General features: G+C 50.1%; 3 protein-coding genes and 1 long non-coding RNA gene across 11 annotated transcripts; 3 read left to right on the top strand and 1 right to left on the bottom strand.

Annotated features, from left to right (window-relative positions):
* Positions 1-15,550: 15,550 nt before the first annotated feature.
* On the bottom strand, positions 15,551-64,965 carry SLX9 (SLX9 ribosome biogenesis factor). Of its 6 annotated transcripts, none has more exons than XM_072640843.1 (6): positions 64,467-64,965; positions 60,643-60,751; positions 28,844-28,912; positions 21,935-22,088; positions 17,223-17,291; positions 15,551-15,857 (listed from the first exon to the last, which is right to left on the bottom strand). In XM_072640843.1, the coding sequence occupies exons 1-6, from the start codon at positions 64,830-64,832 to the stop codon at positions 15,731-15,733; spliced, it is 894 nt and encodes a 297-aa protein (XP_072496944.1). In that variant the 5' UTR covers positions 64,833-64,965; the 3' UTR covers positions 15,551-15,730. The 6 variants fall into 6 exon arrangements, with proteins under 6 accessions (XP_072496944.1, XP_072496942.1, XP_072496945.1 ...); XM_072640841.1 differs by having other exon boundaries at positions 64,497-64,759; XM_072640844.1 differs by lacking the exon at positions 64,467-64,965 and adding an exon at positions 64,221-64,344.
* Positions 45,661-49,255, top strand: LOC140525426 (uncharacterized). The gene is made up of 2 exons (XR_011974037.1): positions 45,661-45,748; positions 47,325-49,255. It is a non-coding gene; the product is annotated as an uncharacterized lncRNA (long non-coding RNA).
* Positions 64,966-65,983: 1,018 nt separating the features above from the next.
* Positions 65,984-99,252, top strand: ITGB2 (integrin subunit beta 2). 3 transcript variants are annotated; one of them, XM_072640838.1, is made up of 16 exons: positions 65,984-66,107; positions 81,342-81,444; positions 82,046-82,134; positions 83,052-83,235; positions 84,049-84,219; positions 85,559-85,800; positions 87,253-87,408; positions 88,387-88,482; positions 89,765-89,854; positions 90,299-90,439; positions 91,823-92,010; positions 93,720-93,964; positions 95,177-95,396; positions 95,798-95,997; positions 96,254-96,420; positions 98,173-99,252. In XM_072640838.1, exons 1-16 carry the CDS (start codon positions 66,048-66,050, stop codon positions 98,233-98,235), a joined length of 2,415 nt encoding a protein of 804 aa, XP_072496939.1. In that variant the 5' UTR covers positions 65,984-66,047; the 3' UTR covers positions 98,236-99,252. The 3 variants fall into 3 exon arrangements, with proteins under 3 accessions (XP_072496939.1, XP_072496940.1, XP_072496941.1); XM_072640839.1 differs by lacking the exon at positions 65,984-66,107 and adding an exon at positions 72,748-72,905; XM_072640840.1 differs by lacking the exons at positions 65,984-66,107; positions 81,342-81,444 and adding an exon at positions 80,133-80,572 and having other exon boundaries at positions 82,057-82,134.
* A 2,367-nt stretch (positions 99,253-101,619) lies between these two features.
* Positions 101,620-116,396, top strand: PTTG1IP (PTTG1 interacting protein). Its single transcript, XM_072640847.1, has 7 exons — positions 101,620-101,906; positions 102,505-102,557; positions 104,284-104,392; positions 110,681-110,786; positions 110,900-110,965; positions 111,821-111,867; positions 114,803-116,396. Exons 1-7 carry the CDS (start codon positions 101,795-101,797, stop codon positions 114,844-114,846), a joined length of 537 nt encoding a protein of 178 aa, XP_072496948.1. The 5' UTR covers positions 101,620-101,794; the 3' UTR covers positions 114,847-116,396.
* Positions 116,397-141,432: the final 25,036 nt, after the last annotated feature.

Raw genomic sequence — 141,432 nt, forward strand, 5'->3', positions numbered from 1 at the left:
GCAGCCACTAGGTCTAGCCTTTCCCAAGCAAGCGCCTGTGGCTCTGAGGACCTTGTGGGGACCAGCCCATGGGAGAGGATGGGAGTCCTGGAGAGCCATGGGAGGGAGAACTGGTACTAATACTGGGACTGTTGTTTGAAGGTCCTCAGGGAGCAACTTGGCGTGTGCTTGGGGCCTTGGGAGTGACCCCCATTCTTGACCTTTCCCAGGGTGGAAGCAGGCCTCACCGCTCTGGGATTCCGCCCTCCTGGCTGCCTGGACTTCAGTGGGAATGTGACATCCTCCAGAGGCAAGAGAGGAAGGATGTGAGGCTGCCGGCCCCTCAGTGGGAGGTGCAAGGGCCCCAGGACCCCAGGACCCCTATAGGCACCAAGGAGCCGGAGTCAAGCTCATCCAATTGATATCATCCCAAGACTGTGGGGAATGCAGCAACAGTGGACTTGGAGGCTTCTGTGGGGAGGAAAGAGGAAGAAAAGGAGAGAAGGGAGAGACAGAGGGAGGGAGAGATGGAGAGATGAGGGAGAGACAAAGGGAGGGGGGACAGGAAGATGAGGGAGAGACAGAGGAAGAGATGGAGGAAGGGAGAAATGGAGGGAGGAGTGTATGAGCCCAGCTCTCACAGACAGCCTCTACACCAATGGCAGCCACTAACCCCTACGTAAGTATCTCTGCAGGTTGACTTAGTAATAAATAGAGCCCAACTTTAACATGAAGTTCAAAGTAAAAAAAAAAATGGGCTAGAAAAATGAAGGAACAACAAAAAAGGACTTGACCATAAACAGCTACTACAGTGACAGGGAAGAACAAGACATAAACTAAGAAGATAATAATGCAAAAACAGCTACAAGCAAAGCCTCAAAAAATGCTAATTAATTACAAGCCTAGCAAGAATTCCTAGAAGAGACATGAGTAGTAGAGGGAAAAGACAATTCCAAAGGTTCCATGATGAAAAATGTTGCCCACCTCCCAAGAGAGAATTGATGAAAACTGAACTGTACTTTTCTCACTTTCTTAAGTTTTTTGTGATATGGCTAATATGGAAAGATGTTTTGCATGATTTCACGTGTATAATTAATTATATCATATTGCTTGCCCTCTCAGTGGGTGGGGAAGGGATAGGAGGGAAGGAGAGAATTTAGAACTCAAAATTTAAAAAGAAAAGAAAGTTAAAAATCAATGAAATTTTAAGATTCTTATTTCCTTCAGCCCCTGAATGTAAGTTTCTTGATGGTAGAGGAACCGGCTGTATTCCCAAGGCTTAGCATGGTGCATGGTCCAGAGAAGAAACAACACTGCTTATTGATTGTCTGAAGGATTGATAAAATGAGGCCCAGGGAGGAGGGGAAGGGACTCACTGTTTAGTTAGATAATTATTGCCCTGAAATCAGATTAACTTCAGTTGTACAGAACCTTGCAAATTAAGTCAGAAAGCCTCTCTTTCACATTGATGGGGTGACCGTGGCAAGGTTAGTTAACTTCTCTGGGCTTCAGTCTCTGGGTCTCTAGAATGGTCTTCTTTGGCAATGAAGGACAAACACACACACACAACCATATCACCTTTGTAAGGTGTTAATAACCCATCAATTGGGGAATGGCTGAACAAAGTGTGGGATATGAATGTAATACAGTACTATTGTTCCATAAGAAACGATCAACAGGTGCATTTCAGAAAAACTTGAAAAGGCTTATATGAACTGAGCTGAGGGAAGAGAGCAGGAGATCACTGTACACAGTAACAGCCACAGTGTGTGAGGACTGTTTCTGATAGACTGAGCCCTTCACAGCAATGCAAGGACCTAAAACATTCCCAAAGGACTCTTGAGGCAAAATGACATCCACAACCAGAGAAATAACTGTGGAATCAGAAAGCAGAATATTTTCTCTTGTGTTATGTTTTGTTTTGGTTTGGTTTTTCTCATGATTTCTCCCATTCATTTTAATTCCTCCATGCAACATGACTAATGTGAAAATGTGGATAATAAGAATGTAGCGTACAACCCATACAAGATTGCATGCCATCTCAGGGAGGGAGGGGGAAGGGAGGGGGAGAAAATCTAAGACTTATGAAAGTGATTGTAGAAAACTGAAAACAAATTAATAATAAAAAAGTGTAAAAAAAATCAAGAAAATGTATGCAAACAGAACAAATAAATACTCCCATCTCCGGTATCCATTGCCCATGCTCAAAACACCCTCCCCTTGCCTCTATACCTTAAAATTCCCAGATCCCTTCACCAGCCAGTTCAAATCCCATCTTCTCCAAAGTGTCTTTTCTGAATTCCACACCTGTCTAGGCCCCCCTCAAAAGTACATCAGAGTTAATACATGCCTAACACTATAACTCACAAGCCCCCACTGATACATTTACTTTTAATAATTAGTTAGAGGCCACAATTAGCTCAAAGTAAAGGCATTTATTGGAATCACATACTATAAACAGTAGTAACAAAATATTCCTCCCATAAACCTGGGATTCACTTTCCCACAGATCTGTAGAGGATCCAGGGGAAGAGTGGGCATATAAATAGAACAGCCTGCATCCCTCGTGCATGCCCCTCATGGCCAAGGTCTCACTGCTCCCATACTACAGGGCCCTGGTGCTCTTTCTCATCTCTTGTTCTGCCACTCTGCCCAGGGGTACAGCAACTTTGCTGGGCTCTCTGGCCATGCTCAGCCCTGCAGCTAGACTTGACTTTGTAGATGGACACTGGGTTCCTCCTCTCTGCTAGGCAGTCTCCTAGGAGATAGTGTGCTTGACATTGGAGACAACGTTGCTGGTGCAGGAGAGAGAGGAGAAATCTGTACAAAAACACACACGTGTGTGCACGCATGCACACACTCACATGTACACACACATGTTGCATTCTGGGACAGAGGCAAGTGAAAAGGCAAGAATGAGCCCCTCTCCTGAGCCAGACTTCCTCTGCAATTGACCCCTCTTCTTTCACAGCCAGAGCTCACTTCTTAATGACCACCAGGGTGTGGCTGAGCCTTCAGCTGGCCAATGACTGAGGACCTTCTTTGCCTTTCTTACGGCCCAGCAACACTGGCCTCCCCTCTGACACCAAAACACACCTGTACTTTCCCTTCTCCATGCCTTTGCTCCCTCTGGTCCCTCTTCTGGGAATGCCACCCTTCCCTTGGCTTTCTGAATTCCTGATCCATCCCAGAGGTCACCTCCTCTGAGATGCCACCCTGAGTCACAGAGTCAGCATGAGTCCCTCACCTTCAGGTTCATGAGGAGCTTATCTTTATTACATACAGCCATGGACAAAGAACCAGATATGGGGAACCATGGATAGGGAACCAAAAGGGACCTGAGGAGGCCTGGCAGAGCCTCCAGTTACTTGCCCAAGGCCATACCCAAGAACATGGAAGAGCTAGGATTAGAAAGTGGGCTGGCCCCATATCACTGTCTTCATCTGTTACTGCTTCACTGTGGTGCTAAACAGTAAACACCTCCAGGGCAGGCATACCCCCTTGGCTCTTCCCAGAATCTGAACAGGAGGAAGGAGCCACAGCTGCCTCAGCTGGTGAAGAGTTTCTGGCTGGTGTCCAGGGTCATTGCCTCAGCTCCCTATCCATCTGCATATTCCAGAGGCAGCAAGAGTCAGAATCAAAATGGGAGGATCCATATTTTAAAAGGCAGGCGGGCTGGCACATGCCCAGGGCTTAGGCTGGTGTGGGAGCAGGGCGTGGTTGAGGGCCCAAGGCTCCCCTTCCTCCATCAGGCCTAGAGGAAGCAGAGACTTCCTGTAAATGCACTACTGGTGGTCAGCTCTTGATGACCAGCTTCTTCCCTCGCAGGGTCCTGCTCAGCTTCCTCTTCCTATGTTCAGTTATAAATCAAAGAAGTTTCCACGTCCTTGTAGGCTTCAGAGAGAGGCTGACCTCCAGCCCTCCTGATATGTGTGTGTGCACATGCACTTGAGGGGCTTGGGGGCTACTGGGAGCCTCAACTCCCGGGACCAGAAGACCAGTGAGGGTGGGACCTCTGGACCTGTGAAGAGGTGGCCACATGCCAGCTCTGTCTCCTGAAAACATTAGAGAAGGTCTTGGGCCAACCCACCTGCACCTCAGGAAGCAGAGACAGTGGGCAGCCACAGGCTGGCACAGAGAGGGGTTCTATTATAATTGACTCATTCCATCTCCTTGTTCAATCCACTGAGCAGCTGTGAAAACCACTGGCTGAGGACAGTATCAGTGCAAGTGCCTGTCCCCCATTTCAGGTACCGGTGTGACCTTGGCCAAGTCACCTAAACTGGGTCTCAGAGCCCCCCTCACCCTCCCCAGGGTTATTCTGTGTGATCCTTTGTCTACATTGGGCACCAGCTCTCTCTCCCTGTCTCAAAGGCAATGAAAAGGAGCCTGTCAACATGGTGGAAGGAGCCATAGCCATCTAGTTGAAGTTCCTCATGAGGCAGGTGGAGCCCCCAGAGTCTGCTGGGCCTTGTCAAGACCATACTGTTTGATGGGGCCAGCCCCAGGGATGTAGCAGGGGCCTCGGGAGGGTGGGTGGCCACCAATTCCAGGAACTTTCCAATCTGCTGACAATCTCAGAGCCTTGGGGTGGAGAGAAGTGTGGTAAGGCTAATTACCATCATCTTCAGGAGGGGAGAAGGGAGCACCCTGGGCATTATAGAGTCCAGCGCCTGCACCTCAAGGAAACACCACCCTCTGAGGCCTGCCCCATGAGGTACTGAGCTTGAATCCAGCCTCCAACCTTTAGGAGCCTGGGGACTTCACCACCACCTCCCCAGTTTCCTCAACTGTAAAACGGGGCCATAACAGCCCCCACCTTCCTGGGTTGTTTTGAGGATCCAATGAGACAGTCTAGGTAAAAGTGCTTAGCACGGTGTTGGCACACAGTAGGTGCTCCAGAAATGCTCCTTCCCTTCCCTTTCAGCCTCACCCCATTTACCACACTACGATTAGCTAACTACTCTGAGCAAGGCAGTGGCAATGAGTGAGACTGAGACAGAGCCACAAAGACAGGGAGAGATGAGGACCTAGAATGACTCTGAGGCCATGACCTTGGGGGGGGGGGGGGGCTTGGTCCCAAACGGGCCCTTGGGGGCAGGAGAGGGAAGAGAGCGCAAATTCCTTTTTGGATCTAGCAGACACCCAGAGGGAGCTGTCCAGCAGGCAGCAGACGATTGGGGGGCTCAGAAGACAGGTGGGGATGGACTGGGTACGGATCTGGGAGATATCAGAGCAGAGCAGATCATTGACCCCACAGCAGCACACCAGACCACCAAGGGAGAGAGGACGGAGGAAGGACAGAGGGGCATAGGGATGGGGGCAGTTAGCAGGATCAAAGGTGCAGAGACAGCCCCGGAAGGGAGATCTCAGGTGAGGAGTCAATTGTCATTGGAGGGCCAATTATGAGTCTTTTAGCATTCTCTCTCTCTCTCTCTCTCTCTCTCTCTCTCTCTCTCTCTCTCTCTCTCTCTCTCTCTCTCTCTCTCTCTCTCTCTCGCTCTCGCTCTCTCTCTCTCTCTCTCTCTCTCGCTCTCTCTCTCACTCTCTCACTCACTTTCCCCTTCCCTCTATGTCACACCACCATTTCCATGTAGGTCCCAGAGTAGCTCAAGGGACCACCAGGCATAGGAAGACTTGGCAAAGGCCTCCCAGGAAGATCCTCAGAGATAAGCAGATGTGACATCAATCAGCCCAAGTTGACCACTTCGGTGCAACTACTTTCAGAGCCCTCCTCCTGTCAAAGGAACCCACCAGGGAAGACCTCAGAGAGCATCAGAGCCAGGAATCCCAGCTCTAGCTACTTCAACAAGGGGGAGTCCCTGGGTCCACATGAAGATCTTCCTCCTGCAACCAGGTACCCACTCCATCTTAAGACAACCATAGTCATTCCTTCTAGTAAACCCAAATCTGTCCAACTAAAACTTCTGTCCTTTGGGGCCAAGGAGAAAAGTCTAACCCCTTTCCCACATGATGGCATCCCTTCAAAAGTCAGACTCCTGGCACACAGCTGGCATCTGAGGTCCCTTATGATGCTGAAAATCTTTGGTTGTGACACATGACGTCCCCAGGTCTGCCAAGGGATTTCTAAATCTCCTTTGCATGGGATCTCACATCTGTGCCTTTCCACATTTCTGTCCTAGACTTTGCTGTTTGAAAGTCATTCTCTTTGGTGAGGAAAACAGGTGACCCAGAAGGATGGAGTCACTCTGCCAGGTGCAGGTCACATCGGGACCTCATCATCCATCTCCTCCTCCTGGACAGAGGCCTCTCGCCTGACACAGTACAGCACTGTCCTGGTAATAATTAGTCATTATAATAACTTCTATTTCCAGAGCATTTACTGCAATAATTATCTCTGATCCTCACAACGACCTGAGAGGTAGTTATTATTTCCAATGTACAGATAAGGAAACTGAGGCAGACATTAAGTGGCTTGCTCAGAGTCATGCAGCTAGGAAATGTCTGAGGCCAGACTGGAACTTGAGTCTTCCTGAACACGTCCAGGGCTCTACCTACCACCCCACCTCGCTGCTCCAAAGTGTCCCTAGGAGACCTCACTTTGGAGCCTCACCCTTCAATCCTCATCCAAACATTCCTCCTTCTCTGCCAGATCAGTAGTTCCCAAGCCTGGCTACTTTCTGAATGGATAAGCCTTTAATCTAATCTGTCCCTTCCAGTCCTGAGTCACACCCCAGGGAGTCTTGTGACACCACATTTCCTCCATGAGTGTCCTTCTGCCCACACTGAGGCCACAACTACCTTCCCTCTTTGCCCTTCTTGGGAATCATCCAATGGGAAGCTGGGCCCCCTCAAGAGATAAGATTGAGGAGTGGGAGAGACCTTGGGGATCTCTGGGGCTCAGGGGGCCAGGTCTTGGCTGAGGTCATACAGGACAAGAAGACGGAGCTGGGTCACCTTCTTGTGTAGACATCTCTTCCTTGGCTGTGCCCAGTGTTCTCAGGGAAGAGTGGGGGGGATTCCTTTTTCAGGTTAAAGCCCCTTGGTCACATTCATGAGGCTCCAGGAAAGTATCAGAGGTAGCTTGTACAGACACTTAAGCCATGGTACAGAAATCATAAATCCCTCTCAGCCTCTCCTTCCCCAGCAGCCCCATCTCAGAGCAGAGGGTCAGAGTGGACCCCAGTTCTACCCTCTACAACAAGGAACAAGTCTCTCCTCACTCTGGTTTGTAGGCCTAGATGGCCCCTAATACCTCCCTGCTCTAACTCTTAAACCCTCATCTGCTGTTGCTCCTTTCCTGAAGACCCTGACTTTCTCCAGCAATATCCCTTGGTCCCCAGGGACCTGGGTCTCTAACCAAGGGCTGGTAATTCCCAGCAGAAGTTTTGCAGGCATGCAATAATCGAAGACAATTCTCAAGGGAGGCCAGAGGCCTGGTCAGAGGGTCAACTCCAAGAAACCGCAGTGTCCTGTTAATTGGTCAGCTGGAAACAGTCCCAGGGCCACTGTTGCCCCAACATCCGGATTCCGACTCGGAGCAGAGGCGATGCACTGTACCAATAACTCCCCAAGCCTGGACCCCTCCAGAACCATCAGGGGCCCCCAGCACTCTGCCAGATTGGCTCAGGGACCCAAATTCCACGTGCATGTGAGACCTAGCATATGACAAAGATACCACGGTGTGTGTACAGCCTCACTGCACATTGGGGCCCCGAGTCTCATTCCTCCTCCATCCTCCATCCCACTGCCCATGGGAGCCCAAGAGCAAAGCCTTCTCTTCCCTCCTCCCTTGCCCCTCTCAGAGACCACTGAAGAAGAGCCCTTCTCCCCATATCCTCATCCACATTCCCCCCTCTTCTCTCTAGGCTCATGCCCCCATCTGTATCAGTCTCACTTCCAGCCCAAGGATACCACCTCTCTGGGTTTGTCCCCCCCACCTGTCAAGTGAGAGCTGGACCAATGACCCAGAAGGGTCCTCCCACCTCTGAGTGCATCAGTGGCAGGACTGAATCAGGGAAATGGGGGCACCCTGCCCAGCAGGACCCTGGCACACATGCCCACCGCCCAGACCCATTGGGTCTCCTTGCCAAGGCTCTATCAGTGTATGACCCTGTGCTGTGTCCTTGTGGGCACCAACACTCACAGAGTTTGGCCCAAGACCTCCCCACAGTGCGTGGTAAAGGTGTGTAAGCAGACAGCTACACTATTTGTGCCCACATTATTTTCCCAAAAGAATTGTAATTATTGTTAACAGCAGGAATTCACAGAGCACCCAAGGCATGAAGCGGTTTATCCAGGTGTGCACACTGGTCATTCCCTCTCTCCTGTGTTTTTCTCCCTGCTTTCCCTTCTCTATTTCTCTTCCTCCTCTCCCTCCCTTCATCTCTCCCCCCCATGTTGTTTTTCTCTCTCTCCCTTCCTGTCCCTTTCTCTTCTCTTTCCCTCCCTCTCTCATATCTCCCTCAGTCTTTCCCTCCCTCTCTCTACCTCAGTTTCTCTTCCTCTCTTCTCTTTCCTTCCCTCTCTCCATCTCTTCTTCTCTGTCTCTCTCACATGCAGAGCTAGATTTGCCTTCCTAACATACAGTGCTGATGGCTCTTCTCCTCTGTTCAGAAATCTTCAGTGATTCCTTATTGTTTATCACATGAAGTCTGAGCTTCTCATCCTGGCTTCAATGCCCTCGTCTGACTGGCTTCGACTTACTTTCCCAGCCTTATCTCATCCTGTTCCCTTTCCTACACTTCATGGCTCCCTGACACCAGCCTGTCCTCATCCCCCAAGCCTGAGGGCCGCTTCCTCTCGCATTGTTCTCTGGGCTCAGAATAGTTCTCTCCTACACCCGTTTCCACCAATTGAAGCCCTTCCCATGCCCTCTTTCTATGGCTGAAATGCCTCCAAGGTCACCAAGGATCCCTAGTTTGCCACATCCTCTGGCCTCCCAGCTCAGTTCTGACCCTGGGGACGCATGGCCCTTTGCCTCCTGCCTCCAGCCTAGTCCTCTCCCCTCTATCCACGCTCAGTGACCCCCTCAGCTACCATGACTTTCATCGTCATCTCCACATAAATGACCCCTGACATGGCCCAGCACCCCAACTCAGCGAGCCCACAAAAAACTCTCTTTCCATCCAACTCCCTTCTTCCAAGCTTGCTCACTCCTGTCAAGGGCAGCACCACCATTCACATCCCCCCCAAAAGGCCTGGGACACAGTAGTGGGTGCTTAAAGGATCCTCTGCGCATAGTCCTGTGTGTGGCCAAGGACAAATGGACCTCTAGTTGAGATGTCAGGGACCACCACCTTTCTGACACTCCCAGCTGCCAAACCCCCCAGTTCCACCTCACCCCACCACAGTGTGTAATGTGTCACACACACACACACACACACACACATACACACACCTGACTGCTCTGACTTGGGGCTTCAGTCTTTGCCCCCCTCTTCCTGCTCCCCCAGGGGTCCCTCTTGTTCCTCCTGACATGGAACAGGAGCAGAGCTCAGCACAATGATGTATTTCCCAGGTCTATTTCCTAGTCTGCAGAATAAAAACAAGCCTTCACCAACCAAGGGGCTCTCAGAGTGGGCAGGGACCTTGGCAGTACCAAAGACAGCCCAGAATGGTCCAGAATTCCCCTGGACTTCCCTGATCAGGGACCTCCGGGGAAGGGGTGCCTGCTGCCTCCTGGGGCAGCCCCTTCCACTCTGTGATAGTCCTGATTGCCATCCCCAAAGAAGGTCACCCTCAAGGCAGAAATCTTGCTTGAAATGTAACAGGTTTCTCATGGAGGGTGTGTGCGTGCGTGTGTGTGTGTGCGTATGTGTGTGTACATCCTTCATTGTAGAAGAAGACCATGCCAGTCAAAGAAATGATGACATGACTTGCACTTGACTTTGTTCTGAGTGAGGGAGGGCTGTGCAGGTCACCAGCCTCACTTCTTCTCCAAAGCCATCTAAATCCAGTGACCACATATGCATCAGGAGGACTGGAGATGACCCAGGATGAGGCAATTGGGGTTAAGTGACTTGCCCAAGGTCACACAGCTAGTGAGTGTCAAGTGTCTGAGGTGAGATTTGAACTCAGGTCCTCCTGACTCCTACACTGGTGCTCTATCCACTGCACCACCTAGCTGCCCCTGCACTACCATGTATAATTAGTTTGAAGGTTGCAGAGGCATATACACACAGGCATCACGTCAATGAGACAGCAAACAACTGACAACAGCCTTGGGATGAGCTTGGTGCTAGAGGAAGGTCCGCCTGTTCTTGATGGGACGTGGTGAGAATCACTTCTGAACCACTCTCATTGGAGAGGGGTGTGTGGTGCAGCAGACAGATGGCTAAATCATGGAGGGGTGCTGAGCAGGAGAAGACCAGTATGGGCCAGGAGGGCAGCACTCACTATGGCCCCAGAAATGTCACGGAAAGGGGGAAAAGACAAACACTGTGCCATTAAATTAAAACCAAGTTGGGCCCCAACAAAACCATAAAATAAGGGCTGCCTCCTCTTCTTTGCAGAGATAGAGGCCTGTTGGTGTGGAACAGTGCATACACTGTCAAAGTCTGTTCATATGTTGTCTGGCTTTTTCCCCTCTTGTAAAATGGGAGGGGATGGGGAAGGGGACTTGCTGAGAGAGAGAGAAAAGAAGAAGAAGAAGAAGAAGAAGAAGAAGAAGAAGAAGGAGGAGGAGGAGGAGGAGAGGGAGGGGAGGAGGAGGGGGAGGGGGAGGGGGAGGGGAAGGAAAGTGATCAGAAATAAAAGTAACATAAAAACAAAAATCTAGTGAAAATGGAAGATTGAGAAAGAAAGAGCCAAGGTCTCCTACAGGCTCAGTGACCTGGGTGTGCACCTCGCCCCCTTCACCCTGGTCCAGGTCACTTGGCTGCCCATTGATACCTTCCAGGGACAGAGGGTAGAGGGAGATCCCTTGCCCCAGCCCAGGCCCAGACCCCGACCCCCCCATGGAGAGGGGGGAGCACCAGGGGAGCCCTAGGCCTTAGCATAGAAAAAATTCATTTTGGATGTGATTCTGGAAATGTTTCAACAGCAACAATCAATCAATAAACAATTTCTTAAGTGCCTACTAAGTAAAAGCCAGGCACCGTGCTATGCAATAAGACAAGAGAAAGGAATGAAAAGACAAGTCAAAAGGAGATAAAACTGTCTCTATTGACTGATGATAGGATAGTTTCCTTAGAAAACCCCAGGGAATCAGCAAAGATTCTAATTAAGACAATTAACAGCTTCAGCAAAGTTGCAAATTACAAAATAAACCATCAAATATCAATATAATTTCATTTTAATAATAACAAAACACAAGACGCAATAATAGAAAGGGAAAGACCATTCCAAATAATTGCAAAATGCATAAAATATCTGGGTACTGACCTTCCAAAGTGCACAAAGGACCTGTATGGATTCAGTTACAAAGCACTTCTGAAATAAAGAAAGATCTAAATGCGCTGAGGGAACATTCGTTGCTCACAGGTGGGCAGTGTCCATATAATAAAAGTAAAAACATGACCAAATACTACCGACATTAATTTATCCTTTCAATGACACACCAATCAAATTACCAAAGGGACACAGTATAGAACGTGATAAAATAATCACGAAATTAATTGGGAAAAACAAAAGTTCCAGACTATCAAGGGAAATTTAGAAGAGAACCACACACTTCCAGACCATCTAGTACTGGCTAAAGAACAGAGAGAAAGATAGAGGACAGATCAGACAAGGAAGAATCAGAAATGGAACTCTAACAGCCCAGTGTTTGTTTGATAAAGTTATAAAAACATCAGTTACTGAGGGAAAAAGTCCTTATTTGCTAAGAACTGATGGGAAAATGGGAAAGGAGTCTGGCAGAAATTAGGCTTAACCCAAGACCTTATACCACACTCCGCAATACCTTCTAAATTGAAATGTGACCTTAATATTAAAGAGCATACTGTTAAAAAAAAAATTAGAAGGGAAATAGATCATGTACCTCTCACTGCTATGGGAGGAAGATATATCCATAACCAAAAAAAGGATGGGGGAAATTATAAAAGATACAGTAGATAACTTTAATTACTTCAAACTGAATAGTGCCTTCACAGACAACATTAATACACCAAGGATAAGAAGGGAAACAGTTGAATAGGAATTTCTTTTTATTTCCATGATAAGCGTTTAGTATCCAAGTTACATAAACAAACATTTTTTCAAAAGAATCACAAACCATTAACAACCACATGAAAGTATGTTCCAAATCACTAGTAAGAGAAACACAAATCAAAAGCACCTGGGGTTTCATGCTGCAAACAGCAAAGATGACTAAAAGATGTCAATAGACGGCACTGGAAGGATGTGCTAAGCACACTAGCACATTGTTAGTGCAGTTGTGAATTGGTAAAAACCATTTTGAAACTATGCAAATAAAGTGACAAAAATAATCGTGCTCTTTGATCCAAAACTTGGAGAAGTGGGTTTGAATGGTGATGGCTGGGAGTTCAGAACTGCTGGGATGGGGAGAGTTAGGACTTGGTGGGAGTTACCTGAACCGATGAGTTCAGATGAGTAATCAATGCTTCTCATTAGCCCCAGGGTGGAGCCCTTTTCTGGACAAGAAGCAGCTCAGGCCAGGGGTCCAGTAGGTAAAGTTGAAGGCTTGGCCTTTCTCCCCTTTACCCAAAGGCAGGAAGAGGTTGAGGAAAGAGGAAGCATAATAAATGTTCATCATAAATGTTTGCTGCCCAGTGCCGCAGCATGGCCAGAGAAAGGCCACTTAGGACACTTCCTGCCATGTTCCACATGAATGAAACTGCAGGTGATGCAGAGATTGGAAGACAAGGAGTGAGCAGTGCACATTCCCCTAGCTAGAAATGTTTGAATGGAAAAGGAACTGGGTCAGCAACATAGAGAGAAGGATCCCAGATGGACCAACTTCAGACAGAGACAGAGAGAAAGGGAGGGATGGAGAGGGACAGAGGGGGGGAAAGGGAGAGAGACAGAGAGGGACAGAGACACAGAGGGGGATGGACAGGGTATATGTAGAGGTCTTCATCAGGGGTTCTTAACCTGGGATCCATGACATTGGTTTTTTGGATTTTTTTTTTCATGTTGACAACTGTTTTTCTCTATAACTGGTTTCCTTTTCAATTTCATGCCTTTTTCCTCATGTAAATAAAAATATGATTCTGAGAGTCCCTCAGCTTCTCCAGACTGCCCAAAGGATGCCTGGCCCAAGGGGTGGAGAGCTTCTGCCCTCGCCCCCTCCCCCAAGGCACTTCCTGAGAGGGTCTGGGTCCACCCCCATGCCCACCCCACCTCCTCCCAGTAGAACTGCCCCAGGAGTCACTGGGCATTCCAGCTGCCTCCTTGCTGGACACAGACAACCTGTAAAATGGGCAATAACACCATAGGTCCAGGGCAGCATGATGCCTGCACTTAGGACTGTCCAAGGATCTCTATCCACCACCTCACTCTGCCTACTTTTTCTTCCTGAAGGAAATTAAAAGCTCCTTCACTATAGGCTTCATTTCTTGGTGTGAGGTTGCACTTTGGGGGAACCCTGGGGAATACCAACTGAAGAACCATGTCCCCCATCCCAGTCTGAGCAGCCCCCCAAACCTTCCAAGCCCAAATGCAGCTGTAGTCCAAGGAGATATTGACATTCTCCCCTCCAGAGCAGATGAGGAGAAGGAGAAATGAGGAGGAAAAGGGTCTATGGAGAATCTGGGAAAATGTGGATGAGGAGGCGGGGTCCAGGACTCAGCCACGAGCAGGGACGAGATCAACAGGAGCCACGAGAAAGGAACTGATTTCCCTTTCAGGTCTATGGAGATGTGAGACTTCACAGTCAAACAACGGTTGGAGAGAATCGGAATGTAAATGGCCACTTTTGACCACAGCAAGCCCCAAAAGGAGTCTTGCCCATCTGCTTCTCTGATAGAGATCTCCGTTCTCCCCTGCGGATAAATGGTCACAAAAATAGGCAGTTTTCTGCTGAAAAGAGTCATGGTGCTCTAAGGAGCAGTGAGAGGGATGCCTTCAGAGAAATCCAGGAAAACTTATAGAAACTGATGCAGAGGGAAGAGAACAGAACCAGGAGAGCCGTTTATACGATGACAAGTGATGCCAATGCATGCCACTCCCTACCCCCTCCTCAGTCCCAGAGGGCTCCTGAGGCCATGTGTTGCCCACCTCCTGACAGAGAAGGGATGCTGGGCAGAGATGAGTGACCTCTGGGGAATGGCCTACGTGGGAATCGGAGCCTTCACTATAAACGTTTTGCATTTCTTTCTTTTTGAAGGGGGGGAGGGATGAGGTGGATTTTCATTCATTGAAAATTATTCAATTTTAATTTTAAAAAGGTCAAATACTTATGTCCAACAGGGCACTCCTTCTCCCAAAGCTCCTTCCTTCTGGCAGATGCCTGTTGGATGGGCACATAGACCAGCCGGGCACAGTAACCCTGCTTGAAGCCTGAGCCCTGGATTACACTTGACAACCAGACCTGCTCTTTTCTGCTCTGCATTTAGGAGAGAGGCCAACACTGACCCCCAGCCCACCCCCAATCCTGCTGCCCTAAGGGCTGCCGATGCCCCCTCTTACTTCTGGGCAGCAGGCTCCTTGTCCTAGCAGACCCCTCCTCACCCCACAGGGGAAGAGCCAGCCCACCAGGAAGCCTGGGAGGGCATGAGAGAAGGGCCCATGGAGAACTCCCCCCTTCCAGTCCTTGACTTTTAGAGATGACAGTAACTGTGCTGACCCATTTACAAATTCTCCAATAAGACCAAGGTTCTGAGGAGCTGAGAGCCCCTGATGTTCCACACTGACCTCCTCAGTTACAAACCACCTCACACTCATGGCGACTGCTACAGGCATCACCAATGCCCAGATGCCTCCTAGCCGTCAGACCCTGGTCAAGTCACTGACTTGTCTGTCTCCATTTCCTCATCTGTGAAATGGGGCCAGTGACAACATCTAGCTCCCAGGGTTGTGAGGATCAAATGAGACAAGCCTTGTAAAGAGTTGAGGACATGGTCTGGCACATAGTAGGTACTGAATCAATGCTGACTCTCCTCATCACCATTATTATAATAATCATTATTATATGTGCCCTCCTAAAAGCCCAGAGTAGGGAGAGCACAGGAGTTATTACTCCCATTTTACAGATCAAGAAAGTAAGGTTCAGTCATTTTCTATGGGCCCACACAAAGCAAACCAATTGACAGGATCTGGGTTCAATGCCCAATCTGGACATCAGCTCCACCCTGGTCTTTGTGTCCCCAGCACCAGGTACAAAGTCCTGGATGTACTCACACACAGTAGCCACTTCATAAGCGCCTGCTCCTTGACTAGCCAGGGGTCTCTCTGGACAAGGAAGAACATGGGAGGGACAGTGTAGATGGCCCCCCAACCCCCACCGTGTGCCACACCCTCAGAAGCAGTGGATGGGCCCGTAATCCCCACCCCAGGGAACCCTGATGCTAGTCCGGGTGAAGAGTGGCACCCCCCCAGCAGGCCTCTCTGGCTTGTGGGGGCCCCCAAACAGGACTGGGGTCCCACAGCTGGGCACCAGCTCCTGGCCTCCTTCTCTGCTGCAACCAATGTCCCTGAGCTGAGCATGTGGCATTTCCAAAACCCTCAGTGGTCACTTTATTAGCAGTCCCTCACAACAGCCCTGTGAGGTAGGTGGGGGTCAAGTCACCACTACCAGCCTCTCTCAAATGGTGGGTGAGGGGCACAAGGAGAGCAGGCACTGCCTCCACCCACTGACACAAGAGTCCGGCCTCCAACGCTGTCCAACCTAGAGCCTTGCCGCCTCCTCCTCCTGTCTCAGCCTCTTAGAGAGATGCTCGCCAATGGCTCTCAGAGGGTCAGCTTGATAGGAAGGGCTGGTGACCACCTCCTGGAACCGTGCCATCTCATCATCTCTGAAAGAAGCAAACCGGGTGGGTCAGAGCATCTGCTGAGGGCCTCCCTCACAACAACCCCAGCAGGGTGGGGCTGTGCTGATCCCCATTTCACAGATGAGGAAACTGAAGCAAAGGTAAAGGGACTAGAGCAGGGTCACATAGTAAGAAAGTATCTGAGGGCACATTTGAACTTGGGTCTTCTTGACTCCAGGCCTCAGGCTCTGTGCCCCATAGCATTCCCTTGTTGCCAGCTGGGGAAGTACCGGTAGTCTGATGAAAAAAAGAATGAGACAAGGCCCAAACGCCTACCCAGAGGCATGCGGAGGGCGTCACCTGCATATCTGGCCTGTAGACAGCTGTGGTACCAATGCTGCATACATGTATGTGCACACACACCCTTGCATCGGCATGCACTCACACATAGACACGTGTGCACACATGTGCACCCATGCACACACATGTATAGACATGTGCACAGTACCCATGCACACACACTGGCCTGTGTGCACACACATACATGCACATGTGTACAGACACACAATATGCATGCACAGACATGCAATAACGTGCATACACATATGCAGACATATATACAGACACACATGCATAGACACATACACAAATGCACATGCACACAAGCATAATACACAGCACTGATATGTACACACATGTGCATGTACATGCATACATGCACACATGCATACAGTGCGCACGCACACATACGTGCACATCATGATCCTGGCTAGCATCCTGTGAGTATGTGGGAATAAGTCCGAGGAAAGCTCGGCCAGTAGAGACAATGTGACATGGCAGGAGGGCATGCTGGGAAGGCACTGCCCTCTGTCAGAGGATCTGGGTTCAAATCTCATTGGGGATGATGACTGCCTTGGTGACCACAGGCCTCAGTTTCTCCATCTCTAAGATGAAGGTGCTGAACACCATGGTCTCGGAAGCCCATTCGTGTCTGTCTTGGAGCTGGAGTCCGTTCTCCTTACACCTCAGCTTCCTCTACTACAAAATGACAGGGACTGACCAGATGATTCTGACAACCCACTACCAGAACCTGAAGCCTTCTCTCTCTGCTCAGGAAGCGCCAGGACTGCCTCTGCGTCTCAAGGCTGGCCATTGGTTTTGGGCTCACAGGTGGTCACCGTGGTCATCCCTGACTAGAGCTATAACACAGAATGGAGCCAGTCTGGGCCGTCCAGAGGCCAGAGCCCGGGGGATGAGCAGAGGTTGGCCAGCACTGGCCTGACTGACCAGGAGACCCCAGGGTCACACAGAGGACTCTAGGGCCAACCTTGCAGGGACCCAGGGGGTGGCCCAGCTCACCCCTTGGCCGGGCAACACCCTCAGGGGCAGTGTGGTTCTGACCATACTCACAGAAGTTTGCGCTTCTGGGCCGGGGTCATGCGGCTGAAATCTGTGGGCTCAGCCTTCTGCCTTGGGGCGCTGTGGGAAGAAGGAGAGGGAGAGTCAGCACGATCTTTGACTTTGGCAGTGTCCAGAAGGGCCTGTTTACCTGCATGCTCCTGGGCCCTGGCTGGAGCATGGATGTCCTTCCTAGATAGTAATCCTAGCCCTGTTCTCAGGGAAGCCACTCCCTCCTGGGTTCACACAGCACCTGAAGGGGTCTCAGTATTCTCAGAACTCTGCACGCTCTCAGGAACAGGGAGCTCACTATCCCAAGGCCATCTAACTTACAATTCTTAAATTCAACCTGCTTTTCCAATTCAAGTGGAGAAAGGCCAACCCAACATTTTCCAGCTCCCCTTCCTAGCTCACAGCTAGCCTCATGACTCCCTCTGGAATTTCCCAAATTAAATGGACTTCAGGGATGGCCTAGAAGTCTCAAAGAAATAAAGGCCTGGTTCCACTGAGTCAGTACTTCCACCAATGAAAGAGAATTTAAAACTACACCAAAGGCTATGTGCTGCCCGGGGCTATCAGGCCAATCACAGGTGCACCAAGCTTCTCCCTTGGAGCAACCACCCTGGAAAGAGAGACCCCAAGAATATTCCAGGAGACTCCTCCCAGGGCAGCAGAGGATACCCCAGAGCCCAAACCCACTCCAGGAGAGCACAGGCAGCCAGCTTAAGGCAGTCCCAAGCCAAGGTGCCAAGGGCTGGACACCACAAGCCTTCTGGGCATCCAGTAGGACCTGGGCCAGAGGGATGGGCCAGATGTCGGCCCTGTCTGGGAGAGGCTGGGGAAGCGGTATGTTCCAGGCCTTGGATTCCTCAATTTAGGTGGCAGACAAGGAGGTCCAGTGGGGCTGACTGCCTTAAATAAAACACAGCTGTGAGAGAAAGCAATCCCATCTAGGTCCCAAAGACCATGAATCCCCTCCCCATTCTGAAGACAAGAGTGAGCCCTCCCTGCACGGAGGCACATTTCTGGCCACTTGGGGCAGTGCACCTGGGACCCCCTGAAGAGGAGTCCTCTCCACAAAGTCCCCGGGTAGTGGCCCTCCAGTCTTGGCTTGGATACCTCCAGGATGGGGGAACTCCTTCCCTCCCTCCTCGGCTACTTCTGAGCAGCCCTGGCTAAGAAAGACCTGGCCTGCAGTGGGATGACATTCAGTTCCATCCCATAGGTTCATCTGTGGGTGGTCCAGTCTGTTCTCCCCAGATCATCTGCTTGGCCCATCCAAGTCCCCTATGGATCAATGACTTTCCAGAAGTGGACACAGCACGCTGCCCACAGGGTCTCCCTGTCCTGGATGTTCTATGATGAACATGGAGAAGGATGGAGGGACTTGGAGAAGGAAGCAAGCCAGGGGAAGCACTGACCACCACCAGGACAAAGGTGAATGCTGCGGAACTGACAAGCTTGTTTCCAAGCAGAAACTGCAGGAGAAGCTCCTCCCCCTACTGGCTCAGCAGCCTCCTTGGTGTTCTCTGGCTGGATGCCTGCTTCTTCTGTGAGATCCCAGACCTGGGGCTAGAGAGGACCCCAACCTGTCCCTCTGTGGAGGGGAGACAGAAGAGCTGTGTGCCCCCAGGGCCGCTGCAGTCCAACAAAGGAGGAAACAAATGTAGAAGAGGTGACCAGCACAGTGTGTGTGTAGGGGGTTCTTCCCATGATCCCCCACTGTTTCCTTGAGCGAAAATCTATCTCATGAACTCCAAGAGTTTCTTAGGGATACAGACTGGCCACATGCAACAGAAGGCTGCCGCCTCCCCGAAGGCCACCGCAGCAGGTGGCTAACCCGCTGGACAACAGGCCCGGAGGGTGGGCCTGAGGAGGCCAGGGCACCACGACTGTGATGACCACCCATGAAAATGCCAAGAGATGCCCTCCAGACCATGTAGCTGGTCAAGCACCAACTCAAGTCTCAGAAACCCCTCCTGAGATTACAGGAATAGAAGCAGACATGTCACAGCTCATCTCATCAGCTCAGAAGCCAGTGCCCGAGTCACTGAGAATAACCAGGAACATCCCCATGGGCAAGGAACTTTCCAGGACACTGCTCTGCAGGGAACGGGGGCATCAAGCCCAACCCCCTCCTTTGACAAAGGAAAAAACTGAGACACCAGGGGGGAGGGGATACAGATCCTGCCTCCTTTGGGGTACATACACACACATACACACCACATACACATATAGACATAAATACATAGATACATACCATTCATACACCACTCACATGTGCACAGACTTAGACACATACATATATACCATACACATTCTAATACACACATACCATACAATGCACATATATACATACACATACAGCTACCATTCATATACCATATGCCCATACATACATACACACATATGTATGCCACACATACATTATGCACACTCACATACACACACACACATATATACCATAGTCACACATATACACACCACACACACAAATACATATACACATATCCCCCACAAACAAAGAAATCCCACTATGCCACTGCTCACAAAACATTCAGAGAACCAGAGGAAGGCCTGTAGGATATTAGGTCTTTCTTCTTTGTGGGTGTTAGAAAAAGTCAGGGCAAAAATCTCAGCCTGAGATGAGGATGAGTGGTGATAGGCTCCAACAAAGGGTATTACACATACTGGAAGACCAGGGCTTCCAGGCAACAAATAGCAAGTGATCTTTTTTCTTATTTATAATACTCATTAACCCTAATCCTAAATGCAAGCTGCCAGTTCCATACTTGTTGGCACATCTGCTGGTCTTGCCATAGTCCCTCTCTCCCTCCTTCCCTACTTGCACAGCAAGTTCACCCTTTGGTTCCCCAGGCATCAAGCACACTATTGAGTGCTCACCTGGGTCTTTGTCTATCCCTCCTTCCTTTCCCGAGGGCAGGGCCAGAACAAGCACTTCACACACAAAGCAGGGGCCTCAGATGTATCCAAAATCGAACTAATTCTCTTTCTCTCTGAACATGCCCCCTCCCACTCTACTGATCACTGCAGGAGGCACCACCCTCCTCCCAGGTCCCTAGACTCACAACCTAAGAGTCACTCTTGATTCCTCACTCTCTCTCATCACTCAGATCCAAAAGGGAGCCAAGGTCCATCCAATTCACCTCTGCCTCATCTCTCATCAGTGCCACCTCTGCAGTATCTCTTGTCGATGTCACCTCTGGAACGTCTCTCATCGACGTCACCTCTGGAATGTCTCTCTTCGATGTCACCTCTGGAACGTCTCTCCTCGATGTCACCTCAGGAACGTCTCTCATCGATGTCATCTCTGGAACGTCTCTCATCGATATCACCTCTGGAACGTCTCTTGTTGATGTCACCTCTGCAGTATCTCTCGTCGATGTCACCTCTGGAACATCTCTCATCGATGTCACCTCTGCAACGTCTCTCATCGATGTCACCTCTGCAACGTCTCTCCTTGATGTCACCTCTGCAACATTCTCTCCTTAATGTCATCTCTGCATCATCTCTTGTTAATCTCACCTCTGCAGCATCTCTAATATGCCCCCTTCTCTCCTCTGCCCCTGTCCCCACCCTGGGACTCTCATCACTTGACACCTGGCCTACTGCCACAGCTGCTGGGGGGTGGGGTCTGCCTGCCTCAAGTCTCTCCCCCATCAGTCCATTCTCCATTCAGCTGTCAAACTGATCTTCCTAAAGTGCAGGTCCAAACATGTCACCTCCTTACTCAATAAGCTCCAGTGGCTCCCTATTGCCTTCAGGATCAAATACAAAACCCTCTCTTTGATCCTCAGAGCCCTTCATGCCCAGTCCCCTCCTCCCTTTCTATTCTTTCACCTCACTCCCCACCTTGTCCTCCTCAATTCCATTCCCCTAGCCTCCTGGCTGTGTCCACCTCTCGGCTCCAGGGAATGTCTCTGGAGTCCTGCAGACCTGGAATGCTTTCTGTCCTTTACTCTTTTGTCTTTCTTTGTATGCCCAGCTCTTAGCACCATGAGAGGCACATGGAGGCTTAATTAATAAAAGCTTGGTAAGTAACTGGACTTCTGTTTCTTCATCTGTTAAATGAGGATAATAACAATGGTAGCTTGAATTTACATATCACTTTTGCATAGCAAAGCCCTTTAAAAACATTATTTTATTACTTTCATCTTACAAATAAGGAAACTAAGGCAGGCAGCAGTCAAGTGACTTGCCCAATGTCACACAGAAACTACGTGTCTAAAGCTAGATTTGACCTCAGGTCTTCTTGACTCAAGTCCAGCCCTCTGTACACTGTGGAGCCCCCTACTCTGCCAAGGAATGTGTGGCCCAGAGAGGCAGTGGGCACCCCGGGTTCAGGTAAGGACCCGGCAGGTGCCCTTGAGTGTGTGAAAAGTATGTTAAACATTCACCAAATGAAGATGATGGGTGTGGTATGGTACAGACCCTCAGAAACTGCTGGGGGTGTTGTTCTAGGCATTTCTTTTCAGGCAGCTGACTCCATCTCCCTCATTCTATTGAGGAATAAACTGAGGCTCAAAGAAGGGAGTACAATGCAATCCCAGCAGCTAGGATGAGAGTCTTCCCACTCTATGGCAGAGCCACAAAGACCAGGGGTGCAGCACCATTGGCCTCAGGCTCCACAGTGTGACTATGAGGTCACACCTACCCACCTACATGCACGCACACACAGTGCACATGCACACTCACTCACACACCTCTTGAGTTTCCTCCTGGGACGGCTGACCGTCACTAGCTCTGAAAGCTCAGGCAAGGCCTCCATGAGGGGGTGCAGGTCTCCCACGACGGCCGTGGCCTTCCGTCTCGCCTCCGCCTTGCGAGTCTCTTCTGCCGCCTTGATCGCATCTATTTCTGAATCAGAGAAGAACAGAAAGGGGGTGGGGATGAATCAGGGCCCCTGCAGGGTGCCTGCCCCCACCCCATCAGACACAGACCAAGGCAGCACGAGGCCAGACACCAAGCCCTCCCCAACTGGCCCTGCTGCTGCCAAGAGAACCCTTGAGGAGCTCAGGGCTTGCCTTTCTGCCATGTACCCTGAGCCCTGAGACCCTGAGAAGAGGAGGAAGGAGGGGAGAGAGAGGGAAAGAGGAGGGAGCAGAGAGCAGGGAGGAAGGAGGAAGGGAGAGTGAGGAGGGAGGCACGCTGAGGCACGCTTGGGAGGTTATTTTCTCTCCTTAATCACAGATGTGCACTTTTTAATTATAGGCTTGATCATGAGACTAGAGAGACTGGCAAGGAAAGCTTTCTTTTTTTCCATCTTCCTCTTGAAAAGGCCCTTAGTGCCCAAGGATTCTAAAGCAGGGCTTGGGATGTGAACAGGTGAGTCATATGAGGGAGGAAGGTTAAATGCAGAGCCTCCTCATCAAACCCGACCCCGGGGAGGGGGGGGTGGGGGCAGCTGGGACCTGAGCCACCAAAGGGGAGAAGAGTGGCCCCTGATGCCTCCTGCTGATGCACAACCCCTGAGGACAAGGGCCTCCAAAGCAATCACGATGCTCAGGACGTCCAGCCAGCCCTCAGCAGGCTCTGAGCTCCAGGCTTGACCCCCTAGGAGACAATGTCAATACACAGACTCATGTATCCTCCAAGGATGCCCAACTCCCACTGAGCTTGGAGGGTGATGAGGGGCGTGACCCTGGAGGTGCCCCTACAGGGGCACCATTTTATCAAGGAGGAGAAGGCCAAGTTCCCACAGCTAGAAAGGGTGAGGAGCTCTAGGACCCTGCTGATTCTGGAGAATGCAGACCAGGTCTGGCAGTTGGTGCAGACTCTGCTTGTCCTTCCTTGGGGCAGGGAGGTAAAGGTAAACAGCAGACTTAACTGAGGGAGGAAGGGACACAGCCTCGCTCCACAACAGGTCTCCTAAGGGGATGCTTGCACACAGGCGGCACTTAACAGATGCTCATTCTACTAAGAAACAACAGGCTAGCTAGATAAGGCATCAAACAGCCTGTGGAGATAGGGCAGGCACACCCGGCGTCCCAGTGGCCCCAGGGCACATGTTTGAGTCCATGGCAAGTACTCAGGGTCCTCACAAGCCCCTGACCTTCCCGCTTTTTTCAGTCTTCCCTCTCCCTCACACTGCACAGCACTAAAGTGCCTTCCACCATCACCCACCTCCTTGGCACAGCTCCCAAGGCCTCTTCCTCCACCTTGTTGCCATTGCACACTAGAGGTCATCCCTTCAAAGTAGGAACTTGTGACCCTGGCATTCAGAGCCCCCTGGAGTTAGAAAGAGTGTGCACTTAAGAGCTGAGAGACCTGACCTCTTGTCTTAGCTCTGCCATGACTTAGCTGGATGACCTTGGGCAAGTGACCTCCCCCATCTAAGCCTACCGAACAGGCTGATCTCTAAGCTCTGACCTTTTCAGCTCAGGCTGCCTCATCACACCTTCCTGGGCTCCCACCAAGCTGAATCCTTCTCCAACGCTTCTGCTACATTCTGCCTTCACGCATGCAATAGCTTCTGCCTGGGATGCCTTCTCTGCCTGCCCCCTTGCCCAACACTGCCACCTCTCCTGATGCCACCAAGCACCAAAGCCCCTGAGGACCTGGAAGGGACCCCCCAGCCCCCATCGGACCTGGCCCTTTTCTTTTATGGAGGAGAAAACAGAGACCCCTGGAGGTCTAGGGTTACACAGGCCACAGTCAAGGCAGCTGGGCTGGGGCTAGAGCACCAGGCCTGGAAACAGGAATGAATTTAAAAGCAAGTCATGTTATGATGCTTAGAGAGGTGGTCATTGTCTGGGCCTCCCTCTGACCTCTTCTCAGGGAACCTGAGGGCAGGGCATGGGGCTGCTAATCTACCCACAGCTCTGGGAGTCCTGCAAAGGAATTTGGGTATATTTGTCTGGGCCCCAATGCAAATGCCTAATGTTTGAGAACAGATTTCTCCCAGGTCTGCCAGCCCAACGGAGGTCCTGGTCCTGACTTCCCACGTCCCCAAATTTGCCCACTGTTATTTTTAATGCCGCGATGGTGGGAAGAAACAGCACCACCAAGGAATCCTGCAGGATGCAGGCAGAGGGGCTGCCAGGACTTAGGGGGATGTCCATAAATCTTACAGTTAGGATCGTGGAGATTATCCCAAAACATGTTTTGACTTGGAATGGAATGTAGAGCCCAGGCCCTGGGACATTTGGACTGGTTAAAGTTCTCAGAGTGCTAGCACACTGGGCCAAAACCAGAGGGGAGGAGAGGGAAGGCTCCCAGGCAAAACGAAGGTGTTTTAACCCATGACCCAAGAAGACATGAAACCATTTGAGAGCTTGATATCAACAAAGCTGCTATGATAGATGCCAGGCTCTGGGCACAGGGAACCAAGTACCTCAAACTCACTTCCTAATCTTCTCTAAGAGACACCAAGAGGGGTACAACAAAAGCCTGGGTGGGGACATTGAGGCACTTCCCCCCTCCCAGGCTGGTCCTACACTGATTTTTGTCCTTCTCTGTCTCCTCACCTCCCTTTTTCTCTCTGTCTGTTCCTCTCCCCTCCTTCCTTCCTCCATCCCTCCTCCATCTTATCTCCATCTCTGTCTCTGTCCATTTTGTGTGGTGGCTCTGCCTCACCTGTCAGCTCCTGCACAGATATCCCTGAGCTCAGGCCCGCACTCCCTACCAGCCTTGGCTTTAACCTCTGGCCAGCTCCTAGTTTAGAGGCCGCCTGGCCTGCTGGCCCTGGCCCTGGGCTATCACCTTGCCTCAGCCCCTCCTGCATTCCAGCTCTGGTCCTTTGACCCTGACCAAGGCATGACTAGTCCTTGATGTGGCATCTTCTGATTCATGGCAGGGAAAAATTCAACATGGGCTGAATTCTACAGGCTGGGAGGGCACAGCTCTCTCGCATAGCCTTAAATGGATGAGGACAGGTCTTGCTCAGTGGAGGGACATTTGTCACGCATTTGTTTTCCCTTCTTGTTGAAGGAGCAAGGCAGCAACTGGGGATGGGAGTGGGAGGGTTGCCAGAAAGAAAAAGAAGAGGGTCCCTGGAGCATCTCTCAAGAAAGCCTAAGAGAATTAGGGAGGTATGAAGCATCCCAGGTCAGTCAGCCAGTCAATAAACCCTTGGCAGGTGGGACAGTGGCTCCCCACCCTTAAACGAAAAGTGAGTCATGGCCTGCCAGAGATTTCAGGCTTGCAGGCAATCCTCTTTCCCCTCTCTGCTTTGTATAAGGAAAGTCTCATCTTATTTGGTGTCTGTCAGGTCCAAAATAAAAGGGAAAATGTGACCATGCCAACCTGCCCAGGAAGGGCAGGTCCCTTAGAAAGGGAGCTTCCAAGAGCTGAAGGAACAGCCCAGGGCAGGAGGCATCAGCAAGAGCTCCCAAGTCTTGGTCACCATATGCAGGGTAGTGGAGGGTGGAAGAGTCCTTGGTGAGGACAGCAGGAACAAGGGGAGCACCCCAGAAATAAGCCATGTCCTGAAGGAAGAGCTAGCGCTTACAGACCAGTTCTACCTCAGTGAGTGACCATGAACTATCGAGTTCAGAGCACAGACCACAAGCAAGTGAGTCAAGAATGGCCCAAGAAACCCTAGGACTTCTGCCCTCCTCTATACATCACTTGAGAGAGAAGCCCAATAGCATCTTCTCTGGAGGGAACAGAAGCTTTGTAGGCCACTGCCTGGCCTGGAGGATGGATGCTGCCTGCCCAAGTCAACGTACTCCAAACATGGGGAAGAAGGCCTTTCCCTAGAGCCAGTGAAGCCCCCTTGGTCTTCCTAGCTGTGTCTCCTCCTGGCAAATTGCTTCATCACTGTCTGCCTCAGTTTCCTCATCTGTAAAATGGGGAGAGTAACAGCCCCCATCTCCCAAGGTCATGGAAGACCCAATGAGCTCCCATTTGTAAAGTGCTGTGCATCAATGTGCAGCTACTGTCATTGTCATCATCGTCGTCATCAGTTGTCATCGCTGCTGCGATCATTACCATCTTTGCCACCATCACTCTCATTGTGATTGTCATCATCACCATCGCCATCATCACCATTGCCATCGTCACCAGCAGCAGCAGCAGCACCGCCATGTATAACTGAAGGTTGCAGAGGCATACACACACAGGCATCATGTCAATGAGATAGCAAATGGCTGACAACAGCCTTGGGACCAGCTTGGTGCTAGAGGAAGGTCCGTCCTTGGTGTTGTTGATGGGACGTGGTGAGAATCACTTCTGAACCACTCTTATTGGAGAGGGGTATGTGGTGCAGCAGACAGATGGCTGAATCTGGACTCAGATAACCTGAGTTTGATTCCCAAGTTTCCCCTTCATGATCTGGGATATTGGGCACACCACACAACCTGTCTAGACCTCAGTTTCCTCATCTGGAAAAGGAAGGAGCTGGACAAGACTCTCACGGCCTGCCTGTGGCTCTACCTTGCATGGGCTCGATCTGTGCTTCTCACCTGGGTCACATGTAGTTCAGCCCTGAAAGCTGTCCTTGGCCGCACAGAAGCTTTGGCGGTCCAGGCAGCTAACCATGTAGAGCACCAATCAGCCACTGTGGAAGAAGGACAGGAGAGGGAGGTGGGGGAGGAAGAGGCCCCAGAGACCTCCCCAAGCAGGAGAACCACCCCCTGCCCTGCCCTGTATCTTGGGTTGAAGCTGCAGAATTCATTAGAAGTGAGGAGGAAGAGGATTCCTGGTCTTCTGGCCCATGTTCAAACTCCAGGCTCCAGTGTGGTTCCACAGTGGAATACTGCCAGCCTGCTAAAGGTGTCCTACAGGAAGACTAAGTGAGTGAGGCCCCTGTGTGCAGAGTCCCCTCCATGCACCTGCTCAGGAAGCCTGCACTGACTGGCCATCCCTAGGTAGGGCTCATCCATGGCCAGCTTCTCTCTCTTCTATGAACAGAAATGTTCTTTCTACATCCCCTGGGGGGCAGTTCAGCAGCTCCCAGGAGTCCAATGCAAAGCCCTGCGTGGTGAGGGCTCCCCACACTCTGCCTCTTCTCTTCTACTCCCCAATGCCTTGTAGACATCCCAGCAACAAGGTGTGGGTCCAGTTCCTGTGCCAACTCATGCTGCGTGTACACTCATGTATGAAGGGGCATAGACCAAGGCCAGAGAAGAACAGGGCACTTCCTTCCCACTCTCTGCTTTACAAGGCCATGGCACATCAGACCCTAAGCCTAGTGAGCAACATGCTGAACAGGGGGCAGGCTTGAAGTGGGGGCTCCCCCAGGGGAGCTCCACCAAGGGCAGCTACTAGCCCATTCTTCTGGGCCAACCTTTTTGGCATTTTCCCAAGTCTTAGAGTAGCAGAAAACAAAGGCTCCCAGATTCCTTCTCCATCTGTTCTTCCCTCCATACTCAGACCTCAAATCTGGGATGGGAGGGTTTGAGACTGTCAGGAAAGGGGAAGCATGTTCATGGGAAGAGCTAGCATACCACTGCAGTTCCACGTCTAGCTGGGTCTGCATTCTGGGAGGACAGGACAGGTGCCAGGGGAGGCAGGAGTGTGGCTGAACTCAAGTCATGCAGCAGCCCATTCCTTGGGTCCAAGGACCAGCAGCATCACAGGGCCTCCCTCCCTCCAGCCCCATTCCAGAGGACCAGGCACAGCCCAGGCCTCCCTCTCTCACCCCAAACAGCAGCAGCACCAGGCCTGTGAGAACCCCCAGGACTAACCTCTCTTCTGGATGGGCAAGGGGAGCTTCCAGCCTCTCTTCATGGCACTGTCCTTGGTGCTAATGACAGCAGAGGAGCCTATCTTGGTTGGGTGCACTGGTTGGGTGCCTATCTTGACCCTAGGTCTTGACCACTAGACTTCAGAACCTCATTTGGACTGGAGGCTTGCAAAGGCCCCTTCCAGCTCAAATACACTAGGAATCCCAGACCAGGAGCCACTGGGCCCAGGAAGCCATGGCCTGTAGACACAAGAGGATACTGGGAGGTCTGGATGAGATCCAGGCTGACTGGCCTGAGCTGGTGCAGGAGAGCCTGGGGGAATGTTCTTAAATCTGTACCACACATTTGTACTGACTCTGGTGACTCAGGCCACCACAGGTGCAAACACATGGCTCCCACTATGGTCCGTGAAGAGGAAGAAGGAAGGAGCATTCAGAGGGACCAGAAATGGGCCATGCAGGTGAGGTGCGAGGTTTTCTCTTGTAAACCAAGACACTCTCTAAAGTTCCTTACCTTAATTTAGAGGCCTGACAAGATCACCCAGGCCCTCTACTCATCTCAGACCTCTGAGTGTCTCCCTGCCCCCAGCCCTTACAATCAAGGGCCCAGGCAAGGATGATTCAGGGCTAGTGAAAGGTACAAACAGCAGCCAGAGGGAAGCCAGTCTAGAATCTCACCCCATCACACATGCGCACACACACAGACACTCAAACATACATGCACTTGTACACACATACATAAACACACATGCATGCGCGTACACATACACACACACTCCCCTTCCTTCTGTAGAAAGAGCTTGACAGAGTCTGTCCCTGGCCTGTTGGGCCCCCAGGACTTGTCCTGAGCGCCCACTGTGGAAGGGCCACATGCCTCACCAGGGGACACTGTGGGTAGCAGTTACAAAGCGGCTCCCGTTGCCAGGAGCAGAGACCCCGCAGCCAATATCCCAGATGTTTTAGGCAGACTGAGAGGACAACTTACTCTGGAGCCACCTGGCCCGTCGCAGCTTCATCTTCTCTTTCTTAGACAAAACAGGTTTTGCTTCAGCACCTGAAAGGAAATGAAAGACCTGTGAGCATGAAGGAGGGATCTGGTCCTCACATTCCTCCATGCACAGAAGCCTCACCATGGCAGGGTGAGTTATCCTCCAGTCCCAGAACACACATGTGTATGCCACGTGAACATGCATTTGTTCAAAGGAAACCAGGTCATATACAAACAGGACATTCACTAGCTTTGGCCAGGGGGTCATCAGTCACTGACAGAAGAGTCCCACCCCTGGCATGCACCCCCGGCCACCCCAGCTACCCTCCTGAAGAGTTTGCTATAAATTTTCGCCTTTCATGGAGCCAGAGAACCCACCCACTCAAGCCAATGCCCAGGGCTGGATCCTGGGCACAGTCCACAAAGAAACACTGGCGTTCCTGTGGGATACCCTTCCTGAGGCCAGCAGCAATTCCAACTGCCCCCTCGTGGTCCTCTGCTGACCACAATGAGACAACGTGTGCTCTCCTCCAAGACATGGAAACAGTGATGATAGGAACGAGCACAAACCAAAGGAATCCCATGTTTCAGGCTCCCGACAGAAAGAGTGGGAAGGACTGAGTGTACGGGCCTCGCTTTATGCCCTGCACAGTATCTCTGAGGGATGACCCTTTGGCCTTACCCTGGAACCCACCAAGGCCAGGCAGAAGCAGACAGCCTCTGAGGCAGAAGGGACCTCAGCAGTCAGGCCCAAGTTCAAATCCCTTCCACTGTGTCCTTGACTCCAGGGGAGGGCTGTTGTTTCTGGAGACAATTCCACCAACCAGTATTTATGTCCTGATAATAATAATGGAGAGCTTTGATGTGCTGGACCTGCATGGCACAGACCCAGGCTCAAATTAGAAGGGGCTTTTGACTCATTCTATCAAATGAGGACCCTGGAGTTCACAAGTGCCGCACCCAGGGCAGGAGGTGGGAGCTGACGGCCTCAGTCTCCAGACGCAGTGCCTCTCCACTGGGTCATCTTGCCGTCCAAGCATCTCCTTCCACGGGGCCACAACCCCATTGCCTGGAGCTTCCAGGCTCTGCTCCTAGTTCTTGTTGGAGCCCAGAGCACCCAAGTCTAATCCCTTCAAGGACTTGAAAACAGCCACCATGACCCAGTCTTCCCTCCAGACAAAATTTCCCTGGTTTCTTCCACAGACATGAGCTGGAGGCACTTCACCTTTCTCATCTCTTTGTCGGCACGTTTGTTACTCCTGAAATAACCTCTGAAATGAGATGTTTGTAAGAGATGCCAGTCTCCAGCAGCCGGGGCTGACCAGGCCAGACTGCCCTGAGCTTAGTCCACTCTGAACCCTGCATCCTATTCATGGCAACTCCTGCCTAGGGCATATAAAATGAATGCTGGGACTCAGTAGTGCAGCGACCACAGAGCTGGTGGTGAGACAACAAAAAAGGATGAGCCAAAGCAGCCACGTCCAGATGGGAGGAGTGAGAAGAGGCTTCACCGAGAGATGAACTTGACCCTCAAGAGCCCAAAGATCCAGTACACAGTTTACACTGCTGACTCAGGTCCACCTGACTGTCCACTCAGACCCACCCCAGGGGCCCCAGCTGAAGCCCCACCCAGACTTTTACACTCAGTTTTATCCAGTATCTGCTGACCCAATCTGGCCACGTGTACGTGGATAGCAATTGTAAAGAAAATCCCTCATTGGGATAAGCTGACCTTTGCCTTCGACCAGTCAAGATCTCATTCACATTTTTAAAGTTCTATGGAGTCTCTTTGCATCATGATTCCTCAGGGATCCACCTCCCCTTTCCATTAACAAACAGAAACTACTGAGACAGAGCCACAGCAGCTATGTGACTGCCTGAGGCATCATGGGCAGGGTGCCAGCCCAGGACAGAGGCCTAGGCCCTGAGTGGCAGAGAGTGGCCAGCCCCCAAGCATCACTGACTTTCAGGGGGGTGGGGAGTGGTGCAGTCCTCAAGGGTCACTGACTTTTAGGGAGGCAAGGCTCTACACACAACCCTGACACATGGTGGTGCCCCACATTCCACTTTCTTGGCTCTGCATCAGTCCATGAAAGGCTTCCCCCATGTCTCCAATTTCTGGTATTTGCCCTTTCTCATGGCACAAAGATATTCTGCCAAACTCAGGGGGCATTTCTGCTAGTCTCCCAGGGTCTCACTTTATTTCTAGTGGTTTGGTGTGCACCTTTTCCTTTAAAGGTCAGCTTCTGAGGAGGCTAAGCCTTCAGTTCCCGGTACTGGCAGACAGGGTCTCAATGCACTGAGTCTGGGGTAGCTGGGGGCCAGCTCCTGGCACCTGCAGAGATGCTAGGAGGCAGACAGCTCAGCTTTCAAAGGAAGGATGTCCAGGGGGCAAAGGAAAGTTTTTCCATTACACCAGCAGCAGCAGCAAAGCCACGGAGACACAATCCCATCCTTCCCATCCAGAAGCAGTGTGTTGCTAAAGGTGGCTGGAGCCCAAGGCCAGCCCAGCATCCCTGGGAGGGAGACCACAGGGAACAAGCCCAGGCCTGGGCTCCCGGTGGGAGGGATGCTCCTGCCCAGGATTCTCAGATGCTATCTCCCAGGGTGTGGGAAGAGAAGGCTGGGGAATCATGGCCTCAGCAGCCACATAATCCATCAGAAATGTGCTGATGGTCCTGCCCAGGGATACTGCCTCATGGAATTCATACATAAAGATAAGGTAAACAGATTCCAGTTAATGGACAGTAGCCACAGCCATGAGCTCACTGGCAGCCAATTGGAACCCTGTGAGCCCAGGCAGCCTTCTAAGGCCATTCCAGGGGCCCTGCTGGTCACAGGAGACTGGCAGGAAGGTAACCCAGGCCCTCTCCTCCCACATAGCCCCACCCAGACAGGCAGTGGGGGGGGGAGGAGGAGGGGGGTTGGAGTCAGAAACTGGAGTCCCAGCTCTGCCTTTATTCCCAGGATGGTATTAGGCCAGTTTTTCCCCCTCCCTGGGCCTCAGTTTTCTTATCTGTAAAATGAGGTAGGGTGGGACTAACTGATTTTCCAGGCCTGCCTATGAGCAGGCCTCCCATGATCCAGATCTCACTCACTGTGGGTCTCTCTCTCTCTCTCTCTCTCTCTCTCTCTCTCTCTCTCTCTCTCTCTCTCTCACACACATACACACACACACACACACGCACACGCACACACGCACACTCCATCTCAGGAGACTCAGCCTCAAGCACAGTACATGTGAGAGAACCTCCCCTCCAAGAAGGGCTGCTGAATGGGGGGCTATGACTTGGCTACACTTTTCTGGCTCAGCATCCACTGCCTGGTGCACCCCAGGAGACCAGGTCCCTCCCTCTCTCAGCTAAGGTTCCCAAGACTCTCAGCCAGAACCAGTGACTCACTAAGGGGTGGGAAGGAGTATGAGTCACCCACCTCAGGCAGAGGTGGAGTGGGGGTGGGGGGAGGGCTCTGCCCCAGAGGCACTATGGGAGCGTGGGAGGCTCAGGAAGCGCTGGGTTCAAATCCTGCATCCAACCCACACTGGTGTGGGTCCCTGGAACAGTAAAGCCCAGTCTTGGAGTCCCAGAACCACTGCTGGTTTGTATTGGGAGAGACATTTCCCTTACTTGCAAATCCACTCCTGAATGTGGGGTGTAGCTACTCCCCAATGGGATGGATTAGCACCTAATCCCTCATTCTCAACACAAGAAGCCAAGATCAGTCACCAGAGTGGAGTTGGGGCCACAGATCTCTACCAATGATTCCCCAGAGGCCCACACTGATCCAGTCTGAAAACAGAACTGGCTGTTTGACTGTATTGCTACTTATTCTGTTTCATTTACCAAATGAACTTTATTCTGGTTAGCCCGATGGAATCCTGAGTGCTTGTGCTCATGTCTTTTACTGACCGCTTGCTCTGATCATAGAAATTTGCCGTAGAAGAGGAAAAGCAGGGACATGTGACATACCAAATAGGATAGGATAAAACATCCTTGGCTCTGTTTAAATTCAAACAAGAGTCATAGCTCTCCAACCATGCAGTATCAGTTCCACCTCATAGCCAGACTCTGGAATAGTCAGGTGCAAAACATTCCCTTTCAAGGAACACAATAGGGAAATTGAGCCAGGAGAATCCCAGATTGAGGCTAAGATTGTCCTCACGTCTCTTTCCCAGATGCAGACCTCCTCCACCTATTAACAGTACAGGATCACATCCCCTCTGGGTAGCTTGCGGCATTTCTCTCAGATACTGATTTCCTGCAGAGACAACTATACACAAATTCAAACTCAAAATAAAACTAGTTATGGTCCCAAGAGCCTTTTACCTCCAACAGCAAGTTTCATTCATCACAGCTTAGAGCCAGATATAGTTATTTTTAATCTCATGGAGTTGCAATAACAAAAAAATTTACCAGGACTCACATACAGAGGGATTCCATTTAACATTTTTCCTTCTCAAGTTTAAACTTGTCCTGGTATAAAAGCCAATCATTTAGAAATACTTTCTATCTATTGTACATAAACCTGCAACTTCTCAGCAAGTCAGGTTCGTTGTTTAGGAACTCCATAACCCAAACAAGTTCTTTCCCTAGGGCTGATGACCTTGCCAACACACGGTTTTCAGGGACCTTGGCAAGTTTACAAAATAAGGGGAATCAACATGGACCCCAAGGAGGGGCTGATCCTAGTGCCCTGCCTTCCAACCCCCCTACTCCAAGGAGGACTGTTCTGAATAGGCAGAACCAATCTGGATAAGGCTTCCGCCTAATCCCTTTCTTGCCACACAGTAATCAAACAGCAATTTTAAGTTCTAGCATTGAAAACGGTAACCCCAAATAACTTAGTTGATAATATTTCAACTTTCATAAGTGATAGCCAAATTGTTTTAGCTGTAGCTTCCTCTTTAACTACAGCCAAGGTGGAAATACCTGGTTTTCTAAATGGCAGTTATAAAACATTGTAAGACAGGTTAGCAGGGTTGATAAATTAACATAACAGGTGTTACATACTTTTTCCATCTTTTAGTTTCTTTCAGTTCATATATCATTCAAATTATGAAAAGCTATTTGACATAACTAATACAAAAGTTTACCAATCTGAAAGCTATGTGTTTAAAACTTGAAACAAACACATTACCAATCAGGTGACTCCAGTTCCGTTGAAAGCATTTCCAAATAACCTTACACAGTTTTCCAAAAGTTTCCAAACCTTTTACTCTCAAACCTTCTGTTCACACAGTTCATGCAAATAGATTATGCCTTTTTTTCTACCCATGCTCCTCTCATTCCTACATGCTTAAACTTCCTTGCCTTTCCTTCTATCTACTTATCCTTCTGGTGGACTTTGATAAAGCCTCTTTAAATGTGCACGTATCTTATTTCTTTCTAATTCTGATCTGACAATTCTCTTACCCTTTTCGACTTGTCTTTACCAATCATGTAATCTAAATAGTAAAGTATTTTCCTCTCTCTGTCCACTCACTTCTCTGAGGCTTCTACAATCAGGGAGGGAGGAAGAAGGGGAGAGAGAAAGCAGCATTCCAAGGAAAGTCTAGCTGCAGCCTTTGGAAGCTCCTCTTACGTGTGGGCTGCATTTTAAGCCTTACCAGGGGTCAGATTACAGACACAAACATAGAACAGATACAGCCAAGGTGATACAGATAATGATGGGGAGAATCCAAAAGCTCAGAGAGGCTTATCAGATATCAGACAGTTTTTTCTTTTGGGCTTCCAGATCGTAAAGAGGCCAGGAAAGATATTCCTTTTTAAGGCCTTGGAGACCAAGCTTTCTCCAGTTCTGTAAACAAAAACCTAAGGGCAGATCCTCGGGTAAAGGGGGGAATTTGTCCATCTCTTTGTCTACATGCCTTAGAGAGAAAAGAAAACCAATAAGCACCTATAGCCACTCGCCTCAACCAGGGTCCTGGAGAGGGAGAAAATAACCTGCAGGTGTTCCCAAAACAAGGTGTCCCTTGTCAAGAGGGAATTCTGCCACAGCCTGCTGCAAGTTCAACCCAAAGTCCCTGCAAGCCTTCCTAGGTGCTTGAGGGGTGACCTCACTACCTTGGCTCAGAGAATTCTTGAGACCTCAGACTGGTCCCCATATGGGCTGCCAAAGAAATGATGCAGTTTTGGGGGGTTCAGGGACCCGTCAAAGGCTGAAGTACAAGGGAGAGTCATCTGGAATGAATTCACAGACTCAAGCATTCTTTAAATCAAGTTGGGAAAGATTTACTGTAATGCCAATATGCCCCCTAACAGGAATGATGCTAAAGCTTATACAGGAAAAGGAGTGGATCATGTTGCAAGTATGCTAACTGGGTGATAACATACAGCCTTGGTCACAGATGTCATTCACTACTGGAAAATGGGACAGGGAAGGAGGGAATCCTAAGGGGTATATTTTTGGGCTGTTGTCTGTAAGCAAGATTGCTTTGAGAACTGATGTCTATACCTTGACCTCTGGATTGAATACAATAACTGTGGGAATCAATACATGATAATCCTGCTGGTACGAGATAGAACTGTTCATACAAGGGAAATTCTACAGAAGTCAGCTCATTCTTTTAACAGGGAGAGAGAGTTTGCCTCACCAGCCTCAGGGCACCCCAGGACAACACTCCCTCAGCTACTCAGGGGTCCCAGACCAATGGTCATCCCCACTTTGTTTTTAGACAAGTTTTCTGGGGTTCAGAGCAGTCTCAGGGCACTCATCTGAGAGCTGCATGCCTCTGGTCCAGCCCCCTTTAACCTACAGTGGAGGAAGCTGAGGTCATCTCTGGGGAGCTGCACCAGGTCACCCACCGCACCTCTCAGTGACTGGACAACCGGGCACTAACTGCACAGACCAGTCTCTGGAGCCTGGGGGCAGGGCCTGCTCTGGGATCCCAAACAGAGCATGCACCTAGAAAGGTCTGATGACTGAAGGATCTCCAATTAAAGAAGGATCAGCAATTCTATAAGAATGCTGGGCACAGAAAAGCCCAGTGAGGGCTGCCCACAGTCCACCTGTCCCAGTGTCCAGGAGCAGAGAAGACCTAGGCAATAAGGCAGCATCCCCCAGGGGTCAGAGGGAAAGGTGGGTGAGCCTGAGCCCTTTAGCCCCCAAAAGCAGAACAAGAAGCAGGGGAGGGAATGAAACCCAAGGGGTAGCAGAGAATCCGATTAGGGGAGAAATCTCCTCCTAGGCACCAAGTGCAAGCCTGGAGGATCATGCTCTAGACCTCTTGCAGCCCTTCCATCTCTGCAGCTGCTTCCATCAGCAGCTTCACCCAGTGACTATGATACCAAAACATTTTGGTTTGGGGGACCATGAAGTGTGTCTTCTAATATAGGGTCTTAGACTTGAGGGAAAAAACTATATTTCCTCCAGATTGCAGCTAAAAAAATTCTTGGGCTGAAGCTCTACATAATGCCTTTTCACCACTCCCTGACTCAGTTTCCTTCTCTGCAAAATAAGGGTCAAGATTGGGTAACCACTGAGACCTCTCCCAGCTGAAGGTCCCAGGATTCTGCCCGCCCCTTGCTCTCCTTCTCACATCTGTTCCCCATGAGTTCCCAACTGGCCCCCACCACCACCGCCCTGACCTGCCAATGCCTACCATTCCTGGCCCTGAATGCCCCCTCTGGATGTCTCTCCCCCAGGACAGCCATCTCATTAACTCCTCCCTGAAGCATGCCAGGCATAGCAGCCAGACAGGGCCCCTTCCCTCTGGGACCATACCAGAGCAGGAGCACAAACAGAAGGCCTGGACTCACAAAGAACCAAAAGACCAGACTCTTTCTTCTTCACAGGGAATGCTCCTCTCTGCCCATGTCTCACAGCCAGGGAAGGGACAGTAACAAGGAGGATTAGAAAGTCCTCCTGGAGCACAGTTCAGATGGGGCAGGAGCTGCCTGCTCTCTCCTTCTTGCCCAGGCTCCTAATGGCCAACAAAACCAGCATGGGAAGGACATTACCCCGGTGCTGGTGATTCCAAAGATGGCATCAGGGGAGCTCACAGAAGGTGCCTTTTTCTTAATACCGGTGGGAAGTCAGCAGCACCCACACCAGCAGGAGGCAATACATGTCATGGTCATTCACAGCTAGGAACAAGCCCAAGAAAAGCTCCAAAGCAACTTGTTTCATGCTCTGGATAAAAATAAAAGGTGCAAACACAAGAAAAAAACACACTGATCCAAGGTCAACTGAGGGCTCTGAGAATCTTCAAGACATAAAAAAGAGATGACAAAAGACATTTCATGATCTGAAACTGTTGCAATCTAGGGGTGCTGGGAACTCCAAAATTCAAGATTAAAAGCCATGAGTCCTGCCTCAAAAGAATTCAACCCAAGACTTCTTTCAGTCAGACAAGCTTTATTAAAACTGGGAACAAGATGGACACTTATATACAGTGGTCAAAGAGTGGATCGAGATGGAATCAAGGAGTGGCCATCTAGAGTGGGGCCAGGTACAGACCAGGAGGGTCACAAAGAAGGGGCAGTTAAAAGGATTATTCGTCCACCTGCCCAATTCCTCAGGTAACTCCAGGGATCTCAGTTCAGGGGATGGGTTCCTGGAATTCATGGGCAAGCTCAAAGGTCAAAACAAGTGAAATGAATAAAACAGATGAGATTCAGCTCTAACCCTGGCTCTCTATCCAAGACCCTGCTCTTTCCTGAACTCTGTCAGGGTAACTCCTTGGGCCACTGAACCTCTCCAAGCAGGGGCCCTGCAGTATATCCAGGGAGATGCACCCAAAGCAGGACGCATCATCTCCCTCTGCTCCCAACTCCTGAATGACCCCTCTATGCAAACCTGGGCATCTCCTCCCTCTTCCTTACCACTCACATCTAATCAACTATCAAGTTTCATTGATTTGGCTTCCCCTGCATCTCACACCACATCCAGCCTCTCCTTCACCACACTTCCAAAGCTCAGGTCTCCAAGAGTCACCTCCTATGGACTTCATGGCCTCCAGGATAACAAACCATGAACTGCTCTGGCTTTTAAAGACCCTGGCCTCTCAGCTCCAGGAAACTTTTCTGGGCTGCTTCACACTCTTCATGGCCCAGCCACAATGGCCCCACTGCTGTTCTCCACAAGATGTCCCATCTGCCTTGTCCATGTAGGGCAGTTGTGAAGCCTGAGACCAAACCCTCCTTGGTGTGCCTCTGAAAAACCCCACTACCTTCCATGGCCAGCTCAGGGACCAGAGCCCTAACTGGACTCCTCCCTTTCCCTTGTGGGCCCCAGCTCTGATTCTTAGGTACCCCCAGCACCCAGCAGCAAGGGTTTAATAAATCCTTAACAAACAAAGGATGGATGCTAGTCAACTGTCTAGAAATACCTCTGGAGAACACAAACAGCGCAGAAATGCTCAACTGGCCAGCTGAGTCTCAGAAATAACAAAGACAAGTGAACTCTGGGCAGTTCCTCCACTGGCAGATAACACAGAGGCTCTGGAGCCCCAGCAGGAAAGAAAAAAGAGCCATTATGCTGAGGAAGGGCCAACACCCCAACACTGGCGCTTTCACCAGAGAGGTGGACTATCATGCCTAGAAGCTATAGAAACCCGCCACTTCCCATCACACAAGATTGCTTTTAAGCCACGTTAGCTGCAGCCCCCCATCTGCTTCCAGCAGGAATTGGCCTTCTCTTAAATATGGACTATGGATGGAAGAAGAGAGCCAGACAGTGTGTCTGCACAGCATTTCCGCAGACTTTGTTTCTTGGTCCTCACAATTCTGCCAGGCAGTCAGTCAGTAAGTAAACATCCATTAAGCACTGACAGCCCCTACCCTCAGGGAACTCCCAATCTGGGGGGGAGACAAAGAAGGGAGGGGGTCAGATAGAGATCCCTCCAGGGAAGGCCCTAGAAGGGAGAGGGGGTGTGAGTTGTATCCCCTCCATGAGACCCAGAGGGTTAGAGACAAGGCTCTGCAGGTCAAGCTGCAGAGGACTTCAGAGGCAGTCTGGTCCTATCCAGAGATGGGGAAACTGAGGCCAGAGAAAGCTACTTTCCCAGGTGACCCAAGGAGTGACTGTCACATGTAGGATGGAAGCTGAGGAGACAGGGACAATTCTCCTCATTGGAGCACACAGCTTTCAAGCACCACAAGCTTCAGGGCCACTTTCCAGACCCTATCCAATGAAGTTTCCCCTCTGTCCCACTGAGAATTTTGAGTAACTTATGGAACCCCTTCAGGGCAACCTGGGAGTCACAAAATCAACACAGAAATATCCCCAAAAGACTAGGAAGACAAAAAGAATAATCTTTTCTTTGGAATAAACCTGGGTCACCATTTTTTTTTTTTTAAAGATCTGTCCAGGTTAGGAAGAGACACATAGATGAAAGCCCAGACCGATGACAGGGGGCTAAGGGACACAATGGTGTGGCAGGGTCCTGGCTGGTCAGGGCCACTAGGCAGTCCAAAGGGTCTGTCTGGTTCTTGTCTCCTGGGCCATCCTGGGGTGGCGGGGTAGGGGGGGGGGGAGGGACAGGGACGGCTGACAGCCAGAAAACAGTTGCTCAAGCGTGGTCTGATCTGTGTTCTCTGCTATCAGATGGGAAAGGACAGAACAAACCCAGCTAACAGGGAGTTGATAACAAAGATTAATAAGGCACTGGTGTAGGTGAATCCAAGGCCTGTCTGAGCTTCATGGCTGATTGACTGTGGAGCCCCTGGCCATGCCAAGGGAAGAACGCAAAGAGCACAATGCCCTCCAGGGCTGAAAAGGGCAAAGACCACTCTTGGCTCAGAGAGAGCTGAGCCCACACAGAAGTGGCAGCACCACATTTCTACATCGAGCCTACAATGCAATAAAAAGACCTGCCAACAGGGACCAAGGACTGACTTCTGGCTTCTAAAAACAGTCTTTAGCCCAGGCATTACTCAACAGCAGATTATATTAAAGATGACAACAACATAAATAGAACATGTCAACACCTCTGGGGCCCAGCCAAGGTGGTGCTCGCAGGCAAACTTCTGTCCCAAATGCTTATACGAACAAAAAGGGGGGGTGGGGATTAATGAGCTCAATTTCCATTGAAAGCAATTAGAAAAGGAACAAAACCAAGCACAATGAAAATGTTTAAAATAAAAGGAGAAATGGATAAAAGCAAACAATTGACTTAACAAAGGTCAATTTTTTAAAAACTCATGAAATTGATAAACCATTAGCAAGAAGAAAATCAAATTCTATGACTCAGAAACAAGACAAAGTAAACAAAAAGCTCCCCAACATGGCCTTTCTGCTATGATCTCCAAGGGGCAGGGAGGCCAGCTGGTGGGTGTTGTTTGGGCTCCAAGAGGCCCCACACAGCATGGTGAGGGTAGGGGGGAATAGCTTCCAACTTGTGACAGAATTAGACTGAAGCTGGGTGTCAGTGGAATCCAGTGGCTATGGTTCGTCCCTTCATCCTCAAAGAGGACCCTGGCATCAGGAAGGTGATGCGGCAACGTGGGAGTGAATTAGATTTCAGTGAGGCAGCCTCACTTTCTCCTTCAGAGCCATCTGGGTCAAGTGGCCAGATATGGACCGGGATGACTGGAGATGGCCCAGAATGCAGTGAGGACCCTGGCCTTTTCATGTAAGGGTCTTTCACAGGTCTCAGACTGAGGCAGTGCCCCTTTGGTGATTAAACTATAATAAGAAATGAGACTGAAGCAGATTCACTCTCTTTTTTTGTTTTTGTTTCTCCTTTCATGTGGTTCCTTGCATTGATTCTAATTCTTTACAATGTGACTAATGTGAAAACATGTTTAATATGAATGTATATGTACAACCTACATCAGACTGCACGCTGTCTTGGTGAGGAAGGGGAAAGGGAGAAAATTTAAAACTCAAAATCTTATGAAAATGAACGTTAAAAACTAAAAATAATAATTTTTTTTTAAAAAAAAGGAAAAATAATTCAGATAAGAGTCACAGCGGCTTCCGATAAGACTCACAGTGGCTTCTGATAAGAGTCACAGTGGCTTCTGATAAGAGTCACAGTGGCTTCCAATGCTGCCTCTGACACATACTAGCTGCAAGACCCTAGTAAGTCATTCAGACTTTCCAGGCAACTCAATTCTCTTAAAACTGTGACAGATTCTGTTGGTAGAGGGAATTTTCTGATGATCACAAATAAACAGCCTACAAATAAAAATTAACACTAAGGGTGACAAAGCTCCTGAAAGTCTCAGACACAACACCCTCTTCTGGACCTCACAACCACCTTGTAAGGTAGGTGCTACAGGCACTGTGGCCCCCATGTTACAAATGGGTAAACTGAGGCTCGGAGTTTAAAAGCCTTATCATGCCCTGATCATACAAGTTAGGTCAGAGGTCAGAGGTAGGATGTGAATCCAGGTCTTCCTGACTCCATCCACTCTCCCACAATGCCCCTTAATAATCAGAGAAGAGCACACAAAGACAGCAAAGATCCAGTGTTGTAAAACAGCCTCGGAGTCACCAAACTGATCAAGACCAGGTTTGAAGGCTGAAATTCTAACATAAAATTAAAAGGAATCATGAGAATGGAGCAGGCACAATTCTATCAACTCAAAGGAAAACTCAGAGGAAGAGTGTGTTCTACAGAGATATCAAGGACCCAGCAAGCAGAAGAGGAAATGCAGGAAGCTTCAATAACCCAATTTCAGAAAAGGAAAATACCAATGGTGGAGAGGCAAGTAAGCAAGATTCCAGACAGAATCAAACTGGGCAATAAAAATCAATCCCTCCATTACACAAATTCTTCATAAGAACTGAGGAAGAAAATAGTCTCCCAAACACCCCGTATGAGGTAAATGCACTTCTAACAGCCAAACCCCAGAGAAGGACAAAGCAAGGAAGAAGCCACATAACAACGTTAGAGGATAACAATCCAAAGATGCTTCATGAGATCCTGGCCAAAAACGGATGCACACATATGTGTGTACGTATGTATGGACACACACGCACACATATGCCAACCCTATTCACATCAGAATCGAGTTAAACTGGACTTACAAAGATGGTTCAACATAAGGAAAACAACATGAACTTACTATTACTACAGATGGGAGAGCTGAGGCAGATGGAAGCTAATGAACTTTCCCAGGGACCCATCCGCTAATAAGAAGCTAAGAGGTCTCTGTGACTCAGCTCAATGCTCTATTCTCTGACTGCAAACTCCCCGACAGCATAGTTTGTTTTGTGTATTCTGTATTTCGCCTTTTTTGGTATCCCCTAGAGCCTAGCACAGTGTCTCCTCCACAGAAGGCACTTAATAAATGTCTGACTGACTGAACCACCTAGCCACCTCAGCGAGGTTCTATCTATTGATTTGTTGTTATTTCAGTCATCTTAGTCAGGTCTGATTCTCCATGACCCCATTTGGGGTTTTCTTGGCAGATGTTGCAGTGGTTTGCCATGTCCTTTCCCAGCTCATCTTACAGATGAGGAAACTGAGGCAAACAGGGTGAAGTGACTTGCCTAGGGTCACACAGTCAGTAATAAGTGTCTGAGGTTGGATTTGAACTCAGGTCTTCCTGACTCCAGGCCCAGCAATCTATTGTTTTGGTTGCAGTAGATTTTAAAGAAGTCCAGCCTCACACAGACCTGAAGTTGGACCTTAATCTCAAGGAGCCTCAGGGTTCCTCAAACCATACTTGGAGAAGGCTTGTCCTAGAGATCAGCAAAGAAGTTAACTGAGACAATTAGTAACTTTGGCAGAGAAGCAGAACACAAAAATAAACTGATGATGTCGACAGCATTTCTATAAATTATCGGTAAAACCAAGAAGGAAGTCATGAAAGGCAAAGAAATCAATCTGAATCAACCTGTCAAGGCACATTCAAAAAGATGCCATCAATGCAGCTATGACAGGAACCTTTCCTTAAAGAGAGAAGAGTTGTTCATATACCTATGGCTCACACGCAATAAAAAATGACCAGACTAGACAGTGACTTAGGGTGAGACCAAGAGAAGACTTTCTAAAACAAGAAAGAAGAGCATTCAAGTGGATGAAAAAAGATCTGGAATCTCCAGGGAAACTATTGTTTTTTGTCAGCACAAAGGGGCAAGCTGTGACAGGACAACGTCAAAGTATAGAACAAAGCCAGAAGTCTCCCAACGCTTTCTTCCTGGCTAGAGCGACCACAAGGCAGTTTGGCTGGACAGGCCCTGAGATCCTGCACAACTGCCAGGCACAGTCGAAAGGAGCTCGGCAGCAGATGGGCTTAGACGAGATTCTCCCACTACACATCGCGCTAAGCTCTGGCGGAGGAGAAGGGAATGTCAGGGTACCGTCAACAGAGATTCCCAGAGAATCAGGAAATGTTTGAGCCCTCTGAGCCACACATCCCATGGGAAGCCTCTAACCCAAGGTCAAGGAAAGGTCCTAGAAACACAGTGTTCATCTGACACTTGTGTGGTGGTAAAGCAGCAGAAAACAAGAAGGATTCCTGAGGGAAAAGTGGCTGAACAGACTGTGGTGGGTATGTCATTCCTGTGAATGTGAGACCAAAAAGGACAAACAGGAGGCAGTACATAGCCAAGTCCACAAAGATAGGAAGACAGCCTGCCCAGGGACCACACCAGTACCAACGCAATGAAGCGTGGCCAAGAAAAGGCTCCCCTCCCCCTCTTTGCAGAGGGGGCATCTGCAGATGGCATCAGACTGGAGGATAGAGGGGATAAAAAAAAATTCTACCAACAGAAAATGTCCTTAAAGTAACCGCGTCAAACCACAGAGTCTGGCTCAGCTCCGGCCAGTGGTTGTCCAGCTCAAGAAGTGTTCTTGGCTCCTGCTCACTTCTAGGCTCAAAGTCACTATTACATACATACATACACACACACACACACACACATACACACACACACACACACACACACACACAAACATATACTCCCCACACTCCAGCCAAACTGATCTTTCTGCTGTCCCTCACAAGATCCTCCTTCTGCATCCATACCTGGGGTGGGTCTATCTCCCTCCCTCCCTCCTTTCTTCCCTCAACCTCCTCCAGGAAGTCTACCCTGATTTCACTCACTCTGCAAGCTCCTCCAGAGCAGGGGCAGTTTGACAGTGTCTTTCCACCCCAGGTTGAACACAGAGCACGAGCTCAGAGATGTCTGAGGGCACCTAGTCCAACCCACATGAGAAGGGAAATCCTAGCCGACAGTGGTCACCACCTCCCAAAGCTGCCTGCTCCGTGCTGGGACAGCTCTACTTGGGCCCCCAAGGCTCCCAGTCCTGTCCCCTGGCAGACCATGTCTGATTCCTGTCCCACCAGATGGCTTTTCAGATACAAAGTAGGCCTCACCCAGGCTAGCCCCTTGCCCTTGGCTAGCCCATTGCACATGCTAGCCCCTTGCCCCCAAAGCTACTGCCCCTTCCCAGGCCATTCATCCCTAGCTCCTCCAATTAACACCCAAGGTGCTTCCCCATTCTGGCTGCCCTGATGATGGGGCTCAGCCCCAGCAGATGATAATCAGACGTGTCCCCATCTGGGCCCAAGTGAACAACCCTCAGGGCTTGTCTCTAGGGGGCAGGCAAGTGAGCCTGAGCTCAAGATGACCCTGTGAGACCACACCAGAAGGAGTCACATGATTCCAGTCCCTCCAGTCCCCACACCAGATCTCCTGGTCACCTTGGGGACAGATTTCCCCTTCCCCTCCCACCCCAAGTGAAGGTGCCTTCCCTCCTGACACCCTCCCTCACTCTAGAAACCACAGGAAACCAGAGGCTGATCCTGGGTGGGAGAGACAGAAGCCAGCTGTCAGTGGTTGAGAAAAAGGCCCGACAAGCACCAGGACTGGTCAGTGCCTCATTGGAAGGTCCTGCTCTGTGTGGGACAGTCAGACCCTAACCCAGGCAGCTGGTGGTGAATCACATCCAGAGCAAGGGCAGAAAGGCCTTGAATGACACATAGTAGAAGGTCCACAGATGCTGCTTTTCTTTTACAGGACTCCTTCTTGGCATTGGCCTCAGGCACATATTCCAGGCCCAATGAGGCCATTCCCTCTCCAGTGCTGGGGGCAGGACACAGACCTGTCCAAACTAGATAAAACCTTTCCATCCCTGAAGGAGGGAGGGCAGATGGTAGATGTCCACCTACTCAGACTATATCTCTGCCCTGGACTCTGGGTCCTCTGGCACTGGAAGCGGCACAGTCAGAGGGGCAGGGCACATAGCACCACCACGGGAGGAGTCTTCTTGTGTGTCCTGGGAAGGAAGGAAGAGATAACTCTCATTCATTCAACAAGACTAAAGGCATGAGGGAGGTACAGCAAAGGAGAACACTGACTCTGGAGTCCAAGGATCTGGGTTCCAATCCTGCTTCTGACCTTCATTTCGCCTATGTGATCTTGGCAAGATGCTTCCCCACTGGGGGCCTGTTTCTTCCTTACAAAGTAAGGGGTTTAGATTGGAGGAGCTCTGAGATCTCTCTAGCTGCAGGAAGACACACCCATGAAAAAAAAGGAAAAGAGCATCAGATGGACTGCCCCCCACACGCACTCGGCAGCAAGGACAGAGCAGAACATTTTCCCATCTGGGCCTCCCTTTCCAGTACAGAGGACAAAGGTCATCCTGAAACAGGGGACAGAGAAGTCAGAATCTCAGGCCAAGTCTGGCCTCTGGCCGACATCCACATCAGGGCCACGCTCCAGACGGGGAACATCTCTCACACTGGAGGCCTTCTATTAATAGAAAGCCCCATTATCTGAACTTGCGAAGAGACAAACTGCGGACGATTTATTAGCATTTTCTAAAGGATTCACCATGTGAAAACTGTAAATAAGCGCTCCCAGGAATTTAACTCTTTGATCACAATCTGCCTGCCATGGAGGGAGAGAGAGAAGGAAGAAGAGAAGAAAAGGAGGGAGAGAAGGAAGGCAGGGAGGACCTGGTGAGAGTTTGAGAGGCTGAGGTCCTCAGCACTGATGTGCCAGGTACTAAATGAGTGAAAATGGTGGGGGGGGATTTTGTTATACTGAAGCATACCCTCCCAGGACCCCCTGGAGATCACCTGCATGTGTAAGTGGGCATCACAGAGCCCAGGCACAGAGTCACCAGCTGGGGTGGGAGGCCAAGCAGGGCCAGGGACTACTGATCCCCCTTTCTGCTTCCTCAGGTTCACAGCCCTGGGGAAGGAGGTCCCCCCCAAGAGGCTGAAGTCACTCAGCCAGCACCCCCTTCCACAACACACAGAAAGCAGGGGCCTATGGTAGCCTCCATAGCCTGGCAGGAATTAGGAGTGTATGTCTCTGGGCAGGGGATGCCACCTCATCAGGGCCTCCCTTTCCTCTGAGGATTCCCTGGGTATTGGAGGGGTTGCCCTCACCCATTCTCTATGGAGAATGCTGATCTTCTGCTCACTCAAGAAGGCAAAGATGACACAGCGGATGGGGCGGGGGCAGTGGGAGGGGGTTAACCTCCCAGGCCTGAGAACAAGCAGCTGAGGAACAGGAGTTGGGAGCAGCTCCCATCAGGAGTGGAGTCTCTCTCTGCCCCCACCACAGAGAGAGTATACAGTGTCTGGGGACTGTCTGGACATCCGCCTGTCCAGCTGGGACACACCAAGCACCCAGAACATTCTGCAACTCATCATATCTTTGAAGAAGAGGGGGCTGTCAACCTCTAAGCTGGAACAAGCCTCAGCCAAAGAGCCAAGACAAATATTTAAATTCAGAAGCAGAGAAAAGGGAGGGCGGCCAAGCCATCACAGCTCTCTCCCAGATGGGAAGGATGGCAGAGATCTCTCCCTTCTCCCCGGGAGATTTGTGGCTTTTCCTAGACAGGGGGCAGTGATGGACATCAGAGAAAAGAAAGCAGGGGAGAGGGCAGTGGTCAGCCAGGCCCCACAGCCATCTGGCCTTGAGGCTACAGCAGAGGCAGAGTCTGGCCATAGGGCTCAGCAGAGAGCCCAAGGCACCTGTGGATGCTTTCAGAAGGGGCTCCCAGTGACCAGGGCACCAACCAGGAAACCTCTGATGACCCCAGACCCAGAGCTGGGAGGCTACCTAGGGGTCAAGTCCACCCCCTCCCCTTACTGAGGAAGGAATGGGGCCCCAGAGCTCTTGAGGGTGGAACAGGCCAAGGGGCAAAGGCACAGAAAGAGCAGTGGAGGTGACCTGACAACGTGGCCTGAAGGCCCGAGGAGGCCCCAGAGTCCAGGAAGACCCAAGTGTGAATCTCACCTAAGACATTGCCTGCCTGTCCCTGGTCAAGAGTCCTTCGCCTTTCTGTGCCTCAATTGTATTCTCTGGAAAAGTGAGGGAGGGAGGGGCTGACTCAGTCTCTGAATGAGAGATGAAGTCTGAGAGAGGATGGAGAGAGAGACATGGACAGAGGGAGACAGGGAGAAGGAGAAGGAGGGAGGAGACAAAGGGGGAGCATGAGGGAGTGCACACTCATCAAGCCCTCAGCACCCAGTTACATCCCAGGAATACAAACAGTTTTGATCTATGCTGTCCCCCTCAAGGGGAAGGGCATCCCTGAGCTCAGCCCCTCACCTCCATCCTGCAGGCCAGCACATGGAGGCCGAGCTCCAGAAGCCTGGTGTCCATCTCCTGGAGAAGCAAAGGTTCAAGGAAGCCCCGAGCATCCAGAGACCACAGACTTCCTTGTTTTCCACCAACTTGATCCAGGAGGATAAAGGGAATCATTTCAGTTTGTAGACTTTATGTGCCAAAATAAAAACTGCTCATTCAAGGTGATTTGTTACAGACTCCAGCTTTAAGCTGTCACAGCATAAGGAACACCAACCTCATGAGGAAGTCAATGGGATGCCGAGGACCCAAAGACACTCTGGCCTGGCCCTGGCCCCGTTTGCTGAGGAAAAACTATGTCTCCCACCAACACACCATCTAGACCTGCTAATGAGACAGGGCAAGGGTAGCCTCTGTGCCCAAACAGGAGAATCCATGCCTGGGAAAAGCTTGGCTTTGGTGGCTAACACACAGAATGCAGGCCCAAAGCCATCGTCATCTTGATGCCACCCCTGACTCAGTCAATGAGCATTTATTAAATGCCCACTGTGTACCAAGCACATGTGAACACAGGAGGAAACAGTCCCTGCCCCATGGGACTCTTTCAGGAAATAGCTTAGTCCACACAGAATACTTACAAAATTAAAAGTAAATACAAAGTAATGGGGTGGGGAGAGATCAGCAAAAGCTTTGGGTAGGAGGTGGCATGTGAGCCAAATTTTGGAGGGAAGTGGGAATTCTAAGAGACTGAGGTGAGGACGGAGGTCATACCAGGCAGGGGGGACAACCAGGGCAAAGGCACATAGGTGGAAGATGGGCTGTCATATGTGAGAACAGCATGGCAGCCAGTATGGGTGGTCTGTATAAGCTGGGAAAGCCTGATGGGGGCCAGACCCTGGAGGACTCAAAATGTCCCAAAGAGGAGGTGCCATTTCATACTGTACGCCAGGGGAGTTTCTTAAGCACCTGTGCTCAGGGCTGCCAAAGGCTGAACTCTGGCTGGTGCTATGGTTCAATTCAGCATGATCTAGTACCATTTCTGCACTGGCCCCTGTGCACACAGGTTCTACCTTCACAGGGGATGTACCACAGACCCATGTCAATAGCTGCAAGACTGGCCAGCAGCAGGCTCCTCCAAAGCCTCACTCCCTCAGGAGCAGGAAAGGTAAGTAGTATAGCCTCCAGACAGAGAAGCCCTGTCCCACAGCCCTCTGATGGGGAACTATGCTGGGGATGTGAGGGGCTGAGCACCCAGCCACATCAGGAGCTGTGGAGACTTCCTGGGGTCAGGAGAAGGTGGAAAGGCTGCTATGAGTGACAAACCTGGTCATATGCACCAGACAGGCAGGATGAAATGCAGCTCTAGGAGAGTTCAGCTGCCCTGGTGCTAGCATGCTCTCCGACACCTCAAAGGCTGGAGCACAGGCCCCATGTCGACCTGTTAGAGAGGGAAGGTGGGATCCACATTTCCTAACAGTCAGTTTGGGGAAAACTGAATGGAGCCACAAAACCTTTTCTTACTAAAGGTCCTTATTTCTTCAACATTTTGTTTTTTCCCCAATTACACATAAGAATATTTTAAAAATTCATTGTGAAGTTTTGAGTTCCAAATTCCCTCCCTCTCTCCCTGAGACAGAAGGCAATCCGATATAGGTTACACATGGGCAACCATGTAAAAAACTTCCATATTAGTCATTTTGTGGGGGGGGAAAACCTGACCAAAACCAAAAAAAAAGAGAGAGAAAATAGGCTGCTTCAATCTGCATTCAGACTCCATCAGTTCTTTCTCTGGAGGTGGAGAGCATTTTTCATCATGAGTCTGGGATTGTCTTGGATCACTGTATTCCTGAAAAGAGCTAAGTTATTCACAGCTGATCACTGTTACAACGTGGCTGTTACTGTGTACCATGTTCTCCTGGTTCTGCTCACTTCACTCAGCATCCGTTCATAAAGTCTCTCCAGATTTTTCTGAAGTCCACCTGCTCATCATTTCTCATAGCACAATAGTATTCCAATACATTCATACACCACAACTTGTTCAGTCATTCCCCAATTGATGGGCATCCCCTCAATTTCTAGTTCTTGGCCACCACAAAAAGAGCTGCTATAAATATTTTTATATATGTGGGTGCTTTTCTCATTTTTATGATCTCTTTGGGATACAACCCTAGAAGTGGTATTGCTGGGTCAAAGGGTATGCACATTTTTGTAGCCTTTTGGGCATAGTTCCAAATTGCTCTCCAGAGTGGTTGCATCTGTTCACAGCTCCACCAACAATGTTAGTCTTCCAACTTCCCCGCATCTTCTCCAACATTTATAGTTTTCCTGTTCTGTCATATTAGCCAATCTGATAGATGTGGAGTGATACCTAAGAGTTGTTCTGATTTGCATTTCTCTAATCAATAGTGATTTAGAGTATTTTTTCAAATGACTATAGATAGCTTTAATTTCTTCATATCCTTTGACCATTTATCAATTGGGGACTGACTTGTATTCTTACAAATTTGATTGAGTTCTCTATGTATTTTAGAAATGAGGCCTTTATCAGAGACACTGGCTATAAAAATTTAAAGGTCTTTATTTTTAAAAAACCTTCCAACTTAAACAAAACAAATAAATAAATCCAAGCCTCGGGTCTCCTGCCTCCTCCGTTGGGGGCAACCACACAAAGGTAGACTGTGGACAGCAATGCCCCAAGAAGAGCTCAACATTTTCCTATTATTGGGGTCGTTAAACACAGTATCTGACCATTCTCTGCTTGGTTTGGGGCACTGTCCAGTGAACATGACCAACACTGACATTATCTATGGTTCCCATTTGGGTTCTCCACAAGTCGAGAACACTTCACTCTTTGCTGGGACCTCCCTGACCATATCCTCACCTGACCTGTGACTGACTAATGCCATGCCCTGCTGGCCCATGGTCGGACCACGGTGGGGTCTGGCAATGCTGATTAAGAACAGGAGAATGGATATTCATGATTAATGAAAATCGGAAAGCCTGGACTACTTTTCCTCTGAGTTAAAAAGGGAGCGGGACACTGCTCAGTTTCATGAGAAAATGGGTTTAGAAAGTTTCAGTGACTTACACCCAGTGATAAGCAAAGTCAAGCAGGGCTCAAACTCAGGTCCTAGGACCCAGTGGCCCATCTGTCCTGATTTCATTCTTGCATAGCATTAGGGTCAGGGAACAAGAACCACTGGGTCTTGAGAAGACAGAGAAAGGTGTGGTGACAGCTCCTCACACACAAAGGGGCCATGGGTGTGGACATGTGTATGGTGACCAACCTCATACCCTCCTGACAAAGTTGGGGAGACAGTGGGAGCCTTCCCCAGAGGCATGATCTCAGGGACTAGGCAGGTGCTGGCCACCCAGGAGCTGCTGTCCAGCATGTCACTGCTAGGACCCTGAAAAACCCTACTGGGACCTCTGGGAATGACATCCATGCCTGTAACAGCAATGCCTTTTAAACAGCATATAAATCAATTAAGCAAGGAAAAAGCAGTAACCAGTCATGCATAATTCAATTTCAAAGGATGGAGTAGCAAGGGACATCATGCTTGGTTCCCGCCTCTTCCCAGTCATTCATTCACTTATTTTAACCACATAGATGTTACTGAAGGTCAACGCATTCTGGAGGGTCACCCGGCAGGGGCTGCTGCCCATGTGTATGCTGGCAGGTTTCTGGGATACAGACTGGAGCCCTTCTCTAGGGCAGATGCTGGGCCTGGGACTGCCTGAAGAAGTCTACAGGTTTACTCTCATCTACTCAGTGTCTCCACCCTCCAAATGACTCATTTACCAAGATGGCAGTCCGTTGGCACCATCTCCCCCGGGAAGAGAGCAAGGGGGACAACTAAGAGCTACCCCTTGGCTGAGTGCATCTGCCACACCTGGGTGGTCCTGGGCGGTCCTGGGCATCCTCTCCTTGGACTCTCCCCTTAAATCTACTTTGTCCATGAGGGGTCCAAGCTCCACAGGTGCTGGCAGTGAGCTCTTGCTCAGCCCTTAAGTGTGGGAGAGTATGAGTGCTTAGGGCAGTGAAGAAGCTGCCCAGGCCCCACCCTCGCAGAAGCACTCAAGGTATTTCTATTCCATGACAGCAGATTCAGTCTCCCCCTTCCCCCTCCTCCCCTTCTCACTTTTTTCCTTTTTCCTCCTTTTCCATTCTTCCTCTTTGCCCCTTTCACTCCCTCTCCTCTCCCCCTCTGCCCCCTTCTTCTTTTCCTCCACTGCCACCCCTGTCTGTCTCCCTGGGCTCCTACAACCCACCTTCTTAACTTGCTGATGGCTCCCTGTCCTTGAAGGCAGCATCCCCCCTCTCACACAGCACCCCCCCAGAACCCGAGTCACCCCTGAGGGTGGACCCTCTCAGTGAGAGGAATCCTCCTTGGTCCAGTTCTCAAAGAAAGCAGAATGGAACAAGACAGGAGGTGTCCAGGCCAGGTACCGAGCTTGTGGTCAGGACAAGGTGTGCTCATTTCTCCAGCTCAATCTGGGTGCCATCATCAGAAGACAGTTAAACCTCAGCAAAGCCAGCTGGTGCACCCCATACTACCTCCCCACTCCAGAACACAGCATCACTCAGGACGCTGCATGAGGGAACCAGCCTATTAAACTACAAGGAGGTCTCACGGCAGGTAGGGATGTGGTATGTCATTGCTGATGGACTGTCCAGGCACCAAAATCAGACTCCAAGGACACTGGAGCTGGAAGGGACCCAGGAGGTCCCTGAGACTAGCTCCTTCCTTTACAGGTATCCGGGGCCCATGGGATAAATCTGTACCCCAAGAAGGCAAGTAAGTGACAGCAATGGCCCAATGAGGCCAGCCAATGGGACAGGGAGCTGTGGGCACCCAACAAGGACCCAGAGGTGCCCTGGCCCTCAGCTCTGTCTGGCCATGTGCCAAGCTGAGAGAAAAGGGAGGCCCCACTAGACAGTCCAAGCAGCCCACCTCTGCCTTTATTTATAAGATTTGAGCAGGGCATTCGGTCCCAGTACCTCTAGGAGGTCAACTCCAGGCAGGGGGTTCAACAGGACTCCCTGTAGCCGGGAAGTGTAAGCCTCCCCACACTATGAACTGAACACCCAGGTGGCTCAGGAAGCAGGAGAGGACAACTAGACTGTGTTTGCTGAGCCCCTGGACTAATAGGACCAAGAATCATGAAGAGAGAAGGTTCAAGACGGAAGGAAGTGGAGCCACAGACAACCAGGTCATGACAGTCAGGTCACTGTGACAGGCAGGGGCTGCCTGCAGAGATCTGGGCAGCTCAGACAGGCCCTCGAAGCCACCTCCAAGAGGAAGCACAGGGCTCAGGAAGCTGCCAGGGGGCATGAATTCTGCGTCCCCTGCAGGACACCTCCCCCCCACATATCCACCCAACAAGAATTCATGTTCTCAGATCTGTCACTGCATCACTGAGGGGTCCTCATCCCAGGGCCTCAAGGAGTGGAAAGGCCGGGTCAGAACAAGACAGGAGGTCCAGAGGGATGATAGAGGCTGGAGAAGCCACCTCAAACTCTAGGATGTCAACATGCAGTGGGCCAGAGTGGGGGCAACTCGGGTTCTGGGTGGGGGGAGTCCGTGTGGGAGGGGGGATGTTGCCTTCAAGGACAGGGAGCCATCAGCAAGTTAAGAAGGTGGGTTGTAGGAGCCCAGGGAGACAGACAGGGGTGGCAGTGGAGGAAAAGAAGAAGGGGGCAGAGGGGGAGAGGAGAGGGAGTGAAAGGGGCAAAGAGGAAGAATGGAAAAGGAGGAAAAAGGAAGAAGGTGAGAAGGGGAGGAGGGGGAAGGGGGAGACTGAATCTGCTGTCATGGAATAGAAATACCTTGAGTGCTTCTGCGCCTTCAAATTCAGTCCCAAGCCTACCCTTGGTGTGCCTAGGAAAGCCGCCCAGCCGGGTATACCCCAGTTCTCATCTTAGGAGAACACAACGAACCCCAAGCACCTTCTTCTTTTGTTTTCCATGGATGCAAAGCCCAGGAGGAAAGATGACTGGCACCTCCCACCTGGACCAACCTGGCACATGTCAGCAGTGTAGTGCAAGGCTCACAGGCAGACACAGGCAGAGTCCAGACAGCAGCCTTCTCCCACCACAAATCAGGGGATGTCAAGAGTCTCAGTGAAGAAGGGAAAGGAGATGTCACAGACACCCAAGAACGGGATTCAGGAAGGCAGTCCTCCCTCCAAGGACTGGATACCTTCTGGTAATTGCAGGAGCTCATGACTATGAGAAGGAGGCCAGGAAGCAAAGCCAGAGAGCATGGTGGTGGAGAGCCTTTGGGGAAGGATCCCTTGGACCTACGGAAGGAGCTGAAGAAACAGATGCTCCCCCTTCCCCGCCATGGGGATGGGGTTTCACTAGCCCAGACAATATGGGAGCTCTGCCACCACGGAATGGAAGTACGTGGGGGGCAGGCACTGTCTCTGCCTCTCATCCTGTCCCCTTGGCTTGACTTGGCATGGTCTGAGAGATCACCCAGTCTAACTCTCGCGATTCAACTATGAGGAAACGGAGGGCCAGAGAATGGGGCATCCCCTCACACAACCAATGCCACCCAGAAGATTCAGAAGGCACCATAAGCAGGAGGTAGAAGCATAAAAGGCAGGAAGAGACCCAGCAGCTGGTGCTCCAGCTCAGGACATTCTGAGAATGCTAACCCAGGGCAACGATAAGGCTACAGACGCAGGCAAGGGAGCACCCTGGGAAGCTGGGGTTGCCACAGTCATTCGCATTGGGCTCTTGTCATGATTCTTGAGTTCCCAGGCATGATAAAGGAACACAACAGGGTCAGGCGCACCAGCTTGGCTACTAGCCCAGCTCTGCCACCAAGATCCCAAAGTGCTCTTGGGGCCCCATGGCCATTAGCAAAGATGGTCGTAATCACCAGGATGTGCCAGCTAGGCCAGCCCCGAAGGCATTTAGGGCTACGAGAACTCAGCAGCAGGAGGGTGGCACCACAGGCAAGAGCATTTCCTGTCCATGGAGCTGGGGTTGAGGTGCCACACCCATCTAGTGCTGGGCAGATGGGTTTTAAGAGGCATTGGGGCAAAACCACAGAAAATGATAATAACGCTGAAGGTGAAGACATCAGAGAAACCCAGGAAGACTTACTGGAACTGATGCAGAATCTTAGGGCTAGAAAGGAATCCATCCCCATGAGCCCAAGAGCTCCCAACCTCCACTGAACTGACACCCCACCCCTACCATCCCAGCACTTTGGGACAGGTCAAGTGGGGCCCTCACAGCAAGAAGAGCATTTGTGACGATGGCAACACCACAAAGGAAAAAATCTCAAGAGGAGCTGAATGTTAGCAAAGGTCCCAGAAAGCAGATAAAGCTCTATCCCTAATCCCTTAAGGAGAGAGGTGAGGGGTTACCAGGACAAAGTGGTGTCGCCAGGTATCCACATCCAGTATCTGAACTGAGTCATTTCCTTTTGTTGTAATGGAAGGAAAAGAGATCCTCCAGAAATGACTGACACCTAGGCCCACGGACCTAGGTCAGTCATGGCACACCCAGCCCGGGCAGGAGCCCGGGCAGGAGCCCAGACGGGGCACACAGCCCACCCTGGGGAGGCTACAGCTCAAGTGTGTGAACAACTCAGCCAGATCTTCAGCTTTCCTCCTACCTCAGGTATGACTCCCCACCATCGTTTTTAACAAACTTTTTTTTTTAATACAGAGAAGAAAAAAATGCAGAAAAGGACACAAACCAAAAGTGTAACTATGTCACTACTCTGTCAAAGACACTATAGATGACTCATTCCCAGCAGGCACTGGCAGCCCTGGGCCAGCAAGCTCACTCCAGAGTGCTTCTTGCTGTCCTTTTCACAAGGTCCTGGAGGAGCAACAATTCATTAGTGAGAAGCCCACCTGGGGCAATCAGAGGCCTCACCGCCTGCACCCTGTTAGTTTCTCACTCCAGGAAGCTCAAGGCTTGATTAATCCTCCTACTCTACAGATTTTTAAAAAACCATCTCATGTTTGCATGCCCAAATTAGTCCTCCCTTTAACAAGACAATGCACACCTCCTCTGTGGCTACAACACAACAGAATCCTGTTCTCCCACCCTAATAACTCTACAGTCAGGCTTCCTCCCCCATTCATACTCCTAGCAGCTTCAGTTCCCCAGAGACTCAGAAAACATTCCTGGTCGACAATAGTTATCAGTGGTCGAATGTGTCAGGGCATTGTCCGCCAGGCCCTCCTAAACAAACCAAAGGCATCCTGAGAACTTTAAATAACTTCCCAGCAAGGGAGTCATAAGGGCCAGATTTGGAATGAATCATACACATGTTCAGGCAAGATTTCCCATCTCTTATTATCCCACCTTGCCACCACCAAGCATCTGTGGCCAGAAGCCCAGGGAAGCGCTCTGGGGACCCACCAACTCAGAAAAGAATGAGGAGCCACCCGCACCCAAAACAACCACTGTGTGACTGATTAAAAAAAAAAGGCAAAAGAGCACAGTGGGCAGGGGCTGGCAGCTCATCCTGCTTTCATTTCCTGAGCATCAGGGATGGGATCCCCATGGGAAATTCCAACACCAGACCTATCTGGAACCCACTTGGTTGGAGAGGACTCAGAGTGTACAAAAAGCAAATCCAAAGCAGCTCATCAAGGACCCTGAGGAATCCAGCTGCAGGGAATTGTTAGAGAAAAGTTGTCAGCAGAGTTGGGGCCTGGAAAGATTTTCCACCAGATTTCTGGCAGCCACCATGCCACGAGCCCCTCCCAAGTCCGACTCTGGGAGGAGCCTGGTCCACTAAATATTTGGGGGCTCCCAGTAGACACTGGAAAGAAAGTAGAAAGGCGATCCCTGGCCAAGGTTTGTCCTTGTTTTGAAATCCAGGCAACCGCTCCGGAACAGGGGGATGGGGAGGGAGGGGGCACAAGCAAAGGGGAATGCTGCCCTCCCCCCTCCCTCCTCTGCCCTGCCTGACCTCAGGAGTGGAGAAGGCAAAGGGTTACATCACGTCCCCTTCTCCCATATGTGACGCTGGTTGCCCAGGAAGGAGCTTACAAGCCCATACAGTTTTTCTTGGTGTCAGGAGGTGTCACTTGAAACCTGTTCCCTGGGATTTCTGGGGCAGATGACAAGGTAGCATTGTAGTTCATGTAAATCCACTAGGTGATTCAATTTAATTCGACAAGCTTTTCCTAAGTGACTATTATAGGCCCAGAACTGCGGCCCCTCTCCGGGATGCAAAGACAGACAAATAGAAGCAGTCTCTGCCCCACCCCCCAGGGCACTTCCGGTCACTCTCCGAGGCCCCCTCCCATCAGCCATCACAGGGAACTCACTGGATGCTTAGAAATGCCAAGTAATCAACCTTACTTCTTTTGGAATATTTCTTCTTTTTTTCCCTTATGTCTACAAAACCTTTACGAAAATCGATTAGGAAAATAGTCAAATAATTTGTGACAAGAACATAATGAGACTGTATCACATTGTAACAAAAACAAAAATTCAGAAACATACAGGCAGACCTCTGTGCACCACAGCTGAACAAAGTCAGCAGAATTAGGAAAACAGAATCCATAATGATGAAAATGTAATTAAAAGAAAAAATGAAACTGAATTTGTAAACTGAATGACTAATCTTGACCTTGAAAAAGAGATGAAAAAATATGCCCCCTTTCTTTTGTTGGAGATGTGGAGAAGTATACACTATCAAACAATAATGGCGCACATTTATCCATGGTTTACAATTTGTAAAATTCTTTATAAACATTATCTCATTTTATCCTAACAACCACCCTGGAAGCTAGGTTCATTTAGTGACCTCATTCTCCATTTGAAAAAACGGAAGCAGAGGTTAAATGATTTGCCCAGGTCACCCAGCCAGTGAGACTTCAGGCCAGGTTAGAAGGAAAGTCCTCCTGACTCTAGGGTCAGTCAGTACCACCTCTAGTGAATCACCTCTCCTCCTTCCCCTTCCCCCACTCTCCATCTTCTCCCTCCTCTTACACCTTTTCCTTTTCTTCCTCCTTTCCCTCCTCCATTTTGGAATATTTTGACAAGAAGAAACTATTAAAGGCATTGCATAGAGGCTCAACTGTAGCTGGACCTAACAATATTAATACGACATAATGTCCCCATGAGCCAGGAAGAAATGAATGCAGAGTTTCCATTCTTATCATCAAATTATCTTTGGAAAGGACCAGGAGCATCTGAGAGTCACTTCCAGGGTCTCTGCTGAGACCTTCTCTGGGCTTTCCCCAAACTCTGCCCCTGAATCTCCTGGCTAATCATGGATGTCATCCCAGTCAGAGCCCAGAACATCACAGCTGATAAGCAGCACCTGCACCGATGCCACTCAGGGCCCCATATGAGGGCTCCCAGACAATGCTACAGAAATGTCACTGCTTTTCCTGCAAAGGAGCAGACAGGCCCCAGATAAACAGTCTTGACAGAGCCATAACCAGCAAGAATCAATCCCTGGGGACTCCCTTTATCTGGCTGACACCCAGGAAAGCTGCTGGGAGACCCTAACAGGAAGCAAGCTCCCTCCCCCTGAGCTCTGGCCTGGCTCTACGTTCCCCCATCTTTTCAGGAGAAAGCCCCTGAATGGGCTTTCAGTGGGCATCACCCCACTGAATAGACTGACTTGGGTCAGCAGCAATGACCAAGAAGGTAGCTGGGGGCAACATCCCCCCATGCTATGTGGGCACAGCAGCAGCACATACGCGTATACACACACACACACACACACACACACTCACTCTCTCTCTCTCTCTCTCCAAGGAGACTCCCATCTAGGGAGCTGAATGGGTCAAAGCCTCCCCATCGTCCCAGAAGACACAGGGCAGGCAGGGATGGTACTGGTGTAAAGCTTCAGACCTGGGGGAGAAGACATTGAGACATTGTGAACACCATCTCTAGGGACCACACACTTCAGAGGACGCAGGAATTGGCCCAAATGGCCTTGAAGGTCCATCCTAGCACTTCATGACATGCCCCATCCTTCGGGCTCTGTCCATGCCCCACAAATGGGGCTTGTAAGAGAAGAGCAAAAACTGAGGAGTGTAAGACGTGCCTGGGCATGAGAGCGGAGAATATGTCCAGTCTCCCACACATGCACCTCAAGCCCGAGCCCCGGAAGTCTGAGGCATGCCCTGGTGTGGCCGGCTAGGGCCCACTCCCCACAGCTGCCTGGGTGCCTTCTTCTCCTCCCTCTCCAACCCTGCTCCTCTTGTACCTAGGAGCTGGTGACTGCAGGGAGCCATCAAGGGGCCTCCTCCAAGGGCAGCTGGTGGAAGGAGGCTGTAGCACTCTGAAGACTTAAAATACTAACAATGACCATAAAGGCAGGAGGTCCATGGACACCCTTCAGATGTGAAGCTTGGTCCAAACCCTTCCTCACCTCCCACCTTGAAACCCACTCAGGGCTTCTGGGAGAGCCTCGAAAAACATGGAGCAACTAGGACCGCTGCCAGATTCTGAGAAACATCCTGAGAGCAACCCCTGAGAGCAACCCCTGAGAGCTGCCTCCAATGGGGCAGGCGAGCAGAGGGGGGGGGGGGGGGGGGTGTCACTGTCCAGGCCTCTGGGGGAAGGGGGTTCAGGGACAAGCCAAAGGGTAAGTATAGAGAAGGATTTTGGACATTAGTCTGATTCCGACCTTGCTGTGGCCCCACTAACCTTTCCCAGCAGCAACCCGATGTGAAAAGGCCAGTTTACATGAGTACAAGCCAGGGCAGATCACTTCAAACGCACCAAGGCCAGAGTAGATTGTTTGGAGGCAGCTGGAGATAGGAGATGACTGGTCCCAGAAAGCCACGGGGTCTTTCTGAACATTGGAAGGAACTGGCTCCAAGTAAAAGATTGCGATTTGGGGGAAGGGCAGAAAGGGAGCCAGCCCACCCACACAACCCCAGTACACCCCCAGTCTCATCCTGCCAATCTCCATCCCTGATCACTTCAGTCCTGGACAATGAGCTGGGCCAGGAAGCCCAGGAGGGGGAGGCAAAGCAGAAGGGACCATGAACACCCCCAAGGCCTCCCTCTGTGCTAGGATCTGTCCTATGAAAAATCAGGATAGTCACCCAAGAATCAGCCTGGGGGCCATCCCCCAATCCACAAAGAGGGGAACAGGGGAGGCACTGAGGGCGGGTCGATGAAGAGTTCATCTGCGATGTGCTGGACTCTGACTGGGATGACATCCATGATTAGCCAGGAGATTCAGGGGCAGGGTTTGGGAAAAGTCCAGAGAACTTCTCAGCAGAGACCCTGGAAATGACTCTCAGATGCTCCTGGTCCTTTTCAAAGATAATTTGATGATAAGGATGGAAACTCTGCATTCATTTCATCCTAGCTCATGTGGACTTTATCTCGTATTAATAGTTAGGTCCAGCTACAGTTCAGCCTTTCTATGCAATGCCTTTAATGGTTTCTTCTTGTAGAAGCTGAGGCCTGGGGCAAAGCAGCTGTCCGCCCAGGAGGGACAGAGGGGCCCAGAGCCCCTGACCCAGAGCAGCAGTAGAGAGAGAACCTGAAGCTTTCCTGCCCTCTGTACAAACACTGTTAAGCTCAGAATGAAGAAAACTGATAGCCCCTCCACCTCTCTTCCTGGCATCCACCACCCCTGCAGGCAAGGTGTGTGACCACAATAGAGACTCCCGATGGGAGACAGGAGTCACAAGGAGGGGCTGCAACATGCCTGGAGGACCTCATCCAGAGGGTACTGCTGTACTGATGTCCCCCATGTCACCCACCTCTGACAGCCTCCCAGGGTCACCCAGAAGATACTGATCTGCATGAATGGAGAGGGGCCAGTGTCTACCAGCTCCCCTTCTGTCACATTAGGAGAGCCCGGCCAGGATTCAGGGAACACAGGGCCAGAAGCTGGTCACAAGCCTCTGGGGTTTTCTGTGAGAACTCGGCACTCCCTCCTACCCCCTCCCACCATTCCCACATCTGCCCACTCCCCACACACACCAAACCAAGCATGCCAAACGGCAAATATCTACCCCTCAGGATTCAGAAGTCCTTGCCTACCTGGCCACTGGCCCAACTCATACCACCTGACCACCAACAGGCACCTGGAACTTACCCAAGGCAGCGAGATAGACAACCAAGCCACCTCTCCAAAGCCACAGCAGTCATCAATGAAAAACACACAAGGGACGAGAGCAGGTACAGTGTAGACCCCAGAGCAGGGTGTGTCAACACTTTTACTCCCTCCCCATTAAATGAGAGAGATACCTCACCAATGGGTCTGACAGTGGAGATCCCTGGCAGAAGTCAGCTGTGAGTCTGCACAAGCATCAGTCAGAGGGCTCCACTCGGGTCTGCAGAGGCCTCACGATGAGCCAGACCACCAAGGCCTTCCCTCCACCACTCTTACCTGCACCAGTCGAGATGACACTTCTCGTATCTGAGTCCAATTTCTGAACCAACGCCTTTGGGTCAATGGTGGTCCCAGCAAAGATGTCTGAGGTCACTAATCCCCAGTCCTAATGACAGAGAGAGGGGACAAGATGATTTTCGAGGTCCCCTGGCAGCAGAACTCTGACTAACCCTTCAGGAGATAGTTGTAGAAGCAGAAATGGGCCCCTCAGAGCTCTGCCCCAAGCCTGGGCTCTGCTCCCCCTCCACACCTCCAGGCATCCTCCAGACCCCACCCAGAAGTGCCACACTCTAGCTCCTCCATGCCTGCCTATCTCTCCCATCTCTTCTCACCTGACCACAGCCTGGAGGCCCTGTCCAGGGAGAAGCCAGACATGGGGGGAGCAGGGGTGGGGCTCTATATGTGCCTGCCCTTGACCCTTCTCTTGGACTCCATCCCAAGCTCCTGAGGATTCCACAAGGCAGTCAGCTTTCTCCTTGGCAGGAGGGTACTGGTGCTCTAATGCCTTCCTCCATATCACAGATGCCATTCCTCTCTGGCTGCCCAGAGAGCTACAAATGTGTGATCTCACAGAATCTCAGACTATCAGAGCAGCCTCTAGCCCCAGAATTTCAGGGATGGGAAGCTCACTACCTGGCAAGGCAGCCTGTTCCTCCACCCAAACTAGAAGAACTGACCTTGTCGGCGGCCTCCCTGAACTATAAGCTAGGATAAGGATACTTCCTGGGAAGGATGGGGTTTCCCTGAAGCAGGGGCTCTGCCCCCTCCTCCCTTCTCTGTCTTTACTCCTGACCATGCTGGCCTCCTAGGAGACCCTCAGCTCTGGACTGCAGGCACTTTCTCTGGCCTCTCCCTGCTCATAGCAGGCTTCCTAAGTCTCAACTAAAATCTCACCTTGTGTCAGTCCCTTCCCTCCCTCCAAGAGAGGGGATGGTAACCGCTCAAGTGAGGGACCCTTGGGCCGCCTGGCAAAGCCTGGGGCCCCTGCATTCAATCAAAAGCAACTAATTTTACTGAGATACTTTTTCCTACCCAAGCTTAAGAGCCCCCTAAAATCTCTCCTCGGATCCCTGGGGGGGAGGGGTCTGTGGGCCCCAATCTGACATGAATGCCTTCTATTTGTGTCACTTATATAAGGGTGTGTATGCATGGGTGTGTGCACATGTGTGTGTGTGTGTGTACATCTGCACATGTTCTAGATACACACAGAGCATATCTGTGTTCATTTCTTTGGACACATGTTGTCTTCCCTCTAGAACAGACCCTCAGTGAGAGCAGGGTCTGTCACAGGAACGGGCCCACAATATCTCCAGACTGACTGCATGCATGCATTTACACAAGCCCCTGGTCTCACTGACCAGGACCTCAGCCTGACCCCCTACCCAATCCTGTCCCACCTCAGCCACCACTACTGACCCACGACTTCCAGCCTGTCCATCTCCTGCAGGCTGCCCCTCCCCTGACTTTGCTTTTCCACCCTAGCTGGCCCAGCCCTGGACAATGCCTCCAAGTCCATATTGGACCTGGGTCACCTCACCTAAGAGGGTCCCTCCCCAATCTGCTCTTACAATCTGCAGAGCATGGGCCCCAAACACCATCTCCACAGCCCCACAGCCCCTTTGTCACTGCCTACCACATCCGAGGTTCCTGACAGCTCTCAGCCCCCATCCTTCTCAGCTCAGCTGGGTACAACAGGGCTAACTATCCTCTCCTCCAGGTCAGCAAATTCCCAGATCTCCACCTCCAACCCTCATTTCTCTCCTCCCTAAAGACCTCAAGACCCCAATCCCCCTGGAACCAGAGAGGTTGGTGATCCTTGGTATCTCTGAGGCTGGGGGCGGGGTAAGGGTGCTCAGACTCCCATGGGCAGGCTAGGCCAGTTTCCATCTCTGCTCAGGTGTATCTCCTGGGAGGCCTCCTGCAGCCAGGATCTCCAGGCTTTAATTAGACTTATTTTAATTAAGTCAGTTAAGTAGTCCCATCAGCCACAGTAAAAAAGCAGCTGGCTGAAAGACTTGAAATGAGAGGAGCAGGGAACTGTGCCGACATCCTGACTCCTCCTGGAGCTCACAGGGGTCACCTCTGGGAAAGTCCTGGCATGACTGCTAAGGTTGCCAGTCTGCAGGAACCCAGTCAATCAACACTGATTAAGTACCTACTATGTGCCAGATGCAAAAAAAGGGTGTCAATCTAAAGGGGCAGAGAGCACACAAACAAATCTAGGTAAAGCAAGCCCAGAAACAGGATAATGAGAAAACGATGAACAGAGGGAGGCCCTGGAATTCAGAGGGCTTGAGGAAGGATTCTTGGAGGTGGGATTTTAATTGGGACGTAAAGGAAGCCAGGGAGATCAGTAGTCTGAAAGGGAGAGCGTTCCAGATGTGGAGAATGGCCAGAGAGAAAGCCAGCGAGAGATGGAGGGTCATGTTCTTGAAATATTACGGGCACAGGATCTACAAGTACATAGCAGGGAATGAGGTATACGAATCCTGAAAAGGAAGGAGGGGGCTGGGTTATAAAGGGCCTTGAAGGTTAATCAGAGGATTTTGTACTGGATCTTGGAGGCCACAGGGAACCCCTAGAGCTTAATGAATAGAGGATGACTGGTCACACTGTGCTTGGGGAGATCAATTTGGTGGCTGAATGGAAGACAGACTGTGGTGGGAGAGACTGGGAGCAGACAGACTCCCAGCAGCTGTAGCCATAGTCCAAAAGGAGGTGACCAGAACCTGCACCACGGCTGGGGCAGGCTAGACTGAGAGAAGGGGGTGAGTTTGGAAGATAGTGGGGGGGGGGGGTGAAGTGAAACTGGCAGGAGGTGAGGCTGACTCAGAGGTGAAACTGACAAGACACAGGAGGGAAAATGGACAAGAAAGGGGGAAGGTGAAATGGACAAAGGACGTTTGAGAGGTGAAATAGACAAGAGATGCTGGGGAGGGGAAATGGACAAGAGATGCTGGGGAAGGTGAAATGGACAAAGGATGCTTGAGAGGCGAAATGGACAAGAGATGCTGGGGAGGCGAAATGGACAAGAAGGAGGGGAGTTAAAATGGAAAAGAGATGAGAGGCTGAAAAAGATGAAATCAACAAGAGAGGAGACAGAGGTGAAACCGACAAGAGCCCTGGTGAAATGGCCAGGCCTTGGCGTCCCGAGGGCTGGAGCTGAGGGTGGCCAGTCCGGGATGACTCCCAGCCCGGGTTGTTGGGAGGATGGCAGTACCCTGTCCTCTACAGTGATAGCCAAGGTAGGAGGGGAGGAGGGTTGGGTTCACAGAAGGGGAGAGAGATGGCGGGGCCTTCCTGAGACAGGGGTACCTCTGGCTTTGGGCAGAGGGGAATGGCCCAGGGCTGGCACCCTGCCAACCAAGCAGCACACTTAGGCTAGGAGGCAGAAACGTCCCCCTCCCCGACAGGCACAGAGTGATCTGAAATGCTGCCAGGAAGAGGCAGCCTGGTGCTCTCCGACTCATCCCCAGAGCCCAGGAGTTGGTACAACCCACTCCCTCCCCACTTCCCCCCAATACAGTGCTCCCCACCACTTCAGCCCCGGCTCTCGCGCGCCCTCTGCTGCTCACTCAGGAATACACCAGCTGCTGGAGAAGGACCATACTATCTCCTCCGCTCCTTTTCCCGACCCCCGCCGGCGGGTGACTTGGTACGGCCCGTTCCCTGGCTTATCCCCTCTTCCGGCTCGGCGCGCCCCCTGCCGCTCTCGCGAGAGCAAACCCAACCGCGGTTGGACCGTACCAAGTGTTGCTCCCCCCTGCTCACACTGCCCCAACCTGGCTCCGGTGGTCCCGCCCGCGGTGTGCCGGCCATACCTGTCCCCCCACTCCACTCCACGCCGTTACCTCCGCGGGCCGTGAGGCGGTCGTGGCCGTGGACGCCACCGCCGCCTCCGCCTCCTTAGCTCTCGGGGCCGGGCGCGCCGCCTTCACCGCGGCAGCGTGCAGCCGGGCCCGAGGCCGCCTCACTTTGCCCACCATGCCGAGTCCTCTGAACGTCGGGCCCGTCACGTGCTCACACCCTCCGCCGGAAACAAGGCCCTGTGCAAGTGGGTTCCGTGGCACCACCGGGCTCCTAAGGAGTAGTTGGAAGGGGCGGGGCCGAGTCGAAGAGGGGAGGGGTAGAGCCCGAGGCTCCGCCCCCGGACCGCCCCGCCCCTGCTCCGGGGAGGGTGCGCGCATGCGCCCTCCCTCGGGCGGCTCGTGCTGCTGGCGTGGGCTGGCACACCTCTTTCCTCTGTGACTCTGCTTCCTGGCCCGCCTCCCTGGGAGCCCATGCCTAGGAGAAGGGTGCCAGGCGATGCCCGTGCGGCTGGACAGTCAGGTGGCCCGGGGGAGAGAATCAGGAAGACCTGACGCTTCCTGTCGTGTGACCCTGGGCAAGTCACCTAACCGCGGTCTGCCTCAGTTTCCTGCACTGTAAAACAAGGATCATAATAGCACAGGGTTGAGGATCCAATGAGATGACATCCATAAAGCACTTAGCACAGTCCCTTGCACACAGCAGGGAACCTAACTAGCTTCTTTCCCCTCCTGCCAGTTTGTTCAGGTGCTCCCCCTCCCAGGGCCCCAGGGGACAGCTGCTCCAGGGTGGGCTCATGACTAGGTGGCCGGTGCTCAGGGCATTGGGCAGCCTGCCCCGCCCGAGGGAGCCTGGCTGCTCTCCTCTCATCTGGCCACCCAAGGATGGATGGGACACTGAGGTCCAGGGCCTTGCCAGAGGTCCCTCTGCTGTGAAAGTGAGAGATGGGATGAAGGCCCTCTCCCTCCACCCCTGGAACCCTCGGACCCTTCCAGACATTTGGGGGCCAGTCATTCTATTAATAAACTTTGGGGAGCATTCCCCGGGTGGGCGTCCGTGCCTCCCTTCCGTTGCTCTTGGGAAGGAAGTGTCCCCCTGGATAGGAGGCTGATCCCAGGTTGGATGGCTGATTGACCCTCCCTCCCACACCCTCCCACTTCAGGGAGTGAGGATGGGCAATTCAATCAATCCATCAGTAAAGCTTCCTGAAGGCTCAAGACAGCCCTCACCCTCCAGGTGGTTACCAGCCGGGAGCCCCGACTTGGGGGAGGTGATGCCTCACTGTCTTTTCCAGAGCCATCTGGTTCAGTGACCAGATAGAGACCAGAATGCAGAGGGACACCTCAGCCTTTTGGAACTAAGGGCTCTCCCAGTGCTCCATTGGATTGAGGCAACACCCATTCAGTGATGGAGGTGGAGTAAGGAATGAGGCAGAGAAAAGGCAGCTTAAAAAACCAAAACAACAAAGACAGATAGGAAATAATTAACCGGGTGAGGCCCTGGAATTAAGAGGGAAGGCTTGGAGAAGGCTTCTGGGATGGATTTTCGCGGAGCTGGGAGGTCTGGAGGAGCAGAGGAGGGACAAGCTTCCAGGCATGAGGAAAGGCCCGAGAAAAAGCCCACAGCCCAGAGATGGTGGCCCCTCGGTAAAACAGGTGGGTAGAAGATCCAGAGCGGGCTGAGATTCAGAGAACAGTGTGAGCAGGGGTGGGCCTGCAAGGCCAGGTGGAATGTGGATTTGACTCTGCCTCACCTTGGACCAGTCATCTGTCTGGCTCCTGAGGGGACAGCTCAGCCTTATGGGCTCCTTGGCTAAGAGGAAGCCTTGATGAAGAAGGATAACTGTGAGTCAGAACTGTGAGGCCTGGAAGCCTGCCCCTCACCGAGGGTTCTGTGAGAGACCTCAGGAGCAGGGGGCAGGGCTGAGGAAGGGGCCTCTTAGGTGGCTCTTTCACTCTTTGAGGAGGAAATGGTGGGTTTTCACTCTTGCAACCACGGGTGGCTAGGGCGGGAAGGAAACAAAGCCTCAGAATTTCCCCTGGGGCCCCATGCTCCTTCCACATGTAAATTGCCTGACTCATCTGGCTGGTTCATGCCAAAGGCCTCCAAAGCTTGGGGAGCAGCAGACCCTGGGGGCCAGTCCTAGTTGCCTCTGCCCCTGCCCTGGGGCCCCAATCTACCAGTCAATCAACAAACCTTGATGAGGCACTTCCTATACAGCCTGGCTCTGTCCTAGGGCTGGAAATACAATTGTCGTAGTGTTTCCCCTTCTGCAAGGTGAGGCAGGGCCGTGCCAAGTCACCAGCTTCACCCTCTCCTCAGGAGCCATCTTGGGCCAGTGACCTGATATAGCTCAGAATGACTGGGGATGCCCCCCCCCAATACAAAGTCAGGAACCCAACAGTCCCGACCTCAGGGAACTTATGCTCAGGAGAGACCACATGTTTACATAGACGTAACCCATACAAAACAGATACCTTATGGACTGGAGAGTCTCAGGCAGGCTGACCCCACTCCCAGAATCTATTTCAGTAATCCAAGGGTGAAGTACTGAGGGTATGGACCAGGGCGGAGGCAGTGAATCCATCCCAGAGGAGAGAAGGGAGACATTGCAGAGGTAAAATGGCATCATGTTGGTTCTGGGGAGTGAGAGAGTGAGGACGACTCCAGGGTTGGGGGCCTGAGGGACTGGGAGGAGGGTGCCTTCTGATTATAGGAAGGTGGAGTGAAGATTCAGGGGTAAGAGAATGAGTTCTGTTTTGGACCTACTGAGTTTAAGACGTCTGTTGCATTGAGTTTGTTTGTGCAAAACCTTTTTTGTAATGTAATCAAATTTTGTAATGTAATGTAATTACATAACGTAATGTAATCAAAACTGTTCGTTTTACCTCCCATTGTCTCTGAGTTGGTCACCACCCCTTCCCCATCCATGGATGTGTCAGATACTTCCCTCCATGAACCTCTGATCTGTTTGTGATACTCCTGTCTATATCTAAGCCATGTGGGCCTTGTCTTGGTGGGTGGCTTGTCTCTACCTAGTTTCTACCAGACTGTTTTGCACTTTCAAAGTTTCTGTTCAGTGGTGAGCTTCTCAGAGAGCTGGCTTATCACAGGCCCGGTCACCTTGTCTGCTTGCTTTGTTGTTTGGATAATGACAGCTTTGCCATTTAGTTTGAGACCTGGCCCCTTCCTCCCTACTTCCTCCATCTCTGTCCCTTTTATTCCAGCAGATGCTGAGTTTCATCCTTTTTCTAGCCCTCAGAGGTCTTTTTTTGGGATTCTGAAAGGCAGAGCCCTAAATAAGTACCGTACACTGGTACACTGGATTTTTGCTGGATGGGTTCAGCCCACAGGACCCCTTATTTTTAGGGGCCCTAACTTCTTGAGGTACCTCCTCCCTAGCCTCCCACCCAATCCTGTTGCACAAGCCTCGAGTGATGAGAACGGGGAGTATCAGATAGGGGAAGTTCCCGTTTTAGGGCTCCCTGACACCATTGCCCCCTCACCCGCCCCTCCCTAGTTCTGCAAAAATACAGTGATGTGGAAAGCAGGAAGGAGAAGTGGCCCCAGCCCTCCTCCCCCCAGTCCCCAAGTTCTCACTCCTCCCCCATGGTGTTATGGAAAGAGGCCTCTTCTGTATCCAGGGTCCAGGGGAAGAGAGGACTGTCTGGGGGGCTCCCACACAGACTCTTCTCTCTTGTGAGAGTCACTCAGGCTGATCTTTTTATCCAGGACTTGGAGAGCAGCTAGGAGTCTGCCCTTAGGAGTGGGCCCAGGGGAGGAGGGCCCTGAGGGCATCCCACAGGTTAAAAAAAAAAAGCCAAGAACTTTGGCATAGCCTGAGCCCTGAGTGTGCCAGTTTGGCACCTGCTCTGCCTTGACCCCGGGGTGCAAGCCAGGGTGCAGGTAGGGACTGAGCTGGCCTCAGTCCTTTGGTTACTCACAGGGCTAAAACCTTTGTGCAGGTTTGGAGGAAGGTAAAAGATGGGAGGTGACTATCAGTTTCCTGAGGGCAGACACTTGTCTTGGCTAACAGTAGGTCTCCTTAAATACTGCAGAAAGGCCCTTCCTACTCAGCCTGGCTTGTTCCAGATTCTAGGCCACAGGCCTAGTGGCTACTGTGTGCAGTGATATGATGAGGGAATGGGAAAATGCAAAGCAGGTTAGGCACTGTGCTGGAGACTCCCCATCAGAAGCCCTGGGAGGTCCTTCAGACTCATTCATATGAGAAACTCTTCTGGAGGAATACCTAAGGGGGAGGGGTACCCAGCCAAGCCCCCCAGCCTGCCCTCCCCCCAGAAGGGGTCTCCCACTCACTGCTCAGCCAGGGTCAGGGCAGTGGGGGTTGAGGGGGAGAGTCCTGCCCTAGCTCATCTTCGGACTTGCCTCATGACCCCCTTCTTCACCCCCAGGTCTCACAGCATGGGAACTAGCAGACCAAGGAACTGGGGGGGGGGGGAATGGTTGGGGGGAGCTCCAGTCTTATCTCCTGGCCTAAGTGTGGTCCAAGAAGAAATCTAAGGCTAACCCACCCACCTCCTACCCGCTGTGCTGGGTCTGAAAGCCTGTGACCTGAAGGTTCATTCCTGGGGAGTAATGGTTATAAAGGGCAGAGAAGGAGGGAGCTCCCCTCCATGGGCTCTGGCCCGCTGAGGCCTCAGAGGGACTGAGCCCTTCACAGTGCCATTCTGGTGATGACTAAGCAGCAAGATGAGGTTCTGTGACCCAGCAGATAGAGACAGACAGAGAGTCAGAGATAGAAAGAATGAGACAAAGAGGAGAGAGAAGGAGGGAGACAGAGAGAGAGGAGAGGGAGAAGGAAAGGGGGAGAGAGAGCCCTCTGATTGGCCACAGGCCAAATGCTCCCTTAGAGTGAAGCCTCAGGCACTGAGATCCAGGGATTGGCTCAGGGTTCCACAGCCAGCTTGGCCCAGAGTAGGACTTGAACCCAGGTCTCCTGACTCAGAGCTAGGCACTCTAGCGATCAGAGGAAAAATGAATGGAGATGACTTAGCACTGTGCCTGGCACTTATCAATCGATCCATCTGACAAGAAACATCTTAGGAGAGATCTGGAAGACAGAGCAGCTTTGACAATTTATTCCTAGAAATGGGCCTGCTTGTGCCATGATGGTTTACTTCTGTGGTTGGGCCCAAGCCTGGGGGTCTCACCCAGCCAGCCCCTGGCCCCACCAGCTGGTGTGAAGGGCAAGGCCAGCTCAGCGGAGACAGCTACCAGCATCTCTTGAGTTTATCACCTCAGCACTAGCTCCAAGGGGGCACATTGCCAGGGGAACAAACACAAAGGCCAAGGGCCCCCCCAAATCTTCAGGGAGTGATTACCACCTTCTATGAGGCCTTTCCTAGTCCAGTTCCTCCCCCCACATTCCTTTGTCTATTTTGTTCATTCCTTTACATGAGTGTCTCGAGGGCTAGACTGGACACTCCTTGACCCAGGGCGGTCATTACTGGTTGATTGGAAGGAGGTCTATGGTGGAGTGCCCCATGTATCTTTGCTGGCCCTGGCCTCTTGAATATTTTCACCAGCATCATGGATGAAGAATGGATGGCCTATTGGTAGTTGGCAGGAGATGCAGAGGGACACCGAGGACAACCTGGGATCACATTCACCTTCTCTCTTCTCTCTGTGCTGACCGACACACAGGGTTGATTTTGTGCCTTTTGATATTTCTGAGTCAGTTTTGTGGCTACAACTCGTCTGTGCTGTATGCTTAGTCAGAGGCTGCCCTCTGGTCTGCTCTAGCCTTTCCCTCTGAACCCTGGCTCCTTTCAAGGTCAGACTCAAGGACCACTTGCACATGAAGAGCATTACCTTCCTACCCTCCAGCTGTTATTGCCCCTCCCCCAGCTGGCACTGCCTTCCCTGCCCCCTCCCCCAGTTGGTACTACCCTCTCTGCCCCCTCCCTCAGCTGGTACTGCCCTTCTTGCTTCCCCATCCTCCACTCATTAATGCTTTGTCTAAGGCCCTAAACTCCATGTATTCATTCCAGTTTAATCTAAACTTGTGCACAGGTGGTCTCCAGTCCCACAGAACATGCCCTGCTTGAGAGTGGAAGTTCTGGTCTTTGTGCTACAGAGCTTTGTCCAAGGCTTAACACATAGTAGGTGATTGTTGACTGATTTTGTGGTTGCCAGGCTAAAACCCTGGGCCAAACATAACAAAATGCAATGAAGCAGAGGCATAGAATGTCCAATGCTGGGTTCAAAAACCCTGTTTCCCCAGGACCTGCCAGAATAAGGGAAGGCTGGTAGACTCCAGAATGTCTGAGGGTCTTTTATGGGAGCATTTCCATAAGGCTGTAGAGCTCAAGGTGTGGGGAAAGTCCCCCAGGGAAACAGGAGATGGACCCCTAAGGAGCAGGTGGAGGTGGGGGGCCACCATGGGCCAGTGGGCCCTGCTTTCCTCAGGAAGCAGGAGGCCTGGCCATCTCCTGGTAACACCAAGCACTAGGGCCCCCAGGAGAGGCATATCAGCATCCTCTGCCCCATCAGACTCAGAACTTCTTGTGGGGGCCCTACCCCCCACCCCTGGCTCTACCCTACTCAGCCACAGGCTGATGAGAGCCCCTTTCCCTTAGGATCCTGTTCGGCAGGCAGGGCATTCCCGGGCCTGGGACCTGCTGAGGCTTAGGCAGCCCTAGGAACGTGGGGGCCAGCCTGGAGCAGGAGGTCTGGGCCAGGGCCCTGCAGTGCCCTCCTTGTACAGGGTGCCCAAGGGAGAGCCCTTCTGTTTACTCTGTTCCCATGTTGGCCCATGAAGCCCAGAGGAGTCAGGACAAACCCAGTCTGACCAGGCTGGGACCTTCTGGCCTTGGTACCTCAAGAGAAAAAGGTTGAGGAGACTAGTCTAGTCAGGTTTGTGGGGGCCGGGCTGGGTCTGAAGTTAACCCAGTAAACAAGCTGGAGCCCATGTCACTCCAAAACTAGGAAGCCTGCTCTGGCTTGGGGCCCACCTCACTTCATGGCAGAGCTGATGTGGCCACAGGAAAGGGTCCTGCTAGCAACAAGCCTGTTTTCTAGATTGTCCTGCTTTTAAATGTTAACAGAGACCTCCAAGGGGTTACCTCCATTCCCCCTGATGATGGGGTCCAAGAACACAAAGAAGGTTCAGCTGTTCAGCTTGAGAAGGTGTGACCAGGCCAAGGATTTTCATGTCTCTGGGTCTCAGTTTCCCTGTTTTGTTCTCCTGTTAATATAACAGGTGTTTGTCTGGACTTGCCCTTTGGAGTCCAGTTCTGGGTCCTAGGACCGGCTTCATATGAGGAGCTAAAGAAAGTTGATCCTCCAGGGCCATCTGGGCTAAGGAAGCTGATGTCTACATCTCTGAGTCCCTGGTTAGCTGTGCCCGGGAGGGACTCACCCTTTCTACACAACCAAATAAGGATGATTCAAGAAATATGAACTCAGCAGGTACTATGTTGTGAGTGTTGGGCTGGGCACTGAGCAAGAGCTGTGTTTTAGGTACTAAGCTTGCACTGAGTGCCATATGGTGGGTTGGACTGGGGGCTGAGTGAATGCCGTGCTGTGGGCACTGTGCCAGGCTTCAAGTGGGGCAGTGAGCGAGTGCCATGTTGTAGGGACTGAGCTGGGCACTGAGCAGAAGCTGTCTAGTGGCTGCCAGATTGGGCATTGGGCCAGACCCTCGGCCCCAGGTACCGTGGCGTAGGCAGAAAGCTGGCAGTCACCACCCTTCAGAGCCTCACGTTTTGGTTTCCAGGACTAGGGTCTGGTCAGCACTCTGACAGATCAGATCCTGGGGGAGGAGGCCAGACTGGGCCTCTGACTATAGACCTGTCCCTCTCTGGGCTCGTGCTTACATCTTTTTTTACCTTGACGGCATGGCCTTAAAGAAAACAGGGTCACCTTTTCTGCCCCGTGCCAAGGGACAAAGAGAGCCTCATTACCCAGCATAAACAGCTTTCAGTGATTTATCTTTAGACAGTCAGCAGAGGTCAGGCTCAAAGCATGGAACAATCTTCCCAGGAGACAGAGCTGGCACAGGCAGAGTCAATAGGTAGTGAGCTGCCCATCAGTGGAAGTATTCAAGCGTGTCTAGACTTGGGACCTGTTGTAAATGGTCAGGTCAGGTACTGCTAGCCTCAGAGGTCTAGTCCAGTTCAGTCTCAGTCTTTGAGAGCAGGAGCGAGAGGCCTGGGACCTGCCTGTCTTCCCCCCACCTCTGTGGGGCTAGGGCCAGGGCTGGGGTGGGGGTGGGGGGCAGCTTCCTCTTCTCTCCCCCGCCCACACGACTTTCTGGGCTTTACTTCCTCTGTGCTTCGGTAACACCAAACCAGCCCTAGGCAGAGCCCTGAAGCACAGCCTTTCCTCTGGGGATGGGCCAGGCCTGGTTCTGGCCAGATTGCAGCTAAACCAGCCCCCGTTCAAGCCAGATGTGCAGCAGATTGAGAGCTAGACAGAAAACCGACACTCAGGTGAGGCTAGGGGCCATGTCATCTTTGGGGACGGCTCTGGGGGGCAGAGAAGCCCCCCCCAGGGGACACCTGCGGCTGCCTCCTTGGGCAGGGTCTCCGTCCTTCTAGGCTGGCATGTTGAGGTGCTGCCCAGGGGCCTGGCAGCTGAGGAGGGTTTGTGAGTCCCCCAGGATTGGCAGGCTATGGATGGCCGCCCCAATGTGAGCAGCGTGGTGGAGGTACCAATTGGGAGGAAAGGTGCCAGGCTCTGCCCACTTTGGCCTGCCCTCAAATCTGAGAGTCCTCCATGGGGAGGCAGGGGGAACAGCTGCTTCCAGGATGTGTCTAGGTGGTCAGCAGGCCATCCCACCTCTGCCTAGGCAATCCTGCTGCCCTCCTCCCCTCCCTACAATGCCTCAGATGGGAGGGGAGTCTGAGATCAGCTGGACATGGCCCTGGTGGGGACTATGGTAATGGGAGACAGCAATGGAAGCCTCAGGGCCCAAGGGATGATCAGGTGGAGTCCAGGACCTTCAGCCTTTCACATGTGGGAGTCTCTTGGGATCTTGGAGGAGTAAGCTGGACCTGCCCCAGGGATGTCAGCAGTCATCTAGACCCACACCTCGTTTTGTATGTGTAGAGAAACTGAGGTCCAGAGCAGGAGCTTGGAGCCCAGAGGACAGCAAGGGGCAGTGACCACAGTCATGGTGCACCTGGCCTGGGCCCCAGAACAGACCCCTTCCCATGACTCCCTGAGTAATAAGCTCTGACCTCTGTATGTCTCCTGAGGAGAGGTCCTCCCAGTCAGTGCCCGCTCTGGTGAGGCACCCTGCACCAGGCTGAGGACAGGCTCTAGCCCCTCCTCAGAATGCAGGACTCTGCCTGTCATTGGCTGCTGACTTCTCAGCTCCCCCATCCCCACCCGGCACTGTATCCTGGTATGGGTGGCCCCTCAAGGCTGATGCAGGAAAGGACCTCGGAGTCTCTCTATCCCAGGCCCCTCCACTCACAGATGAAGAGACCAGGCACCTGGCCCAGAGCTGGATCCTCTCCAGATAAGGCCAGGCTGCCTCAAGTCCAGGGGAGCCGGGCAGGGAGTAGGGCAAGGAACTTGGCAGTGAGCTGGGCAGCCTTCACTTACAGAATTCCTTCCCCTCAAGGGGTTTCTGGGGCCTTAGTCCCTTCCTCTTAGGACCACCAGAGAAGGCAGCAGGAAGCAAAGAGGGGCCAGGTCTGATGGGGTACAGAGGTGGCCCCCATGTGTCTGGGCTGGGGGTGAAGTGAGGTTCACACTCTGCCTCGGGGCTGAGTGGGCATGGATGAGCACCCAAGGCAGATGATCACAAGAGACCTGGAGTTAGGAAGGCTCAGGTTTGGATCCTGCCTCTACCAGGCTCCAGCTGTGCGACCCCCCAGTGACTCCCTTGGCTTTTGAGCCTCCAAACCCTCAGCCATCCAATGGGATGACTGAGACCCGCACACCCTCTGTGTCAGGGCTTTTGTGAGGCTCCAAGCAGAGCAGTCTGAAGGACTTGGTGCCAAGGCTGGCCCGGGTCCTCCAGAGCCCTCTGGAAACTTGGAGCATGGAGCACATGCCTACTGGGAAGTAGGACAGCATCACCTTCCAGCCCAGCTAGCTCAAGCCAAGATCCCCAGGGAGGGCTGGGCCACCAGGTACTGTGCAGCCCAGGCTCCCCTCCTAGTGTCCCAGCTGTTAAATGAGGGAAGTGGATAGGTGCTCCCAATCCTGCCAGCCCCAAATAAGAGCAAAAACAGGCTTCTCTTAACCCGAATTCTAAGTGCACTTCAAAGCTTGTCCCAACCCTGGAAGCCAGGCTGAGCATCCACACCTCATCACCGGTCTAGACTAATCCCTTATTTTTTTAGACAGCTGAAGTGTGTCAGTCACTAAACATGTATTAAGTGCCTACTGTGTGCCAGGCATGGGTTAGAGTGCTAACTGTCTCCAGAGGGAATTAGGGGCAGCCAGGGGTCCAGAGGCTCCATGGAAGAGGAGGAGAAAGGACCGCCTGGGTCACCACTCAGGGAGGATCCACACAGGGATAAAGCAGGAGGAGGAGGATGTGGCCTGAAGCAGAGCCAAAGGGCACATCACAGACCCCAGGGCTCAGCTGGACCTGCCCCCTCATTTTACAGAAGGGAAATTGAGCCCCAGTGAGAGGGAAGTGACCTACCCAGGTCACATGATTAGTCAACACAGGCCCTCTGGCCCCAAGTCCCTCCATCTTGCTGTTATCTCTGTGACGTAACTGCTCTCACAATGACCTCTCGCTCACTGAGTCAGAGATCATTTATCTGACCACAAGAGATCCTGGGGAAGCCCAAACCTACCCAGGAAGTGCAGCCAAGGCCACCCTAGCCTCATGCATGTGGGCAGGGCCCACCCAGCATGCTGGTCCTAGAAGCCCTCACTTGGGGCCTGGCAACTCTGCATCTAAACACAGTCCTAACGAGCTCGACTGGCATCCCAAGCCAGACCCGGCTGAGCCATATCAGGACCTAGCAAAACCCACGTGGGATCTTGGAAAGGGCACAGCCCTGGATGGTGGCACAGGTCAGCCTGGGCATCCAGAAGATGGGGGAGCGACATTCAGCCTCCCTTGCTGACCACGGCTCTGCCAAATGGACAAAGGTCCCAACCCAAGTGCTAAAATCAAAGTCTTAGGCCTAGAGAACAGAAAGGCATAGAGCCCCCAGGGACATCTCTGGAGTTCCCACTGAAAAATCAGTGAAGTTCCTTCACTGATACAGATTGCCACTCACTTCACAGCTGGGTTGTTGTTGTGTTTGTCCATTTTAGAAGAGAACCGTGACATCAGGGAAATGATGGCATGACTGGCTGTCATTTGAGGGAGGAAGGGTTGTGCAAGGTCACCAGCCTCACTGTTCCCTCCAGAGCCCCACTGGATCCAGTGACCAGATATTTGCAATGGAAGACCCTGACCCTGTTAGGCTAAGGCCTAATCAAGTGATCAGAGTAAGGCAACACCCATTCAGTGAACAGTCCTCTTTAAGTAGTTACTCAAGGGATGGCCCCTTTAATCCTGGGAGGGCAAGTCCCTCCTGCTTCCTGGGTAAAAGACAGTTACTGTTTAGTCTTTATACACTCCCACAGCTGGGAAGATCAAATCCAGCTTCAGGAGCTTCCTACTGGGGGCTCAGGACAAGCCTTTCCTCCCCTGCTCTCTACCTCAGTCTCCTCAGTGTAAATTAGGGACAGTAACAGCACCCTTCTCACAGAGTTGTTGTAGAGCACATACATGGTGTCTGGTATACAGTAGGTGCTTAATAAATGCCCATTCCCTCTCCCTCTGAGCCTGTTCTCCAAGATAACTGGGGTCTGCCCACCGCCCCCATGCTGGCCTCACCCTCTCAGTCAGGTGCTGCTTCCTCCAAGGCTCTCAGGGGAGGCTGGGCTGGGGAGAAGGATGGCCCAGCACAGCGAATGGGCGGACACCCACCCTTGTGACTTGGTGTGCAACCACAGTCCTGAGAAAACAAGCAGCGGACAGATCCGTGGGGCTGGCTTCAAAGCCCAGGGCCATGGGGAGAGGACAGGCCACCACAGAAACTTTGCTGCTGAGTCCCAAGCAAGGCTAGATGAGGCCAGCATAGGGCCAGTGAGCAAGGTGCTAAACCACATTGCTCAGGAGTGTTGGCACTGTCCTTCCGCACACTCCCTCATATCGGCCTTGAGTGGTCTGGCTCCCCAGGAGTATCCCCAAGTAATACACCAAGGGTGGTATGTATGCCTCCTAGAGTCTGGAGTAGAGGGTTGGCATTCACAGACTAGAAATGCATCCAAACCAGCATTTGTGGCAAGGTGTCCTGCTATGAGATCCTGGGTCTAGACCCAGAATGGCTCAGAGGCTTTGGATCCAACAATTCTAGACCCAGGGAGATGAGAAGGCTGGAGGTCATACCCTGCAGGAGGTGGCCAGAGGAGCTGGAAAGGCTGGGGGCAGGCTAGCTGTCCTCAGACCCCTGAAGGCTGTCACATATTTGCTCTGCCCAGCCTTCCTCTTGGAGCACAGGGGAGCAAGGGCAGATTTCCAGCCAAAGGAAGTGGCTTCAGTAGAGGCAGCAAAGCGTGGGACAGCTCCCCTGAGGAGGAGGTGGTCAGGTCCTTGACCCAGGAGATCTAGGGGGAGGCTGGCCAAGTACCTGCTGGGCCTGTCGCCTTGTGGGGGCAGCGGTGTGGGGTAGGGAGGAGCTCTGAGTACTTTTTCGGTTCTGTGTCTCTGGTTCAATGATTCTGGCAGTCAGTCTGGGAAGGCATTGGTAGAAAGGATGGGGGGCTGGGGTCTAAATAAAGAACATCCTTGAAGGCAGAGGGAATGTGACCATGTCTGCCACTGTCCAGAGGCTAGCCTTATTATAGCCAAGCACTAGGAGAGAGTGGGTCTCCCTCAGACTAGCCACCACTCCCTCTTCCCAAGTAGCCCCAAACCAGCCCCTCTGAGCAGCACCAGACTCTTTCCTCTCCACATCCACTCACAAAGTCTCTCCCTTACACATACCCCAAGGACCTCAGGGTGTCTTCAGTCACTACAGTACCCCAGAGCACCATGGGGAGTGGGCCTGCTCATATCTGGGGGTACCAGCCCCCTGTGGCCCTCCACGTCTGACACCAAGTCCCTGAGATAACCCACAAGCAAATGCAAATAGAAAAGAGACCGAGAAGGGCATGGTCAGCCAGTTGGGAGGAGACCCAGAATAGGTCAGTGGCCTAGTGTCCAGGAGCAGAGGGATCGAGGATGTCCCCTGCTGCCGAGAGGGTAAGAGTAGAAGCGGGGGGCCTCAGCAGAGGAGAGGAGGCTTGTGCTAGGGGAAAATAAAAAGGAGGGCCCAGGAGAGGGTGGCCAGCAGGACTGTGTCCTGTGCCCTGGCAGCCTGGTTGGAGCCCAGGGCTTGCTGTGGGGGCCAGCCCTTGGTAGAAGAGGAAGAGCAAACTTAGGAGGCATGAGGAGGAGGGAGAGATGGCCTGAGGGGAGGTCAGAGGGAGGAAGGGATGTCAGGAGTTCGGTTTAAGGAAGTGGAAACCTTGTGGTACCATCAGGAGTATATTGGTGGATATGAAACCTTTCTGTCCAACCTCTTCAAGACAGCTGGCTAGTCATGGGGTCTCTGGGCCAAGGGAGATGGACACTTTAGTCATTTCTCTTATAGCATCATTCCAAATTGCTTTCTAGAATGGTTGACCCAGCACCTACTCCACCAACAATGCACCAGTGTGCTGGTCTTTGAGCTCACTTTTGTCATTTTCAGCATCTTGTTGGGTGTGAGAATTCTTGGGGGGTTCTTTTCTTAGTGATTTGGACCCTTCTTTCATAGGGCTGCGTGTGCTCTGCCTTTTTCTCTTAAGGCCTGGGGTGGGGGTGGGGGGTTGTTGATGACTTTTGAAAAGAGAGACTCATCATGAAATTGGAATAACTTCATCCTGAACAGATGGGTGGGAGAGGGCTGGATTCAAATCCTGCCTCTGACGGGAACTAGCTGAGCTGGTCCTCTGTCTGGTTAAATAGCCTATCTGGTTAAATGGTGCTGTGGTGTCCCAGCCATGGGATTTTGTGAGGCCCCAGGGAGACAGAGAGCTAGAGCCACTAAGTCCCACCCATTTTACAGATGAGGAAACTGAGGCACAGTACCTTACCCAAGGTCACACTGGCAATGAGGCGTGAACTGGGTCTTCCTCACCCCAAGTTCAGTACTCTGTGCGTGATGCCATCTTTGCTGGGAAGTCTGGTCATGTACGTTTGTTTGCATGTGTGCACATGTCCTGTCAGATCACAGGTCCAGCTGAGGCTTGTCACCTGTCCCCACTTAGCACTGGGGCACCTTACTAAGCATCCTTCCTGGCATCCTTGAGCCCAGAGCTCCCCTGCCTGCTCCCTGGACACAGATGACAGTAGGATTCCTGTTGGGCCACCATGAGGTTGGGGTAGGCAGTACCTCCTTTCTTCCAGGATGGGAGGTGGGAAGTAGAGCCGCAAACCAACAACAGGCATGATGCTTTTGTCTGGTCTTGGCCCATGCTGAGCCCCCTTTGGCCTTGCCCTGAAGGTCTGGGGTACAGGCAGGCAGAGGAGATGACTGCCTTCTGGCAAGATGGTTGGGAAAGATACTCTTTTGCCCCCACTGCCTGTCCTGGGCCCGTTGGCCTTGGGTGACAGCCACCCTGAGACACATCCTTTTCAGGCAGAAAGCTTTTCCTGTTTTCTGGAGAGCTCACATCAAATGTAGGTGCCATCAATCAATCAATCAATCAATCCATCAATCACAAAGCATTTTTAGGTACTTGCTGCTTGCTTGGGGGCTAGCTGACTGGGGGGCGGGAGGGAGGTGGCAACTGCTGGGGCAGTAACCAGGGAATGGCATGGAGGGAGAAGGCCCTGACTCATGAGCCTGGAACATGCCCTGATCCTCCCAGATGGGCTCTCTCTGGACTGCCTGAGTTTTCTTCTCCCCTTGGATCAGACGGTACAGTCCTTCCAGCTTCTGGGCCTATGATTGTGGAGAGAAAGTGGTCCAGGAGCCCCTGAATCCTGGTTCTTAGCATGCCTGATCAGCACACTGCTCCAGGCAAGGCCTCAATCTTGGGCTGCCTCTCCACTCCTGAGCAGAGGGGAAACCCTTGTAAGTGTCTGGTTGGTTGGAGGTCACTTTTGTTCCTCTCAGTAACTCCCAGGGCTAAACGCAGTCAGCCCAGCCCTAGCACCAGTTCTGACAGAAAGAGAGACCAGAGTGGGTGTGTGGATCACTTGGTAGAAAACCATCACCTACACCAGAAAACCACTCAGAGCAGATGTCACAGCTCCTCCTCCAAGGCCTGGGGCCAGGAAGCAGCCACAGGGCAGGCTGGGCTAAGCTGGGATTCTAGCAACTGAACCAAGGAGACCCATGGTCAGCTTACCTTCCTGTACCTCATGCCCAGCTCAGAGACAGGCCTGCATGCCAAGGGTGACCCAGAAGAAGACTTTGGGGGCAAAGCCAAGAATCATCTCCAAGCAAGATGGTGAACTCCAGGAACTTCCCTTCCCCCTCCCCTGCTGACTTTGGCTCTTCCCTTACCCCATTCTCATTCTCCTGGGTGCGCTTAGTTCCCAGTCAGACAGTCACTGAGGTGTTGGCAGATCAGTCATGGTGAAGAGATGAGGGATAAGGTCTAAAGAAGGGGGCCCACTTTGGGTATAATGGTTAAAGAAAGCAGAGCTTTCCTTGCTCTGGCCCTAGCCTCTGCTGGGCTCCAGGAGTGTTCCCCTGGGGTAGCCCTGCCCATACTTGTGCCAAACAGGTAACCTCCATAAACCACAGTGGCTTCTGGGTAATAGCGGGGGCAACTTTGGGGACAACACTCCTGTGCAACCTTCCTTGCTGGGGGCTTCCCCCATCCAGGCAGACTCAGCATGGCCTGGAGCACCTATTCTGAGACCTTCCCTCCATCCCATCCTGGCCTCTTCCTACTCAGAAGCCTCTTGGCTTCTTTGGGAATCAGTTGGAAACAGAGGAAACCACTGAGGTTGCATCTCCATGGAATCCTGCATCAGCCCTCTTTCCTATGGGTAGGACTTCCTTTCCTCTTGACAGGGACTTTCCTGGTCCCTCAGCTGCCACAGAAGCTCCTTCTCTTCTCCCTCAGCTTGGGCTTGGCTACCCAGCTGAATCAAGTATTACCAGTGCCATTAATTCAAAGCTAATTTTGCTTGGGATTGCTCAGGACATTTGAAATTTATTCAGCATAAAATACGTGATAGGACTAATTAATATGATATTATATAAAAACACTAGAGTTTTTGAAATTGAGGGAAAGGTCAGTCTGTGTCAGAAACATTTGTGGATGAGATTATTTTAAGGGGAGTGCACTTTGATTATCTTCAGGTACAAAAAGCAGACATAGAAGTCAAGTCTTAGGAATGTCCACCCATTTGGGGGGTGAGCTGGTATTGGCAGTGAGGCCATCTGGGATTTTTTTTCCTGATCATTCTGTCTTCTACTTTCTTTGCCATCTTGAAACTCAGTCCATCGGAGGCTTCTTGCCACTCCAGCTTGGACTTCCTCTCTGGGGCATGCTTCTCCCAGGCCAGTTCTCATAGTCACCTCTCCTTTTCTGCTGTCATTTCTGGTTCCTTACATCCCACCTCAAGATGTGAGGGGCTGCTGCGAGTCCCCAAGGTGTGGATCTCCTTTCCTCACAAAGGAGAATAAGTCATTATAGAAACTGGCAGGTCTCCCCCATTTTCTGTCCAGTTTGGGGCATCTTAATGTCATCTTCCAGTGCTCATGACCCTGAATCACATGCCCTCGTTATGGTGGCATTACAGTGTTTCTTCCAAAATATAATTGTGTGAGTAAATACGAACTCCCCTTCTCTTCTTGATGGGGCCTGAACCTGCTGTTTCCCTGCCAACGGCTCCCACGCTTTTGCCTCCCTGCCAGGCTCGCCCAAAGTTGCCAGGGGCTAGGCCCCCAGTCTCAGAGGTGATGTCTTGCTACAACTTCCTGGTCATCGCCCTGGTGGGGCTGCTGATTCCACCATCAGGTGAGTTCCACTGGCCTTTCTTTTATCTCCTGCTTTGAGCTGTGAAGAATCCTCACAGAGAGGGACTGACAGTCACAGAACCTGAGCAGATTAGTGCAGCAGAGGAGAGCTTAGTGATCGTCTAGTTTATTCCCTCATATTACAGGCTGGGAAACTGAGGACCAGAGGGGTTCCATTCAACTCAACACACATTGATTTGATTTCATTGTTTTTAATTAGCAAAAACCTATTTTTTCTTCTTCTCCCCTAAAACAAAAAGAAAAACCAAAACCTTTGTAACCACCAATACAAAGGAATCATCAAGTCAGATTCCCAGAATGACCCAGAAATGGGAGTGTTGGAGAAAGCTCCCCTCTATGCTCCCAGGGATAGGGTCCTTATGGGGGGTGAGGGGGAAGGGGAAGGCCCAGGCCTAGGCTCTTGGGCTCCAGGTTTAGGTTGGTTGGGTTAGGGTGATTACATCGATGGCCCCAGGAGCAGCTTCAACCTTTCTGACCCAGACCCACCTGGGGGATGGGAGAAGAGAGGATGAGGGCAGGTGGACAGGTTGGGGCTAGATGGAAAAGTCTCTTCAGTTTGAATGACTTGTTCTCTGTTCCAGTTCTTTCCCAGGAATGTCCCAAGTACAAAGTCAACACCTGCCAGGAGTGCATCAAGTTAGCTCCAGGCTGTGCCTGGTGTAAGAAGCTGGTAAGACATCATTCTGGCAGCACTAAAAATAGCAAGAAGGGGAGGGAGCCCAAGACTTGTCCTGCCTTCAGCTTTCTCTGCTGACCCCACTGTTTCTGGGCTTGTGAGGGCCTACACAGGTCCGAGGCCCTCTGCCTTCTGGGTCAGGTCCTCACGGGCTGTGGCCAGAGACATCCTCAGCCTAAGGACCGGAAACTTTTGCTGTGATCAGTGAGAAAGATTTCAAATAATCCCACTTAGAGGTGATAAGCCTTAAAAAGCTGCCCTCTGAAGTGGAGTCATGGAACATGCCAGGCAGGCCTGCTATGGATCAAGGAGGCTGAGCCAGGAAGTCTTGAGACTGCCTGGCAGAACCCCAGCTAGTGGTGGGTTTGACCAGCAAAGGAGACAGAAGTGAAAGGGAAAGTTCAGTTTCCAAGTTGGAGATAAATATGAAGGAAAACCACCCCAGTGTTTAGACCAGTGGACATCCTCCTTTCTCCTGTTCATGAGGAATTTTGGTAAGGAAACAAAGAAAAGCCTGGACACAGAGAGCCAGTCTTAGACACAGAGGGGTCAGTCTTGGACACAGAGGGCTAGCCTTGGATGCAGTGGACCAGTCTGGGACACAGAGGGCCAGCCTTGGACAAAACAGGCCAACCTCAAATGTTTCAGCGTGGCCCCTGTCCCAGGCTTTAGGATGGCTCTGTGCCCTCATCTTACCCCAGACCCAGGCCCCTGAGTTCCAAGTTTTGTTTGGTTGGTTGGTTTTGGGGGGGGGGCGTGGTTGGGCCAGCTAATAATGACCCCACTACCTTGTACCAGTCACTGGGGTCCCAGGTCACATCCAGGACAGAGTTCTTCCTTTCAGCTGGGCTCAGCTGCTGGTATCCCTCTCTTTTTGTCCCTCTCATCTTTTCCTTGGTTCCTTTCTCCAGAATTTTGCTGAAAGAGGCGAGCCTGATTCAATTCGCTGTGACACCAAACAGCAGCTCCTACAGAAGGACTGCCAGGAGAGTGACATCGTGGATCCCCACAGCATGGTCAGCTCAATGTCTGACCCACCTGGTGCCAAGAGATCCCAGCTGACACCTCAGAACGTCCAACTCCGGCTACGGCCAGGTGGGGTTTGGGCTGCTGCTATGGGGGGGCTTTCAGCAGATGTCTCCAAGGATCCTCCCAGACCCTGAGCAGGCCAGGCCATGGGGCAGAAGGGACCAAGTTCCTGATCACCCCCAGTGACCAAGGACCATGTCCTATCCAAATGCCAAATCTCCCCTAGGGCTGGCACTCAGTAGGCACTGAAGAAAAGTTGAAGGATCAGGGGGCTAGAGGTAGGTAGGGCCTCAGAAACCCCCTAGTCCAGCCCCTCATTGTACAGATGAGGAAACTGAGGCCCAGAGAAGAGAAAAGATTGACCCAAGGTTCCCCAACCCTAACCCTTTTTTGCCTCCAGATTCCAGGCTCTTAGGAAGAGAGGGAAAGAGTGAGTCAGCTCCGTGCTTGGCACATAGTAGGTGTTTAAGAACTCTTTATTGACAGACTGACTCTTCAGACTCAGTAACTTCTGAACGAAGGTGGTTCACCCTTCTGTGGCTTATCTGAGACTTGGAAGACAAGGTCCTGTGTTCCCATACTCCTCACCCTGTGTGATTCAGTCCTGGCTGCTGCCAGCATGGTACAGGCCCAGAGAAGGGGGAAAAGAAGTCTTTCTCCATGGCTGCCAGCATGTATGTGACAAGCTGATCTGAGGAAGCTGAGGGCAGGTCCCGAGACAGGCCCCCTCAGCAAAGTGGCCGTGTTCATGTGTAGAGGACCGCCCAGTGCATGGGAGCTGTGGAGAGTAGCGGCAGCCAGGCTTCCCAGGCAGCTGTATGAGGATCATCCTCCGAGGAGTCCTGGTACCACCAATCCCTGTCTTGTCTTCCCTGGCAGGTCAGACGGCAATGTTCAACCTCACCTTCAAACGGGCCAAGGGCTACCCCATCGACCTGTACTACCTCATGGACCTGTCCTATTCTATGTACGATGACCTAATCAACGTGAAGAAGCTGGGAGGAGACCTCCTGAGGGCTCTGAATGAAATCACTGAATCTGGCCGCATAGGTACTTGTGTGCCCAGGGCAGGCAGAGGAGCTGGGGCTCCAGCTGGGCTCAGGGACTTGGGGGGAGGCCCTGTCCTCCCAGTGGCTGCTGGTTTGATCTGTTCCTGCCACCTGTGGCTCTCACCTCTGCTGGCCGCTGTGGACCCAGAGTGTTAGGACACAGAGCCCTGGCCCCAGATTTCCAGGAGCATTCTGGGTTCAGAGATTTTGAGCTAAAAAGGATGCTAAAAGAGGGCAAGTCCCTCCACCTCATTTTATAGATGAGGAAACTGAGACATAGAGGGGTGACATGGCTTGACCAGGGTCACGTAGAAGGGGAATTTGAACCCAGGGCCATCTTCCTCTGGAGGTCCCAGCTGGCTCAGATCTCTCCTCCCTCTTGGAGGGGTTTTTTGCCTTCCCTTCTGGGGATCTCCCAGTCTTCCAGGCTCGGGCCATGCCAGAACCACAGGTGAGACTGAGCTCCTGACTGGACTCCAGGCCTCTGAGGACAGGAAGGCCCGAGGGCACTTGCTTCTCTGCCCTTCCTGTCCCTGGCCTGCCCCCTGTGAATGGCAGCCTGAACTGAAGCCTCTGGAGTGGGGATAGATGCCAAGGCCAGGGTGGCCATTTATGAATAACCTTTGATAGGACTTCACTGTCCATACATGTATGCATAGTTCACTGACTCCGGGAACTCCTCAGTGAAGACACTCCCTTTACAGGTGCTAGCTACCTCTACCAACCCAAGGGCATGGAGGTCTGCCCTCCAGGCAGAGGGTACTGGGTCTACCTTCCAGCCTGAAGGCATGGGGGTCCATCCTCCAGCCCGAGGGTCTTTCTCCAGAGCCAAGCTCCCTGAGCCTGATCTTTGGTTAGGCTTTAGAAACCACATCCCAATGGAACTGGTCTTTGGCCCCCTGCGGGCCTCACCAGTCTGACTGCTAAAGAAGCTGAGGTCCCCTGAGGGCCTCACCAGCCTGACTGCCAAAGGGGCTGAGGACCCCAAAGGGCCAGCTCCCTCTCTCAGTCGTGAGCTTGTGTCCAATGGCCCATCCTTGGCCAGGCCTCTTCCCAATCCTGCAGTCTTAGAACTGAGAGCCTCCTTTTAGGCCTGGTCATGTGCCGCCTCCTCCATGAAGCCTTTCCTGATTCTCCTCAGATGATTCTGTGTGCACATTATATGGGGCTGGTAAAATGTAGGTTCCTCTGTGCAGGGCCAGCCTGGCCCTGGCCCAGGTCCCTGTAAGCTGCAGGAAGCTAGCTGTGCCCAGGATCGGGCCGCCCCTCCTGGGGAACCATGCATCCCTGTGGGGTTGGACTAGCATCCAGTTGGCCTCACTGCTCTGGTTCCCCCACAGGGTTTGGCTCCTTTGTGGACAAGACGGTGCTGCCCTTCGTCAACACCCACCCTGAGAAGCTGAAACACCCATGCCCAACCAAGGACACCCAGTGCCAGCCTCCCTTTGCCTTCAAGCATGTGTTGAAGCTCACAGATAACTCCAATCAGTTTCAGAGTGAGGTGGGCAAACAGCTCATTTCTGGAAACCTGGATGCCCCCGAGGGGGGCCTGGATGCCATGATGCAGGTGGCTGTTTGCCAGGTAAAATAAGCACGGGGTCTGGCTCACCTCAACCACCCCTCCCCGTGCTCATGGGCTTTGGGCGGCAGGGGTCAAGCATGGGCCCTAGAAACACCACTGCTGCCATCGAATCCCCACCAGGAGGGTGAGCAAGAGGAGCAGCCATGAAGAGCAGAGGTCCCTCATGTGCCTGGGTGTAAGCAAAGGCTTCTGTCAGGAGAGACAAGCAATGGAGGGAGAGGGGGTTGCTCAGCCTGGGCAGGCTTGGCTGGGTGTCTATGCCAGTGCCCAAGAGTGAGGTATGGACTGCTCAGAAAGGACTAGAGCATGTCTGCTCCCATCCCATTTCACAAAGGAGGCTTGTGGCCCAAGTGACTCCCCAGGTCACACAGGAAGGACGTTGAGTCTGGCTCCCTAGCAGTTGAATGCCTCAAACCCAAGACCCTCCCTCTCCGTGCCTCACTTATGAGGGAGGGGCACCATGCCTGTCTCCCCATCTCCCCTGGCAGCCCCTGGCTGCCTCTCCCCATCCTGCTACTCTGAGGGATGGCAAAGGTTCTTGTATTGTCTATGCCCTACCCTGTACTGGCGTCCCCTCCCCAGATATCATGGGCTCCCTCATCTCCAGCGCCCTGTGCCCTCGGGCCACATACCACCCCAGGTTAAGAAGCAATTCTCTGACATGACACTGAGCTCTGGGTCTCCTGCTGTCAGCCCACAAAAGCACACTGGCCCATCAGAAGATCAACCAGTCGGGGATTCCCAGGCACCATGGCTGGTGGCCTTCCCTCCCTCCATCACCCACTTTTCTCACATGTCATCCCCAGCTCTGTGTCTCCCTCTTCTCCCTGTCACCTCTGTCCCTAGCTCTGTGTCCCCTTCTTCTCCCTGTTGCCTCTTCCTGTCCAACCTTGGGGCTCACATGGGCTCTCCACAAGTGCTCACACCTGTGGACCAGAGGTGGGCACGGCCCCTCCCTTTCCAGAACGTGCAGGTCAGAGGGCTCTCAGGCATGTCCCCAGTGCCTCCTGGCGAGGCAGAGCCCCTGCATCCCTGTCTCAGGAGTCCTGCCAACAGTGCTGCATGTGCATAATGCATAAGGTGCATTCTACCATCAGTTTCCATCTCCTTCCCTACCTGGGCTTTCAGTCAATAAGGATTTATGAAGCACCTACTTTGCGCCAGACACTATAATAAGCACCAGGGATACGAAGAGAGGCAAAAGATGCCCCTGCCCCAGAGGAGCTTCCAGTCTCATGGGGGCGGCAACAATGGGCCGAGAAGCTAGGGAGGGACAGGAAGCACCTTGGCTGCTGAAGGGGAAATGAGACAAGGTGTGTGTGGCAGACTAGAGCCACTGGATGCCCACACTGGCTTGGGACTGGACCATCAGTTGGCCCCTTGGGGCTAGCTGGTCAGGTAGCAAAAATGCCCTGAGTGTCCCTCTGGAAATCATGGCCTTGCACTTTTCAGGATGAAATTGGTTGGCGCAATGTGACTCGTCTGCTGGTGTACACAACGGATGATGGCTTCCACTTTGCGGGAGATGGGAAACTTGGTGCCATCCTCACCCCAAATGATGGTCTCTGTCACTTGAAGAACAACATGTATGAAGACAGCAACAAGTTTGTAAGTGCCTTGGAAGACCCCCTCCTCTGAGGGGCTGCTGGACCACACTGAGGCCAGCACAAGTGACATTCAGGGCGCCATCTTGAAACATGGCCCTAAAAGAGGAAAGGGTGGAGCGCAGACTAGGACTAGACTAGAATGGATCCGTTTTCTGGAGCTCTGGGCCTTGACCTGTCTAGCTGAGAAAGGGGTACCCAGACATAGAGTCTTGAGGCAAGAGCCAGAGGACAGAGAGGAAACCAGCTGTTGACCCCAGGGTCCTTGGGAAGCCTATGATAGAGATCCTCTCAGAATCACAGGGTTTTTACATTCTTAATTTAAGGAAATGCCAAATTTCAGTTAGAGGTTAACAAAAATGGAGTTGTGAGTCTTGTTCATCACCACTGCGACAAAAGCAGAAGAGGTCTTGTGCCCACAGGTGTGTCAATGTTTATTTGCCCAGTAATGGAGGTGTGGGCCCTTGCCCTCCGGTTTGAGTTCTGCCTCTGATTCTATGGTGGGGTGACCCTGGGCAGGTCAGGTCACCTCCCAGTGTCCCAGGCAGCTTCTGAAGGGAACCCACAATGGTGCAAGGAGCAGGTCACGCACAGGGAACCATCGGGAGGGGAGGCTAAGGAGCTCCTGGGCTCAGGGAGTATCTGTGGGGTGCAAAGATCAAAACATTCAAGGCCATGGCCAAGTCACCACAGTCTGGCATCCCCTGGGAGAAGGCTGAGGGCTGAGGGTCTGGGCCGGCAACAGACAAACTGACTGCTCACTGCATTCTTGCCCCCTCCTCCTCTTGCTTTGTCTCCTCTCTTGTCTCTTTTCCCTTCTCTCTCTTGCTCTCTCTTGCTCTCTATTTCTCTCTCTCCCCTCTCCCTCTTCTCTTTCTATCTCCTCTCTTGTCTCTTTTCCCTTCTCTCTCTGTCTCTCTCTTTCTCTCTCTCTGTTGCTCTCTGTCTCTCTTCCTCTCTCCCTCTTTCCTCCCCTCTCTAGGACTATCCCTCTGTGGGGCAGCTGGCACAGAAACTGGCTGAGAACAACATCCAGCCCATCTTTGCTGTGACCAAAAAAATGGTCTCTACGTATGAAGTAAGTGGGCAGGGAGGGGCCGGAATTAGGAAGACCTGGGTCCATGTCCTGTCTCAGACTCCCAGGCGAGTCGCTTGGCCTCCGTGTGCCTCATTTTCCTCCTCTGTGACACAGGGTGCTCATTCTAGCTCTCAGGGTTGTTGCAAAGAGAACCCCAAGTTCCCTGTGAATGTGGGCAGCCGCTGCTAAGATCACTTAACAGCGTCCCATTCTGTAGGCAACCCTTCAGGCAGGTCTTCCCCCATGCCCCAGGATCTGTCACAGGGCAAACAAAACCCTTCCCATCAACAACCTTTGGCCCCTGCCTTTCAACCCAGCAAAGATTGAAAATAGCTCAGTGTCTTAGCTAAGGGTGGGGGTTATATGTCTGAGAGAGGATGTGAGTGGAGTAAGTGCAAAGTGAGGGGTGTGAAGGGTGGGGCTGTGAGGGGAGGGGCTGCCAGCCACTGACCTTACAGTTTGGTTTTCTCTGGATGCTCCCCCCACCCCTGGAGGCCCTCAATGGGCAGGAGCTGGGCTCCCTTTCCCGGCAGGAGAGGTGCATCAAGGGTCAGAGTCTGGCTTGGACTTTAGAATCCTAAAACTGAGCATCCTCTGAGACCTGAGAGTTAGAGGGGCATGAACTGAGAACAGGAACCTCATTGTCTCACAGATGAGGCTAGTGAATATCTGAGGCAGGATATGAACTCAGGTCTCAAGCCCAGGACATCATGTCTATGCTGCCCCAGCCACTGCCTCTCACCCCAGCCCCATATTGTACAAATGAGGAGGCTGAGGTTCAGAGCGAGCCCCTTGCTGCACAAGAGCGTGTCCATAGGAGGGAGGAGAGGTCTGGATGTGCAGAGGATGCCAGAGCCTATTCCCCATTATTCCAGTTGGGGCCCCTGAAACTCAGGGGGATGGACTTGCCCCAGGACACAGGGTGGGACTCTGGGGCCCTTTCCAGCACGCTGTGGGGACAGGGAGCCTTCAGGAGGCAGCTCCTTCTACCAGCTGGGAGCTGGCAGAGAGCCCCAGAAATAGGGCTGGATAGGCATTTATGAAGCCTGTGCTGTGTGCCAGGAAGCAGGCATGGGCAGAATGACCTGCTCCAGCATATGGGTGCGTGACTCCTGGCCTTAGAGATGTTGCCCAACCAGACCAGGAGAATGTCCCTCAGCCAGTGCCTTGCCATCCCAAGATCCTGGGGTCTGGGGAGATATGGGCACTTGTATAGGGGGCAGAGGAGGCTGGGACATCACTGACTCCACCAGGGAGACACATTCTTTTCCTTCATTGGCAGAAACTCACAGAGATCATTCCCAAGTCAGCTGTTGGGGAGCTCTCCGATGACTCCAGCAATGTGGTCCACCTTATTAAGAATGCTTACAATGTAAGTCTGCCTGTGCCTGCTGTCATGGTGGCATTTAGGGTCAGATAGAACCGCGATGGGACAGCTTCCCTTTCTGTCCCCCAAAGCGTCACTATATAGGAACCAGCAAGGAAGGCTGCTTGGGAGCCCCACTCATGCCACTAGAGGTGACCAGGTGGCAGGCTAGCCATCTTTCATGGCCCTGCTCTCAAGTGAACAGTCCGGGCAGAAGTACAGGGCCAGGAATTCCCAGGAAATCCCTGGCTAGCAGAGAGTGACAGTGAGGGACACCTAGCAGGGGCCACCGTGGGCAGAGCCTGAAGGGTGAGGAGGGCTTCCACAGAAAATTAGATTTTAGGGGTGTGCATGGCCCCATTCCCTCACTGCCAGAGTGCAGGGCCCTGGGCCAGGGCACCGCAGACCAGCTGCTGCCTGTGCTGCAGATAATTCATTCTCTGCCCCTAGAAATTGTCCTCAAGAGTCTTTGTGGATCACAGTATCATCCCAGACACACTGAAAGTCACCTATGACTCCTTCTGCAGCAATGGCCAGTCAAAGATGGACCAGCCCAAAGGAGACTGTGACGGGGTCCAGATCAATGTGCCGGTAAGAAGGTCCCCATGTGTTACTGTCTCCTGTGTTCCTGGAGCATTGGCACCAAGGAAAATGCCACACCATCCTTGGGGCAGAGGGGAAGAGGAGACAGCTGTTCTCTTTGGACAGAGAGATAGACTGAGGCCCAGAGATACAGCAGGTGCAAAACTGGGGAAGTGAGGTCTCCTGGCCCTCTTGACTGTTGTATCTTGTTGATACATTTTCCTGCTTCCCCCACTCCCCACTGTGAGAATGATAAATCAACCTTTCTGGAGCCCCTTCTCACCCCAGTGCTGGGAATTTGCAGCTATTGCTATCCTCATGGTGCAGTTTGGGAGACTGAGGCAGATAGGTTCAGTGTCTTACCCAGATCCCAGGTCTTCTTGTCCCCAGGTCCAGCTCCATGCTGTGACCCTGCATGAGAATCTTGTCTATACCCCTATCATGGTCACTAGCTGAGGAGGGGGACCTCCCTCCCACTTATGGATAGGTCCAACCCGCAGGGCTTTCTCCTGACCTCAGGCCCAAGTCTGCCTCCAACCCTAACCCTAAATGGCTGGTTCTGCCCTCAGGCTCAGCAGGACAAGCTCCCTCTAGCCATTCGCCCCAGGCACCTGGCCTCTCTCTTCCCATTCCCTTCAGGCTTTTGGGCCTCTCACTGGGTTCTGAGTGGTTCTGAAATGGAAGAAGTCACTTCTTGTAGTTTGGAGCTCAGCTGTTTGCTAGTGTAGGCGAGGGGGAGCAGTCCTCCTCCAGGCAAGTGTGCACACCCTTCCCTTGTGCAGGGAAGCACCCTACCCCAGGGTTCTCCCATGCCTCACCTTTTGAGCCTCCTTTGAGCTTTGGGCATAGCTGCCTCCTGGCTGGCTGAGATTAGAGGGGGAGGGAAGGACACCAGCCCCAGTCCCTTGTTCCTTTCCATGTAAGAAGGAACCTGCAGTGAGCAGCACGTTTGTCACTAGGGTTGGGCTGGGGGAAGGGAGGAGGGAGAGAAACTAAAGGCTGGTTCATTTTAATTTACAAAAATGAACAAGGGAACTGGCCCCTACAGGGACTAAGGATCTGGTCCTCAGGTGGACAGAGGGTGTTTCCCCCCCTCCCCAGGGCACCTCCCGTGGCAACTCAGGCCAGGCCAGAAGAGCAGGCACCTGAATGACCAGAGGGCTGCCTTGGGCCAACTGGTACCACTGGGAAGCCTGAGAGGCTGAGCCTTCCCCTCCTTTTCTCCTGGATCCCCATCAGGGGTCTCTGGGATCCCCTGGCCCTGCCCCATCCTTCTATCCCTTGCTCCCCCATCTGTCCGTCTCTGGGCTCCCCTCTCCCTCTGCCCAACCCCATTCATCTGTCTCTGGGCTTGGGCCTAACCCTCCCTGCCTCAATTCCACTTTCTCTCAGATCACCTTCCAGGTGAAGGTGACGGCCAGCGAGTGCATCAAGGAGCATTCCTTCACAATCCGGGCACTGGGCTTCACAGACACAGTCACGGTGCAGGTGCTACCACTCTGCGAGTGCGACTGTGAGGGGCAGAGGCTGAACAGGCAGCATTGTGAGAACAAGGGCTTTGTGGAGTGCGGCATCTGCAGGTGAGGGGCTGGCTATGCACACAGACACAGCTGCACATGCCACACACAGACATTGAGACACATATATACTCACATGTGTGCAGACACACGTGCGTATGCATACACACTCATGCATATGTATGCATGTACACACACAAGCACATGTATACACATACATTTGCCATGCACATATATGATACATGCGTGGACATACATGTACAGTTGTACATACATAGGGTCTCATGACAGGGTGCACTGAGGCTAGAATTCCCATCCTCCTCCATTCTATTGATGAGAGATAGCAGGATCCTGCAGTCCTGGAGTGAAGTTTCCACACTGGAAGAGACCTTCAGGGTTGTCTGATAGCTTCTGTTGGCTTCCTGCAGTGATAGGGACCTCCTTACCATCACCATCCTAGTGTGGGGGCAGACCACTGTGCACCCATCACCCGTGTTTAAATTTGGGAGTCAGAGGCTCAGGCCTGGTCATTAACAGCTGTGGGACCTTGGGCCTTGGCCATAAAATAAAATGAGGAGGGTAAACTGATGGCCTCACAGGCCCTTTCCACCTCTGAATCTCAATGACTCTGCTGGGCCCCAGACCCAGAAAAGCTTCACCACAGCACAGTCACCATCCTGAGCTCTCAGTCTGATGTCATCCACAGATAGGTCTGATGCCAGGCAGGCATGAGAGAGGAGCTGGAGGATGAGGAGACATACAGGCAGAGGGGCAGAGAGACAGGCAGGCAGAAAGACAGACAGACAGAGAGAGACAGGCAGGCAGAAAAAGAGACAGGTAGATAGAGAGACAGGCAGGCAGAAAGATAGACAGACAGAGAGAGAGAGAGAGAGAGAGATAGACAGGCAGAGAGACAGATAGAGAGACATGCAGACAGACAGAGAGAGAGAGGTAGACAGGCAGAGAGACAGATAGAGAGACATGCAGACAGACAGAGAGAGAGAGAGGTAGACAGGCAGAGAGACAGGCAAACAGGCAGAGAGATGGGCAGAGAGACAGACAGGCAGACAAAGGGACAGGCAGAGAGACAGAGAGACAGGCAGGCAGAGAGACAGGCAGACAGAGAGACAAGTAGGCAGAGAGTGAGGGGATGAGGGAGAGAGCAGAGAGTACCTGACCACAGGTGATGAGCTTGTGAGCGCTGCTTCTTGGGGAGGGACCTCCTCAGGCCTCCTTCAGGTCCTGGTCTGAATAAAGGGAGATGGGAAGGGGAGGGACAGTGCCGCAGTAACAAGATCTTTGGTGGTGGATGCCTAGTCCCCTGGCCAGCCCTGGCCTTGTGCAGCAGAAGGCCTGAGAAAGAATGCCCCAATCCCAAGGAAGTGCTAAGGGTGTCCCGGCTTATGGATGACTCCTCACATTGAAGGGGGCAGCCCTGGAGCTGTCTTAAAGAAAATGGAGAGGACATTCCAGGCATAGGGATAGACAATAAGAAGCGTGGAGGTCAGAGATGGTGTTGGTGAGATGTGCAGGGCTTCTGCAGCCAGACAAAGGACTTCAGGAACATGGGAGGAGCTCCTGGGAAGGGCTTCTGGCATGCTCACCTTGTCACAGACAGGAAGGTCAGAGAGTGGGGACTAAGCTGCAAACTCTGACCCTGGTTCCCTGGCTGACCCAGTATGAGGCCCTGGATTCCAGGCAGCTACCCACAAAAGGGGCCAGATGTAGTGATGTCCATCCAGCCCCACAGTTGTGCCTTTCCCCTTCCCTAGGTGTGATCCAGGCCACATTGGCAAGACCTGTGAGTGCCAAACCCACGGCAAGAGCAGCCAGGACCTGGAGAAGAACTGCCGGAAGGACAACAGCTCGGTCCTGTGCTCTGGGCTGGGGGACTGCATCTGTGGCTTGTGCATCTGCCACATCAGCGACCTAACCAAAAAACACATCTATGGGAAATACTGTGAATGTGACGATGTCAACTGTGAGCGCTTTGAAAACTCTCCCTGTGGGGGCCCAGGTGAGGCTTTTGCTGGTCCATGTTTGGTGGTGTTGACCTGAAAGTCAGAGGCAAACAGGCCAGGTGATTGTTTCTTCCCTTAAGGCTAGCAGATGATGATCATGGAGCCAGAAGGAAGATTCTGACTGTCTGCTACAAGAATGACCAGGCTTAGATCTGTTTTAGGACAATCCTAGGAAGTCTGTGGCCCTCAGATTTATGGTCCCATATGTCTTTAACTATACCACGAGAAAGGAATTTTCTTAGCTGAATAAGTTGTAAATACAATTAGATGAGAAAGTTGACAAAGTGTCCATTGAAATGACGACCCAGGATACCTGTGTTTTCTTTACCATTAACATGCCTTAACATAGTATATGTCCACAAAATATTAAGACACGGAAAAAAATCCCATTATTCAAGATAGTGCCTCAGGTTAAGAGTCTCATAAAGAATGCTAAGTCAGCCCCATTTGGTCTTGTTAATATAGAAAGAGATATTCTCTGAGTTTACTCAGAGAACAAAGAGGTTGTTGGGTCCAGGCTCTTCTTCTGGTTGATTATTTAGGCTCTGGCCCTCATTAAAGTCCAGAAAGGTTATTTAATGCTTATCAGTAGACTTGATAGTGCTGGTAAGAGGAAACCAAACCGAACCCTTGACAAGATGTGAAGAGGGTTTCCCATGTGTTCATGGTGGGTTCTGAGCTGTCCCTAACACATGCAACGTGATATTATGTATCAAGGAGAGAGGAGTCCCAGGGGTTAAGATGTATTCATTTATTAGAGGCAGCCAAGAGGTGCAGTAGGTAGCACACTGGGCCTGGATTAAGATAGTCCTGAATTCAAATCCAGCCTCAGACATGGACTAGCTGGGCCGTACTGGGCAAGTGATTTAACCTGTCTGTCTCTGTTTCCTCATCTGTAAAACGGGAATAATAACAGCATTTACCTCCCAGAGTGGTTGTGAGGGGATCAAGTGAGAAAGTATCTGTAAAGCACTCAGCACATTGCCTGACACTTAGTAGGTGCTAGAGAGTGCTTGGTCCTTCCTTCCACCCTCCTTTTTTCCTTCCTTTCTTCCTGGGTCCTTGTTGTCAGCTCAGGCAGAATGAACAAGAGGTCTTCTGCACACAGTAGGTGCCACATACATGTTGATTTCTGCCCCTCCCCTTTTCTTTGGGAATTCTCCGAGTCCCTGGCTGAGGACACTGACAGGTGGCATCTCTGCTCACAGAACGGGGCACTTGTGACTGTGGGAAATGCAAGTGTAAGAACCCTTTCGAAGGGAGCGCGTGCCAGTGTACGAAATCTGTTGAGAGCTGCTTGAACGAGAACAGAGTGGAGTGTAGTGGCCGTGGCAAGTGTGAATGTAACCAGTGCAAGTGTGACTCTGGCTACCAGCTCCCGCACTGCCAGAGCTGCCCGGGCTGCTCCAAGCCCTGTGGCCACTACGTGTAAGTGAGGCAGCACCCCCCCCCCCCCCCCCCCCCCCCCCCCCCCCCCCCGCCCCGAGGATTCTGGGATGAGGCTGGTGTGGGCAGGCAGCCCCTGGGGATGCTTGGGGGCGGGGCCGGGGAATTTGCCCAGGGCTAGGCTGGGGCTTTTCTTATTCTGGCCTCTCTGGAGGTTTCTCCAGGGGGCCTCCTGCACAATTGGTCCACGTGGAGGAAACACAGTCCCACTCATTTCCACACTGACTCCTGAGCCTGAGGGTGGAATAGGGTGCATTCCTCTGTGGCCACCCACTGCCCCCTGCCCATCTCCAGCTCGAGGTGAAGTGTGCCCAGCTGCATCCCAGCCAGGCCAGTTTCACACTGCTAAGGCTGTGGTCAGACACCCATGTGCTTTTCTCTAGCTCGTGTGCTGAGTGCATGAAGTTCCAGACGGGCCCCTTTGCTAAGAACTGCAGCACTGCATGTTCCGGCCTGACGCAGGTCACATCTGGCCCCAAGGATTACTGCCGGGAGCAGGCTTCCGATGGCTGCTGGCTGACATTCTTCTTGAAACAACTGGATGGGCACGGAAAATACCAGATCTACATAGAGGAAGAGCGAGGCAAGGACCCAGGCGCCTGAGGTGGGGGTTGAGGAGGGGAACTAGGACTGCAGAGGAAGATCTGGAGAGCAGCTCTTGGAAGCACTTAGAGATGCTCTTATCCTGAGAAAATACTGGCCACGGTAGAAGGGATGGAACCAGTAATCCCCAAGAGAACAAGAAAGAGCCCTGGCATGGGAGATGGGAGAGGAGGGGGCGCTGGGGCCACTCTCTTGCAGTGTGCTCTGCCCTCACCTCTGGCACTTCTGATCTACAGAATGCGTAGCAGGGCCCAATGTTCCCGCCATCATTGGAGGCACTGTAGCTGGAGTGGTGCTCATCGGGGTGCTGCTACTGGCCATCTGGAAGGTCCTGACACACTTCAGTGACCTCCACGAATACAAGCGGTTTGAGAAGGAGAAGCTCAAGTCCCAATGGAACAATGTGAGTGCCCACCCTGTGCCCGCGGTCTGCCTTGTTCCATAGTCCACCCTGTCCTTGACTCTTAGCAGGAGCCTCAAAGATCAGATTGTAGACAGTGTTAGAGCCTTGGGCTTGGTGTACAGGGCTGTTCCTCAGGCAGCACCTGCTGTGTGCCAGGCCCCCACCTTGAGAGAGGGGCTGACAGGCTGCTGGGGGCCACAGCACCCACCAAAAGCACAGCAGTCTAAACAGGAAGAGAGCCCCAACGGGGAGATCCAGGCAGGCTTCCTTGGAGGAAGGGGCCCCTGAGTAGAGCCTGGAAGGAAAGACCAGGAGGGTGTTCCAGGCAGAGGACATAGCCCATACAAAGGTAGGGGGACCAGAGTGAAATGCCATGTTCAGAGAAGAGCAGGTTTGGCAGGTCAGAATGCAGTGTGGCAGTGTAGAGGTTGGATCATCAAGGGTCTTAAATGCCAGGAGCAGAGTTTCTGGTTATCCTAGCAGGAAAGTGCCCTGGGCTTCAAGAAAGAGGGTTTGGGTTGCTTCATAGCAAATGGAGAAGGTACAGACTGGGAGCAGGGTGACCGAGCAGCCAGATGGCCATTGACTACAGTGAAGAAGGCTATGTGATGCGTGGAAGGGAAGGGATAGGGTTGGAGACCAGATGGGGGGAGGGGGGTTCAGGAGAATTCCCTCTGCAGATGGGGCCCTGGGTGACTGAGAGAGTGCAGAAGTCCATATGAAGATGCCATACTGGTCAGACTGAGGCTGAGGTGCCCAGTCCGCCTGCCTGCCTCTCATGCCAAGAGTTCAAGAAGCAACTGTTGGGGCGTTAACAAGTTTGAGTTTTGTTCCTTAACCAAAATCTGCCTCCTCTCCCTCCCTCATTGGGAAGGAAAGAAAAAGAAAAGTTTGGTAACAGAGTCTTGGTTCAGGTAAACAAATGCCAACATTGGCCATGCCCACAAAGAATCTGTGTCTGTGCCCAGGAGAGGGGCAGCATACTCCAGCAGGTGCTAAGGAGAGCCAGTCCAGGCAGAACCGATATGCCCTGGATGTTGGCAAGGCAGAACTTTGGGCAGGGCATTTTAGCGGTGGCACAGGAGATGGGGCATGAGCCAGCAAAGCACCGGAGTGTATAGAGGCATCTGTCACCTGTCACCAAAGGGAGAGGAGTGAGCTGGGGCTGGGGACAGAGTAGTCGTCAGGACCAGATGCTGCAGAGTGACCAGGGAGACCAGAACCAAGCATTGAGCTGGTGAGATACTTGGTACCCTGTGAGAGTTTCAGCCTAATTCCAGGGTCAGAAGCCAGAGCGTAGGAAGGGAATGGAAAGTGAGTGGATAGAAGCCAAAGCTGACCACCAGTATTTGGCTATAGAGGAAGGAGAGGTCAAGGAGTGTAGGGCAGCACATGAAGAGACCTGGGCATGTTTGTAAGCAGGAGAGCCGTTGCTGTTGAATAAGAAGAGACTGCTCCCAAGAGGTGTTGAGTTGGGGGGGTGGTGTGTGGAGACATGGACAGGGGAAACCTCTGGGGATGAGAGCAGCTGGCACTCAGGGACAGGAGAAGAGGGTCCACCTTTGGTGCCAAACCCAGAAGAGAAGGAAAAAACCAGTCCAACAAAACTAGCCAACACATGGGGAAAAATTTGACATCATATACCCATGGTCTCCTTTCCTCTGGCTGGAAGGTGGGGAGAGAACAGTCTTCTCCAGCCTCCATGCCCAGCCCTAAACGTTTGTTCATTTTCTATACTGTTTGCCTTCCCAGGATAATCCCCTTTTCAAGAGTGCAACAACAACTGTTATGAATCCCAAGTTTGCCGAGAACTAGGTGGCCCCTGTTCCTGCTGAAAAGCTGCCAACAGCCCCCTCCACTCACCTTCTAACAACCATATCTGCCAAGGAGAGTCATCACTGGCCCTGCAGTGGACCCTGGGCTTTGGGCTTGGACCCTAGAAGGCACCTCTCCTAGCAGCCACCAAGGCCACGTCAGCTACACCTCTGTTGTTCAGACCCTCATAATATTCTGACCAGTGTGGGGACCTGCCCACTGTCTCCTGCAGATCCTACACTCACCAGGATTTTTTCCTGCCTTCCCTGAGAACTTGAGCACTGGGCTGGACAAGTCTGAAGGTGGACAAAATCACACTGAGTGTCCTGTTTGGTCAGGCCCCCCTGCCCAGGATTCCTAAATGCCGGCCTTGCCAACCAGATGAATGTTCTCTTTCCATATGTCTCTGGTTCAGCCCACATCTGATGGATATTTACTTTCTTTCTCCTACCAGCACTTAGAGTCTCTCTGTCTACCCTGGGATCTTCCATCTACCTCTTCCACTTGGCACCTACTCCTGACATTAAAGGGGATTTAAGCTGGTGTGGGGTTTGGAAATACGTGATAGAATGATGTAGAAGGTTAGGTTGTTGGTACTGAAAAATGGATAGATGTGTGGAAGGATGGATGGATGATGAATGGATGAGTGGGTAGATGGATGGACACATGGGCCTGAACCCAGAAGCCTGTAGGAACTGAAAAGGGTTGGTATGTGGGGGTGGGATGGGGGGGTACACACTCATCTACGGTCTCATTTTTGCATTGCCAGACTCCGTGATGTTCCTCTATTAGACATCTGTCATACTTCAGTAGGTTTCATAGGCAAGATTTGGCTAGCAATGATCCATGTCCTCTGGAGCTCCAAGTCTGGAATATGGCCCAGTGGTTTGGTAGCACATGCCAGCTGACAGGGTCCTCCCTTCTCCCCACAAAGCAGATCACCAAGCAAATACAAGGATACCCCAACAGTTCATTGTGGTTCTGTTTTTTAAAACCTTTATTAAAATGTCAACAGATTGATTAGTCTCTAATTTCTTCTTTCAAACAAAATCATATACCTTTGGGAGCAAAGTTTAAAGAAATGCCAAGTCCATGCCACTAAACACCACTGTTAAAGCCTGCCTAATCTGACCTCAGATGGACCCTTTTCCTGGAGAAGAGACTTTTCTCTTTCTCTTCCTTGCACAAATCCCAGGTCTTGTCCCACCCACAGGTTCCTGATCCCATCAGCCTGTGCTGAGGAGAGGGTCCCTGGCTGCCTGTCCCCTCCCCTTTTGTACCAGGGGAATGGGGGCCTTCCTCTGGCTGAGATGTTCAGCCAGCTGAAGAACTGACAAAGTTATGTGATCCGTTAGTAAATCAAGGGCCTCCTCAGTCCACCGAAGGGGCCACATCCATTGTCAGGGTTAGGACAGACTGAAACCAAGGGAGGTCCCTTTGGTTCCCTCGTGGGTCCGAACTGGAATGAAGCAGCACATGATTGCCAGCACTTGCTGTCAGCTGCTTCACCCAAACTCTCACCTTCTGTAGCATGAACAGACCGACTGACCTTGTGTTCTGGGCTGTCTGCATTCAGGGCACACACCTCAGGTACCTTTCATGGCCTAGGGAAACATTGATTATTTTGCTTTTCATTTACCACTTGGTTTATTCCATATCTGCCAGGGGGCTCAGTGGTGGGGCAAGGGCTGCACCCAAGGGCACATACCCCGGGGTAGGGGGCACACTCATGACTCCTCCAGGCTCTGGGGCTGGCAGAGAGGGGGGATGGGGAAGAGGTAGGGATGCTGATCCTCAGGGTCAGCTCTGGAGGTACCCCCAACCCACCCTTTCCGATTCTGTTCAGAATGGACCTGAGGCTCAGGAAAGAACCTGGAACTGGCCACACCATGAGCTGGGCTGACCAAGTCAGTCTTAAGCCTAAATTTTAAAGTGGGCACCAGAAAAGGCTATTCTGTGAACCTGGCATCCCTGCATCCCCCTTCACCCACAGGAAGAAGAGGTGTGGAACAGGCTCTGGAGCTCGTTGTGTCTCCCCCCCCCCCCCCCCTTTGGATTTAACTGAAGAAGGTTGGGGTGGCTTTAGAGGCCATGCTCACTCCTCCCTTAAGACCCTTTCCTCGAGATCAATGAATGCAACTCCCTTCTCTTCTCTGTTCTGTTCCTATTTCTTGCCCAGTCAGCAGGTCCGGGTGATATCCCCCTCCCCAGCAGCCTGAGCAGATCCCATTTTAGGTCAAGCCACATTGAGCCTGCTTTGTCTGGGTCAGGGTGGATCTACTGAGGCTGCTGGGGAGGGAGGCATCCCATCTAATAGGATATGACAACGTGCCTTGGAGCCAGGTGACCTGGGAAGGTGATAGGGGCGTAATTGGGGGATCCATGAGGGACAGCACTGTGGTGGTAGGGGGTGCTCTAGACCTCCAATTCCCCAACTCTAAAAGGAGGGCATCAGGTGAGCTGACTTCTGTCCCAAAGGTCAGAGTCAATGGTGTCCTCACCTAGAGAGACACTTTCTGAGGCTACCTCCAGGGCACTCTGGGCTGGGAGGAAGTGCCCCCCACAAGCTCCAGGGCTCTGCCTGGAGGCAGGAGCAGGCAGAGAGGGCTAGGCCAGCAAAGGTAAGGCCAAGAGCCCTTGCTCACTCACCTGGACCAACCCCCTCCTCATTCAGGGACAAGGCACTTGGGTGCCCTTCCCAGATGGCACCAGTGACTGCACTCCCGGGGCCCAGACCAGCCACTGCCTTCCCTGGGGGGGAGGCGAAGGCCTGTTCTAAATTGGAAACTGCTGGATTTGCTCCTGGAACTCCTCGGGGACCTTTCATTCCAGAGCCTACATCTTATCTCTTTCAAGTTTACGTCTACCCTTCCTGTTCCAAATGCTTATGGTAGACAATACTTCAGAAGATGGTTCTGTAAGCAGGAGGGGAACACATGGTGTTCTATCTCCAGTGCCCTGTTGTCTCGGCTCAGAGGATCAGGATAGGGGGAACCTCACTAATGCGGAATCCAGATAACTGAACTCTGGGAGACTGAGGTTTGCAGAGAAAATGATCCCGAATGGGAGGACAGGAGCCCTGCGGCTGAGCTCGGTGACACCCCCAGGGCCTAGGGCTTCCCCTGGGGATGGGGGGCCAAGCTCCAGGTGAGGCAGGATCCAGCCCCGCCCCGCCCAGCCCCGGGGGCCTCTGGGCCGAGCCTCCCCATTTCACAAACAAGGAAACCGAGGTTGGGAGAGGCCTCGTGCTCCCGAGGGTGCCGGCTAGCTCTGGGCCCATGAACAGGCCGCAGGGGGCGGCAGAGAATGAGCCCCGCCCTCCCCGCCCCGCCCCTCCGCTCCCCTCCCCCCTCACCCCCCAGGCACCGGCTCGCTCTCAAAGGAGGGTTTGGCGCCTGCGCGGTGACGCTCGAGCAGGCCCCGCCCACGGCCCCGCCCCGCGCTTGCTCAGTCCGGAGCTGGGATCGCGGCTCACCGAGAGGGGAGAAGATTCTGCGTCCGTCTGTGGCCGCGTCTCCGTCCGAGTACTTGAGCGGCAGAGGCCGCCGAGCGCTTGCTCATGGAGCCCCGGGGCCCGACACGGGCCGTGATGCTCGGGCCGCTGCTGCTGCTGCTGCCGCTGCTCCTGCCTCAGTCCGGGCCGGCCGTGTCGGCCCAGAGCGCGGCCGCTGGTAAGGGGGCGCTGGGCGAGGGAGGGGACGGGGCGGGGGGGGCGTCGAGCCCACTGCGCCTGTGCGAGGCTGGGGAACCGCAACTCTTCCGGGGCACACTGCGCCTGCGCGAGGTGGAGCGGCGCGGGCCCGGCCCCCGGCGCTTTCTCCGTACCCCGCCCGGTCCTGCCCTTTGGCTCCCCTGGTGTTGGCGTCACCTCCGCTACCCCCATTGTTCCTCCGTGAGTGGGGGGAGGGAACACTAGGATTCGGCGTCCCCGCGCCGCGGCCTGGGCCTTCGGGAGTCGGGGGAGATCTGGGCCCGATCTCTGCCCCCGGCTCGTTTGGGGGAGATGGGGGGGACTGGAGGCTCACAAGGGAGCGGGCTCCCCGGAGTTTTGTTTTCCTTTTCTTTCCCCTTGGTGGGGGAGGCGGGGAAATAGATTTTGTTCATTGAGAAAAATAAAGCCCCGACATGCAGGGGCCAGGTTGGGAGGCAGCCCTGTGTGGGCCTCAGTTTCCTCATCTGTAAAACGAAGGGCCCTGAATCTTAGGGCTCCGTCGGGCTCCTCCCCTGGTTCCTTCAGGCTGAAGGGTGATCGTGGTTGTTTCCCCCCAGCTTGCTCGGAGAGTACCAACAGATCCTGCGCCGACTGCCTGAAGAACGTCTCGGTGAGTCCCTTGGCCTGCCTGAGGGAGGGGGCCTCAGCGCTCGCTTCCCGCCGTGTGCTGGGCCAGACGTCACCCTGCCTCCTCCACTTGTGGTCTTCTGTCCGGCCCACTCCCTGGCTCAGTTGCTGGGGCCTTGCCCCCTAAACCTCCCTGTGTCCACATGCGTGCCCCACAGATGCTCATATTCTCTCCTCTCACACATACACACGTACACTCTGACACTCACGCTCTGACTCCTGGGCTAGACTGTGAGCTCCTCGAATGTGGCTTCTCCAGGACCTAGTGCCCAGCAAGCCTTTGAGAAGTGCTTGTTGGTTGGTGGATGGACAGATGGTCAGTCACTGCTGGGTTTTTTTTCTTAGGAAGGGTTTGTTTTGTCTCGGTTTAGGCTCTCCTAGGGAGCAGTCCCAAGGAACCCCCTGCTTTTACAACTCTGGGTCTGGCAGGGACCTTCCCCAGACTCCCCCAGCCAGGCAGAATCAAAGGCAGGTCCCCTGGCCTCAAGGCAAGTTCTGTCCCCAGCACAGACTGGCTTCCTCTTTGAAGAGATTTCAGTCAAGGTGATGGGACCAAACGTAGACATCAGAGGATCCCGATGGCCCATCTGACTCTGGGGGGGTTAGAGAAGGAGAGCTCAATCTGATCATTCTGGGATGAGTGGGGCGGTCACAAGCCCCCAGAGTCAGGCCTTCCAAGCCAGTTTTGCCAGGCCCAGGCCACATGTCTGTACCCATCCTGGCACATCCCAAAGGTACCAAAATGCTATAGGCCTCTCCCCAGCATCAGCCCAGAATCTCTGTGAGATTTGGGGAGGGACAATGAGGAAATTATTTTAAAGTAAGCCCATGGGAGACATCTTTCTGTGTACCCCAAACAGATGTCCTCAGGTCCCTCAATCCAACTTGGCCCTGGGGCCTCTGTTGTTACACTGGTGGTTCAGGTTTCCCACTAATGAATTGGTCTGTTTTGAAAAGAGACTTCTGCCCCAATTTCCTGCTTCCTTCCCTCCTCTGGATAAGTGGGCACTTGCTCTGCTACCCCCTCCCTGGGCTTAGGAGCAGAGGCTGCCAGCCCATGTTAAGCCTCCACTCTGAGATGGCACTGACCATCCCATCTGGTCTTATCCCAAGTCCTGTGTCCTCCCACTTGACCAGAAGGAGCCTTAGAGTTCTGTCCAAGCCCTGGATCTCTGATCCCTAATATCATGCTTTGCTTCTGATGATTCTCTCTCCCACTCACAACAGTGGCTGAGGAAACCTGGGGCACCTTTGTCCTTCTTGTCCTCTCTTTATCCATTTTCTCCCCACCCAGTGAGAGAGGGGCTAGGGAGTGATTGGTGAAGGGCAATAGGTGCAGATGAGGAGCAGGGCTGCCTACCTGCCCCAGTGGCTGAGTCCTTGCAATTGGTCCTCCCTGCCTCTGTTTTTCTCTTCTCCATCTCTTTTACCTGTGCACTCACTCCCCAGTAGAACTGATTGACCTTTATTAAGGATTGAGGGCCCACAAGACAAGATCCAGATGGGCCCTGTTCCCCTGGGACATGGCGGGGGGAGGGGGGGGGGGTGTTCCATTGTAGACCTGGGCTGCCCAGTCTCTGAGGGGGATGCCTAAGTAGTGAGGAACAGGGGAGCCTTCATGGGGGCTAAGACATGGAGACAAGGCAAGGTGGGGACAGGACTGATTGGGGCCAGGAACAGAGGGATGATGCTCTGTCTGTCGGTTCCAGTGCTTTTGGTGCTACACTAATAATGCCTGCCTGGACTATCCCGTCAGGAAGATCCTGCCGCCCAGCTCACTGTGTCCTCTGAGCTCTGCGCGCTGGGGTGTGTGCTGGGGTAAGTTCTCCCTTTGCTTGGCACATCTGCCCTTGGCTATGCATCCGCAAGCTTGAGAGGAGAAGCAGCTTCCCCTGGGTCATAGGGGATCTTCTGACTCCCAAGTGCAGCTAGCACTAAGTCCCTTCATGGAGCACTAGGAAGTGTGGGAGGACTGGGGCCAGGACTTTACATAGAAGAATGCTCTTCACTTTGGGGTGCCTAAGGTCAGTCAGTAAATATTAAGCACCTACTCATGCCAGGCCTTGGGCTAAGTGCTAGGGAGACAAAAAATGCAGAAGACTGTCCCTGCCCTCAGGCTTAGACAGATTGGGAGGCAACAAGCAAACCACTCTGGATGGGATAAAGGGGAAAGGCCCTAGAGTTAGGAGCAGGTGGGGAAGGCTTCCGGGAGGAGGGGGGATTGGAGGAAGCCAAGGAGCTCAGTGGTCAGAGCAGATGGAGATGGAGGGGCTTGTTTACAGAGCAGCTGGAAGGTTGGGGGCACTGGATCCAAGAGTACATGGTGGGGAGGGAGGAGGGCACTGGGTTATGAAGGACTTGGAAGGCCCAGCAGAGCTTTATTGAGTGGGGCTGAACTTGGGCTTGGGGAGAATGATTTAGTGCTGGAGTAGGGAGAGACTTGGGGCAGGCAGACACCCCACCCCACCCCCTAGCAGCCACTACCTCAGTCAAGACAGGAGGTGGCAGAGGCCTGCACCAGAGCAGGGGTAGAGGAGAGAAGGGGCCGTATTGGGGAGATGCTGCAGAGGTGACATAACAGGCCCTGGTACCATGTTGGGTCTGGGGGTGAGAGAAGGCCCCGAGGTTGGGATCCTGAGACACTGGGTGGAGGGTGTTGTTGAACTCCTGTTTTGGACACACCAACTTTAATTCTACTGGACGTCCAGCTGGAGTCATCTGAAAGGCAGCTGGAGAGGCAGAGAGACTGGAGGTCAGAAAGTTTGGGACAGGAAAGATCCATCTGAGAATCATCTGAATGGAGGCCATCATTAAATCCATAGACATAGAGGAGATGATCACCAAGGGAAGCAGTCTAGGGGGAGGAGAAGGGGGCCCAGGGCAGGACCTGAGGGACAGCTGTGGATAGAGGGTATAAGAGCAGTCAGAGAGGAAGGAGGAGAAGACCCAGGGCAGAAGGAGCCTTAGAGCAGTGAGAGCATCCAGGAGGAGGGAGTGGCCCCCTGCACAGCGGTCAAGGAGCGTGAGAACTGAGAAAAGGCCACTGGTTTTGGCCGCTGTGCAGGGGGCAGGGTGGGTGGAATGATGGGGTCTGAAGCTGGACTGTAAGGCATTAAGAAAAGAGTGAGGGGAGAGAGAGTGGAGGCAGCAGGTGTAGACATGCTTTTTGAGGACATTCATCACAAAAGGTAGAAAAGATTGTAGGGCCAGAGTCAGCAGGGACTAGAGGGGCAAGTGAGGGTTGGTGCAGGATGAGAGAGATACAGGCCTGTTTGTAGGCAGGAGGGAAGGAGCCAGTAGAGACGGAGAGATGGGGGACAAGTGGGAGGGGGGTGATGGGGAGATCAGTTAGTGGAGATGGAATAGAACAGGACTGCCTGGGCAAGTAGAGGCCACCTCATCTAGGAGGATGGAGTTGGAAGAAGAGATTGGGGCATTGTGGGGGGGTGCAGCGAATGACCATGTTGTAAGCTGATAGGGTGGTAGGTGCCAGGGGCTGTTTGAGGCAGTAGAGTCAGGTGGCAGGGGGGCTTCTTTTGTGGTTGTCTCATAGTCGGAGCCACAGATGTTCCTGTCTTGAATCTCAGGCCTTCCTGGATGCCCGTGGACCCAGGGAGTGAGGTCTTTATGGCTCATGTCCCCTCGCTCCTGGATTGGAAGTTCTTGGAAGGCTAGTTATGTTAAGTCTCCCCTAGGCTTATCCCCAGCCCTGACCCAGTGTTGCTGGGTGCACAGGGAAGGTGAGGGTCAGGGTTCTCATCTGGGTTCCCAGAGCAATGCCAGGGTAAGAGCTGCCCAAAGCGAAGGGCCTTTGCAGAGACAGTCCCTGCCCCGGGAGCTTTTGTCCTCATGAGACATATCTAAAGGTAGCAGGCTCTTAGGAGAGATCTGGAGAGGAAGGGAAGGTGCATTCACACAGGTCCCCTCCCTGTCCCGTGTTTCCCCACCACCACCACCACATGAAGCCCTGGACCTTACAGGAAGCCATCAGGAAGCCAGCCACAGAGGGGAGGTGGCCAGGTCCTGGTGCCCATCTGACGCTGCTGTGGGATTTACTGGCTGGCTCTCAGAGCCACGAAGTAGCAGCTCAGCCGCCTTTTCTTTTCCTGAAAGAGAGGACAGGGGAAGGGCCTGCCTCTGGCCCATAGGGTAAAGCTGCCAGGGCATTTCCTGACCACTGAGTGAGGTTGAGGCTGGCAAGTCATAGACTGTGCGGTCATGCAAATTTGGAATTATGGCAGGAAGGACGAGTTTGGACAGAGGAAGGGAAAATACCTGCGTGGAAAACTCCCAGCCAAGGAAGAACACCATGGAGGTGGAGAAGGGTGCCCCTGGAGATGAGTTGTCACCTCGTGCTATCTCTTTCCTGCCCTTTGGAAGAAGGGAAAGGTCTGCGCTGAATAGAGCCCTGCTTTCTGCCTTTGACTCTTCCTAACTCCGCATGCGACTCGCCTGTTTCATTCTGTCAGCGCCCACACGGGTTGTTGTGGTTGTCTTCAAGGTGGACTAGTCTGGGAGGCCTGCTGGGCTGGCATCAGGTTCATTCCCTGGGAGACACTTAGAACAGACCATCAGATGTGAGCCAAAAGGGCATGAGGAGGGAGGATGCCGGAGCGGATTCAGTTGAGGAGAGCTCCCCTGCCTTGGGTGTCCATCATGCCCAGGCATTGGTCATGGTCCATGGCCAGGCCTCAGAGAGGCACTCAGCACTCTTCAGGCAGTGAGGAGGTGACATCTATACCCTGAGCTAACCAGGATGGCTTCCAAATCTTTTAAGGAAAAACTAGCTCCCCTTTCATGGGGCATGCCCTGGAAACTGGCCCATTTCATGTGTGCCTCAACTGACTCTGGGGAGTGAGTGGGACTGGGCGCCTGCTCTCCTGAGAATCCCTGGAGCCCCAGGCCGAGGCCAGGCCTCCTCTTCTCATTGTGCATTAGCTGCTGGTCTGGCTCAGTGAGTGAGCCTCCCCATGACTTCTCCCAGGTGCTCTGCTTGGGTTCTAGAAAGAGCAGTCTGCCTCCCCATGCCGTTGTGACCACATTCAGGATCTCCAGGGTGTCGGTCATAGAGCAGTGGTGGCAGTGATTGGGACTGGGGGCCAGAGGGTAGAAGGAAAGGCAGCGAGGATGACATTGACAAGGTGGTGGTGGTTGGTAGAGGCTTCTCCATGGCAGAGTGGGTAAAGCTCTGGCATGGCATCTTGAAGATTTGAGCACAAATCTAGCTTCAGACACTGACTGCTTGACCTTCCCTGCCTGTCTTGGTTTAAAAATGGACATCATCAGGGCACTCACCTCCCAAGGTAGTTGTGAGGATTCAGTGCCTGGCACTTAGTAGGTGCTTGAGAAATGCTATTGCTCTTTTCCTTTATGAAATGAAGCTGCTTGGCATTGTTCTACCCCCTTCCTGCCAGAAGTCACCCTGCGTTCCCAAGAGAGTGATGAGCAGCCAGCTCTTCTCTCCTCGAGACTGATCTGGACTGGACAGCTTTTCACGAGGGGAGATTGTGTTCCCTTGGTCAGCAGGCCTGGCCTGAGTTACTTCAGAAAGAAGATAGAAAACATCAGCTTTTTACAAAATTTTTCCTGCAGAGCCCTTTCTGTGACCGTCTGGGTCACTGCTGTTGTCCCCAGCACCCTCACCCTTCTCCCTGTGTCATGCCCCTGACTGCAGACATACTAACTGCTTGGTTCCTTGCTTCCAGGCTTCCTCTTGGCCATGGTGAAAGTTGGGCCTTAACCTGGTGCCATCCGTAACTGCCCTTGTTTCGGCCTTGACTCCCCAGGAGCATTTCCAAAGTGGGGACAGTGCTGTTACCTTTGACCTTCATGCCATCATGTCTAATGGAGTACCATGTATACAAGAAGGTCTCAGTCCCTGCTTGTTGAATGAGTGATTGATGAATGGAATCGGTTGGTGAATTCAGTGCTGACCAGAATCAGATCTTGAGGCCCAGCCCTGTGGGCCTTGTAGACCTTGCCAGCTAAATTGGCAGGCTAGGAAGCAAAACAGATGAAAATGTTGACTTTCCTGGGTGGTTCCTGTGATGGCGCCTTCCCAGAGGGCATCTCTGTCTTGAGGGGCAGCTCTCAACTCTGAAAGGCTAAGGGGCTGAAGAGGTATTGGTGGAACAGCTAGGACAGCTGTATGGGGGCAAAGCTGTATTCAACTAGAGGTTATTGTTCAGTCCCTCGAAGTCCCAAGAGGCCAAAGAAAGCCCTGGATTTAGGGTCCCAGGCCAGACACCTGCCTCTTGAGGGGTTGGCAAGGAGGTGAGGACATAAGGAAAGAAACTGGTGGCCAAAGTCCATCCTGATAGGGGCTTAGATCCCGAGTTACTGCCATCTGGCCCAGCCTTTTCATTTTTACGGGAAAGGAAACTGAGGCCAGAGAAGAGATTGGCTCAAGACCATGCAGGCAGTAACCTCAATCTTGTGACTCCAGGCCTTGGAGGAAGGAGGAAGTCCCATGGCTACTTCTTTTTCTTAGAGTGTGGGGTCATTGGCAATAGGAGTGGACATGTAAGTCAGATCAGAACAGAGAAGTCACAGATGGCTCATTTAACCTCAGGGGCCTAGATTTCTGTGCTTGGCCTTTTTTAAAGAAAGGCCAGTTGTCCGAGGTCCTGTGACCAGTGTCCCTGGTCCTAAGCTGCTGCTGCCTTTAGCGCCTTCTATCCAGAGAGCAGGTGCCATTAGAATAGGTGTGCAGATGCAGTAGAAATGCCACATTCTGGTCTTTCCCAAAGGCCCCAGACCTTTCCTGGCCCTACCTTCCATCTCTGCACCCACATGGGTGGATCTGGGCCCTATCACAACATCAGAGGATGTGTGGTCTGTGTCCACACAGGACGTGCCACGCTTTAGATAGATACAGAGAAATCATTTAGAAACTGGGCATTTTGAAATGATTGACTTTTCAGTAGTGCTTGTTGCTAAGTGAAATGCATTCTTTACACTGTGCCCACTGCCTCTTATAAAATAGTATATGTTGGAGACCCCCGGGAGGGTGCATAGGCCAACCTTCCTTGTGGGTAAATGGGTAAACCTCACCTAGTAAAAGGAGACACTCCTCGCACAATGGATTGATCCTGGTGAGTAGACTTAGAAAGGGTTTTTGCTGAATTTATTTATCTAAAGGAAAAGCCTGTTGCAAGAAATGGGGGTGGCCTGAGGGACCCAGCCAGTGAATGGGTACCCCATCGGACCCTTAGGATCTCTCTCCCTCTGGGCTGATAGCCTTGCACCTGAACACCAGCTACCTGCTCTGAATTCAGGTGGGGAGGGTTGTAAGTGCCACAGAGCTATGTCTTTTATCCTGGATAAAGGATAAAAAGATGGAGCTGCTCTCGGTCTGAACAGCAAGGCCGTGGTCTGGGCAGCCCCTGTGCATGGCAGGTGATTCGAGAGGGGAGTGGCCACATGAGAAGAGAGGACCTTGAGAGAATTGTCTAGACAATGCTTGGTGCTGTACTGGTTTGGGGAATAAAGGCCAGTGACCTCCAGCAAAAAGGAATGTCCAAAAGAAGGGTAGGTTTTGGGGAAAAGATACTGAGATTAGTTTCCAACATGTTGCGTTTGGAATGTCTGCATGACATCTAGCTAGAACTCTCTCTCTCAGGTCCTCCACATGGGGAGGATGCTTAAGCCCAGGAAAGTGGGCCTGGCCACCCAGGCCAGTGCTCTTGGGCATGCCCACAGGCCAGGGGTGTGGTATCCGATGTTTTGGCCAAGGAGAGTGAGAACGACCAGCCAGAGGCAATGTGTAGTAGCAGAGAGCTCAGCAAGAATGAAGATGGGAGAGGACCTTCAGATGTGGCACCACTTTTGGGGAGAGCTGCTTTGGTCAGGTGCTGAGACCGCATACTAGCTTGCAGGGGCAGCTCCATGAGTCTGTGTTGAAGGAAAGATAGGGTCTAGTGGGGTCCTACAGGGAGAGGGGGAGTGGAGGCATAGTTGGTCCTGTAGAGAGGAGAACCAGGAGCAGTTGTGGTGGGTTGGAGAGACCCCAGGCTAGGCTCTGGTCCAGATCAGAGTGTCTCCCAAGTCGGTCATGGGCACACCGCCTTGGAGCCAGTTTCACTTTTCCCATCCATGTGTCCATAGTGAACTTCGAAGCCCTGATCATAGCCATGTCAGTGGTGGGAGGCGCGCTCCTCCTAGGCATCACCATCTGCTGCTGCTGCTGCTGTAGGAAAAGGAGGAACCACAGGTGAGTGTTGGGGGGGACCTGTGGGGCAAAGGGCGTCTTGGGTAGATTCTCTGGGGCTGGGGCTAGGATGTGGCTGCCAACCAGTGACCAGCTCTCTCTCTTGGTTTTGGCAGGTCAGACAAGGAGGAGGAGCGTGTTGCTAGAGAGAGAGAAGAGAGGAAAGTGAGGCAAGAAGAAAGGTAAGGGGTCCCTGATGCAGGGACAGGGTCCCCCAGGGTTGGGCTTCTACACAGTACCACAGACAGCTCTCATTCAGACCTTGGTCTCTGTGCCAAGATTTGTGCTGGATCCAAACAATTCACTTCTCTTTAGCCTCCAGTATTTGTAAGGTCCTGTCCCTCATCCTGGAGTCCAAGGCCCAAGCTGAGAGGAGGCCACAGAGTGAGGGGTATGGGGCCAGGAAAGGGGGAACTGACGACTTGCTAGGGGGAATGTTGTAGGAGGTAAACTCGAAGAAAGACCCGGGCACAGGTACTTGGAGCCAACATCCAGCCTGGGTGTGCCCAGAGTCCCAGAAAGAAAGTGTTGGCCAAACTAAGATATCTGCCTTCTGTCTCAGAGTCTTTGAACAACCACTGAGGGATCCTTAGTTGAACTTGGGACACTGCAGGGAGATGCCAGCCCCAAGGCTCTCATGGAATGGGTGAAGTCCTGACTTAGTGTCCACAAGACTGGACAGCTGACTGGGAGAAAGGCCGAGAGCCCTGTCAGTCAGATGGGACATTGAGATCTCCAGCTGTCCTGAGGGCCTGACCATCCTGGTGGCTCTCATTCACTTGTTCATGCCTTTGATCACTCTCTCTTTCTCTCTTCCCTGTTCATTGGACATTCAGAAACTGAAGTCTTGGGCCTCTTGGGGAAATGAAGGCCCCTTTTTAAGGGGTACTGGGTGGCGAGTAGGTGGGCAGGTGTCCACTGCGGCTGGCCAGCTGGTGAGATTGGACCCAGGGAAACGGAAGGCCATGGGGGTGGGGGGGGTCCACTCCCCTATATTGGGAAGCTTTATGCAAACCTGGATTTCCTTCCTTTTGTAGGAGAGCAGAGATGAAGTCCAGACATGAAGAAATCAGAAAAAAATATGGTGAGACCCACTTTAAGTTTTTCTGTTGTCCACTGATTCATGCATGTCTTGGAGTCAGTGCCCTGTGACTAACTGGTGAGCCCTCCGTAGAGTGCTCCTGGGGCTGGCGAATGTCTCCCTTGTTTGAGCCCCATCTGGGCTCAGGATTGTTACCCCACTGGCCCCATCTCGGGTTTGGGAATGTCTCCATCTCTCCACTGGCCCCATTTGGACTCAGGAATGTCTCCGTGCCAACCCTGTCTGGTGTTGGGAACATCTCCCCACCTGAGCCCTGTGTGATCTGGGAAATGTTGCCTACATGGGCCCCGTGTGGACTCAGGAAGATTTCACAATCTGGGCCCCATCTGGGCTTGGGAACGTTTTCCTGCTGACTCTCTCTGGGCTCAGGAACATCACCTATATGGGCCCCATCTGGGTTTAGGAACATATTCCCACTGACCCTGCCTGCTCAGGAATGTCTATGTCTCCCTCCTGGGCCCTCTCTGAGTTGGGAAATGTCACCAGCTGGGTGCTGTCTGGGCTCGGGAACATATCTGTGCCTGGGCCCCATCTGGGCTCAGGAACGTCTCCCCAGTGGCCCCATCTGGGCTTGGGAACATCTCCCCACTGGCACTGTCTGGGCTCAGGAATGTCTACGTCTCCTGCCTGGGCCCTGTCTGAGCTGGGGAATATCGCCTATATAGGCCCTGCCTGGGCTCAGGAACTTTTTCCTGTCTGAGCCCCGTCTGGGCTTGGCCTTTTCTGGGCTCAGGAGCATCTCCTCACTGGCGCCATCTGTGCTTGGGAACATCCTCCTGTCTGGGCCTCATGTGGGCTCAGGAATGTCTCTGTCTCCCCATCTGAGCTCAGGAACATCTCCCTGCTGCCCCGTCTGGGCTGGGGAATGTTGCCTCTACAGGCCCCATATGGACTCAGGGTCTCCCCATCTGGGGTAGGGAATGTTTTCCTGCTGGCCCTATCTGGGCTCAGGAACGTCTTCTCCCCACTGTCCCTGCTTGGGTTTAAGAATGTCTACATCTCCCACCTGGGCCCTGTGTGGGCTGGGGAATGTCACCTATATGAACCCTGTCTGGGCTCAGGAACTTCTCCCTGCCTGAGCCCCATCTAGGCTGAGGAATATCACTAACTGGGTGCCGTCTGGGCTCAGGGACATCTTCATCTCCCTGTCTGGGCCCTGTGTGGGCTGGGGAATGTTGCCTATATAGGCCCTGTGTGGGAGAGGGAATGATTTCCCGCTGGCCCTCTCTGGGCTCAGGAACATCTCCCTACTAGTCCTGTCTGAGCTCAGGAACGTCTACGTCTCCCACCTGGGCCCTGTCTGAGCTGGGGAATGTCACCTATTTGGGCCCCTTGTGGACTCAGGATCGTTTCCCTTTCTAGGCCATGTCTGGGCAGCTCTGGCTCTGAGTCAGGCAGGATGAGACCCTGATTCCCAGTCCCCAGTTCATCCGTCCCCTGGCACCTCTCAGATGTGTTCCTTCAGCTTTCCTCTGTGTGACAGGGCACAGCACCAGGTCCTTGTCCCCTCTGTCCCCTTGGCTTCCCCAGTCCTGCTCCACCTCCCTCCCCTCCCCCTTTTGTAGAGGTCCCAGTTGTTGGCTTATGCCCCAGAAGGGTGGTGCGGATATCCTGCAAGGGCTGCTCACCTGGGATCAAAGTGACTAAATATTTCTTTTTTTTCACTCAAAGTTTTTATGAATAGAAATTAGAAAAAACCATCCACGTCCAAGATGACTTGTGATATATTCAGTCTGAGTGATAAGAGTACCTCCCCCATCTCATCTCCACATTGCTACTTAAGTTACAAGAAATAATCGGAGTCTGCTTTAGAGTCCAAATATCTGGGAGCAGAACCAGAAGTTTGTTCCAAGATGGTCATTTCCCACTGACTGCCACACTTGCCCCAGGGACCTTGCCCAACCTCTTCCTCTTCACAGTAGTATAACATTCCGAGTCTATGGGACTGACTTGGGGTCTTTTTTTGTGGGTTAGATTTTGTTTAAATTTTTGCGTTCCTCATGTTGTAAAGAATTAGAACCAATGGAAGAGGAGCCATGAGAAAGAATAACAGCAAAAAAGAGAGCAGATAGTCTACTTCTGTCTGCATTCAGACTCTGTCCTTCTTTCTCTGGACGCGGTGAGTCCTTGGGAGTTGTGTTAGATTCTTGCATTGCTGAGAAGATTTAAGTCTGTCAGAGTTAGTTGTCACACTTTGTGACTCACTCCACATCAGCTCCTATAAGTCTTTCCAGGTTTTTCTCGTCTACCTGTTCATCATTTCATATTATTCCATTGCATTCATATACCACAACTTGTTAAGCTGTTCCCCAACGGATGGGCATCCCCTCCACTTCTGGCCACCACAAACAGAGCTGTTGTAAATATTTTTATACATGTGGGTCCTATTCCCATTTTTATGATCTCTTTGGAATAGAGCCCTAGAAGTGGTATTGCTGGGTTAAAGGGTATGCACATTTTTGTAGCCCTTTGGGCATAGTTCCAAATTGCTCTTTAGAAGGGTCGGATCAGTTCACAACTCCACCAGCAACACATTCCAATTTTCCAACATTTATCATCTTCTTGTTTTGTCATTGTTCGTCAATCTGCTAGGTATGAGATGGTATCTCAGTTGTTATAATTTGCTTTTCTCTAATCAATAGTGCTTAGTGACTAAACTCTTTGAGACTCTAGTCTCCTTTATTCCTCAGCTTGCTCACTTTCCTCCATCTTGTGTAGATTTGTGAGCGGTCATATTTTGGGGTTAAACTTTTTGGGAAATGAGAATTTTGTGAGTCTTGCCTTCGCTCCTTCCCAATCCATTTGGTTTGTGGCCAGAGGAAATCCTCAGACTCAAGAAATCCTATTGAAGTGAGTTCATGTCCTTTCAGTTTTCCCATTTGGTGACTTGGTTGTCAATTTAATCTGTTCTTTTCAGGGCTGTTTAAAGAACAGAACCCTTATGCCAGATTTGAGAACTAGCCCTCCGTGGAGCTCCCTGCTTGGCCGCTGGCGGCTGAACCTCCTCTGAGGGGGCGTGGCTGCTCAGAAATCACATGCACATCTTTCACTAATCTGATGTTTTCAGTAAAGAGCCTTATGTTCAAACTCTAATCCCTGATGAATTATTCTAGTCAGTAAAACATTCCAACAAGAGAAGTCCTTCTCCTTGGTCCAGTGGATGCTTCTTGGATCCCAGTCATGCTTCTGACAACAGAGACTCAAAGCTGTCCTCCCCCTTTGTCGGCTCAGCCGCAACTGCAAGAGTTGCCTGGGCAGGGAAAGACACTGCTGCTCTCACTGGCCTGTCTCGCCCCTCCCCAGTCATCCTCTCCTCTGTGTCTTGAGCAGGCCTTCCTGACCAGAGCTCTGTTATTGAGAGTGCTTTGGGAAAATGTCTTTTGTTCACCCCCAAAAGAAGCCACTGTCTGCGGGCGTGGGTTGTTGCTCTTCTGAAATATGGTGGAAAGAGAGCTTTGGAAAAGTCAACCAGAATCAGAGAATTTTTTATGGTTTTTTTTTTTTTTACATGTCCTTCTGTTTTTAACAAATGCAGCTGGTTCTGAGTGGCATCTGCTCCCTTGTAGCCCCAGTGGTAATGGGCCGTGCCCTGAGCTGTTGGGGTGTGGGCCCAGGCCACTGGTTCCTGCCTGGGGAGCAGAGCCAACTGGGGTCTCTGGGAGGGGAACAACGACCTTGGATAGATAAGCAGGGGTTCCCTAGGCCATCTGGCCATCCCATTACAAAGACTGCTGCTCACATCTGTCTGTGGTGGAGACGCCCAGTATTTAAGGGGGAATGTGGCACATGGTCTCAGGAGGAGTGTGCTGGGCCTGCTCCTGACCATTCTGGCAGCCTGTTGAGGCCAGACTGGGCACTGGAAGGTCAAAGTGGAGAAGGATTCCAATGTTGCACTCCCATTCTGCTGTGGAGAAGGCAGAAGATACTTCCTTCCCCCCCCCCCCCCCCCGCCAAGTTAGCATACATTGTAACCCAAAGCTGCTTTTAGACTTCAGCAATGTTGAAAGTTATTCTTGCACTCTTTTTAAAAACACTTTTTTAATGATATATGTAATGGCCTTACTGTGAATTAACCTTTCTACACTGAAAATCTTGGCCGTCAAGAAACTGTCTTTGGCTTGAATCTTTCTTCCCTAAATTACTTGGCGTTCTGAGCAAGGAGTTCAACAGTGTCCTTGCCCATGGATTCATTGAGCATGGGGCTGGGAGTGGGGAATGGGCTTCTAGAGCAGCACTGTGACAAGCCGACTGCCTAATGCCTCCTTAGTGCTGGACTAGACATGGCAAGAAGAACCCACTTTGGAAGGCCTGTCAAGTATCCCTGTGATTACTGGCACGCATTTAGCCCTTTGTTACCTAGAGAGCCCAGATTTTTAAAGTCTATCTGCTATATTTCTATTCTATTTCTATACCAAGACCAGCCTTTAGCCACAGGCTAATGTCTTCACTCTTGTGAGTGCCTTAAATGTTGGGAATTTCAAATAAAAAGATATATTGTAATTTTGTCTTAACCTGTGATGGTTTCTGTGTTATATGCGTATGTACGTGTAGTTGATGCTTGGCCAGTGAGGCCTGGGATGACACAATGTGTCTGGTGTGGAGATGGCCCTGGGCCAGGACTTTGGATCCAACTTGGCAACAGCAGGAAGACAAAAGAAAGGTTGACCCCAGGCTCTTCTCTCAAGGTACTCCTGGTCTAAAGGGGAAGATGATTCTAAAAGGAGACCCTAGGTAGGTGGGAGGCTGGGACAGGCTTGCCAAAAAACAGGAACACAGGAACCTGGTTGTGGGAAGGAGCCACATGGACAGGACCACAGGGTTTCAGGTACAATTCTGGCAGGAAAATGAAAGCCCTGGAGGGACAAGTGAGCATGCACATCCATTCTACAGTGACTTTCCCCGTCAAGGTTTCCATATATTGAGGGTTGGCATAAGAAATTAAATGGAAACCTGGGGGGAGTTTTGCAGAAGCTGCAGACAGGCAAAGGCTAGCAGACGACCCAGGGCCTATGAGCAAATAACCCAAATTTTGTAAGAAGGCGCCACAAACACCCCATAAAAGAAAAGAAATCAGACTTTCTGGTACAAAGGGAAGGCCAAAAATTTTTTATGTGGATTTTCCAGCTCATGGGATGAATTGTAGAGCATTTCCATTCCTGAGAGGTGCCAGGTGCTGTGATAAGCTCTGTAGATATCTGATCCTCAAAACGACATTGACAGGTAGATGCTCCCTTGACTCCCAGCTTACAGGGAAGGAAAGTAAATGGTGGCAGTGCCTAAGTGCCTGGACTCCTCCTTTTGTCAACCTGTGCCCTGCGTCTCCTATACCTCTGTCCCTTTGATTCTTTCTCATAGGTCTCCCCAGCCCTAAGAAACCAGAATCCTCTCTCCAGTAAGCACATTTATTGAAAACCTATATCTTTGTAACTAGACCTTCCCTTTACCTACATCAACCCTGCAATCCCTTGCCACACGCCCTGATGGCCTCTACCTCTCTTGGGCTCTATTCAAGGGGGTGCCATGGGGATCTCTGGTTGGCCCTGTTTGGAATGAGAAGTGGTCATCCATCCTTAGGCTGGAGATGGCCTTTCTATGCTGGGAGGGAAGCTAATTGCATGACAGGCAGAGTCCAAGGAGATGAAATTCCATGAGGATGAATAAACTTGCCTCTGGGATCAAAAGGGAATTCACAAGTACCAGAAGGGGGCAGTTTATCTGAAAAGCCCTGGGAATTGTGGATGGACTACAAGTATGTTCAGTATGGGTCAACAGGGTATGGACATGGCAGCCAAGAAATGAATGCACCCTGTTGTGTTCAAAGGCTGTGTTGGACTGGGCCTACTCACCACCATGCCTGTTAATGCAGTCCCCTCCCCGCCACCCCTACCCAGCAGGAAGAGGAGAGAAAAGCTGTCCATGGTGTTAGTGACAACCCAGAAGACCTCCCTCCTGATTAACCAACTCCCTCCCTGTCTGAGTGATTTGGGGCCCCAGGGTGGTTATTCAAACCCTCTTCTCCATCTGCTCCTCAAGTCCCTCCCAAGCTGACCCGAGTGTCCCTTTCTAGCCTTACGAGATGGGACTCCCCTTCACACACACTGGTTCAGCCAAGGCCAACCTGCCCTATTGGCTGTTCCTTCATAACATGCAATACACCTCCTCTTGGTTTTGGTGGCTGGCCTTGCTCAGGCAGTTCCCCAGTCAACAAGACACTTGGCTAAGCATCTGTCAAGCACCTACTATGTGCTGAGCATCAGGGATGCAAAGAAAGGCAAAAACACCATTTCCTCCCCCCAAGAAATTTGTACTGCTCTCTTGGGGAGACAACATACAGACAATTTTATGGAGTGGGGGAGAGGACTTAAAAACTGGGAGCAGGGGAGGACGGGAGGAATGGAGTTGAGAAGGAAAGCTTTCAAGGTACCTAGACAGGAGATAGAGTGCAAGGTGTGATTGGGGAATGTGGGGGCAGGAAAGGACGAAATTGTCAGATTTTCAATGCCAAACAAAGGACTCGACATTGAACCTGAAGGTAACAAGTGTGTAGGTCCCAAAAGCGGGGAGAAGGAAGGGGCCGTATGGTCAGGTGTGTGTCTCAGGAAAACCACTTTGGCAGCCAAGTGGAGGACGGGCTGAAGTTGGGAGAAACAACCCCCCGCTTCCCCCCGCAGGAGCTGGTCCAGGCATGAGGTGATGAGGACCTGCCTCAGGGTGTTGAATATGTAAGAGATGGTGTAAAGAAATAGCGAACTTTGACAGCTGGCTGAATATGTGGTGAGTGCTGAGGGACAGCACCAAGGCTGTGAGCCTGGATGACAGGGAGCCCGGGGATGGCCTCAGAATGGGCAAGTTTTAATTTGTTATTATTGTTAATCTTTTCTTTTTAAGAGTGGAGTTCCAAATTCTCTCTCTCCCACATCTCCCCCATTCACTGAGAAGGCAAGCAACATGGTATCAATTATTTATGTGAAATCATGCAGAACATTTCCATATTAGTCACATTATGAGAGAGAAAAGAGAATTCCACATACACTCAGTTCATCAGCTCTCTCTGTCTGCAAGTGGAGAACATTTTTTTCATCATTCCTTTGGGATTGTCTCAATACATTGTATTGATCAAAGTAACCAAGTCTTTCATAGGTGATCATCACTACAGAATTGCTGTTGCTGTGCACAATATCTCCTGTTTCTGCTTACTTCATTCTGCATCAATTCATGTAAGTCTTCCTAGATTTTTTCTTAAACCACCTTACTCATCATTTAAAATTAATTTGTTTTCAGTTTTCTACAATCACTTCCATTAGTCTTAGATTTTCTCCCCCTCCCTCACCTCTCCCTCCTCGAGACGGGGTGCAATCTTATATGGGTTCTACACATACATTCTTATTAAACACATTTTCACATTAGTCATGTTGCATGGAAGAATTAAAATGAATGGGAGAAACCATGAGAAAAAACAAACCAAAACACAACACAAGAAAAAATATTCTGCTTCATTCTGTGTTCTGATTCCATAGCTCTTTCTCTGGATGTAGGCATTTTGCCTCGAGTCCTTTGGGAATGTTTTAGATCCTTGTAGTGCTGTGAAGGGCTAAGTCTACCATAAAAATTCCTCGCACACTGTGGTTGTTACTGTGTACAATGTTCTGGTTCTGCTTCTTTCATTCAGCATCAGTTCATATAAGTCTTCCCAGGCCTCTCTGAAGTCTTCCTGTTCGTCATTTCTTATAACACAATAGTATTCCATTACGTTCATGTACCACAATTTGTTCAGCCATCCCCCAGTTGATGGGCATTCCCTCGATTTTCAGTTCTTGGATACCACAAAGAGAGCTGCTATAAATATTTTTGTACATGTGTGTTGATTTCCAATTCTTTGCTGCCACACAAAGAACTGCTATATATTTTTTTACATACAGGTCCTTCTCCTTTTTCTTTGATCTCTGAGATACAGACCCAGTAGTGGTAATGCTTGATCAAAGGGTATGCCTGGTTTTACAGCTCTTGGGCCTAGTTCTAAGTTGTTCACCAGAGTGGTCGGACCTGTTCACATCTCCACCAACAGTTTATTAGCAGGATAGTTCATCCACCTCTAAGAAGGCAGCATTTAATTCCGTCAAAAGCAAAGTATAAGCAAATCTTAGAGGGAGGCAGGATTCCTGGCTCAATAAGAAGGCAGGTGAAATTCAGTTTTATGCTGATAGTACCAATCCAAAGCATTTTTATGATTCTCTGAAAGCAATTTATGGACCTAAAACCTATGGTGCATCACAATTACTCAGTGCTGATGGAGCCACAGTGATAAGGACATGATCCTAGAGAGATGGGCTGAATGCTTCCATGGTGCTCTCAACAGACCATCATCAATCAATGCTGAGGCCATTGACCGTTTATCTCAGGTTGAAGTCAATCCCTCCTTAGCTCAACTTCCAACTGAAGAAGAGGTTTTGAGGGCCATTAGGTTCCTTTCATGTGGCAAAGCACCTGGTGCTGATTCTATTCCAGCTGAGATTTACAAGGTAGGGAGACCATTGCTCATACAAAAGCTGACTGAAATATTCCAGGTTATATGTCAAGAGGAAGCTATCCCCCAGGAGTTCAAGGATGCCTCCATTGTCCATCTTTATAAAGATAAAGGGAATAGATTGTCCTGCAACAATCACTGGAGGGTCTCTCTTAGTCATTGCTGGCAAAATTCTTGCTAGAGTCCTCCTTAATAGGCTGATCCTTCACCTGGAAAATGGTCATATACCTGAGAGCCAGTGTGGTTTCAGAAAGGGTCGAGGAATAGTCAATATGTTTGCTGCTTGACACCTCCAGAAGAAATGCCAGGAGCAAAACAGAGGTCTGTACACAATGTTTGTAGATCTGACCAAGGCCTTTGACACTGTTAATCATGAGGGCCTGTGGAAAATTATGTCAAAATTTGGTTGCCTGGAGAAGTTCATCAGCATTGTACGTCAATTTCATGATGGCATGCTTGCCTGGATTCTGGATAGTGAACAATGCTCTTGTGCCTTCCTAGTCACCAATGGAGTGAAACAGGGCTGTGTGCTTGCTCCCATGATTTTTAGCATGATGTTTTCAGCCATGTTGTCAAATGCTTTCAATGACAATGAACATGGCATCAAGGTCAACTACCATACTGATGATAAGTTCTTCAATTTGAAAAGGCTACAAGCCAAGACCAAAGTGGAGAGAGTGTTGGTGCATGATTTTCTGTTTGTAGATGATTATGCACTCAGTGCAGCCTCTGAAGTGGAGATGCAACAAAGTATGAATCAGTTCTCTGCTGCCTGTGCTAATTTTGGGCTAATAATTAACACCAAGAAAACACAGGTGCTCCATCAGCCACCACCACACCATCCGTACATGGAAACTTTGGTTACAACAAATTGAGAAGTTTTGAATTCTGTAGATAAGTTCACTTACCTTGGTAGTATACTTTCCAGGGATGTACACATTGACAATTAAGTTGACGCACACATTGTCAGATCTAGCTTAGTGTTTGGGAGACTCTGAAGGAAAGTTTGAGAGAGAAGAATTATTAGACTATCAAACTGAAGGTCCACAGAACTGTTGTGCTGATATTGTTTTATGCTTGTGAAACAGGGACAGTCTAGCAGCGTCATGCCAGGAAACTAAATCATTTCCATTTGAACTGTCTTAGGAAGATTCTGAGGATCACCTGGGGGGATAAGGTACAAGACACTGAGGTCCTTGCTTGGAGTAAATTGCCAAGCATTCAAACTGTGCTTCAGAGAACATAACTCTGGCTGGCCGCATTGTTCAAATGCAAAATGTATGCTTGCCAAAAAAACTATATTATGGAGAACTCACATGGGGAGGGCAATCACATAGTGGTCAGAAGTAGCAATACAAGGACACTCTCAAGGTCTCTCTCAACAACTTTGGATTTGTGCGACATAGGAGACACTGGCACAGGACCGCTTAGCATGGCATGCCCACCTCAGAAAAAGTGCTGTGCTGTATGAGCAAAGCAGAATTGAAACAGAAAAAAGGAAACGTAGAATGTGCAAATTTGCAATAAAACCCCAAAAAGTTTGCATGGACTATCTGTGCCCAATTTGTGGTAGAGCCTTCCAAGTTGGTATTGGTCTTATCAGCCACAGTTGTACACACTGAAATTTCTTCTTTTTTTTTTAATTAATTAATTTAACTTTTAACATTCATTTTCACAGAATTTTGGGTTCCAAATTTTCTCCCCCCTTGTCTCCTCCCGCCACCCCAAAACACTGAGCATTCCAATTGCCCCCATCACCAATCTGTTCTTTTCCTCCCTCCCTCCCTACCCCCTCCCTTTGGAAGGCAAGCAATTCAATATAGGCCAAATCTGTGTAGTTTTGCAAATGACTTCCATAATAGTCGTATTGTATAAGACTAACTATATTTCCCTCCATCCTATCCTGCCCCCAATTACTTCTATTCTCTCTTTTGATCCTGTCCCTTCCCATGAGTGTCGACCTCAAATTGCACCCTCCTCCCCTTGCCCTCCCTTCCATCGTCCCCCCCCCACCATTTTTATCCCCTTATCCCCCACTTTCCTGTATTGTAAGATAGGTTTTCATACCAAAATGAGTGTGCATTTTATTCCTTCCTTTAGTGGAATGTGATGAGAGTAAACTTCATGTTTTTCCTCTCACCTCCCCTCTTTATCCCTCCACTAATAAGTCTTTTGCTTGCCTCTTTTATGAGAGATAATTTGCCCCATTCCATTTCTCCCTTTCTCCTCCCATATATTTCTCTCTCACTGCTTGATTTCATTTTTTTTAAGATATGATCCCATCCTCTTCAATTCACTCTGTGCACTCTGTCTCTATGTGTGTGTGTGTGTATGCATGTGTAAGTGTGTAATCCCACCCAGTACCCAGATACTGAATAATTTCAAGAGTTACAAATATTGTCTTTCCATGTAGGAATGTAAACAGTTCAACTTTATTAAGTCCCTTATGACTTCTCTTTGCTGTTTACCTTTTCATGCTTCTCTTCATTCTTGTGTTTGAAAGTCAAATTTTCTTTTCAGCTCTGGTCTTTTCATCAAGAATGCTTGAAAGTCCTCTATTTCATTGAAAGACCAATTTTTCCCCTGAAGTATTATGCTCAGTCTTGCTGGGTAGGTGATTCTTGGTTTTAGTCCTAGTTCCTTTGACTTCTGGAATATCCTATTCCACACCCTTCAATCCCTTAATGTGGAAGCTGCTAGATCTTGTGTTATCCTGATTGTACTTCCACAATACTTGAATTGTTTCTTTCTAGCTGCTTGCAATATTTTTCCTTGACCTGGGAACTCTGGAATTTGGCCACAATGTTCCTAGGAGTTTCTCTTTTTGGATCTTTTTCAGGTGGTGATCAGTGGATTCTTTCAATATTTATTTTGCCCTCTGGTTCTAGAATATTAGGGCAGTTTTCCTTGATAATTTCATGAAAGATGATGTCTAGGCTCTTTTTTTGATCATGGCTTTCAGGTAGGCCCATAATTTTTAAATTGTCTCTCCTGGATCTATTTTCCAGGTCAGTTGTTTTTCCAATGAGATATTTCACATTATCTTCCATTTTTTCATTCTTTTGGTTTTGTTTTGTGATTTCTTGGTTTCTCATAAAGTCGTTAGCCTCCATCTGTTCCATTCTAATTTTGAAAGAACTATTTTCTTCAGTGAGCTTTTGAACCTCCTTTTCCATTTTGCTAATTCTGCTTTTGAAAGCATTCTTCTCCTCATTGGCTTTTTGAACCTCTTTTGCCAATTGAGTTAGCCTATTTTTTAGGGTGTTATTTTCTTCAGCATTTTTTTGGGTCTCCTTTAGCAGGGTGCTGACCTGCTGTTCATGCTTTGACTGCATGTCTCTCATTTCTCTTCCCAGTTTTTCCTCCACCTCTCTAACATGGTTTTCAAAATTTTTTGAGCTCTTTTTGAGCTCTTCCATGGTCTGAGCCCATTGAGTGGGCTGGGATACAGAAGCCTTGACTTCTGTGTCTTTCCCTGAGGGTGAGCATTGTTCTTCCTCATCTGAAAGGAAGGGAGGAGATGTATGTTTACCAAGAAAGTAGCCTTCTATGGTCTTATTTTTTTCCCCTTTTCTGGGCATTTTCCCAGCCAGTGACTTGACTTCTGAATATCCTCTTCACACCCACTTCGCCTCCAGATCCGCCCAGCCAGCTCTTGGGGTCTGAGATTCAAATGCTGCTCCCCAGCCTCAGGGCTTCCGTGGGAGCGGGGCTGCTATTCAGTGTGAGATCAAGTTCAGGTGCCCAGGTGGGGGCAGAGCCGCCTCACGGGCTCAGTTCCCTCAGAGGGTTTATGCAGAGACCTTCAACAATGGATCAGGGCTCCTGCCTGCTTGGGGAGCCCTTGTCTGCTCCCACCTCCGCTGCTGCCTCCTGAGGGGGCCTGAGTTATGGGGGCACCCCACTCCCCTGTTGACCCACCAAAGAGACCCTCTCACCGACCCTTGTCACCTGTGGGTGGAGGGAACCTCACGGCTGCTGGAGATTCTGTCCCTGAAGCCTGCTCAGATCTGCTCCTCTCAGTGCTGGGTGGTCAACGCAGGGCTGGGCTCAGCTCCATGTCCGCAGCGCGAAGAACCTTTTGCGAGAGGTTTGCAGGTCACTCTGGAACAGAAATCTCGTCTGCTCCGCTGTTCTGTGGCTTCTGCTGCTCCAGAATTTATTGGCAGTTCTTTTTTACAGATATTTTATGGGCTGTGGGTTCGGAGCTAGCGTATTTGTGTGTTTCTACTCCGCCATCTTGCTGAAATTTCATTTTATCATGGTGATGTCATTTTGGTCTGCTTCAAGAACAAAGGACAAAAACCAAAACCAACCAACCAACCAAGTGTACCTATTTTTACTTATCACCTCTAGCATTTATCATTGATAGGTTTGATGAATTGGTACTTCAGAGTTATTTTAATTTGCATTTCTCCAATCAATAGTGATTTAGAGTATTTTTTCATATGACTACAAATAGCCTTGATTTCTTCTGAAAACTGTCAGTTCCTATCCTTTGGTTATTCATCATTTGGGGAATGGTTTTTATTTTTATAAATTTGACTCCTTCCTTACATATTTGAAAACCAGATCTTTATTAAAAAAAACTTCCTGCAAAATTTTTGATATTGCTTTATTGTATATGGTATCTTTTCGCAAAATGTAGCTTCTTTGATTATCTCTTTTAATTTGATCTATTTTTGCTTTTGCTTTGTCTGAGATTGTGATTTACTCTCCCTGCCTTTTTTATTTCCACTGAAGCATAATAGATTCTGTTTCAGCTCTTTAGTTTAACGCTGTGTCTTTCTATTTCAAGTGTTTCTCTTATAAATGACATATTGCTAACTTCAGATTTCTAATCCATTCTTATGTCTGCTTCTGTTTTATTGGTAAGCTCATGCCATTTACATTCACAGTTATAATAACTGTATATTTTCTTCTATTTCTTCTCTCTTTTTATCCTGCCCTTCCTCAAAAGTCTGTTTTGCTTCTGATTCCTGCCTCCCTCAAACCACCTTTTCCTTCATCATCTCCCTCCCCATCTCTCTTATCCTCTTTCTCTTTTATTTCACTATCAGGTAAGATCAATTTCTATACCAAGTGTGTGGGTACATTCTTCCCTCTTTGAACCAATTTCAATAAGAATGAATTTCAAGCATTACCTTCCACTACCACCCTTTTTTCTTCTTCACTGTAGAAACTCTTCCTTATGCACCTCTTTTATGTGACAAAATTTTCCTTTTCTTACCTTTCCCTTCCCCTTTTCCCCAGAGCATGCTTCTTCCTTACTCCTTCACTTTTTTATATCTTCCCAACATAATTGACTTACACTTATGCCCTCTGTCTATGTAGACTCAGTCTAATTGCTCTAATAGTGATTAAGTTCTTAGAAATTGCTTGTATCCCATATAGGATTTTAAATAGTTTAACTTTGAGTCTCTTATGATTATTCTTTCATGTTTATCTTTTTATGTTTCTCTTGAGTCTTATATTTGAATATCAGATTTTCTATTCAGCTCTGGTCTTTTCATCAAGAATGACTGATAGACCTCTATTTAATTAAATATCCATTTTTTCCCCTGAAAGATTACACTCAGTTTTGCTGGTTAGGTGATTTTTGTAATCCTAGCTTCTTTGCTCTTTGGAATATCATATTCAAACTCCTCTGTTCCTTTAAAGTATAAGCTGCTAAATTTTGTTTGATCCTAAATGGCTTCATGATTTCTGAATTGTTTCTCTCTGACTCCTAGTAATATTTTCTCCTTTCCCTGGAAGCTCTGGAATTTGTCTATAATATTCCTTGAAGTTTTCATTTTGAGATCTTTTCAAAAGGTGATCAATGGATTTTTGTCCATTTCTATTTTACCATCTGAATCTAAGATGTTAGGGCCATTTTCCTTGATAATTTCTTGAAATATGATGTGGAGGTTCTTGATTTTATCGTGGCTTTCAGGTAGTCCAATAATTATTAAACAATCTCTCCTCAATCTATTTTCCAGGTCAGGTATTTTTCTGATGAGCTATTTCACATTTTCATCTATTTTTTTTCCTTTTGTAAAATACTTTGTTTTATTGTTTCTTAATGTCTCATGAACTCATTAGCTCCCACTTACCCAATTCTAATTTTTAAGAAATTAATGAATTGAAATTCAGTGAATTTTTTTGTCTCCTTTCCATTTGGCCTATTCTGCTTTTAAAGGAATTCTCAGTGAATTTTTGTTCCTCCTTTATAATTAAGCCAGATCTGTTTTTTAAAGGTTTTATTTCCTTCAGTATTTTTTGTGTCTCTTTTACCAAGTTATTAATTGTCTTTTCATAATTTCTTGAATCACACATTTCTTTCCCCAATTTTTCTTCTAACACTTTTTGTCTTTTTCTTTAACTCTTCCAGAATTCTTGTGGGTCTTGGATCTAATTAGAATTTTTCTTTCAGGCTTTTCTTGTAGCTATTTTCATATTGTTTTCTTCTGAGTTTATGTCTTGGTCTTCCCTGCCACACAGCACCTTTTTATGGTCAAGTTTTTTGTTGTTGTTGTTGTTTTTGTTGTTTGCTCATTTTTCCAGCCTTTGCACTTTCTTGCCTTTGAACTTCATGTTAAAGTTGGGCTCTGCCAAACATTGCACACAGTAACAACAATATTGTGCAAAGATCTACTTTAAATAACTTTGCTCTTCTTAGTAATCAGTGATCCAAGATAATTCCAAAGGACTCTAGATGGAAAATGCTATCCACATCCAGAGAAAGAACTGATGGAGTCCGAATGCAGATAGAAGCATACTATTTTCACTTCCTTTTTTGTATTTTTTTCTTTTGGTTTGTTTCTTCTTTCACAACATGACCAATATGAAATATGTTTTACATGATTGCACATATGTGATATATTTTAAATTCTTATCTCCTAGGAGGGGGAGGTAATTTGGAACTCAAAAAAAATTAAATGAATGTTTAAAATTGTCTTTACATGTATTTGGAAAAAATAAAATACTATTTAAAAGAGAAAAAAAAAGTTGGGCTCTGCCCACCTGGGGAGTGAAGAGGCGTTGTTCCAAGCTTCAGACTCTTGTTTTCAGAGCAGTTCTGGGGGTCTGTAAATTCTCAGTGCCTCTAAGGTGATGTGATCCTGGGAGAGGTGTGGTCACAACTCTCCTGGTCCATGCTCTGGTCTTTACCCAAGCAGAACCTTCCCTCTCCCTCCTCCCCCCGGCAACCACAAGCACTAAGGCTCTTCTCCACCTTGGAATGTGACCAGGACCCCTGCTCCTCTGTGACTGACCATAAGCACTCATCTATACCCTGGAACTGTGACCCAGAACTGCTATGGGCAATAGAAGAGTCAGTCAGGACCAGCTACCCCTGGTGCCAGCAAAGTGTCTGATCCTCCTCCCATCTCTGGGCGGAGAGGTCCCAAAGCTGCTGCTGCTGTTGCCAGGCTCCAGGCTCGCACCTGCACCACCATCACAGATGTCTCCCACCAACCTCTTTAGTTGTCCTGGGCTGGAGAAATGTCTCCCTCTGGCATTTTGTTGGCTCTGCCACTCCAAAATTGGATCTGAGGTGTTATTTTGAGGTTGCTTGTTGGGGAATGTTGGGAGAGCTGGGGGGATGCTGCTTGTATTCCGCCATCTTGGCTCCACACACAAGGTGGGAGTAATGAGTGTGACAGCAGCAAGACTAGGATGGCTAGAGTGGAGTGTGAGTAAGGGGGAGGAAGGAGGGCAGAAAAGCTTGGGGGTGTGGATGAGGGTGGGGGAGCTGTCCACTCGAGCTGGAGCAGAGAGAAGTGTGAGGATGGGATGATGGATGGGCATGTCTCATATAGGGGCCTTGCTTGGACATTTGTGGGACTGGACTCAATGAACTGGAGGGGAGTGTTGGGGAGTTTGAGCAGAGCCATGACCTCCCCAGGTCATGAGTAAGGAGGATTATTCTGTCAAGCTGTGAGCCTGAAGCTGGCCTAAATCCAAGTCCAGCCAGCTCTCCCCTCTTCCATGCTACCTTTCCTGGGAAAAATTGGCTTAGAATATTTGTCTTATTTTTTCGGAGTCCATCCAAGTAAGTCACGGGCCTCGGGGTGCTCACCATTCTTTATGGATAAGAGCCCGGATTGGATATTGATGGGGTTTTTTTTGTTTATTTTTAAGGGATGGATTGTCACTCTCCCTCTTCTTTTTTCACAACTCTCCCCCCATATCCACTCAACTCTCTTCTCCCTTCCCCCCACAGAAAGCCCTCCTTTGTAACAACAAAGTTTGACCACAAAAACTAATCCATCAGGTCTGGAAATGTCCGGCTCCTTCAGCAGCTCCAGTTCTCATCACCCCCTCCCTCCTCAGACGTGGTAGGACATGCATCATCTTCCAGGATTCCCCTCTCAGAAGACATAGCCACAATGACTGTCCAGACCACCATGTATGACATCTCCAATCTGTAGCAGAGGGAATATTCCCTTCTCTTTCCTTACTGCCTGCACCCAGGTCAGTGTCTAGGAAGCTCCAGCTGGGTGCTGATGTGGACCAGCCCCAGTCGCTGGTGCAGGGGCTCAAAGCATCTGCTTGCTCATCCTCCGGGCCATCAGAGCCCTCACAACTTTATATGTACAGGACCCTGAAAAGTCCATAGGCCCAGGTGCATGAAACTCGAGTTGCCCAGGAAACTTTTCTCTGAAGAGATGCCTCCTCCAAGAAATGCATCTCTTTCTGAGGCTCTCCAAACTTGACCCTATCCCCACTAATACACTTCTGTGTAGAATAACCAGATGAATTCTGGGTTTGACGGCAGCCCACCAGTGTAGGAGAAGCAAATATTTTTAGGGTTCTATGGATCAATAAAGTGTCACTTCCCTCCCCCCCCCACCCACCCAAGAAAAAAAATCCATGTATGGGTCTAGAGTGTGTGGAGAACCAAGAGTTCAGTAAGAATGAATTGCTCACTGTGTGTCAGGCACTTGCTAAGTGCTTTCCAATTGTTATCTCAGTTATTATGCTAAGAGGTGTCTTCAAGGGGAGAACCCTGTGGAGCTACTTCTAGAAGAATCTGAAAGTTTGGAGCATCCCTGGACTTTTGGTATCCCGTGCCCAAGGGTCTGAAAAACAGCATGGAGCCACTCCTGGCATCTCTGCTGCCTTTTCTCAGGGAGTGAGGGAACTCCTTTGCATCTAGCCTCTCCTGTGGGAAGGCAAAAGGCCTTGGGACCTCTTCCCAAGAAATAGAACTTTCTTGACCTTTTCATTCATTATTTTCTATTCTAGGTGAAAAGAATGGATTCTCTTGGCAGTTTCAAAGGCCAGAATGGAACTCGAAGAGTCAGGAACCAGTCAGCCCAACACAAATTTAGGGATGGTCAGAGAAGCCCCGAGGGATCTAAAGAAGGAACTGCAGCCCCGAAGGATGCATTGGGGAGTGCAGGCAATTGGACATGAACGTGGTCAGGCCTAGGCTAGGGAGAAAGTAAGCTAAGCTTGGATCCTAATTCCTTCATTCCCACATTGACCACAGTGGTATGCAGTGTGACCCCCTTGAGTTGTTGGAGGAAATGTTGGGACTTTTGTTCTAGTTCCAACTTGAATGTCAATATCCCTTTGTCCTCACTGGCCCTGAAAAAATGGGAAGAATGGTGCTGGTGGTGGCAGCTCCATCACCAGGAGAAGAAGGAAAGCCCCAAATTCTCAGGTCCCTGAAAGGGGCCAGAGCATCCTCAGGACACCAAACAGGACTTCCCAGGGCAGACCAAGGACTGATGTCCTGGGCTGCACTTTTAAGGCCACCACTGGTAAGTAGCACTGAGAATGAATATACATACATACATACATACATACATATGTATATGTATGATATTATACACACTCATATATCAATACATACGCATATATATTTCCAATTGTATGTAAAATCAATTTTTAACATTCTTTTTTTAAAATTTGGAGTTGCACCTTCCCTCTCTCCCTCCCATCCTCTCTCATTGAGAAGGCAAGCAATCTGATATTGGTAATACATGTGCAGTCATGCAAAACATCTTTCTATATCAGTCATCTTGTGAAAGAAAACACAGACCAAAAAAACCCCGACAAACCAACAACCCAAGAAAAATAAAGTATAAAGTGTCTGCTTTGATCTGCATTCAGACAACACCAGTTCTTTCTCTGGGTATGGATAGCATTTTTCATCATGAGTCCTTCAGAATTGTCTTGAATTGTTGAAATGCTGATAAGAGCTAAGTCATTTGCAGTTGATCAATGTACAATGTTGCTGTTACTACACTGTTTTCTGAGTTCTCCTCATTTCACTTTGTATCAGTTCATGTAAATCTTTTCAGGTTTTTCTGAAAGCATCCTTCTCATATAATACAATAGTTTCTACCACAGGGCAGCTAGGTGGCACAGTGGATAAAGTGCCAGGACTGGAGTCAGGAAGACTTCTCTTCCTGAGTTCAAATCCAGCCTCAGATTTGTACTAGCTACATGACTCTAGGCAAGTCACTTACCCTGGTTGCCTCAGGTTCCCCATCTGTAAAATGAGATGGAAAAGAAAATGGCAAACCACTCCAGTATTTTTGCCAAGAAAATCCCAAACAGGGTCACAAAGAGTCGACACAACTGAACAGCAGCAGAATAAACAAAATTCCATCACAATCATATACCACAACTTGTTTGGCCATTCCCCAATTGATGGGCCTCACCTCAACTTTCCAATCCTTTATCACCACAAAAAGAGCTGCTATCAGTATTGTTGTACATATGTGTCTTTTTTCTTTTTGGGAGTGATACAGACCTTGTAGTGATATTGCTAGGACAAAGGACACCGCTTTATAGCCCTTCGAGTATAGTTCCAAATTGCTCTCCAGAATGGTTGGATCACTTCCCAACACCACCAACAATGCATTAGTATCCCAGTTTTCCCACATCCTCCAACATTTGTTATTTCCCTTTTCTGTCATATTAGCCAACTTGATAGGTATGGGGTGGTACCTCAGAGTTGTTTTAATTTGCATTTCTCTAATCAATAGTGATTTAGAATTGTTTTCCTTTGAATACAAATGGTTTTAATTTCTTCTTCTGAAAAATATCTGTTTATATCCTTTGGCTGTTTATTAATTGGGAAATTATATTCTTATAAATTTGACTCATTTCTTCATATATTTGAGAAGTGAGGCCTTTGCTATAAAACTTGCTGTAAAAATTTTCCTCCAGTTTTCTGCTTTTCTTCTAATCCTGGATACATTGGTTATGTGTGTGCAAAACCTTTTTAATTTAATGTAACTGAAATTATCCATCTTATATATAACAAAGCTCTCTATCTCTTGTTTGGTCATAAATTCTTCCCTTATCCATAAATATACCAGATAAACTATTCCATGCTCCCCTAATTTGCCTGTGGTATCACCCTTTATGTCTAAATCATATACCTATTTTGACCTTATCTTGGTATATAAGCATGAGATGTTAGTCTATGCCTAGTTTCTGCCATTCTGTTTTCCAGTTTCCCCAGCAGTTTTTGTCCTATTTTCCCCATTTATTCTTCTTCCTCTCACTCTTCTTTCACTCTGTCCCTCCTCAAAAGTGTTTGGCTTCTGACCACTGTCTCCTCCAATCTGTCCTCCCTTCTATCACCCCCTCCTTTCTCTTATCTTCCTCCCCTGCTACTTTCCTGTGGTGCAAGATAGATTTCTGTGTCCCATTGAGTGTGTATGTTATTCCTTCTTTGAGCCAATTACAATGAAAGTAAAATTGAAATAGTACCTGTCACTTCTCTCCTTCTTCCCCTCCACTGTAAAAGCTCTTTCCTGCCTCTTTTATGCGAGATAATTTGCCTCATTCTATTTTTCCTTTTCCCTTTCCCCCAGTGCATCCCTCCTTCTTACCCCCTTCATTTTATTTTTTTGGATATCATCCCATCCTAGTCAACTCACACCCATGTCTAATGTCTATGTATACTCCTTCTAACTACCCGAAAGTTCTTAGCAGTTACAAGTATCATTTTTCTGTGTAGGAATGTCAACATTTTAACCTCAAATTCCTTATAATTTCTTTTTTCTGTTTATGTTTTTATTCTTCTCCTGAGTCTTGTATTTGAAAGTCAGATTTTCTATTCAGCTCTGGTCTTTTCATCTGGAATGCTTGAAAGTCCTCTATATCATTGATATTTTCTTGATATTTGATATATAGATTGTTTTTTATCATAACTTTGATAATTTTTTGAAATTTGATATATAGATTTTTTTTTATCATAGCTTTCAAGTAGTCCAATAATTCTTAAATTATCTCTCCTCTATCTATTTTCCAGGTCAGTTGTTTTTCTGATGAGCTATTTCACATTTTCTACTATTTTTGCTCTTTTTATAAACTTTGTTTTATTGTTTCATAATGTCTCATAGAGTCATTAGCTTCCACTTACCCAATTGTAATTTTTATGGAATTCTTCAGTACATTTTTGTGCTTTTTAAAAACAAAGGTACTGATTCTCCTTTTTTATTATTTTATTGCATCACTCTAACATATTTTCCCAATTTTTCTCTACCTCTCTTACTTGATTTTTTAAAATCCTTTTTGAGTTTTTCTAGGATTTGGCGGGGGGTGGTTTGAGGAAAATTCACATTTTCCTTTGAAGCCTTGGATATGACTGTTTTGAGGCTGTTTTTATCTTCTCTGTCACCACAGTAGCATTCTGTGGTCAGGTTCTTATTTGTTAATTGTGTGTTCATTGTCCCAGCCTATTTCTTGACTTTTAACTCTACGTTAAAATTGGATCCTGTTCCCACAGAGTGGAGGGGGGTACTGTCCCAAGCTTCAGGTTTCTCATGCTACTGTTTTCAGAGCTAATTTGGAGAGGGGTTGTGGGGGTCTGTATGTTTTCAGTTCTTCCAAGTGGTATGAACTAAGGAGAGGTAGGGGTCATTGTTTTTCTGGCCTGCACTCTGGCTTGAGTGACCACAAGCTTCCATCCTGAAAGTGGGGTCCTGCATTCTTGTGGTTGCATGCTCTGGTGTGCTAGTGCTTTTCCATACCCTGGGACTATGACCAGGAACAGCATATTGACAATGTAACAGAGTCCTGCATCCAGTGCAAGCCAAGGGTCCTCTGTCATCTTCTGATCAGTGGTCCAGCTCCTTTACTATCTGTGAGCTGAGAACTCTGGCAGATCAGTCATACCCCAAGACTTGCTGCTAGCTTCTCTGGTGTGACCCATATTAGGCTGTGCTTCCTTCTCACCCCGATGAGACAGACCTTTATTGCCAACCTTTTAAGTTGTCTTGGGCTGGAATGTTGTTTCTTCATGTATTTTTGTTGGTCCTACCACTCCAGAATTCATCTTGAGGTGTTATTTAAAGTTGTTTGGAGTGGAATTTGGAAGTGCTCAGGTGATCTTGGCTGTGCCTCTCAGAATGAATTTTTTAAATTGAATTATTTTATTTGCTTTCAGTGTTCGACAATCACTTCCATATATCTTAGATTTTTTTCCATTCCCTCCTCTTCATTCCCCCCACCCTTCCTGAGGCAGTGTACAATCTTATATAGGTTCTACATGTACATTCCTATTAAATACATGTTGCATAGAAGAATTAAAATGAATTGGAGAAACGATAAAACAAAACAAAACATAATACAAAAGAAAATGGCCTGTTTCTATCTGCAGTCCAATTCCATAGCTCTTTCTCTGAATGTGGTAGGCATTTTGCCTCAAGAGTTTATGGGAAATTTTTATTTATTTATTTTTAAAAAAGAAAATGATCTGCTTCATTCTGTGATCGATTTCCATAGTTATTTCTTGGGATGTGAAAAGCATTTTGCCTCAAGAGTCCATTGGGAATTTTTTAAGTCCTTACATTGCAGTGAAGTACTAAGTCTACCAGAAAAATTCCTCGCATACTGTGGTTGTTGCTGTGTACAAAGCAAAGCACCTGGTTCTGCTCCTTTCACTCAGCATCAGTTCATATAAGTCTTTCCAGGCTTCTCTGAAGTCTTCCTGTTCGTCATTTCTCATAGCACAATAGTATTCCAATACATTCATATACCACAACTTGTTCAGCCATTCCCCAATTGATGGGCATCCCCTTGATTTCCAATTTTTGGCCACCACAAAGAGAACTGCTATAAATATTTTTTGTACATGTGGGATCCTTTCTCATTTTTGTGATCTCTTTGGGATAGAGTCCCAGAAGCGATATTGCTGGGTCAAAGAGTATGCACATTTTTGTAGCCCTTTGGGCATAGTTCCACATTGCTCTCCAGAATGGCTGGATCAGCTCACAGCTCCACCAACAATGAATTAGTATTCCAGTTCTCCCACATCCTTTCCAACATTTCTCATCTTCCTGTTTTATCATGTTAGCCAGTCTGATAGGTGTGATGTGGTACCTCAGAGTTGCTTTGATTTGCATCTCTGTAATCAATAGTGATTTAGAGCATTTTTTCATATAATTATAGACAACTTTAATTTCTTCTTCTGAAAATTCCCTGTTCATATCCTTTGACCATTTATCAGTTGGGGAATGGCTTGTATATTTGACTCAGTTCTCTATATATTTTAGAAATGAGGCCTTTATCACAGACACTATTTGCAAAATTTTTTCCCCAGTTTTCTGCTTCCCTCCTAATTTTGGTGGCATTGGGTTTGTTTGTGCAAAAACTTTTCAATTTAATGTAATCAAAATTATCCATTTAGCACTTCATAATGTTCTCTGTCTCTTGCTGGGTCATAAATTTCTCCATTCTCCATAAATCTGACAAATACACTATTCCTTGCTCCCCTAATTTGTTCATAGTATCAATCTTTATACCTAGATCCTGTATCCATTTGGACGTTATTCTTTTTCTTTTTTTAAAATTATTTATTTATTTAACTTTTAACATTCATTTTCACAAAATTTTGGGTTCCACATTTTCTCCCCTTTTGTCCCCTCCCCCACCCCAAAACACTGAGCATTCTAATTGCCCCTATCACCAATCTGCTCTCTCTTCTATCATCCCTCTCTGCCCTTGTCTCCATCTTCTCTTTTGTCCTGTAGGGCCAAATAACTTTCTATACCCCTTTACCTGTATTTCTTATTTCCTAGTGGCAAGAACAGTACTCGACAGTTGTTCCTAAAACTTTGAGTTCCAACTTCTTTTCCTCCTTCCCTCCCCACCCCCTCCCTTTGGAAGGCAAGCAATTCAATATAGGCCAAATCTGTGTAGTTTTGCAAATGACTTCCATAATAGTCGTGTTGTATAAGACTAACTATATTTCCCTCCATCCTATCCTGTCTCCCATTACTTCTATTCTGTCTTTTGATCCTGTCCCTCCCCATGAGTGTTGACCTCAGATTGCTCCCTCCTTGCCTTGCCCTCCCTTCCATCATCCCCCCCACCCTGCTTATCCCCCACTTTCCTGTATTGTAAGATAGGTTTTCATACCAAAATGAGTGTGCATTTTATTCCTTCCTTTAGTGGAATGTGATGAGAGTAAACTTCATGTTTTTCCTCTCACCTCCCCTCTTTATCCCTCCACTAATAAGTCTTTTGCTTGCCTCTTTTATGAGAGATAATTTGCTCCTCTCCATTTCTCCCTTTCTCCTCCCAATATATTTCTCTCTCACTGCTTGATTTCATTTTTTTAAGATATGATCCCATCCTCTTCAATTCACTCTGTGCACTCTGTCTCTATGTGTGTGTGCGTGTAATCCCACCCACTCCCCAGATACTGAATAGTTTCAAGAGTTACAAATATTGTCTTTCCATGTAGGAATGTAAACAGTTCATCTTTTGTAAGTCTCTTATGACTTCTCTTTGCTGTTTACCTTTTCATGCTTCTCTCCATTCTTGTGTTTGAAAGTCAAATTTTCTTTTCAGCTCTGGTCTTTTCATCAAGAATGCTTGAAAGTCCTCTATTTCATTGAAAGACCAATTTTTCCCCTGAAGTATTATACTCAGTCTTGCTGGGTAGGTGATTCTTGGTTTTAGTCCTAGTTCCTTTGACTTCTGGAATATCCTATTCCATGCCCTTCGATCCCTTAATGTAGAAGCTGCTAGATCTTGTGTTATCCTGATTGTACTTCCACAATAGTTGAATTGTTTCTTTCTAGCTGCTTGCAATATTTTTCCTTGACCAGGGTACTTGACCAGGAATTTGGCCACAATGTTCCTAGGAGTTTCTCTTTTTGGATCTTTTTCAGGTGGTGATCAGTGGATTCTTTCAATATTTATTTTGCCCTCTGGTTCTAGAATATTAGGGCAGTTTTCCTTGATAATTTCATGAAAGATGATGTCTAGGCTCTTTTTTTGATCATGGCTTTCAGGTAGGCCCATAATTTTTAAATTGTCTCTCCTGGATCTATTTTCCAGGTCAGTTGTTTTTCCAATGAGATATTTCACATTATCTTCCATTTTTTCATTCTTTTGGTTTTGTTTTGTGATTTCTTGGTTTCCCATAAAGTCGTTAGCCTCCATCTGTTCCATTCTAATTTTGAAAGAACTATTTTCTTCAGTGAACTTTTGAACCTCCTTTTCCATTTTGCTAATTCTGCTTTTGAAAGCATTCTTCTCCTCTTTGGCTTTTTGAACCTCTTTTGCCAATTGAGTTAGCCTATTTTTCAAGGTGTTATTTTCTTCAGCATTTTTTTGGGTCTCCTTTAGCAGGGTGTTTACTTGTTTTTCATGCTTTGACTGCATGTCTCTCATTTCTCTTCCCAGCTTTTCCTCCACCTCTCTAACTTGATTTTCAAATTCCTTTTTGAGCTCTTCCATTTCCTGAGCCCATTGAATATTCATTTTGCCTGTTTGGGATACAGAAGCCTTGACGTTTATGTCTTTCCCTGATGGTAAGCATTGTTCTTCCTCATCTGAAAGGAAGGGAGGAGATGTATGTTTACCAAGAAAGTAGCCTTCTATGGTCTTATTTTTTTCCCCTTTTCTGGACATTTTCCCAGCCAGTTACTTGACTTCTGAGTATCCTCTCCACCCCCACCTCGCCTCCAGATCCGCCCAGCTAGCACTTGGGGTCTGAGATTCAAATGCTGCTCCCTAGCCTCAGGGCTTTGGGTGGAGGCAGGGCTGCTATTCAGTGTGAGATTAAGTTCAGCTGCTCAGGTGGGGGCAGGGCTGCCACACAGGGCTCAGTTCTCTCAGGGGGTTAACGAAGAGACCTTCAACAATGGATCCGAGCCCCTGCCTGCTCTGGGAGCCCTTGTCTGCTGCTGCTCTGCTGCTGCCTCCCGAGGGGGACTGAGTCATGGGGACACCCTGCTCCCCTCTTGGCCAGCCAACAAGATTCTCTCACTGACCTTTGCCGCTTGTGAGTGGAGGGACTTGCACAGCTGCTGGAGATTCTGTCTCTGGAGCCTGCTCAGATCTGCTCCTCTTGGTGCCACGGGGCCAAGGCAGGGCTAGGCTCTGCTCCAGGTCCGGTGCACAATGCACCTTCCATGTCAGTTTTTCAGGTCTCTCTGGAACAGAAATCTCCTCCACTCCATTGTTCTGTGGCTTCTGCTGCTCCAGAATTTGTTGGGAATTCTTCTTTACAGGTATTTTATGGGCTGTGGGTTTGGAGCTAGCATATGTGTATCTTTCTACTCCACCATCTTGGCTCCTCCCCCCACCATAGCTTTGAAAAGGATTTCTCTTTCTATCTCTTGCTGTTGGATTTTGTTATTAATATATAGAAATGCAGATGATTTATGTGGATTTATTTTGTAAACTGCAAATTTGCCAAAGTTGTTTGTTATTTCAAGTAGTTTTTTACTTGATTCTGTGGAATTCTCTAAGTATATCATCATATCATCTGCAAAGAGTGATAACTTAGTTTCTTCTTTGCCTTTTCTAATTCCTTCGATTTCTCTTTCTTCTCTTATCACTATAGCTCGCATTTCTAATACCATATTGAATAACAGGTGATAATGGACATCCTTGTTTCACCTCTGATCTTATTGGAAATGCACCTAACTTGTTCCCATTGCATGTAAAGCTTGCTGATTGTTTTAGGTAGATACTGCTTATTATTTTATGGAAAGTTCCATTTATTCCTATGCTTTCCAGTGTTTTCAATAGGAATTGGTGTTGTACTTTGTCAAAAGCTTTTTCTGCATCTATTGAGATAATCATGTGGTTTCTGTTAGTTTTGTTGTTGATATGATCCATAATGCTAATAGTTTTTCTAATACTGAACCAACTCTGCATTCCTTGTATAAATCCTACCTGATCATAATGTAATATTCTCATGATAAGTTGCTGTATTCTTTTTGCTAATATCTTATTTAAAATTTTTGCATCTGTATTCATTAGAGAAATTGGTCTATAATTTTCTGTCTCTGTTTTGGTTCTTCCTGGTTTAGGTATCAGAAGCATATTTATATCATAAAAACAATTTGGTAGGACTCCTGTGTTGGCAATTTTCCCAAATAGTCTATATAGTGTTGGAATTAACTGTTCTTTGAATGTTTGATAGAATTCACTTATAAATCCATCTGGCCCTGGAGATTTTTTCCTAGGGAGTGCATTGATGGTCTGTTCAATTTCCTTTTCTGAGATGGGGTTATTTAAGTACTCAACTTCCTCTTCTGTTAATCTGGGCAATTTTTATTTTTTAAAATAATCATCCATCTCATTTAGATTGTGGAATTTATGGGCAAAGTAATTTCTAATTATTGTTCTAATTTTCTCCTCATTGGAGGCTAGTTCACTCTTTTCATTTTTGATATTGGTAATTTGGTTTCTTTCTTTCTTTTTTTTAAATCAAATTGACCAAAGGTTTATCAATTGTATTGTTTTTTTTCATAAAATCAAATCTTAGTTTTATTTATTAGTTCAATAATTTTCTTAATTTCAATTTTCTTAATCTCTCCTTTTCAGTATTTCTAACTTGGTATTTACTTCAGGATTTTCAATTTGTTCTTTTTCTTGCTTTTTCAGCTGCATGCCCAATTCATTGATCTCTTCTTTCTCTATTTTATTCATGTAGGCATTCAACGATATAAAACTTCTCCTAAGAACTGCTTTTGCAGCATCCCATAAGATTTGGTAGGTTGTCTCATTATTGTCATTCTCTTGAATGAAGTTGTTGATTTTTTCTATAATTTGCTGTTTAACCCACTCATTCTTTAGGATTAGATTGTTTACTTTCCAATCAGTTTTTGGTTTATATTTCCATGGCCTTTGATTACATGTAAGTTTTACTGCATTATGGTCTGAGAAGGATGCATTGACTATTTCTGCCTTTCTGCACTGGATTGTGAGTTTATTATGGTCTAGTACATGGTCAATTTTTGTATATGTGCCATGTTCCACTGAGAAAAATGTATATTCCTTTCTATCCCCATTCAATTCTCTCCAGAGATCTATCATATCTACCTTATCCCGTGTTCCCCACTAGTATAGTTCTGCTATTTCTTCCTGAAACTCCCTTCACTCCTCCTCTAAGAATTTGGATGCTATATCACTTGGAGCATATATGTTTAGTAATGAAATTATTTCATTGTCTATGACACCTTTTAGCAGGATATAGTTTCTTCCTTATCTCTTTTGATTAGACCTATTTCTGCTTTTGCTTTGTCTGAGATTAGGATTGCTACCCCTGCTTTATTTACATCAGCTGAAGCACAAAATATTCTGCTCTAACCTTTTACCTTTACCCTGTGTGTATGCCCCCTTTCAAATGTGTTTCTTGTAAACAATATATTGTTGGATTATGGTTTTTAATCCATTCTATTATCTGTCTCCATTTTATGGGAGAGTTCATCCCATTCACATTCACAGCTATGATTATTATTTGTGTCTTTCCCTCCATCCCCTTTCCTCTTGTTTATGCTTTTACTTCTCTTTTCTTTCTTCTCCTTCACAATAGAGTTTAAATTTTTGACCACCACCTCCCTCAGTCTTCCCTCCCTTCTTTCAGTCCCCCTCCCTTTTAATCCCTTTTCCCCTTACTACTTCTTCCCTCCTTTTTCTTTCCCCCTTCCCCTCCTACTGCCTATAAAGCTACTTGTATTTCTATGCTTAACTGAGTTTTTGTATCCTCCTTGAATCCAATCAGATGAGAATACCTCTCAAACAATGCTCATATCCCTTCCTTCTTTCTCTCTATTGTAATATATTTTTGTGCCTCTTCCTGTGATGGAATTTATTTTTTCTGCCTCTTCCTTTTCACATATCCCTTTACAATCCCTTTGCACCCTTAAATCACATTTGTTATCATCACATCATTTAATTTATACCCACTCCCTCTATCTATGTATATTCCTTTAACTTTTCCTAATAAATATACAATTCTCAGGATTAGCAAGTATCATCTTCACTTAGAGGGATGTAAACAGTTTGCCCATATTGTGTAGGAAGTTTTTTTTTTCCCTGTTTACCTTTTTATGCCTCTCTCAAGACTTACATTTGAAGACTGAATTTTCTATTGAGTTCTGACCTTTTCATCAGGAAGGTTTGGAAATCCCTTATTTCATTGAATGTCCATCTCCTTGCCTGAAATATTATGCTCAATTTTGCTGGGTAATTAATCCTTAGTTGTAGTCCCAGTTCCTTTGCCTTATGGAATCATATTCCAATTCCTTCAATCTTATATTGTAGAAGCTACAAGGTCCTGTATGATCCTGACTGTAGTTCCTCGATGTTTGAATTGTTTCTGTCTGGCTGCCTGCAGTATTTTCTCCTTTACTTGATAGTTCTGGAATTTGGCAGCGATATTCCTTGGTGTTTTTAGTTTGGGATCTCTTTCAGGAGGTGAACGGTGGATTCTTTTAACGACTATTTTGCCCTCTGGGTCTAGGACTTCTGGGCAATTTTCCTTGATTTCTTGGATGATATTGTCCAGCCTCTTTTTTTCATCATAACTTTCTGGTAGACCAATAATCTTTAGATTTTCTCTCCTGGATCTATTTTCCAGCTCAGTTGTTTTTCCAATTAGATATTTTACATTTTCTTCTATCTTTTCATTCTTTAGATTGACTAATTCCTGATGTCTCATAGATTCATTAGCTTCTACTTGCCCGATTCTAATTTTCATCAAATTGTTTTCTTTAATTAACTTTTGCATCTCCTTTTCCATCTGTCCAGTTGTTCCTTTTAAG

This window comes from Notamacropus eugenii, chromosome 2, assembly GCF_028372415.1.
Source record: "Notamacropus eugenii isolate mMacEug1 chromosome 2, mMacEug1.pri_v2, whole genome shotgun sequence".
Lineage (NCBI taxonomy): Eukaryota > Metazoa > Chordata > Mammalia > Diprotodontia > Macropodidae > Notamacropus > Notamacropus eugenii.

Coding starts and splice junctions, on each gene's coding strand:
- PTTG1IP (XM_072640847.1), top strand. CDS start 101,795: ATGGAGCCCCGGGGCCCGACACGGGCCGTGATGCTCGGGCCGCTGCTG. Junction 102,558..104,283: donor ACTGCCTGAAGAACGTCTCG/GTGAGTCCCTTG, acceptor TGTCGGTTCCAG/TGCTTTTGGTGCTACACTAA. Junction 104,393..110,680: donor GCGCTGGGGTGTGTGCTGGG/GTAAGTTCTCCC, acceptor ATGTGTCCATAG/TGAACTTCGAAGCCCTGATC.
- SLX9 (XM_072640843.1), bottom strand. CDS start 64,832: ATGCGCGCACCCTCCCCGGAGCAGGGGCGGGGCGGTCCGGGGGCGGAG. Junction 22,089..28,843: donor ACGGGCCAGGTGGCTCCAGA/GTAAGTTGTCCT, acceptor TCTCTGATTCAG/AAATAGATGCGATCAAGGCG. Junction 17,292..21,934: donor CCCAGGAGGAAACTCAAGAG/GTGTGTGAGTGA, acceptor TTCTTCCCACAG/CGCCCCAAGGCAGAAGGCTG.
- ITGB2 (XM_072640840.1), top strand. CDS start 80,312: ATGGCCTGGAGCACCTATTCTGAGACCTTCCCTCCATCCCATCCTGGC. Junction 90,440..91,822: donor GGGTCCAGATCAATGTGCCG/GTAAGAAGGTCC, acceptor ACTTTCTCTCAG/ATCACCTTCCAGGTGAAGGT. Junction 92,011..93,719: donor GTGGAGTGCGGCATCTGCAG/GTGAGGGGCTGG, acceptor CCCCTTCCCTAG/GTGTGATCCAGGCCACATTG.